Below are 144,179 nucleotides of genomic sequence, written 5' to 3'. Positions count from 1 at the left end.
ACCACGTTTATCCGTTCAAGAAATAATAAGCAAGTTTAATCACCACAGCCATCATTCAAATGGTGACAAAAATCTTACTTTTTGGAGAAATATACTCTGGTCTGATGAAACAAAAATGGAACAATTTGTCCATAACGACTGTTAAAAAAAGGGGAAGGCTTGCAAGTCAAAAAACCCCATCCCAACCATGAAGCACTGAGGTGGCAGCATCATGTTGTGGGTATGCTTTGCGGCAGGAAGGACTGGTGCACTTCAAAAAATAGATAGTATTATAAGCAAGGAAAATTATGTGGAGACATTGAAGCAACAACTCAATACATCAACCTGGAAGTTAAACCTTAAAAATGGGTCTTTCAAATGTACAATGACCCCTAGCATACTGCACAATATGGCTTAAAAACAACAAAGTAAAGGTAAAGCAGTGGCCATCATAAAGCCCTGACCTCAATCCCATAGAAAATGTATGGGCAGAACTGAAAAAGCGTGTGTGAGCAAGGACACCTACAATACTGACTCACTTACATCAGTTCTGTCAGGAGGAATTGGCCAAAATTGCAGCAACTTATTGTGAAGTTTGTGGAAGGCTACCCAAAACGTTGAACCATTTTACTGAGAATGTGATGATAAAAATTAAAGCTGAAATAATCATTGTCTCTAGTGTTTTTCTGACATTTCACATTCTTGAAATATAGTAGTGATCCGAACTGACCACTAGGATTAAATGTCAGGAATTGTGAAAAAATTAGTTTTAATGAATGTGGTTAAAGTGTTTGTAAACTTATGAATTCAACTGTATATGCAGTATATGGCTGCTTTATTTACATATACAGCATATGGAGGTATTATTTATATGGTGGGACTATTTATATGTACAGTATATAGTGGTTTTGCTTAACCCCTTGGCGATATGTCACTATTACTATTATAATTATTATTATCGCTGTCACCAAGGTCTTAAGGCAAAACAGCATAATAATACGTAATGTTGCTGGTGCGGGCTCAGAAGCTACTGCATGGCCAGGACCGGAGCTAGCCTCCGATCCGGCCGATTAACCCCTTAAATGCAGCGCTCAAAAGCGAGCGCTGCATCTATGGGGTTTACCATCAGATCGGAACCCAGAGATGTAATCGCGGGGTTCCTATAGCTGCTTTGGCAGACCGGAGGCCTAACAATGGCCTCCTGTCTGCCAAGTACGGAAGCCTGTCAGGTCCCGCTCGGAGGCGGGGCCTAAAAGGCTTCCGTCCCCAGAAGCAAGATGGCGCAGGCTCAGAAGTTGCGGGTGTCAGTTGTATTTTACTGCTGACACCCTGCTGTAATGGCAGGGAATGGAGCTAGCTCCGTTCCCTGCCATTAACCCCTTATATGCCGCGATCAAAAGCGATCGCGGCATCTTAGTGGTTTAAAGCCGATTGGCATCGCTGCAATGTGATCACAGGGTTGGCGATCGTTGCTTTGGCAACCAGAGGCCTAACAATGGCCTCCTGGTCTGCCACGTATGGAATCCCATTAGGAACCGCCCGGAGGCAGGGTCTAATAGGCTTGCGGTCAGTGAATAACTGACACTTGTAATGCATTGCACTACGTGGGTAGTGCAATGTATTAGAGTAAAGATCATAAATGTAGGCCTTAAAGTCCCCTAGTGGGACAAAGCAAAAAGTCAATAAAAAGTTGAATAAAAGTGTAAAAACAAAAGTTTCAAGTTAAAAACAACAAACTGCCTTTTTTCCTATTATTACATAGTTACATAGTTCGTACGGTTGAAAAAAGACATATGTCCATCAAGTTCAACCAAGGGATGGGAAAGGGGAAGTAAAAAAAATGCGAAATATTTTTTTTCTAGGAAATTATCTAAGCCTATTTTAAAGCCATCTACTGTTCCTGCTGTGACCAGCTCCTGTGGTAGACTATTCCATCAATTCACAGTTCTCACAGTAAAGAAGGCTTGTCGCCTCTGCAGGTTGAACCTTTTTTTTTCCAGATCGAGAGAGTGCCCCCTTGTTTTTTTAGGTGGTTTTACATGGAACAGAATATATATTTTTTGTATGTGCCATTAATATATTTATATAAGTTAATCATGTCCCCCCCTTAGTCGTCTTTTTTCAAGGCTAAATAGGTTTAATTATTTTAATCTTTCCTCATAACTTAGATTCCCCATGCCCCTTATTAGCTTCGTTGCTCTTCTTTGTATTTTTTCTAACTCCAGGGCATCCTTTCTATGAACGGGAGCCCAGAATATTCTAGATGAGGCCTCACTAATGCTTTGTAATGTTACAAATGCTTTGTAAAGTGGTAATATTATATCCCTGTCCCGCGAGTTCATGTCTCTTTTAATACACGACAATATCTTGCTAGCCTTTGAAAAAGCTGATTGACATTACATGCTGTTATTTAGTTTTTGATCTACAAGTACATCCAGATCCTTCTCAACAAGTGAATCCCCCAGTGTAGCTCCCCCTAGGACATATGATGCATGCAAGTTGTTGGTACCCAGATGCATAACTTTACATTTATCTACATTAAACATAATTTGCCAAGTGGACACCCAAACACTTAGTTTGTTTAAATCTGCTTGCAATTCACGAACATCTTCCATAGACTGAACATTACTACATAGCTTGGTGTCATCTGCAAAAATAGAAATAGTGCTATTAATCCCATCCTCTATATCATTAATAAATAAGTTGAATAATAGTGGTCCCAGCACTGAACCCTGTGGTACACCACTTATAACTAGGGACCATTCAGAGTAGGAATAATTTACCACAACTCTCTGGGTAGGGTCCTTGAGCCAATTCTCAATCCAATTACAAACTATACTTTCTAAACCTATAGTTCTTAATTTATCCATTAGACGTCTATGAGGGACAGTGTCAAATGCCTTTGCAAACTCCAAAAAACATTATATCCATAGCGGCCCCTCTGTCTAGGCTTCTGCTCACCTCTTCATAAAAACAAATCAGGTTGGTTTGACAGCTTCTGTCTTTAGTAAAACCGTGCTGGCTGTCACTTATAATACTATTTATTGTCGCATAATTCTGTATATAGTCCCTCAATAGCCCCTCAAACATTTTCCCCACAATGGATGTTAAGCTTACTGGTCTATAATTACCCGGGGAAGACCTAGAGCCCTTTTTGAAAATAGGCGCCACATTTGCCCTGCGCCAGTCCCTTGGCACTATACCAGTCATTAGAGAATCTCTAAATATTATGAAGAAGGGGACAGAAATAACTGAACTAAGCTGCTTAAGAACTCTAGGGTGTAACCCATCTGGTCCTGGGGCCTTGTGTACATTTATTTTGTTTAATTTAGCTTGGACCATATCTACATTCAGCCAATTCAGTATATCAACTGATATATTAACAGCACTGGCACCGGCTACATCAGCTGCTCTTTCTTCTGTTGTATATACAGACCTGAAGAACCCATTTAGTAACTCTGCCTTCTCTTGATCCCCATTACCACTATCTAGGGGTCACACATATTCAGACCTTAGCTTTTTTGCATTTATATACTTGAAGAATTTTTGGGGATTTGTTTTATTATCCTTGGCCACCTGCCTTTCATTTTGTATTTTTGCTGATTTTATTACCTTTTTAGAAGTATTTTATTATAGGAAAAAAATTAAACCGTTCACATATTTGGTATCACCGCGCCCGTAACGACCTAAACTGTAAAACTATAATCGTATTTTTCCCACACGGTGAACACCGCAAAAAAAATAATAAAAAACAATGCCAGAAGCGCTTTTTTTTGGTCACAACCCCCCACAAAACAAAGAATGAAAAGTGATCAAAAAGTCGCATGTACTCCAAAATAATACCAATAAAAACTACAACCTGTCCCACAAAAAAGACGTTTTTACACAGCTTTTTTGATAAAAAAGAAAAAAGTTATGGTTCTCATAATAGCGTGACACAAAAAAAAAGAAGAAAAAAAAAGTGATTTTTATTGTGCAAACGCTACAAACATAAAAAAAAACTATATACATATGGTATCGCCGTCTTCGTATCGACACGCTGAATAATGTAAAATGTCATTTATAGCCCACGGTGAACGCTGTAAAAAAAAAAAAAGAACAAAAAACATTGTAAGAATTGCTTGTTTTTGGTCACCTCACTTGCCAATTTTTTTTAGAAAAAGTGATCAAAAAAGCTTGTTTACCCCAAAATTGTACTAATGAAAACTACAGATTGTCCCGCAACGCATAAGCCCTCACACAGATCCGGTGGAGAAAAAATACATACATTCTGGCTCTCAGAATATGGCAACGCAAAATGTGCAGAGCGTTCCAAAAGCGGATAAGATCGGGCATCATTTATCAGTGCGACACTGGACACACATCTATGAATTATTATTTATTTTCCACATTATTATACCCTCTTATTATGCCCTGATGTACTCTGCCCAGTTTACATATGCCCCCACATTATAAACTGAAATACCAGTAAAACCCCAAATAGAAACATATTGTGCACTAAAATGGCACATCAGTGGAAAATTGCAATTTTGACTTTGCACCATCCGCTACGCATTCATTTCTAATGAAAAAACACATGCTCACTGTAGTTTCCAAAATGGGGGTCACTACTTGGAGGTTTGTTTTGCTATTTGATATCAGAGCCCTGCAATTGTGGGCCAATGCTGTGAAAATCACCAAAATAGGCCTCAAATGTGCAAGGTGCTCTTCAATTCTGAGCCCTGTCATTTGTCCAGGCAAATGATAAATGCCTTGAGGGGTGTAGTTTCCAAAATGGGTTTTTGGGGGCTTCCACTGTACTCTGGTACCTCAGGGTTTTGCAAATGCGACATGGCACCCAAAAATCAAATCAGCAAGCTCTGCATGCCAAATTGCGCTCCTGCCTCTCTGAGCCCTGCAGTGTGTGCAAACAGCAGTTAATGACCACATGTGGGGTATTGCCGTACTCGGGAGAAATTGCTTTACAAATGTTGGGGTGCTTTTTCTCCTTTATCCCTTGTGGAAATTAAAACATTCAACATTTTAGTGTAAAAAATATTGATATTAATTTTCACGGCCTAATTCCACTAAATTCAGCAAAAAACCACTTGATAAATTCCTTGAGGGCTTTAGTTTCCCAAATTGGTCACTTTTTGGGGGTTTCCACTGTTTTGGTTCCTCAGGGGCTTTGAAAATGCGACATGACTCCCAAGAACTATTCCAGCAAAACTCGACCTTCAAAAGCCAAATGGTGCTCCTTCCCTCCTGAGCCCTGCCGTTTGTCCAAACAGCAATTTATGACCACATATGGGGTATTGCTGTAATCAGGAGAAATTGATTTTCCAATGTTGGGGTGCATTTTCTTCTTTATTCCTTGTAAAAATGTACAATTTCCACGTTTTATCAGAAAAAAATGTAATATTCAATTTCACTGCATAATTACACAAAATCTGCAAAACAACAGTGGGGTCAAAATGCTCACTATACCCCTCAATAAATTCCAACAAGGGTGTAGTTTCCAAAATGGGGACAATTTTGGGGGGTTTTCAGTGATTTGGCCCCGCAGGAGATTTACAAATGTTACATGGCGCCGCAAAACATTCCAGCTAAATTTGAGCTCCAAAAGCCAAATAACGCTCCTTCCCTTCTAAGCCCTACCGTGGGTATGAACAGCAATCCATGTCCACATATGGAGTATTGCCATGTTCATGAGAAATTGCTTTACCAATATTGGGTTGCTTTTTCTCCTTTAGCCCTTGTTAAAATGAAAAAATCTAAGCTAAAACTACAATTTATGGGGAAAAATGTAGATTTAAATTTTCACGACCTACTTCCAATTAATTATACAAAAAGACAGAGGGGTCAAAATGCTCACTATACCCTTCACTAAATTCCTTCAGGGGTGTAGTTTTAAAAATGGGGTCACTTTTGGGGGGTTTCCACTGTTTTTGTCACTCAGGGGCTTTGCAAATGCGACACGGCACCAAAAACCATTCCAGCAAAATTTGAGCTCCAAAAGCCAAAAGGCACTCCTTCCTTTCGGAGCCCTACCGTGTGCCCAAACAGCAGTTTGTGACCACATATGGGGTATGTCCGTAATCGGGAGAAATTTCTTTACAAATGTTGGTGTGGTTTTTCTCCTTTATTCCTTGTAAAATGAAAACGTATGTTTTATTTGAAAAAAAGTAGATTTTCATTTTTCAAGAAATTTAGGAAAATAACTGTGGAATCAAAATGCTCACTATACCCCTCAGTCTTTGGGGGGCGTAGTTTCCAAAATGGTGTCTTTTTGAGGGTTTTTCCTATGTTTTGGCACCACAAGACCTTTTCAAACCTGACATAGTGCCTAAGATATTTTCTAATAGAAAGGAGGCCTGCAAATCCACTAGGTGCTCCTTTGCTTCGGAAGCCTGTGTTTCAGTCCATTAGCACACTAGAGCCATATGTGTGATTTTTATAAAGACTGCAGAATCTGGCCAATAAATATTGAGTTGCGTTTCTTGGGTAAAACCTTCTGTGTTATAGGAAAAAAATTATTACATATGAATTTCGGCCAAAAAAAATTAAATATGTAAATTTCACCTCAACTTTGCTTTAATTCCTGTGAAACGCCTAAAGGGTTAAGACACTTTCTGAATGCTGTTTTGAATACTTTGAGGGGTGCAGTTTTTAAAATGCGGTGATATATTTTCCAATATATAAGGCCCTCAAAGCCACTGCAGATCTGAACTGGTCCCTGGAAAAAAATTCTTGAAAATGTGAGAAATTGCTTCTAAAGTTCCAAGCCTTGTTATGTCCTTGAAAAATAAAAGGACGTTCAAAAAACAATGTAAACATAAAGTAGACATATGACAAATGTAATCTAGTAACTATTTTGTGTGGTATTACTTTCTGTCTTACCAGCAGATACATTCAAATTTAGAAAAATGCTAATGTTTACAAATTTTCTCAAAATTTTGGTGATTTTCACAAATAAATATTGAATTTATCGATCAAATTTTTTCACTAACAATGTACAATATGTCCCGAGAAAACAGTCACAGAATCGCTTGGATAAGTAAAAGCATTCCCAAGTTATTACAACATAAAGTGACACGTCAGATTTGAAAAAAATAGGCTGTGTCCACTGGCCAAAACTGTCTCTGTCTCCAAGGGGTTAAATATACAGCATAGTAAAGTTATTATTTATATGTACAGTATATGGCAGAATTATTTATATGTATTATAAGGTGGCGTTTATGTGAACAGTAAATAGCTGCATTAACCACTTAATGACCAGGAAAATTTTAGTTTTTTCATTTTTGTTTTTTCCTTCCCTCCTTCCAAAAGCCATATCTTTTTTCTTTTCCGTCGACATAGCCATATGAGGGCTTGTTTTTTGCGGCTTGAGTTGTAGTTTCTCACAGCATCATTTAATTTACCATGTAATGTACTGGGAAACTGAAAAAAATATTAATTGCGGGGTGAAATGGGCAAAAAACTGCATTTCCGCCATTGTTTTTTGGGTTTCGTTTTTACGGCGTTTATCATGTGGTAAAAACGACATGTTAACTTTATTCTATGGGTTGATATAATTCCAGCGTTACCAAATTTATATAAATGGTTTTATGTTTTACCACTTTTACAAAGAAAACACTAATAGATTTGTGTTGCCACATTCTGAGAGCCATACGTTTTTTATATTTTCGTTGATTGAGCGGTATGAGGGCTTATTTTTTGAACTTGTAATATTATTTTGTTTGAACATTAAAAAAAACTTGAACTATTTTTTATTTCTCTATTGTCTAGGGGACTTGAAACCGCGATTGTTGAATCGCTTGCACTATATACTTCAATACTAAAGTATTGCAGTAAATCGTGATTTTGGCAGGCTTCTATTTTTCCCTGAGTCAGGGGCACAGTCATCAAGGGTAAGTATGGAGCCCGGGAGCACAAAGATAGCAGACCTGGGGACGTTACTTAGGCCCCAGGTTGCCATGATAACCATCGACGCCCCATGGCAGCCCCCCTCTTTCTAACGGCTTAGATACTGTGGTCGCTATTGACCACTGCTTCTAAGTGTTTAAACGGGCGATGATCTTTGATTCCGCCCGTTGCAGTGAGGTGTCGGCTGTATAATGCAGCTGACACCTGCTAAATGTGGAGCGCGCTCAGCCCGTGAGCATGCTCCAGACTTCCCATTGATGGCTGCTATGTACATGTACTTGGCATGTCGCTAAGGGGTTATTCGTTGTTATTAATATTTCAGTAATATATTTTTTTGTATTGCTAGCTTCACTGTGTATTACCGTGTTCACATATATCTGCTATTCTCTGTGGTTAGATGGTCTGTGCTTATGCTTCTGTCCAGCAAAATTTGCCCAGGGGGATTTTATGCACATTGATCATTGCACTCTGCTATTACAGTGGTATATCTTGTATTTGCAATTATGTAACTAGCCAGTTAAGTCACTGGAGCTACCCCAGGGAAGCTCTAGTGACGTAGCTAACCCGGATTGAGATATTCGACAGGTAATCTGGCTTGCAGGGTGGTCCCCAGAATTACCTACCCCTCATGGCAATACTTTGATAACATCGGAGTCCATGGCTGCTATATTGCTCCAGGGAAGCTACATTTCTGGGGTAGGCCCAGTGACGTAACTCACCAGCAATGTCACTGAGGCCCCCCAAAGAAGCTCCAGTAATGTTTCTACCCCGAGTCGAGATAGCAGCCTGGAAGCTCCACCTGCTAATAAAGTGTTGAAATTGGGGGTTAGGGGTGGAAGGTCCTGCGCCGTGAAGGACTTCTGCCTGACAGGGTATCCAAAGTCTGAGGGCTGGGTATCCTCGGCTACATTGGGAAGCTCCAGTATAAACTTATATAAAGTTACACGACTGGAGCGTCCCCTTGTATCTGTTAAATGGAGGCTAGTGGCGGATGCCTAACAATTGCATCTGTCACCCATAGGCTATATTTGTGTCTGTTTAACGGATATATCATGAACAGGGTTTTGAGAGTTCATGACATATCCATTAAACAGATACCATTATATTCTATCGATGATGGATGCCATTGATAGACATCTCTCACAGCCTACGTTTAACAAACACATCGAGAGCTTTTTCCTGACGTATATGTTAAACGTAGGCAAAAAACGTGATGTGCACAGAGCCAAGCATGTAAAAAAAACACATACTGTATATATATATATATATATATATATATATATATACATATACATATATATGTGTGTATATATATATATATATATATATATAAGTATATATACACATCTGTATATATATATTTATATTTTAAAAAATATTTTTGTTAGTGTTAGTGTCATTCTGTCAAGAAGGTTATATAGCGCTGAGGAGGCATACGTCATGTTGTGGTCAGAATCTGAGACAGCATCAGAGATGGCATCAGAGATGGAACCTGTCTTAGGCAGCGACAATGTTAGTGTTACTTCAGGTTCATCTTCAGGGGACGTTATCCCTCACGAAGTTGCCATTGTAGAGCATGGAAGTGCAGGGCCTAGTAGCGCTGTAGCACAAGACAGCATGGTCCCTCCAGTTCAGGCTCTCGTAATGGCACCTGCTCCATTATTTGGCCCTAGAATCCACACATTTACTGCCACTCCTGGCATAAAATATAATCATCCACCGAACGAATTTATATGCCACGCAGTATATAAGGCAGAAACCTTCATCCACCCATAACAGTGATTGGACGCCCACCAATTTGCTTGAATGGAAGGCTTAGCTTTCGGCAATATCTACATTCCAAAAGGGCAAGATATGGCATTAAGATGTACAAATTATGTGAAAGCGCGTCAGATTATACTGCTGCCTTCAGAATTTATGAAGGGTGGGGCCAATCAATAAATGTTCCAGGGTGACCTCCTGATCTTTCCACCAGCAGTAATATAGTGTGGGAAATAATGCAACCTTTGCAGCATAAGGGGTACCAGCTGTACTGCAATCATTTTTATTCAAGTGTGCCCCTGTTTAGGCATTTGCATGCTGCGAACACAGGGACATGTGGAACCATGCGCAAAAACAAAAATTGTTTTCCGCAGCAATTAGTGGGAAATGTTAGGACACTAAGGTTCTGTATTCTGGGCGTGTTTGTTTTACCTTGAGCCCATCTCTTTTGTCTGTCCTTCTGCCTGTCAGGTGTGGATTAGTATTTAATCCCACCTTCTTCCACCTCTCCCTTGCTTGTGATTCTCCTATCTTCTGGTGTTCTGATCAAGCTCCTGATATTTCCTGCACTTCTGACTTCTGCTTGTCTCTCATTTACCCTCAGCTTACCGATTCTGATTATCTGCTCCCGGTTGGTTCTGACCTTTGCTTTCCCTGATTACCCCTTGCTCTAGTTTTGGACTTCCAGTTAACCCTCTGGCTGTCTGGTTTCCAGCTCAGGTGTTGCCTGCATTGCACCTCTAATCCAACACAGTACTCTGCTAAGACAACCTGGCTTCTAAGCAGCAGCAAAGACCATCCCACCTTGCGGTCAGCTCTGGCAAACACCTTAGAGTAGCCTTGGACTCTGTCGATCAGAGTGGTTACGGATTTGAGGTTGCAGTTTTACGTGCACTCTCTCTCCTGGCAGACTCTAGCAGCCTTTGGAAAATCGTTCAGACTTGCATTTCCATAACATAATCACAAGCCCATCTTTATTATTTTTTCCACGATGGAACATATGAAAGCCCTAGTGGATCATTGTATTCTTGTATTTTCTTCTCATGTCCAACATTTAAAGAGGCTCTGTCACCAGATTTTGCAACCCCTATCTGCTATTGCAGCAGATAGGCGCTGTAATGTAGATTACAGTAACGTTTTTATTTTTAAAAAACGAGCATTTTTGGCCAAGTTATGACTATTTTCGTATTTATGCAAATGAGGCTTGCAAAAGTACAACAGGGCGTGTTGAAAAGTAAAAGTACAACTGGGCGTGTATTATGTGCGTACACCGGGGCGTGTTTACTACTTTTACTAGCTGGGCGTTCTGATGAGAAGTATCATCCACTTCTCTTCACAACGCCCAGCTTCTGGCAGTGCAGACACAGCCGTGTTCTCAAGAGATCACGCTGTGTCGTCACTCACAGGTCCTGCATCGTGTCAGACGAGCGAGGACACATCGGCACCAGAGGCTACAGATGATTCTGCAGCAGCATCGGCGTTTGCAGGTAAGTCCATGTAGCTACTTACCTACAAATGCTGATGCTGCTGCAGAATCAACTGTAGCCTCTGGTGCCGACACGATGCAGGACCTGTGAGTGACGTCACAGATCTGCACTGCCAGAAGCTGGGCGTTCTGAAGAGAAGTGGATGATACTTCTCATCAGAATGCCCAGCTAGTAAAAGAAGTAAACACGCCCAGTTGTACTTTTACTTTTCAACACGCCCAGTTGTACTTTTGCAAGCCTCATTTGCATAAATACGAAAATGGTCATAACTTGGCCAAAAATGCTCGTTTTTTAAAAATAAAAACGTTACTGTAATCTACATTGCAGCGCCTATCTGCTGCAAAAGCAGATAGGGGTTGCAAAATCTGGTGACAGAGCCTCTTTAAGGTCCGTCCTTCAAGTACTGAGGGAAAATTGTCTTTACGAAAAATTTGAAAAATGTCTCTTCGGAGTTCAGGAAATAAATATTTTAGGGTATGTGCTGTTTCCTACTGATTTCCGTATGGACTCCGTTAAGGTTCAAGTGATTCTTGATTCGGTGCAACCCACTTCATTAACTTCTTAGTGACCACCAATATGCATTTTCACGGCGGTCACTAAGGGGTTTTAGGATAGGCCGCCGACTTTTCACGACGGCCCAGTCTAAGCCCTGCACGGGTGTCCCGTGCATGCTGGAGCCAGGACCCGGCTGTCTAATGACAGCCGGGCTCCTGCTCCAACGCCCGCAATCAAGGTTTACTTCAATTGTGGCCATTTAACCTGTTAAATGCCGCGGTCATCAGCGACCACGGCATTTAACTTGTTTACAGAGGGAGTGAGCTCCCTCTGTCACCCATCGGCGGCCTGCAAATGCAATCGCGTGCCTCCAATGGGGTTCCATGGCAGTCGGGGGCCTGATAAAAGCCCCCAGGTCTGCTCTGGGCACATGCCTATTAGGACGTGCCGGAGGCACGTCCTAATAGATTGCCTGTCAGAGTTACACTGACAGGCAATAATGCTTTGGTATACTAAGTATACCAAAGCATTATAGCAGCGATCTAAAGATCGCATAGTAAAGTCCCTTAGTGGGACTAAAAAAAGTAGTAAGTAATGTGAAATAAAAATTATTAATAAAAATGACAGTAAAAAGTAGTTTTATTTAGTAAAAGTGTAAAAAATAAAAGTACACATATATGGTATCGCCTCGACCGTAATGACTCAAATAATAAAGTTAATATGTGATTTAAACCGCAAGGTCGGCACTGTAAAAAAAAAACACAAAAAACAATGGCAAAATTTCAATATCCCCCAAAAAAGTTATAATAAAAGTTAATCAATAAGTCCCATGTACCCCAAAACAGTACCAATCAAAACTACGTCTCGTCCCGCAAAAAAACAAGCCCACAAAATCACTACAGTGATGTAAAAATAAAAAAAATACGGCTCTTGGAAAGCTACGATGCAAAAACAAATAATTTTCGTTCATATGTGGTATTGTCGTAATCGTACCGACCCATAGAATAAAGGTAACATGTTATTTATGCCGCACAGTGAATGGCGCCAATTCAAAATGCCTAGAACAATGGTGAAATTTCAGGGTTTTTTTCTATTTCCCCCAAAAAAAGTTAATAAAAGTTAATCAAAAAATGATATGTACCCCAAAATGGTGCCATTAAAAAGTCCAACTAATGGGGGGGGGGGGGGCGTGGCCTGGCTGTTGAGCTGAATGGCTGTGTGAATGCTTAGCTCCTGCACCATCAAAGCAACTATAGCGACTCTCAACTGATATATTCCTTCTTTAAATCTTCGGACTGGTTTATATCTCGTCTGAGATGCCTCGGATAAAGAAACCTCTGAAAAAACCGGAGAAACTCCTAGATTTCTTTTTCCCTCAGACTTCGAGCTGAGACCAAGATGGCGCCGAGGAGGACTCGCATGTGGGAATCTCTCACATCCGAACCAGCATTGAGGATCTCAGAGAGGAGAGATGATGCCTCGCCTCTCCAGAGAAGTACCTCCTTACCTCCAAAGATGAGTACCTCAGTATCGTTTTGCAGGGTAACTCTTCACGACTTCACTCTGACGAAGAAAGACTTACCACAGAACAGCGAGGTCTCATCCGTCGCCATTCACAGGGTGTGACCTCATCTGCTTCTTCGTCTCCACAGTCGCGCAGTCCTGCGAAACAGAGACCAAGGCTGCTATTGCAAGACACCACTCTGCAAGAGGTGAGAGACTCCCCTTCACCGTTTCTTTGTCATGCCACTGACTTCCCTGATGGGTTTGATGACTTGCCTGCTTCCAATATGGCGGTCACGGAAGCTACTATGAAACAGATGCTGCAGGCTCATTATGGCCTCGAATCGGAAATGCAACAACTTCGATCTAAAGTAGCTGATATGGAAGATAGATCGAGGCGCAATAATGTGAAGTTTAGAGGGATTCCTGAAAATATTGTGCCACAAAACCTTGCACAATATCTACAATCCCTCATGAAGTGCCTCCTGCCTGACTGCACTTCACAGGACTTGATCATAGATAGGGCACACAGGGTGCTGCGACCTAAACATTTGGAAGAACATATTCCCAGAGATGTTTTGGCCCATATCCACTTTTTTCAAACTAAAGAAAACCTGATGTATGCTGCCAGAAAGATGAGTCGTTTGCCGGAACCTTATCAGATGGTTTCTTTATACATTGATCTATCAACTACTACTATACAACTTCGTCGTCAATTGTCCCCCATTACTTCAACTCTCCGAGAATGTAAGATCTTATACAAGTGGGGATTCCTACTAATATCGCGGCATAATGTTTTACATATCGTTAAAACACTGGAAGAAGGATCTACCCTACTGCGCCAATGGAATATTCCGTTACCATCTCGGAATGCCTCTCTCAACGCACCTCCACAACATGTTACTGATGACTGGCGTACTGTAGGTTCTCCGAGGCATCCCCATCGTTGAGCTACTTTGTTTCTATTACAGGTGCTTCTCTATGCTGGGATTTCCAAGCCTTGGGGATACTCACTGACTGTTCTACCCCCTCTGTTGTGAGACAGCTCTAATGCTGTTATGGTTTAACAGATTTTTGTTTCAATGCTGGTATATCGGCTTGTTGTTTTCTCTGTTCTATTTTTTCTTCTTTTTAGTCATTATGTGGAATGATGCATTAACGCTTCTTTTCTCCATAGATATCTCTACAATGGGGTATTGTACTGTTCTGAGATGCCTTCAAATGTATGTCCTTAACAACTTGTGTGTATATTCAAAACCTTTTAATGTGTTTATTGATATCTCCCAATGGTATAAAAATTGCATCCCTTAATGTAAAGGGCCTTAACAGCCCGCAAAAGATGGTGTTTATGTGGGCAGAGGCCCGTGCTCTGTCGTGCGATGTCTTTTGCGCCAAGGAAACACATATTGTTCAGAAAGATGCCTTTAGGATTAAACACCCTGGCTTCCCGGTGTTATATCATTCCCATTTTACCTCTAAATCCAAAGGAGTCCTCCTGGACATTAAGAACACTATAGCATTCCAACTTATACAGGAAAAAATAGACATCGCTGGTCGTTACATAATTTTGGTGTGTTCTCTTAACAATGTTGTATATACGTTGGTGTCGGTATATTCTCCCAATAAGGGACAACTTCGTTTTTCCCAAAAGATATTAAGATATCTCTAAAATGCGTCAAGGTAAACTCCTTATCTGAGGGGACTTTAACACTATAGCAGATACACAAATGGATACTACCTCCAGAGTGAGGGGACAAACTTGCACACTTGGTAGAAGTTTATGGAAGGAAGAATTGTATGATTTCTGGCGTGCTTTGCATAGTACAGAAAAAGACTACTCCTTTTCTAAAGTACACAATAGCTATTCTAGATTGGATATGTTTCGTGTTGATAGAGCTTCACGCTCCAAATAGAGGAACAACATAATCCCCCGAATACATATCTCTGGCGATGTAATCCTTATCTTCTATCTCATTCCACACATAAAACTACGATGGAACGTGACCTTAGGGAATTTTTCACATGAAATGCTCCTTCCATCTCTAGTCCTGACATTTTATGGAATGCACACAAGGCATTTATAAGAGGTACTTTCATTAAGATTGGTCATAGGGACAGGAAAGAAAGGACACAATTGATTCTGACCCTTATGGAAAATAAAAAAAAGCTAGAACTTATCAATAAAACCCAACAAACGCCAGATCATGCTGAACAACTCATAAACATGAGACATCAATTAAGGGCGTGTCTAATACAAAACTACGAAAAGAAAGTGAGGAAGACTAATTCCCATTACTATTCCTCACGTCTTAAACGTCAACATACAAAAGCCAGGATTCCATTTCTATTGGAGACGGGATCTAATGGGAAGCTGTATAACCCACGAGACATTGCTAATAAATTTAGGGATTATTACTCCTCGCTCTATAATTTGAGAGATGATCCTAGCTCTCCTCTAGTGACAGAAGACACTATCCAGAGGTTTATGCAATCACTTAATCTCCCTACTTTGACCTTAGACCAAGAATGTTCCCTTAATTGTCCTATAACAGCTGCAGAAATTTCAAATATAATCAAAGGACTCCCCTTAGGTAAATCCCCTGGCCCTGATGGGTTAACAAATGAATATTATAGATCTTTTCAACATATCCTTATAGAATATCTGCAATGAACATACAATAATGCCATGCTTACAGGCAAATTTCCCAAAGAAAACCAATCCGCCTTAATAGTCACCCTACCAAAACCTGGAAAAAGCCCAGATACTCCCCAGAATTTTCGCCCTATTTCTCTGCTGAATGCGACTTAAAGATTTATGCCAAAATGTTAGCTTCCAGATTAGCTCCACTTTTACCTACTCTTATTAAGGAAGACCAGGTTGGATTCATAAAAGGTCGGCAAGCTACGGAATATACTAGAAGAGTGTTAAATATCATACATTATCTAACTTCCCACAATGTGCCTGCGATTTTACTTTCACTCGACGCTGAAAAGGAGTTTGACCGCATTAACTGGACATACGCCTTTTCTGTGTTGAAGCGAATGGGTTTTTCAGGACACATACTTACAGCTATTCAAGCCTTATATTCAGATCCTTCCGCACGTGTATTTACTAATGGTTCTCTATCTGATGAGTTTTCCATCACTAATGGAACTCATCAAGGTTGTCCTTTATCCCCTCTAAATTTTGTTTTATCTATAGAACCACTTGCACAAGCTATACGGGAGGATATCCATATACAAGGCATAACAATTGGAGACCGTACCCATGTTGTTTCTTTATACGCAGATGAAGTGATACTTACCTTGAGTGCTCCTGAATTATCATTAGCAAAAACCCTTGACATTCTGAATGATTTTGGTGCTATCTCAGGCTACAAACTCAACACCCAAAAATCGCAGGTCCTCCCTATATATATACCCTCTGATCAACTTTCTCTTTTGAAACGTATATTTCCTCTAGATTGGCAAACAGAGGGTACACAATACTTAGGCCTCTCTCTAACTGTCTCACACAAAAAACTCTAAACGGCTAATTATGTACCACTCCTAGCTGATATATCTACTGTAGCCAGAAGACTTTCTGCATTTGAAGTCTCCTGGATTGGTAGAATAGCAGCTTTTAAAATGCTTTAACTGTCAAGACTTCTCTACTTGTTCAGGACCCTTCCTATTGATGTACCGAAATCCTTTTTTATATTCACACGTCAGATCATTTCTACATTCATATGGGCTAACCGTAAACCGCGAATTTCATACAAATTACTCACTAAAGATAAGAAGAAAGGCGGTTTAGGGATACCAGATATGTTTGATTATTTTGTAGCTTGTCAAGTTTCACAATTAAGACATTGGTGGCTATTGGATCTTGATAAACATTGGGTACATATTGAGAATACATTGGCTTCTCCGACCAGTTTGAAGGCGTTGTTGATAGCTCCCCTGTGAAATATAAGGTGACCAACCCAGATTTCTCCATTCACTAGGTCCTCACTACTATGTTGGTAATTTTTTCATATTAATTCAGATAATACAGTCGGCTTGCCGAAATCACATGTCCCATTGGAGCTAATGAATTTAGCTATATTGGATCTAAATGTTGACTTATGGATAAGAAATGGTATTTGTTCATTAGCTGATTTATATGAAAATACCCTTCTCAGGTTGTTTACAGATTTATCAGCTGACTTTTTGCTCCCTCGAAGTGAGTTCTATAAGTTTTTACAACTTGACATTTTTTGTCAAGTAACACTATTACTTTGGTCAGATACAACTATTTAATATGTTTCAAAAAGGCACCAGAGGTCTCAAGCGTATCTACAATTTGTTACATAAGCATAGTCTTTTTCAGAAGACATACCAGTTTCACACTGACAGGCAATAATGCTTTGGTATACTAAGTATACCAAAGCATTATATATGTGATTAACAGATCGCATAGTGAAGTCCCCTGGTGGGACTTAAAAAAAAATTGCAATCAGTTAAATAAAGTTTGTGAAAAAAAATAAAATAAATTACAGTCAAAATCAAATAAAACTACTTTTTTTGCCCAAAAAGTGGTTTTATTTAGTAAAAGTGTCAAAACAAATAACACATACACAAATATGGTATCCCCGCGATCGTAACAACTTGACCAATAAAATGAACACATTAATTAAACCGCCGGATGAACGGCGTTCAATAAAAACGCAAAAAACAACGGCAAAATTCTCTCTTTTCTCCCATTCCCCCCATAAAAAATAAAATAAAAGTTAATCTATAAGTCCTATATACCACAAAATAGTACTAATGAAAACTACACATTGGCCCGCAAAAATCAAGCCCACATACGGCCACATCGACGGAAAAATAAAAAAATTACGGCTTTTGGAATGTGGCGATGCAAAAACAAGTAATTTTTTTCTAAAAGGGTTTTTATTGTGCAAACGTAGGAAAACATATAAAACCTTTACATATTTGGTATCCCCGTAATCGTGCCGACCCATATAATAAAGTTAACATGTTATTTACGCTGCATAGTAAACGGCGTAAATTTATAACGTGAAAATTAATGCTGGAATATCTGCTTATTTTCAATTCTCTCCTAAAATAAAGTTAATAAAAGTTAATCAATATATTGTAAGCCTCTAAAAATGGTACAATTACAAAATACCACTCGTCCCGCAAAAAACAAGCCCTTATACGGCTATGTCGATGGAATAAAAAAAAAGTTACGACTCTTGGAATGCGACCGTGAAAAAGCAAAAAATAATCCTTGGTCATTAACGTGCAAAATGGCCTGGTCATTAAGGGGTTAAATGCAGTTCACACTTCGAGGCAGCTATGAAGACTATGCTCTGATCAAGCTCCTGGTATTTTACCCTTGATCGACTACATTCTATGTATCCGAGCTCTTCACCTACTTGTTGGAGGAATTGTGATTGTAGAGGATCCATATACCATACTATATGGAGTTGCTCCATCTTGACGTCCTATTGGGGAGATGTCTTCTGCTTACTATCTGATGTATTGCAATTTTAAATTACTGCCATACCCCAACTGGCTTTATTGTTCATGGGTATCCAATTAGTACCGGTACTATACAGAATCTTAACTTGTAAAATCTTTCTCATTGCTAAATTAGTAGTAACAAGGCATTGGAAAAGCCCAATTGCCCCTTCTATTACAGTGGTTATTTCCTTAATTAACACCACCTTTCTTTAGGAAAGGTTTATTGCATATGGTGCCAACACTTTTAATTCCTTCTCTTCTATTTTTAGTGCTTGGACACAAAACTCGAACTCTAACTGCAATGTGTCATAGCCACAATGATTCCACTCTTTGTTACTGTTGTTGATGCTTATGTTTAATCTCTAAATGGATGTCTACAATGCTTTGATATGATCCATTGCTATAGAAATGTATGTATACATTGTGACACCAAATTCTTAATAAAGATATATTTAAAGAGAAAAAGAACAACTAATCCCGCAAAAAACAAGTCCTTATAGAGCTATGTCGACGGAGAAATAAAAAAGTTATAGCTCTTTGAATGCGACTATAGAAAAACGAAAAAAATAAAATAAAAATAGCTTGGTCATTAGGGCCTAAAATCGGATGGTCACTAAGGGGTTAAAGGCTCTGCAGAGGTTCTTGGGTTTTGCAAATTATTACCGAAAATGTATTTATAATTTTTCCTCCATTGCCAAACCTTTGACTGATTTTACTAAAGTGGGTTCTGATCTTGTACATTGGAAACCTACTGCGGTCTCCGCCTTTGAAACCTTAAAACAGTGTTTTATGAAAGCACCTGCACTTGTTCAACCTGACCTTTCTAGCCCCTTTATTGTTGAGGTTGATGCCTTGGAAATAGGTGTGGGGGCTGTGTTACCCCAAGGGTCTTCTGTATTAACTAACTTGCATCTTTGTGCTTTTTTTTCTCGCAAATTTTCTTCTACTGAAAGAAATTATAATATAGGTAATTGCAATCTTCTTGCTATTAAGTGGGCGTTTGAAGAGTGGCACCACTTTCTAGAGGGAGCCAAACATCACATTACTGTACTGACTGACCATAAAAACCTAACCTTTTTGGAATCAGCCAAAAACCCAATCCCAGACAGGCTAGGTTGGCCTTGTTCTGTACCAAATTTGGCTTCATTGTAGCCTACAGATCTGGGTCTAAAAATATCAGGGCTGACGCATTGTCTCGAAGCTTCTGTTCCTCACAGGTTCCCGATATTTGTCCTGAAACTATTTTATCTAAGGGAATTGTGGTTTCTGCAATATCATTGGATCTTTCATCTGACATTAAAGAATGTCAGCAACTCGCTCCGCAAGCCATTCCTGCTGGGAAGTTGTTTGTACCTCCCGAGTTCAGGTTTCGATTGCTCAATGAGTTACGTGTTTTGGTTTTGTGTGGTCATCCAGGGATAACTAGTACTAAAAAGTTGGTGTCGCGACTCTATTGGTGGTCATTCTTGTCTCTTGATGTGAGTTCCTATGTCTCTGCTTGCGATGTCTGCACTCGTGCTAAGACTCCTCAAACTCGTCCTATGGGTAAATTGCTGGCATTGCCTGTTCCGCAGAGACCTTGCATGGCTTTTGTTACTGATTTGCCTCCTTCTGATGGGAAAACTGTAATTTGAGTTGTGGTGGACCGTTTCAGTAAAATGTGTCATTTCATCCCATCGCCTCAACTTCCTAATCCCAAAACTTTGTCTAAATTGTTTATTGATCAAGTGGTTCATCTGAATGGTATTCCAGAAAATGTTGTCACTGATAGAAGTGTACAATTTGTGGCTAGCTTCTGGAGAGCTTTCTGTACGAAACTTGGTGTACAGTTATCGTTCTCTTCTGCATTCCACCCTGAGACTAATGGTCAAACTGAACGTTTTAATCAAACCTTGGAACAATATCTTAGGTGCTATATTGCAAATAACCAGGCATGATGTTTCTCACTAATCTCTCCTAAAAAGTTTTTTTTCCCCCTTGTAATCCTCTCTGGAAACCTCCTCCTCCAGTTCAAGTTGAGGGAGATGTGGAGTTTGATGTGCAGAGAATTGTGGATTCTAGAAGGGTCAGGGGTATTCTACAGTACTTGGTTCCCTGGAAGGGGTATGAGCCAGAAGAACGAACTTGGGTTCCTGCCCATTCAGTACATGCCAGTCGTATGATCACAATTTTTCATTTAAACTTTCCTTTGAAACTTTGGCCAGGGTTTAAGGGTCCAGAGGCCCCTTGTAGAAGGGGGGTGTACTGTTAGGAAACACCTGTTCCCTTAAGATTGCCATGATTACAGTTCTGGCTTCTGGGCGTGTTTATTTTGCCTTGAGCCTATTTTTTTTTTGTCTGTCCTTCTGCCTGTCAGGTGTAGATTAGTATTTAATCCCACCTTCTTCCACCTCTCCCTTGATTGTGATTCTCCTATCTTCTGATGTTCTGATCAAGCTCGTGATATTTCCTGCACTTCTGACTTCTGGACCTCGTGAATACTGACCTCGACTTGTCTCTCATTTACCCTCTGCTTACTGATTCTGATTATCTTCTCCCGGTTGGTTCTGACCTTTGTTTTGCCTGATTACTCCTTACTCTAGTTTTGAACTTTCAGTTAACCTTCTGGCTGTCTGGTTTCCAGCTTAGGTTTGCCTGCATTGCACCTCTAATCCAACACAGTAGTCTGCTAAACCAACCCGGATTCTAAGCAGGAAAGACCATCCCACCTTGCGAACAGCTCTGGCGAACACCTTAGAGTAGCCTTAGACTCTGTCGATCAGAGTGGTTACGGATTTGAGGTTGCGGTTTGGCATGCACGCTCTCTCCGGGCAGACTCCAGCAGCCTTTGGAAAATCGCTCAAACTTGCGTCTCCATAACAGGGAAACGCGTGGTAAAGGGGGGGGGGCTCCTGTGCTTATGCATATAAGGAATTGCTGGCGGAAGTACAGGAATCGCATATAACCAAAAAGTGAAGTATAGTAGTAATCACCAAATACAAGTAATATATGTCAAAAAATTGTTTTGTTAGAAGGGTTGATCAAAAGAAATTAGTTTAGTATATGTTTGCCTGCATCCAAACTCAATGACCAAACCAAAAACGAGAAAAGATGCAAAACGCAATTATGATGTATCAAATATAAAATATATAATCTTTATTGAGAATACTAAAACAGGGCATGTAAGAAGGTCCACAGACACACTGAAAGAAAGACGCACATCAAAAAATCCTGCACATAATGTGATCAACAGTATCTGCATGGGTCAGAAAGTGAAGTATAGCATACAAATGCAGACAAAAATGTACAAATGTTTGTATATAAATAAACGTTCAATGATAGGTCTGCATCACAAGATGATTCTAGAGAATCATACTGACCCATAAGGTGCTGGAGCGATTGATAGACATCCACCCCTCGCATGTTTATTATGCTAAGCACAATTCATACCACAGCAATAGTGGCAGTGAGGCAATGGGGGGTATCATCAAACAAGCACAAACCAGTGAGCGTGTCCGAATATAACAAGTACATGGGGGGGGGATGTGGATTTAAGCGACCAGGTTTTAAAGCCCTATTTAGTTAAATGCAAGACAAAAACCTGGTACAAAAAAGTGGGCATTTTGTACCAGGGTGAGGGAGGGAATGGGTGGGGGTGGGGGGGGGTGGATGTCATGTTTGCGTATTTTCTAATGTTTGACTGCTGGAAAGCCCCTTTATTTGCATAAACCTGCAATTTCCTATTTTAGAAAACCAAAATGAAATAAATTCCCATTATACCCCTAGATGAATACTTTTGGGATTTCTGCTTCAAGAGCAGATATTTTGGAAGTGTTATAGAAACTCTGTTGAGTTTTGTAAAACCAGCTTTGAAAAAAGGTAATTTGTGAAATAAGCTTCTTCTATCGTCCGCCCTCCTACATCTCTGTGATAAATATGCCACACATATTTGGTATCCCCATGCACGGGAGAAGTGGCAGAATGTGAAAGGAGATGAATTTTGTCCGTGGTCTATGCCGTGTGTGAAAAATGCTAGCATAAACTGATGCATTTGCCAAAAAATGCTAATTTTATTTTGTTCCATCTTATTCAAGAAACTTTCAGAAGAAAACTGGACTTTCTAAAAAGATGATAAACCCCTTGAAGAAAACCTTGGGGAGGAGGGTCTACTTTTGTGAATGAAATAATTTATTGGGTCTTTTTTATGTTTCAGCGGCATTGGGCCCCCAGAAAACAGTATGCGGCTATAAAATCAAGTGCAGAATTGCTGGACCCAAAAAAGGGTCCTTTTATGCCAAGCCCTGGCACATGCCCGTACAGTGAATAAAGCAAACATATTGGGTATCCCCATGCACGGACGAAGTGTCAGAACGTGAAATGAGATACATTTTATTCATGGTCTATACTATGTTACCACTGTTTGCATAAAATGACACATTTGTTAAATTCTTGAATTTTTTTCTAATTTTGCCCACATAAAAATGATGTATACTGACAAATAAAATTAAAACAAAGCCCTATCTGTCCTTTAAAAAGGGTGTAAAATTCAAAGATAAACTTTATTCACCTGCAGAATTAGGCCGGATTCACACGTGTGTCATCCGCGTATAATGCGTGGCTGTGTGATTTTCGCGCAGCCGCCATCATTATGACACTCTGTTTGTATGTTTGTAAACAGAAAAGCACGTGGTGCTTTTCTGTTTTCAATCATAATTTTTACTGCTGTTGTGCGAATCACGCGCGTCACACGGAAGTGCTTCCGTGTGCTGTGCGTGATTTTCACGCACCCATTGACTTCAATGGGTGCGTGATGCGCGAGAAACGCACAAATATTGGACATGTCGTGAGTTTTACGCAGCGGACATACGCTGCGTGAAAATCACTGACTGTCTGAACGGCCCCATTGACTAACATAGGTCCGTGCGAGGCGCGTGAAAATCACGCGCGTTGCACGGACGTATATCACGTTCGTCTGAATAAGCCCTCATAGTCATCTAAAGAAGCGTACAGCAAAATTGTGAAATTGTCTCTGGTCATTTATCTGTAAAACAGCCTGGTCCTTAACAAGTTAAAAACTGTGGCTACAATATTTATGAAAAGATATGCAATTGGCATACAGTAAATTCCCATGCAAACAAATTGAACAATCTCTGTGATAATCCTAGGATACTTCATAACGCAACTCAGCGTGGGCCCTTGATACGTTCATCCTTCCCCTCATTAGCTCACATTACAGAACACCGTAAATAAATTGTCTAAAAACGAATAGTGTCACACATGAATCACTTTAATGCAAAGTATTATTTAGAGAAAAGACTCTGTGCAGCTAATCTTCAAGGACTCAGTTTATGTCACTGATTTGGTAATAGCAAATCAAGTGAGATGATGTCTTATCTAGTGCGCATAGCCAGATTGCCTGAGGTTTCAACTAGTCTCTTCCTATTCCCATAACTGAGCCCACAGGGTTATTCATTTGCCAAAACCTATTATGGAAAAAAGCAAATATCCAGTGCTTGTTCAGTGATTCAATAGCTCAATGATTCAAAATGTCAGTTCATAACGTCTGCTCTAGCCTAATTCTGCTTATGTTGATATTAATTAATGGGAGATTTTTCATAGGGTGGGGACATAAGAATAGACTCAGCTGACCCACTGTTTGAAACCACCATGTCCTGCATTGACCTAAACTACTCAGCATTTTAAGTAAGTGAATCCACTTGTAAAAGTAAAGTAATTTTTAACAATTTGTGCAATATAACAACATAAAAGTACTAACATAGAGTTTAACAAAAACTTACCATGACGGATCCTGTAAGGATTGATCATGAGTGAACTTTTCCAACAAGTTTCCATTGCTGTTTTAGGGTACGAACACACACACAACGTAAACACTGTGGATTTTCCACAACGGATTCATTGCGGAAAATCCGCAGTGTATTACAGTAGCAGCAGTTCGGGTGAGAGTCAACAAATCTCGTCCCCACACTGCGGAAAAATGCTGCCGAAAAAAACGCACATAAATTGACCTGCGGTGCGGTTTATTCAACCGCAGCATGTCCATTGTGGAATCACAGCTCTTCTGTTGCGGGTTTACCCTTTGAATTCAATGGGGTGCTTAAACCTTCAACAAAATGGTGTGTGTTGCGACATTTGAGGCGGAATCACAGCGATTCCGCCGCAAAAACGTAAGTAAAAAAAATAAAAAAAGTTATACTTACCCAGAGTTCCTTGGTTCTTCTCTAGTCCAGCCTCCTGGGATGACGTTCATCCCATGTGAATGCAGCAGCCAATGACAGGCTGCAGTGGTCACATGGCCTGCAACAAGGGTCGCCATCAGGTGAGTACTGCTGGTACTGCAGTCAAGGGCCCGACCACAATGATGAAAAGAAGGGGCCTGGCCGCCTGCTACTTTAAACATTTCATTGTGGGCCCCAGCGTTAGTTACTTGGAGAAAGGAACAGACCCTGCAATGTAATGTGGCCGTTTTTTACTCTGAAGTAAATTACACTGGGGCCCTGAGAGGAAGATGCTGAATGACCACAAAACAGAAGCTCCGTGTGGAAGGAGCCACCTGTGACCAGACAGCTGGAGGAAGAAGAAAGAGCTGGAGAGGAGCAGTGACACACAGCTCTCCTCCCCTCCAGCCTGCAACTTGTACCTGGCTGCTCAGGAAGTATCCTCCAAGACAGGTAAGAAACTGTAATGTTTTGTGTGGGGGAGGGGGGATTCTTTACAAATCGTTTTTGTGGGGGAGCGGGACTTAACTGTAAATGCTATATGTGGGGGAGGGGATTTTGTGTAAAACGTTTTTGTGGGGTAGGGGGTCCTAACAGTTAATGCTATATGTGGGGGAGGGGATTTTGTGTAAAAGTTTATTGTGGGGGAGGGGGGACTTAACTGTAAGGGTATGTTCACACGGCCTATTTACGGACGTAAATCGGGCGTTTTTGCCCCGAATTACGCCCGAAAATAGCGCCTCAATAGCGCTGACAAACATCTGCCCATTGAAAGCAATGGGCAGACGTTTGTCTGTTCACACGAGGCGTATATTTACGCGCCGCTGTCAAAAGACGGCGCGTAAATAGACGCCCGCGTCAAAGAAGTGACCTGTCACTTCTTTGGCCGTAATTAGAGCCGTTATTCATTGACTCCAATGAATAGCAGCGCTAATTACGCCCGTAATTAACGCGGCGTTCAAGCGCCTGCACATGCCGGTACGGCTGAAATTACGGGGATGTTTTCAGGCTGAAACATCCCCGTAATTTCAGCCGTAACGGACGCCCTCGTGTGAACATACCCTTAATGCTATATGTGGGGAGGGGATTTTGTGTAAAACGTTTTTGTGGCGGAGGATGGGACTTGGCTGTGAATGCTTTGTGTGTGGGAAGAGATTCATTATTAATTTTTCTTGGGGAGCTGGAGCTTAACTGTTAGGCTTAGTTCACACAGGTCAGATATGCTGCGTAAAACCCTGCCACATAACCGCCCTGTGCACCACAGGGAATTCCGGGCGAAAATCCACACCAAACTATGGTGCAGTTTTTTCGCCTGGAATGTCCGCTGCAGAAACGACATCTTTCAGCCGGCCTGCTAGTATGGGGTTTCATCCCAGGAAACCGCCACTACAGCATGTGATTGGCTGCAGCGGTCACATGGGATGAAATGTCATCCCAGGAGGCCGCGCTGGAGGGAGGAAGAAACACAGACTTCTGTGTAAGTATAATATAAAAAAAATTTGAGTTGCATTTTTTGCAGCGGGATGGTTGCGATCCCGCTGCAAAAAAACAAAGCAACTGCTATTTGTTGCGGGTTTTACCTTCCCATTGAATTCAAGGGAGAAATCCCGCAAGAAATAAGCAGCAATCCTGTAAATACAATTGACATGCTGTGGAATAAAACTCTGCACCGCAGGTCAATATCTGAGCATTTTTTCCGCTCACTATTTACGCAGTGTGTGGATGGGATTTGTTCTATCTCATCCACTTTGCTGCTACAGTATTTGCTGCAAATTCTTTGCGACAAATTTAATTGCGGAAAAACCGCAGTATTTATGTGAACTTACCCTAAGGCCTAATTCACACGACCGTGTTCGGTTCGTGATATTACGGACCGCATATCGGACGCATTTCCCGGACCAAACGCAGTGCAGGGAGCTGGGCTCCTAGCATCATAGATATGTATGACGCTAGGAGTCCTTGCCACCCCGTGGGAATACTGTCCTGTACTGAAAACATGATTACAGTATGGGACAGTATTCCCGCAGCGAGGCAGGGACTCCTGGCATCGTACATAACTATGTTGCTAGTAACCTTCCTCCCTGCACTGTGTTCGGTTCGGGAAATACTGCCGACATACGGACCAAACACGCTCGTGTGTGGGAGGCCTAAATGTTATGTGTGGGTTGAGTGGATTCTGTTTAAAGGCTATGTAAACCTTCGAAAACTTTTTTTTTCTTTAAATAAAAATGTGTATCAGTGTGTTTGGTGCAACTTTGCAATTACATTTTATTAAATTATTTTTACTTTTTGAGATACAGCTGCTTTATATCCTGTATACGGAGCAGCTGTATATAGTGCTGAGACCTGTGTCCGTCAGGTCAGCGGGACTGACGGTTTCAGTGACAGCGGTCGGATCAAGCTGTTATCAATCACGTATTTGTTCATCACTTAGATGTGATCGGTAAGGCCGGGTTCCCACGTAGCGTAAACGCTTTGGAATTTCCGTAATGGAATTCTGTGCGGAAACTCTGCAGCGTTTACAGTAGCAGCAAAGTGGATGAGATTTTGTAAATCTCATTTCCCATGCTGCGGAAAAAGAACACAGCGTAATTGACCTGCGGTGTGGAATTTTATTTCGCAGCATGTCAATTTATTCTGCGTTTTTGTTGATTTTATGTTGCGGTTTTTGCCCATTGAATTCAATGGGGATGCAAAACCCGCAACAGAAAGCCTAGTATTGCGACGTTTGTGGTGTAATCTTAGCATTTACACCGCAAAAGTCGCAAAATTAAAAATCATACTTACCCAAAATTACCCAGAAGGCCGTCCTTCTTTCTGCAGTATGGCCTCCTGGGATGACGTTTTATCGCATGTGACCGCTGCAGCCAATCCCAGGCTGCAGCATCATAAGGCCTTCAACGTCATCCAGGGAGGCGTAAACGGACGTTAGAGGAGGGGGTAAGCATGAGCGTTTTTTTGCGCACCGGAATTTCCATCCAGAAACCGCACCCCATTGTGGTGTGATTTTTCCGACGGAATGTCCTGCAAGTTCCAGGTTGGACACCCTGCATGATTTTTATGCAGTGTATCCGTCCTGTGGGAAGCCGGCCTAATAGCTCGATCCTGCGTGTCAGAGACACGCCCGACCCTCTGACATTGAACCTGTCAGTCCCGCTGACCTGACGCTTACAGGATTCAGCGCTAGATACATCTGCTCTGTATACAGTATACAAAGCAGCTGTATATCAAAAAGTAAAAATTATTTTTAATAAAATGTAATTGCAAAGTTGCACCAAACGCACTGATTGACCTTTTTATTAATAAAAAAAGTTTTCAAAGGTGTAGCGGATGTAGCCTTTAAATAGTTTTTGTGGGGAGGGGGGATTTCACTGTAAATGTCATGTGTGGGGAAATTATTTAGCATATATTCACAGGTTACGGTCATATTGCGTGTTTTTGTTTTTGCAGAGATATTCACAAAACCATGACATGGTTATAAAGCAATTTTACGAAAACTGTTGCAAAAAAACGTGATTTGACCTCGACGTGTGAAGAGACCCTTGTAGTTAATTTGTGTAGGGTAGGGGGGCTTGTCTGTAGATGTTATGCAAGGGAAAAGTTTAGTTATAGTTTTTGTGCGGGGGAGGGTATATTCACATGTAGCGTTTGAGGTGCAGTTAAAAAAAAAAAAGCATCAAAACCGTGCAGTCGACTGCGCTATTGATTCCGTCAAAACAACAGAAGCTTTACAGAATGGTGACAAACGGAAACCTTTTTCAACGGATGCGTTACCATTGAAATCAATAGTAATGCAAATGGAAAGCTATGGTTTCCATTTGTTTCTGTTTGGTTTCCGTTCATGGGTTCCCCTGACGGAAAAGTCTGACGGAACCCCGAGGCAGATGTGAATGAAGCCTTAGGCTGGATTCACAAGAGCACATTACGTCCGTAATGGACGGAACGTATTTCGGCCGCAAGTCCCGGACCGAACACACTGCAGGGAGCCGGGCTCCTAGCATCATAGTTATGTACGACGCTAGGAGTCCCTGCCTCGCTGCAGGACAACTATCCCGTACTGTAATCATGTTTTCAGTATGGGACAGTAGTTCCACGGAGAGTCAGGGACTCCTAGCATCATACATAAGTATGAAGCTAGGAGCCCGGCTCCCTGCAGTGTGTTCGGTCCGGGACTTGCGGCCGAAATACGTTCCGTCCATTACGGACGTAGGCTTTCCACACACGAGCGTGTTCGGTCCGTGATATACAGACCGTATGTCGGACGCATTTCCCGTACCAAACACAGTGCAGGGAGCCGGGCTCCTAGCATCATAGTTATGTGTCCCTGCCTCCCTGTGGGACTACTGTCCCGCACTGAAAATGTGATTACAGTACTGGACAGTATTCCCGCAGCGAGGCAGGTACTACTGGCGTCATACATAACTATGATTCTAGGAGCCCGGCTCCCTACACTGTGTTCAGTCACGGAAATTCTGCCGACTTACGTTTCGTATATCACGGACCGAACACGCTCGTGTGTGGGAAGCCTTACATACAAACATGAGCACCACACTTTCTATTTTCCACCCCCGGTAATGGAGGGGGGCGCAGACATCTTGGCTGTATGGGGCCCAGAAATTCCTCATGCCGGCCCTGCCTGCAACGTCATCCCAGGAGGCCGGACTGCAAGCAGAGAAGAGGGAGGGGGTAAGTATGAACGGGTTTTTAAATTTTTCCGGCGCTGCTTTACATAGTGGAAATTCGACCAGAAAAACGCACCACAAGGTGGTGCGATTTTTCGGACAGCATTCCCTGCGGTGTTCAGGGTGGATATGCTGCACAGCTTGCCGCAGCGTATCCGCCCTGAAAACACTGTGAGTGTTCGTACCCTTAAGGTAAAAGGAGCATCGTTTTCTGCACTATTCTATCAAGTAACAAAAACATAAAAAAAATGGGTGAATACGATCTGTCAGGGTGAGACAGGATCTGAAACACAATGGATCATAACAGATCTGTCATCGCTGTCATGCGAATAAAAAAAAAACTAATGTAAGGAGGGCCCTAAGCTCAGTTCACACTTCCATATAGTTTCAGTTGCTGTTTGATGGCCAGAACATAATAGCATGCTGTGCTATTCAGTGAAAAAAAACTGATGAACACATTCTAATGGAATCCATTAGAAAGCTTTAGGGCATGTTCACACGACAGCGTCCGTAACGGCTGAAATTACGGGGATGTTTCCGCCTGAAAACATCCCCGTAATTTCAGCCGTAACGGCATGTGCAGGCGCTTGAACGCCGTGTCCATTACGGACGTAATTGGCTCTGCTATTCATTGGAGTCAATGAGTAACGGCTCCAATTACGCCCAAAGAAGTGACAGGTCACTTCTTTGACGCGGGCGTTTATTTACGCGCCGTCATTTGAAAGCGGCGCGTAAATTACGCCTCGTGTGAACAGACAAACGTCTGCCCATTGCTTTCAATGGGCAGATGTTTGTCAACGCTATTGAGGCGCTATTTTCGGACGTAATTCGGGGCAAAAACGCCCGAATTACGTCCGTAATTAGTGCGTGTGAACATACCCTGTGAACATACCCTTACAGGTTGAGTCAAACAGATCCATCCTATCATCATGGTTCCTGAAAAAAAGAGAATCTTGGATAGCAGTGTGAACAGGGCATTAGCAATTTTCATAATCGAGAGCAAAAAATTGTGTGGTTTTTATACATAAGTTCACATCTCGTTTTGTGCACACGTTTGTGGTATACGACGACGTATAAGTTTATAAGGTTATAAAAATGTATGCATTTGTAACATATGCTTACTTTTTTTGTGGTATACATTGCATAAGTTTTTATACGTTTGTGTCCGTTGTTACTTATAAAAACGTATAAGTTTTTTTGTTCTTTAGCAAAATCAAACTTTGTAAAGTCAAGATTTCCCATATAAGGTTACAAAAACGTATACGTTTTACGTATGCAAACATAGGATTTAAAATTGCATAAGTCGTACATACGTCGCTATGGACTTCAATACAAATAAAAACGTATACGTTTTTAAAAAGTACTGAAAAGTGTAGTAGACTAAGCTTTTCAGGACATGGAAAAAAAAGGATAGAACGTAAGCACACAAAATGTATGCACAAACTACACCATTAGGACATCCGTCCTGACCATAGAAATCAATGTGCAGGCTGTGGTACACGTTTTCTCGTGTCAAAACGTGCGCATCAGACATACAGTAAAAACGAGATGTGAACTTAGCCTTACACACAGTAAACAATTGTAGTTAAAAATCCAGGGAGGTGCTGCACTGACTCATGTATTAGGGTTATGCCACGCATCACATGATTTGGGCCTCATGCACACGACCGTATTGTTTTTACTGTCCGCAAATACGGATCCGTAGTCATCTGCAAGTCGTCCACTCACGCTGTCCACAAATACGGTCAGTAGTGAATCCGTAGTGCGTCTATATTTACAGATTCGCAAAAAAAAAAAGAAAAGGGAAGCCACAAATTATGTGCAACATCTGGAAATCCCATGTTAAGGACACATGTTCGCCAGGCACCACTTTTTCTGGCATTTCTGCTTTGTGAGAGCTCTGTTGGATTCCTCAGCTGATCTAACTTTGGTCTCTGCTATTTTTTTTTTCTCTGCAAGGATGCCCTGCAGACGTTTGGATCATGTTCTCCTGGACTGGCTCATCTCTCAGCAACTCGACAGCAAGCTATGCTGCAAGGATAACCGAAGAGGAGGTACTGGGATCATCCAATTGTGTCCCAACGGCCCAAGAAGGGGCATTTCTACACCATCTACACTGACCTGTGCAACATCCAGACAAGTTTTACAGCTTCTGCCGCAATCCATGGCAGTAGATAGGTTTTTTTGGACAATTGTCATTCCTGTGTTTGTTCTGGACTGTTGTTTTTCGTAACTAGTGAGTTTTTCGTGGTTTTACTTATTAGTTAGGGACTCGTAAGAGAATGAGGACCCTTGACGTGGGTTGCGAGGTTAAGTATCTCTGCAGAAATACCAAAATACCATTTAATTATTTTTAAAACATGTTGTTTGGTCTTTTACTTTTATTGAAAAAAATTTAATAATTAAAGGGTATTGTGTGCAGAAATACAAACCAATACCTCATTATATATATATATATATATATATATATATATATATATATATATATATATATATGTGAATTTTATTACATGTTCAGTAAAGGCATATACTATAAAAACTTTTGTTCTGTTTGGTGTGTTGTTATTCATGTCTTCATATATTCCACATCCACCACACATACCCATACATTCTACATCCACTACACATGCCCATACATTCCACATCCACCACTCATACACACATCAGAAAAAGCAAAGACGATGAAACTTGTTTGAACCTTTTTTATGAATTGTATATTTTTATTCAGAAATAAATAACAATATAAATTTAACATAAAGAGAACAAGAAATAAAAAATAAACACAATTCCAATAAGTCCCGTGACATAGCACCACCAAAATTTGCGCCTGCATGTCCCCCCTTGCCCTTGATTGGAGTGTGGATATTTGTACTGGCCATTGGAGAAACAATGGGTGGGTGGCTGATGCATGGCCCTATCCTGTGAGTACAGGGGATGGGAATGCACAAAGCAGTGACATAACTATACGGGTCGCAGCGGTCGCAATGGCGACCAGGCCCCGACGTCAGGGGGACCCGCTGCCCCCCGCAGCACATCAATGAAAAGTTACTATAGTAACTGGGGCCTATGTAATAAACTACACGTGCCCCCATTACTATAGTAACTGACAGTACTTACATTCTTCCTTCCGGAGCGCAGCGGCGGTCCTGACATCGCAACACTATGCGCAGTGCATGATGTCACAACGCTATGCGCTGCGCACAGCATCCTGACCCTGGATGGAGTCGGGACTACCGCTGCGGCCGAAGAGGAGGTTAAGTTTAATATTACTGTCTGTGTGTTAATATTACTGTCTGGAGATGATGGGTCGGGGTCCGACTCCAGGGACCCCCGCCAATCAGCTGTTTTGAAGGGGGTGCAGAGCTCATACGGGCGCTACTTCCCTTTCATTCTAGTCACTTTCTCACACAGAATCGGTAACACAGACGTGTCAACGATTTACAGTGTGAGCAAGTAAGGGAAATAAAGGGGAAGCAGCGCTTGTAAGAGCACTGCACCCCTTCAAAAGAGCTGATTGGCGGGGGTCCCGGGAGTTGGACCCCAACCCATCAGCTATTGACGGCCTATCCTGAGGATAGGCCATCAATGTTTAGGGAATGTACAACCCCTTTTTGCGCTTACCATGTGTTAGGCTTAGATACAGGGCCCCAGCAGACCGTAATCTTATACTGCCGTCGGACATGAGAAGTTTGGGGAGGGGGGCCCAAGAAAAATCTTTGCATCGGGGCCCATGAGCCTTTAGCTACGCCCTTGGCTCATAGTATCCCCTGTGCTATGGTGTCCTCACTGGTGGAGGTGGTTTTGGAAGGTAGGATGGTGTTTGGCCACACAGCCTGCTCTGATGGAATTATGGCATTACAGAGTTCCCCATAGCAGGATTGGAGGCAAACATGACATCAATAAGGAGTGCCGGCGCATTCCTCCTTTGGCCTGCTCTCTCCTCTGCCGAGGGAGCTCTCCTCTCTTCAGCTCTTACAATGTCCGTAGCAGTGACACGCCCCCTTGCCAGTTCGGCAGACAAAGTACAAGACTGATCTCTCGCAAGAGTTGAACAGAGGAGAGCGCACATTACACTGTCCGTAGCAGTGACACGCCCCCTTGCCAGTTCGGCAGACGACTGATCTTGACAGCTGAAGAGTGCGCACGCGCACTCTCTCTATCCTCGCTCTTGCTGTAACACTGTCCGTATCTGATTGGACAGTGTCACAGCCATAGTAACACGTCCCCTTGCCATTACACGCCCCTTTGACAGTTCACAGGGGTTATTTAAATATTGAGCGCCAAATATAACGGCACCGATATCTATATAACGGAGGAGGGTAGAAAAAAAATGTAAAGTGCCTCAGGGTTTATGCAGCCCTGCCCGTTACATGCTGCACTCAGCTGTACATGTATGGGGAGATAAAAGGTTCTCTTTAAAGCTGTTCCACGCAGCAAAAAAAATAAAATGTTGGCTGTATGGGGATCTATGGATCCATTTATCATAAGCTTCAGGAACTTTCCCACCACATACAGTAAACTGATAGAAATACCATGTTGTGAAAGACGCCATAAAAGCTTCCACTGCAGGGAAAAATATCGTGGCCAAAATAGTGCAGCAGGCGAATATTGTCTGGTAAAATGCCGAGCAGCAAGTGGTAGGGGTACACTGAAGAGGATTTTGAACCTTTATTTGTGGCAGGGGGCACAGATGGTGGCAGAGACTCTGTGGGAGGAGGGGAATGGGGCATAGGAGGCAGAGGTTAAGTGGGGGGGGGCAGAGGGGAGAGTGTAGGTGAAAGCTGGGCTGTATTTAGTTGATCCTGCCCTAGTCACTGGGGCGCTGATGTCCCCTATAACTCCTGAAGTTACGGAATAGCTCACTGACATTGTGGCTCCAGCGCTGGACACCGGAAATGTAAGTGTAATTATTTCTTTGCTTTTTTATGTGTTACTAATTATTTAGTTTTTTTTTTGTTTTAGTTTGGGTTGTTAGGGTAAGTGCACACGACCTGTTTTCGGACATTTTTCAGGCCGTAAACGTCCCGAAAAATGGCTAAAAAAATCGGGAAATACAGCGTTCCATTCCGACAGGTTTTAAATTCTCAATTAAATGGTTAACAAGCGTTATGTCTGTTTTTTATTTCAATAAAATATATTTTTTAATCTGTTAAAATGGCCACTGGCTGATCGACAGCGTCCATTACTAAGGCTGGGGCTTAGTGTTAGACGATGGAAAGGCCAACACAAACCCCCATTATTGCCCCGGTATCCACCACCACCAGGGGTATTGTGAAGAGCCGGGTACGATCCAGTACCTGACCATCTGCAGTGATGGTCGGGCACCTGAGCAGCCGCAGGCTGGTGTTAGGCTGGGAAAGCCCAAAAATCGTGGCCGTTCCCACCCTGGTAATGCTAGCCTGCTGCTGCTATGTTGTATCTGGCTAGTTCTGAAAAATGGGGTTGACCCCATGTCATTTTATTCTGATTATACATTTACATGATGTGGGGTCCCCATTTTTCATAACCAGCCAGATACAACACAGCAGCAGGCTAGCATTACCAGGGTGGGAAAGGCCATGGTGTTTGGGCTTCCCCAGCCTAATAATACCAGCATGCGGCTGCCCCATTACACAACGATCACTACAGATAGTTGGGTACTGGATCGTACCCGGCTCTTCCCGGTACCCCTAGTGGCTGTGGGTACCGGGGTAATAATGGGGGGGGGTTAGTGTTAGCCTCTGCACCAGCTAACACTAAGCCCCTCCTTAGTACTGGATGCGGTTAATCACACAGCGGCCATTACTAAGGTGGTAGTAATATAGTTAAATACAGAGAGATACAAAAATTTTTTTTTATTGAAATAAAAAACACCCACACAACCCTCGGTAACCATTTTATTGTGAATAAAAAAAGCCTCTGCCTTTGAAGTAGTCTTCGAATCCGAAGTAGTCCAACAACTCAACCTGTCAAAAAAACATAAAAGCAAAACAATTATTATACTTCCCTTTCCTGGGTCCAGCACTGGAGCAATGGGAAACTTCTGATGTCACTGCCCATATATGGATAGTGACATCAGGAACAGTGCTGGAGTCCCCGAGCAGAGTGCTAGTACAGGCTCTAATCAACAGAAGGAATGCCAACAGGCAAACAAAAACCCTTACTTCCTGACTACCCACAATATAATAGGAAATTAAACTAACAAATTTTATTAGGCTACGTGTAGCAAAGGACAGACCACATAAACGTCAGTTTAAAATTATCACTGTCAAAGTGCCGAAGTGAAAGTGAAAACAGCCAGCTGGAGAGCTCGGCAGATCATTCAAACGACCAGGGTGAATACTGACTGAATTAGAGTCAGTTACGAGGTAGAAGCCACACTTAGTGAAACGGCATTAAATTCGGCTAGGACAGGAAATAAAAACACATTTTAAAGCCCCCCCGACATGTTTCGCTAGCTAGTAGCGTCCTCAGGGGTACATGGGGCTAATGGCGACGCGGCGAGAAAGCAGACACTCTTATGGCGATATGGAGTGACGTAGATGGAGGGCGGGTATGCGAACGGGCCGCCAATCAGGCACTTCAGGACAACGCAGACAACAGATGAAGAAGCCCAGCCAATAGAGATCACTATAGTAAAGGACCAATAGGAGGCAACGAGCGACATAGGTATACTGTCGATAAGACTAGATTAGTACGTGAAAACGCGCATGAGCAGTAAGCCATGACAGGGACTTAGAAAAATACTGAGAGGCGAAACTACCTCAGAGATCGGCGCAAGCGCCGTAGCTGACCTTAAGGACATAGAATAGACGCCCCGTAGCATATTCCTTCAAAATAGACGCGCATGCGCTATGGCACATAATAGACACTTAGAAAATTGATAAGCACTAAAGACAACAGCAAAAAGTATTGTAAGTCGGAGCAAGCGCCGTAGCCGTCAATCAGGACTTAGAGCAAGCACATAACGGTATTATCATATTAGTAGCAGGCGTGCGCAATGATGCTTATACCGGACTTAGAAAAGTAGTGGCAAGAACAGAATTGTAGACGGTCGGCGCAAGCGCCATAGCTGTCATTAGGAACTTAGTGCAGATGTGTAGTCAACATTGCCAAATCGGTGTAGGGAAGGTGCGCTAGCGCAATATGACATGATAGGGACTTAAAAGAATATGAATAGCTACAGTAACTTGACAAACCGGCGTGTGCGCCGTAACTGTCAGCTGGCCCTTGACACAGAGAGTAGTGGTGTCCCCCGTTAGGAATAGCAAAGGACGTCCGATCGGGGTTGCAGGGGCAGTCCACGTCATGCACAACTGCACAGCACAATTGGAGGGGAACAAAACAATATGTAATCAGACAGAATATTCAAAATAAACATAACCATAAATGTCAAGAATGTCCCTCCCATTCTCAGTCACAGAACCTAGTGGCAGCGGCCCTCCCGCTAGGGCATCAAAGGGTATGCCCACAATGGTGCACCTATCCGTGATAGGCACATCCAATATCCCAGTGGGGATAATATGTACTCCATATATAGATGAATTCTTGAATGTATACAATAGATATAATAAAACAAAATAAAACTCGCGGTCGCACATTAAGAGACATATATGGTCATAAACGGTGATTCCACAGTAAAGTAAACCATAATATATAAAGAGATAGAGCCACCCTATTAGGAGGGGGCAAAATTTACATAATAGAGGCGATTAATCCAAACCAAAAGCACCAACTGTTCGTATATGAGTATAAACGATACATAGATTATAAGGGATAACAGTAGACAGTGAAGACATCCATACAGTACATGAAGGGAACTGCAAAACAAATCAAAGAAAGGCACTATAGGTGAAACCCTCATTCAATCCCTGAGGGGTCATGGTACCAAGGCGGTGGATCCAACGTGCTTCCTCCTGTAGAAGTTTTCGATCTAGGTTGCCAGCCCTGGGTCCCAATTTTAGTTGTTCAATGCTCCAAAATTGGAGTAGCTTGGGGTTATCCGAATGGAACCTATGCATATGTCTAGAGAGAGTGGTATCCTCTTTAAGGTTGATGGTACTAAGATGTCTCGATACTCTCCTCCTCAATTCCTGCAGGGTCTTACCGACATATAATTTCGGGCAGGGACATTTAGCCAGGTAGATAATCCCGCTACTCTGGCAATTAAGAAATTGCTTAATGTGATATAGTCTATTATCTGAGGGGTTAGTGAAACTTCTAACTCTAGGCATCAGAGGACAAAAGGAACACCTACCGCAGGGGTGGAAACCAGTTACAGGTGATTTTAGCCAGGTAGATGGTGTGTTACGGGAGTTGGGGGAATAATGGCTATGTACCAAAAAATCACGGAGATTTTTACCCCTACGATAGGTAATAGCAGGGTTGGCCGGGAGTACTTCCACTAGATCTGGGTCGGCGGTAAGGATAGACCAATGTTTCCTTAGAACGCCAACCACCTGGGAGGAACATACGTCGAAGGTGCCAATGCAACGAATGGCATTAGACGATGGTGGCAATACGGATACAGCACCTCTATCAGAGAGTAGTTCAGATCTTTGAGATGCCCTGGCCCTAGCATAAGCCCTATGGAGCCACGCGTGCTACTAATATGATAATACCGTTATGTGCTTGCTCTAAGTCCTGATTGACGGCTACGGCGCTTGCTCCGACTTACAATACTTTTTGCTGTTGTCTTTAGTGCTTATCAATTTTCTAAGTGTCTATTATGTGTCATAGCGCATGCGCGTCTATTTTGAAGGAATATGCTACGGGGCGTCTATTCTATGTCCTTAAGGTCAGCTACGGCGCTTGCGCCGATCTCTGAGGTAGTTTCGCCTCTCAGTATTTTTCTAAGTCCCTGTCATGGCTTACTGCTCATGCGCGTTTTCACGTACTAATCTAGTCTTATCGACAGTATACCTATGTCGCTCGTTGCCTCCTATTGGTCCTTTACTATAGTGATCTCTATTGGCTGGGCTGCTTCATCTGTTGTCTGCGTTGTCCTGAAGTGCCTGATTGGCGGCCCGTTCGCATACCCGCCCTCCATCTACGTTACTCCATATCGCCATAAGAGTGTCTGCTTTCTCGCCGCGTCGCCATTAGCCCCATGTACCCCTGAGGACGCTACTAGCTAGCGAAACATGTCGGGGAGGGGCTTTAAAATGTGTTTTTATTTCCTGTCCTAGCCGAATTTAATGCCGTTTCACTAAGTGTGGCTTCTACCTCGTAACTGACTCTAATTCAGTCAGTATTCACCCTGGTCGTTTGAATGATCTGCCGAGCTCTCCAGCTGTCTGTTTTCACTTTCACTTCGGCACTTTGACAGTGATAATTTTAAACTGACGTTTATGTGGTCTGTCCTTTGCTACACGTAGCCTAATAAAATTTGTTAGTTTAATTTCCTATTATATTGCGGGTAGTCAGGAAGTAAGGGTTTTTGTTTGCCTGTTGGCATTCCTTCTGTTGAATATATATTTTACCCGCTGACTACCCAGGGTCACAATTGTTCTCTGTCTAGTACAGGCTCTGACCCGGGTCTACGGTACAGGGAAAGCTCCTGACGTCACTGTCTATATATGGACAGTGACGTCAGGGGCTTCCCCAGAGTCAGAGTCCCCAGGCAAAGCGGTAATAGATGCTCTGCCCCGGAATTCCAGCCCTGGGAAAACTCCTATACGGACAGTGACGTCAGGAGCAGTGCTGGAGTCACCGGGCACAGCGCTAGCTGATGCTCTGCTCGGGGACTTCAGGCCGCATGAATAGCCCCATTGGGGTTAATAGATCTTAATACAGCCGTGTGGCGGCCATTAAAAAACAGCAGTCACACGGCCGTTAAAAACGGTTGTGTGAATAGAGCCTTAAAAGGGGTTTTATTTATTTATCTATCTCTAGTACTGGGCTCCCTACACCCTGTTCTACCTTTTTCTGCTCCAGCTGCCTCCTGGCCACTTCCTGACTATATGGTCAGGAGTTACGCTGAGCTACGCTGCTTCCATAGGTCCCATAGTAGTGAATGGCAGTTACGGAAGCAGCGTAGCATGCGAGCTACCCTTTTTCCGTAACTACTATTCAGTTCTATGCGACTTACGGAAACAACGTAGCTCAGCAAGTGGCCAGGAGGCAGCGGGAGCAGAAAAAGGTAGAACAGGCTTTAGGGAGCCCCGTACTAGAGGTGGGACCCGCATCTATCTAACATTTATAACATATCCTGTGGATATGTCATAAATGTCCCAGATGGGAAAACTGCAAAAACATAAACTGTTTCACTAGGGTTGCACGATGCATTGAAATTTCGATACTGTTTCGATACCGTGCACCCTCAAACGGTTTAATACCGTTATTTCATGTATTTTGATACTAAGTTGTGCAGCCGCACAGCTAAGTATAGTAACACATGAATGTAGTAAGAGCGGGGTTGAGGCTGTGTAATACATGTGTGATACAGCCATTGCCCCGCTCCTGAGTCCTGACAAGTGTTCGCGCTGTTAGGGTATGTTCACACGATGAGAGGCATTTACGTGTGAAAAGACAGACTGTTAACAGCTGCCTCGTTTCACACGTAAATGCTCCTCCTCGCATTTTGCGAGCCGTCTGAGACGCTCGTAAATCTTGAGCTGTGCTTCATTGAGTTCAATGAAGAACAGCTCAAATTACGTGGCAAAGAAGTGCCCTGCACTTCTTTGCCGAGGCAGTCCATTTACGCGTCGTCGTTTCACAGCTGTCAAACGACGACGCATAAATTACAGGTCGTCTGCACAATACGTCGGCAAACCCATTCAAATGAATGGGCAGATGTTTGCCGACGTATTGTAGCCCTATTTTCAGACGTAAAACGAGGCATAATACGCCTCGTTTACATCTGAAAATAGGTCGTGTGAACCCAGCCTCAGTGTGATGTGACCAGCGCTGCACTAATGATTGCCGGCACTGAAAAGAGAACATGGCGGGCGCACTACAATACACCCCCATGTTCTGTCTTCAGGGCCTGTGCCGCCGCTCATTAGAGCAGCGCCGGCCGCATCACATCATGCTGATCACGCACACGCACTTTTTTGGGTATGTTCACACGCAGTGGTTTCAGACGTAATTCGGGCTGGTTAACGCCTCGAATTACACCTGAAAAAACATCCCTAGTACGCCTACAAATATCTGCCCATTGCTTTCAATGGGAATTACGATTCTCTGTTCCCACGAGCCTTTATTTTACGCGTCGCTGTCAAAATACGGCGCGTAAAATGATGGCTCGTCAAAAGAAGTGCAGGATACTTCTTGGGACGTTTTTGGAGGGGCTTTTCATAGACTCTATTGAAAACAGCTCCAAAAATGGCTGTAAAAAATGCAGCGAAAAACGCAGCGAAAATCGCGAGTGGCTTAAAAACCGTCTGAAAATCAGGAGCTGTTTTGCCTTGAAAACAACTCCGTATTTTCAGACGTTTTTGAGTTTGTGTGTGAACATACCCTTATTGTCAGGAGCGGGTCAATGGCTGTATTCTAATGGCGGAGATCAGAGAAACCTTTCATCTCCGCCGCTATTCCCTTGAATGCTGCGATCAAAGATGACCACAGTATTCAAGAGGGAAATCAAAAGGGGGATACTCTTTGGATTGCGTTACAGGGAATTCCGGTGACGCGATCGAGGGACATACCATATATGGGCAAACAGCCCAGGGTCTATTGAAGGACCCCAGAGCTGTCTGACCATTTTTCCTGTTGTTAGGGCATACTTAGGTATGTCCTAACAACTTCCAGGACATTAAAGTTTAAAAATAAAAAAGTAAAAAAATAAATAAAGTATGCGACCGCAATAACACATACAAAGTCCCCCCTCCCCACAAAAACAATATATAAAGAATATCCCACACACACACACACACACACACACACACATACACACACACACACACACACACACACACACACACACACACACACACACACACACACAAGACTTACAGGTCCCCCTACTTGCTCAGGACATACACTGGTTTAGGTCGGATTCACACGAGCGTGTGCGTTTTGCGTGCGCAAAAGGTCCATAACAGCTCCGTGTGTCAGCAGCATATGATGCGTGGCTGCGTGATTTTCACGCAGCTGTCAGCACGTGGTGCTTTTCTGTTTTCATTCATAGTTTTGACTACTGGAGCGCGCATTGACTTCAATGGGTGCGTGATGCGCGAAAAACCGGCAAATATAGGACATGTCGTGAGTTTTACGCAGGGACATACGCTGCGTGAAAATCACGGACAGTCTGAACGGCCCCATTGACTAACATAGGTCTGTGCGACGCGCGTGAAAACGTATTATACGTTCGTCTGAATAAGCCCTAACTCACCAGTCCTGAGCTCCGTGTGGGGATGATGCAGGCAGGAGGACGACTGTGTGTATGACTGCTCCTCCCTAGCCCTCTCCAGGTGTGTCATGTATGTACACCTGCCTACGGCAAGGCAATGTAGGCTGCCTGTTGGTGTAACACTGACATGCATAATATTGCAATACAGAAGTACATAGGGGGATTAAAGAAAAATTCTAACTATATATGAATTTAGTATCACTGTAACCATAAATATCTGCAGAATAAAGTTAACACATGGTTTATATCGCGGACTAAGCGTCGTAAAAATTATTTCCCCCCCAAAATTGCTATTTTTTTCCCATTCCCACAAATGGCTACCTCCTACCCTCAAAATTCCCAACTCATTTCATGTGACCCTCATAAAGCCTGAACCAATTTAGAAAATCCTCTGGTTCTACAGTTCCTCCCTGCGGTTCTTCTGTCATTTTTGAAGTAAAAGAGATTTTGGATTACAAGAGGGTAGGGGAGAGGACCTTCTATCTGGTGGACTGGAAACGGTTTGGTCCTGAGGAGAGGTCATGGGAGCCTAAAGAGAATGTGGATGATCCAGCCCTCATCAGGAGATTCCTCTAACGCTCTGGACCTAAGAAGAGGGTGCATAAGTGGGTACTGTAATGGGTGCGGTCTCGGACCGCTGGCATCACTTACTCTCCAGCGGCTGCAACCACAGACCAGTGAACTCTAGACAGCGTCTCCCTCCTCAGAGATGCCAGAACACACTGCTCGCTCCTACTGCTGTGACTCCTAGGGTCCGCGTGCTCGACCCCGGTCTTAAAGGGCCAGCGCGCGCACCTGCAACTTAGTCCCTGTTCAATCTCTACACACCTGGGACTTTAAAAAGCACTTTGAACACTTCCATCTTGCCTGAGCGTTGTTGTGTCTTTCCATGTTCTTGTGCAAGTGGTTCCTTAGTTGTAACCCTTATCCTGTGTTCCTGTATCCTGTATCCCGTATGCAGTAATTGTGTTTGTTCCAGTGCGAAGTCTAGTGTCGGAGTCAAGTTCATCCTATGTGCCAAGTGTCATCTGTGCCAAGTGTCATCTGTGCCAATTGTTCGCCACGCCAATTGTCTGCCATGCCAAGTGTCCGCTACACCAAGCGTCTGCCACGCCGTGTGTCTGCAACGCCAAGTTTCTGCTAGGCTAAGTGTCTGCTACACCAAGTGTCTGACAAATTTTCTATTCAGGTACTCTTGTCCTAAAGACTTTCACTGACTCTTATTTGGCCAGCTGCTACTCCACTACGACAGAGTGGCCTAGTGGGTCCTCATACCCCACAGCCATGGATTCAAAAGAGCCCAAGATTTTTTTTCCAGTCTATATTGGACTACTATTTAGTATATATAGTATCTGTGAATATAAGATTGACTTGATCAATGCAGCTCTCCCTGCCATAGACAATGGAAGTTTAGACCAAATTTTTGTTTTCTTACTGAATTTTGTAATCAGGGGTATCAAATTTAGTTCTTTATAGTCCTGAGGGTTCTTTGATATCTGGATCCCCAGATATCTAAAGCTCATCTGGGACACCAGAAAGGGTAAGCCAAAAATCCCTGGATCGTCTAGGGGCAGAATAACAGACTTACTAATAATCATTTGAATCCGAGAGATTCATTAAACTGCATATTTACTTATGTATAATAGAAGTCCCCTAGAAGTTACATTTTGCAAATTCCAATTTTGTACCGTATTTTGAGTTTATTTGTAACATTTCAACCAGATCTCACCTCTGATAAAACAGCTGCTATCTATCCTAATGAAAATCTGTTTTAATTGCTCTGTACAAACCAATTTCCTAGCTGGCAGAGATTATCATTCACTTTAACTGATATAGCTAAAGCAAGCAACATTTATTCAGTAATACAGATAAGTTATTTATTTATAAATGAAGCAATAATAATATATCTTCATAGTTCAATGACATTGAAAATGTCAATCATAATGGTGTATAATAATTTAATAAGTACACTTGAATATCTACATATATTTAGATATATGGTCACCACTGTATCCACATCCACATATATTTCCTGTTGGCAGCTGCTGGTAAGTGTAAGGAGGATCAGTGAGCTATCAGTGTAGAAATTCATACCTGTGTTTGGAGTGACTGAGCAGAAATCGTCAACACGTGCGTATAATAGCATTATGTTTTATATTATATAATTATCCCGGAAGGAATAATCTTCCCTCTTCATTGATTGAAGTTTGCTATCAAGATATGATAACAAATGGTTGGGGTGGGTTGTCATATTTTTTTTTCTTCAAAAATTGCATTATTTAAAGTCTCAATACGCTCAAAACATTTAGACAATATTATATTTTTAAAGGATTTAGAATATTTTTGTTATAAGGTTCTCCAACGACAAGCTGATTCTGGGGTGTCCTGTTGCTAAAACCCCCAAAGATTAGTTGCAATCTGTGGGGTATCCCAGCAGCAAGTATTTAATTCCCCTGCAGCACCTCCACAGGAGCAATGAAACATTACACATTGCCCTTAAAATCAATGGGGTGTCTCTTTAACGCACTAACAAGCTCGGTACTCAAGAGCGAGAGGCGATGTTTGTAGCAAGTCTCCTTTTGACTAGTATTATTTAGTAAAATTTTGCATTAATAAAGTGTAAAGGGTGTTGAGTATTATTCTATCTGCTTAATGTCTTATTAGCATAATACATCATAAATACATCATAACACACTGATAAGCATGAGTTCTCTTTATTATGGCTTCTTAATCTTTTTCTAGTTGGAACTCACCTGACACAGCATAGTATACCTGGGCCTCAAGATTGGTTGTAGTCCATGCCAGATATTAACCCCTTCCCGCCGCAGCCCTTTTTCAGATTTTCATTTTTATTTTTTCCTCCCCACCTTCCAAAAGCCATAACGTCTTTATTTTTCCATCGATATAGTACTATGAGGGCTTGATTTTTGTAGTTTTTTGTAGCACCATTTATTTTGCCATATAATGTACTAGGAAACGGGAAAAAAATTATTTGGGGGGTAGAAAATGAAAAAAACAGCGATTCCTCCATGTTTTTTTGCGCGCCATTTTTACGGAATTCACTTTGCAATTAAAAAAAACATGTTAACTTTATTCTGTGGATCAATACGATTACAGCGATACCAAATATGTATAGTTTTTTCAATATTTTACTACTTTTACAATTAAAAACCTAAGTGTAAAAAAGAAAATGTATTTTGTGTCGCCAAATTCCGAGAGCCATAACTTTTTATTTTTCTGTCGATTAAGTGATACGAGGGCTTAATTTTTGCAGGATAAGCTGTAGTTTTTAATAATACCATTTTGGTGTAAATGTGACGGTTTGATCACTTTTTATTTCATTTTTTTGTGGGAGATTAGGTGACCAAAAAATAAACCTACTGGCGTTTCCAATTTTTTTTTTTTTACGGTGTTCACCGTGCGGGTTAAATAATGATATATTGTAATAGTTCAGACTTTTACGGACGCGGCGATACCAATTATGTTTATTTATTTATTTTTTTACTATGCTCTAGGGGGAAAATGGGAAAAGGTTTTTTTTTTTAACTTTTAATATATTAGATCGCGTGCATGATATACTGCAATACTAATGTATTGCAGTATATCGTGATTCTGACAGGCACCTATTAAGCCCTGCCGGAGGCAAGGCTCAATAGGTGTACAAAGATGGCGGACCTGGGGGCCTTCACTAAGCCCCCAGGCAGCCATAGCAACCATCGCCCCCCCCCCCGCGATTGTGTTGCGGGGGATGCGATGAGCTGTTAGTCGCCCCCCTCTTTCTAACGATTTGAATGCTGCGGTCTCTATTGACCGCGGCATTTAATGAGTTACTCTGAAGTGTCGGCTTTAACAAACAGCCGACACCGACAACGTATGGAGCGAGTTCACTCTGTGAGCCCGCTCCATACTTCCCCTACCCGACTTTGGCGCATGGATACGTCAAATGTCGGGAAGAGGTTAAAAACATGTCCAATTCATCTTAAAAATGTGTCTCCTGAACCCAGTAGAACATTAAAAAAGCATAAAAAGAGTGAGATAGGATGCTAAATCAGAGATTGCTGCAGACAGTTTGAGGCCATTGCAGCATACATTCACTTCTGTCAAAACTGCCTCCCCAGCTGCACCTCACCAATAACTAAGGGTCCCTCACTAGTAAAGCTTGCCTAACAGTTTGAGAAGCACTGCTCTATATCTTCATATTTTTAAAATCATTTTCTCATACATGACATCAATATTGGTTCATATTAGAGTATAGGCTCTTAAAGGGAACCTGTCAGCACGTTTATGCTGCGCTAACTGCGGGCAGCATGATCTACCGACAGGTGCCCTGATTACACTTATACATGTCTTACTCTAAAGCATTCTGGAATTTTGGAGGAATTTAAGTTTTAATAAGTGCTAGTCCCAGGTGGATCCCCTTGAGCTTTACACAAATGGCAATAGACCTGTCAGTCAACTTGAGCCAGGTAGGGAAAAGCCGGAGGAGAGTTACCTATTGGACACTTCTTCACGATTCCGGCACCTTACACTGGAGATGAGCCTATGTTAAAATATGGGCGTAGCTAGGGGGGGCAGGCGGGGCATATGCCCCAGGCGCAGCTTAGAGGGGGACGCCAGTGCCACCTCCTCCTGCACTATAATTGTACCTGTGTCTATAGGACACAGGTACAATTAGAAGCAATGAATGGCCGAGTACATTCCGTGCCCGACCATTCAGCTCTTTTCCATGAGTGAAGCGGTATCGCGCTTCTGTCACTGAAAGAGCGCTGACTGACAGGGAAAGTCATCCTGCCCAGCCAATCAGCGCCTTTCATAGACGCTTCGTTCAACCCCCAGGAGACCTGCGCAGAAGAGAGCAGGTCTCCATTGCTGCCGGCCAGCGTCGGAGCGGGATTAAGGTGAGTTTGAATAGTTTGTTATTTTATTGTAATAAAAAAGTGTGTGGCATTATCTACAGAGGGGGGCTTTATCTACAGGGGGTCTTTATCTATGGGGGCTTTATCTACAGTGGGCTTTATCTACAGGGGGCTTTACGGGGGGGGGGGGCTCTATCTACAGGGGGGCTATATACTGGGGTGGGCTATCTATGGAGCACCATATACAGGGGTGGGCTATATCTACAGGGGGGGCTATATACAGGGGTGGGCTATCTATGGAGCACTATATACAGGGGTGGGCTATATCTACAGGGGGCTATATACAGGGGTGGGCTATCTGTGGAGCACTATATACAGGGGTGGACTATATGTGGAGCACTATATACAGGGGTGGACTATATGTGGAGCACTATATACAGGGGTGGGCTATATCTACAGGGGGGCTATATACTGGGGTGGGCTATCTATGGAGCACCATATACAGGGGTGGGCTATATCTACAGGGGGGCTATATACAGGGGCGGGCTATCTATGGAGCACTATATACAGGGGTGGGCTATATCTACAGGGGGCTATATACAGGGGAGGGCTATCTGTGGAGCACTATATACAGGGGTGGACTATATGTGGAGCACTATATACAGGGGTGGACTATATGTGGAACACTATATACAGGGGTGGGCTATATCTACAGGGGGGCTATATACAGGGCTGGGCTATCTGGAGCACTATAGGGGGAGCTATTTGTGGGACACTATATACAGGGGTGGGCTATATGGGGGCACTATCTATGGGGCGCACTATCTACAGGGGGCTTTATGGCAGGCACTTTCTACAGGGGGCACGGTGTGTGTGTGTGTGTGTGTGTGTGTGTGTGTGTGTGTATGGGACACAGTGTATGTTGCTATTATAATAAGACTTGCAGTGTATGGTGCTATTATATTTAAGAGTGTAGTGTGTGGTATAATGAGAACTTTATCTTTATTTATAGGTGTAGAAATGTTGGAAAAGGGAGAAGCTGAAGACATCTGAGCGGCAAACTGCAGAAATAGGCTGTGACCGGGAGAAGTCATCATAGAGGTCTGAACCGGATGGAGAAAAAGAACTAGAATCTGAGACACGTCACTGGTGAGTCACTTAATGTAAATGTTTATTCTGCCTCTAATCAGCACTGTAGTCACTGTGTGATCTGCAGTGAGATGATGGGTGGTATGATTATGATATAATTTATTTTTTGTGAAACAGCAACTCCCAGCATATCCTTACCATTGTTCGGGCCATACTGGGAGCTGTAGTTTTACGCCGTACATACCTATACGGCAGGGGTTGCACTAAATTGAGCTGTATTTGTTCTGGTGTTGTATTTATGTACTGAGTTTGGTTCTGGTGCTGTAGTTATGTACTGAGCTTGGTTCTGGTGTTGTGTATAGAACTATATTGCTTGTAAAATGTACAAATGTTTTTATGCTTGAGCCACATAAAAAGAAATGTGGAAAAGAAATGACACGTCAATTGGTAGAGAAAACAAACACGGCAAGGGGGAAGGAGATGTTGGGGGGGCCAAACTGAATCTTTGCCCCGGGTGCTGGAGAACCTAGCTACGCCTCTGGTTAAAACTAGGATTTCTCTAAAATGCTGCAGCGCTTTAGAGTAACACACAGTTTAGTGTAATCAGGGCAACTGTTGCAATTTCAAGATGCCCGCGGTTAGGACATTATTGACAAGTTTACAAGCTCCCTTTAAGGTGCTGTGTCATAGAATAATATTTGCCATATAATTCAAATGTATTATCTCCATATAATCTTTAACTTTTTATTGCAGGCCCCTTAGGGGGCAGTGCACAACTCAGAGATCAGGGAAAACCATAGAAGTAATGCACCGCCCCTTCTGGCCCGGTATTAGGTATAAAACAGTTTATAACTGTTCCTTTAAAAAATTATCCCCATGAGAAATATTCCAATGCTCATACTATGCACTAGTGAATTAAGGTCATACCAGTAGAAACGCTTTCTACATATTTTAGCTCAGCTACTGGGTTGTAGTTTAGGTAGATATTGTAATTTGATGTCAGCTGGGAAGAAGAACTAATGTATCCTCAAGCTCTTTTCAAGTATTGTTCATATTTTAATAAATTTCTTCTCTCTCAGCTTTCCTGGGGACTTTGTTCAGTGTAATCATAGGATATTGTTGTCTCATTCTTTTTATATTCCACGAAATGACTTCCATGGTTCAGAATGCATTCAAGTGCTCCATAAGTTAGCTAGAGATCCTTTAATATTTCTATCCCCTAAGCTCTGCCACCAGATGGTGTTTTCACGTACAGATGGAAAATAAAGATGTTTTCCCACATTCTTGTTGTTATATAACATATGCAGCACATTTCTCCAATGACATCTTGCATTCTAGCAAATAAAATATGTACCATAAATTCATTTGGTTTACTAATCAGTAACTTTGGTTATGTCATCAGTGTATTTTAATAATTATTGCATTTTATAATAATCAAAGCTAAAGATCTTATGCTCCATTAAACATAAGATGTAGATTTTAATATATGAAACTAGTTAAAAATAGTTTGTAGCTTTTCTTAAAAAAATATGGAGAATTTTCTAGCACAATGCTATATAAATTCTAGAGATCGATAAATAATGGTTAGTGCAGTCAATAGAAAACTCAGAATCTACTACACTGATGTTAAAAATATAACATTACTAATTTCCTCTACCCCAATGTTCTATTTTTTTTGGATGCATTTTCAACATTGTCAAACCAGTTTTGAATGTTACTATACATTCACCACAAAAGACTACTAGGAAATGTATCAATAGTTCTATGCCAGTCTTCTGGGGGTAGAAAAGGCACAAATACCTTAAAAGTTGCAATTAGCACATAACAAAACGACTTCTTGGGCGAGACTTTACAATACACTGGGCAAAGCTTAGTAGTAAGGGCGGGGCATTCCACGACACAATAGATTTAATAGAATTTATACCTGCACCTGGCATCAATTATAGCAGAAATTTACGCCAGCTACGCCAGATTTCCCTTTTTGGCGCATGGCAGCCAGAGATGCCCCTTATTTATTAAGAAGCACATACCTTAAAACCTATTTTGCTTTTAGACTGGGGTATGAAAAAAAATTATCTAAAAATCTAAAATTTCCCCTTTGGTGCCTATTCGATCCAGCGTAAGATAGAGAACAAGTGGTGACTAGTTACAACCCTTATTCTTTGTCCAACAGCTAGTTTTCTTAACAAGAAAATGTCTGTGACATAAATGACCCATGACATAAAATATTCTTGGATATCACAAAGAATCGAATGAATATATTAAAGGATCTTCAGGCCTCTCTAATAATTGCAGAGGTAGATTAAGGGTACCATGGACCCCGGGCACTTCACAAAGTTTGGGCCCCCCATCTCTGAAGATACTTATGACGGTTCTCACCGATTTGTTTGTGAATCCTCTGGGAGATGGTGCTTGTAACCCAGGGCAATGCTTGGCACAGCGGGTTTAGAGGCAGTCAGGCAGGCCAGAAAAAAGGACAGGCAGCAGACGTCTTAATGGGTATGGATAGCAATATCTCAAGGCAGGCGGCAGGCAAGGATAGAACAAGTTCAGGCAGAGGTCACAACGGGATATCCAGACAAAGGCAGAAGTCAAGGTAACAGGGAAACTGGGTACAGGGAAGCTCACAGGGATAACTTGGTTGAACAAGCAAGGATCTGAAGGGGGAGGATCCTTAAATAGGAAGTCTTAGGATTCTGGCACGCGCTGGCCCTTTAAGAAAGGAAGAGTCAGCGCGCGCGCCCTCTAGTGGCTGCAGTCGCACATCGTGAATGACGGCCGTGGAGTGAGATGAGAGATGCAGTTACCTGATGACGCCCAGAGCCTGCAGAACGTCCAAATCGGGTGAGTGGAGCTCGGGACGAGCGTGAGGGAATGGAGGGTACAGGAACTGGAGCAGAGGCCGTGGAAGCAGCAGGGAACAGCGCGGCAGCCATTACAACACTGCACCATATACAGTGGATATAAAAAGTCTACACACCCCTGTTAAAATGCCAGGTTTTTGTCATGTCAAAAAATCAGTACAAGATAAATAATTTCAGAACTTTTTCCACCTTTAATGTGACCCATAATCTGTACAATTCCATTGAAAAACAAACTGAAATCAATTAGAGGGGGAAAATAACAAATAACAAAACTACAATAATGTGGTTACATAAGTGTGAACACCCTCTTATAATTGGGGATGTGGTTGTGTTCAGAATTAGCCAATCACATTTAAACTCGTGTTAAATAGTAGTCAGTACACAGCTGCCATGATGTAAAGTGATTCTGAGTAACCCCATATAAAGTTCAGCTGTTCTATTATCATTTTCCTGACATTTTCTTTGTTGCATGTGAAAGCAAAAGTCATGGTCCGTAAAGGGCTTACAACACATCAAAGGGATCTGATTGTTGAATGGCATCAGTCAGGAGAGGGGTACCAAATAATTTCCAAGGCATAAGATATACCATGAAACACAGTGAAGACGGTCATTACATTTGGCACAACAGTGACATTACCAAGAACTCGACATCCCTCAAAACTTGATGAAAAGACAAGACGAAAATTGGTCCGGGAGGCTACCAAAAGGCCTACAGCAACATTAAAGGAGCTGCAGGACTTTCTGTCAGGTATTGGTTGTGTAGTGCATGTGACAACAATCGTCTGTATTCTTCATATGTCTGGGCTGTGGGGTAGGGTGGCAAGACGGAAGCTTTTTCTAACAAAGAAAAACATCCAAGCCCGGCTTGTTTTGCAAAGACCTACATTAAGTCTGCCAAAAGCAGACAAAACACGTTTTGTGTTATGGTCCGATGAGACCAAGGTTGAACTTTTTGGCCATAATTCCAAAAGGTATGTTTGGCGCATAGCCAACACTGCACATCACCAAAAGATTACCATACCCAGAGTGAAGCATGGTGGATGCAGTATTATGCGTTGGGGCTGTTTTTCTACAGCTGGAACTGGGGCTTTAGTCAAGGTGGAGGGAATTATGAACAGTTCCAAATATCAGTCAATATTGCCACTAAACCTGGAGGCCTCTGCTAAAAAGCTGAAAAAGAAGAGGAATTTCACCTTTCAGCATGACAACGATCCAAAGCATACCTCCAAGTCAACAAAATAATGGCTTCACCAGAAGAATATGAAAGCTTTGGAATGGCTCACCCAGAGCCCAGACCTGAATCCCATTGAAAATCTGCGGGATGACCTGAAGATGGCTGTACATAGGAGATGCCCTCGCAATCTGACAGATTTGGAGCGCTTTTGCAAGGAAGAGTGGGCAACAATTGATGTGCCATGCTGATAGACTTCTACCCAAAAAGACTGAATGCTGTCATAAAGTCAAAGGGTAATTCAACAAAGTATTAGTTTAAGGGTGTGCATATTTATGCAACCACATTATTTTTGTTCTAATATTTTTATTTTTAGACCCTAAAAGATTTCAGTTTGTTTTTCTATACAATAGTACAGATTATGGGTCACATTAAAGGTGGAAAAAGTTCTGAAATTATTCATCTTGGACTGATTTTGTAACATGACGAAAACCTGGCATTTTACAGGGGTGTGTAGACTTTTGATATCCACTTTATATGCAGTTTTCTGTTTAGGTGGCCACAGATCTGGCATGGTTTTGAATTCGCTGTAAAACCAGAATGAGTCATACAGAAAAGAAAAACAGAAGACTTTAAGACACTAAAGAGGTCAGGAGCTTTAAATTGTTTGTGGTTTCCGGAACAAAAAATCTGCTGTGCGTGAATATAACCTTAAAGAACCTGTCCCTGTTGTTTAACCCCTTAAAGTCCAAGCCATTTTTAGTTTTCACATTTTCATTTTTCACTCGCCGTCTTTTTAGAGCCATAAAACCTTTTTTTTTTTTCGTCAGTGGAGTGGTGTGTGAAGGATTATATTTTGTCGTTTTTATTGGCACTATTTAAAGTGCCATATAATGGTTGAATTGGAAAAAAAACTGTGATTCCACCATGGTTTTTTGGGTTTAGTTTTTACTGTATATATTTACCTGATCTTAATATACTTAAATTAAAAATTCTGTACTAAATGGCGCAGTTCAAACCTCGTGAATTGTTCCCGAAAGTCCTGGAGCTTTTCTAATAATGATGATGCTCCGACACGGCCCAACGTGACTGAGGGCTTGCTTCATGTGCTGACCACAAGGGGTTGTCACATTACCTATTGCTTGAGTCCCCAGCAGAGCATCAGCTAGCGCTTTGCTTGGGACTCCAGCCCGGCTCCTGACGTCCATATTTGGTCAATTCAGGGGTTTCCTATCACTGGAGTTCCCGAGCAGAGCATCAGCTGATACTCTGCCTGGGGACTCCAGCACTTCTGCCAACTTCACTGTCACTGTCCATATATGAACAATGACGTCGGCAGCAGTACTGAAGTCCACGAGCAGAGCATCAGCTGATGCTCTGCTTGGGAACTACAGCGATAGGAAACCCCTGAAGTTACTGGCCATATATGGACAGTGACGTCGGGAGCAGGGCTGGAAACTCCAATCTGCTGATGCTCTGCTCTGGGACTCCAGTACTGCTGCCGACATCACTGTTCATATATGGACAGTGACAGTGACATTGGCTTTGCTCGGGGACTCCAGTGCTGCTGCCAATGTCACTGTCCATATATGGACAGTGACAGTGACGTGGGCAGAAGTGCTGGAGTCCCCAGGCAAAGCATCAGCTGATGCTCTGGGACTCCAGTAATGCTGCCGACGTCATTGTCCATATATGGAATGACATGGGCAGAAGTGCTGGAGTCCCCAGGCAGAGCATCAGCTGATGCTTTGCTCGGGGACTCCAGTACTGCTGCCGACATCATTGTCCGTATATGGACTGTGACAGTGACGTGGGCAGAAGTGCTGGAGTCCCCAGGCAGAGCATCAGCTGATGCTTTGTGCTGGGACTCCAGTATTGCTGCCGACTTCATTGTCCATAGATGGACAGTGACAGTGACGTTGGTAGAAGTGCTGTAGTCCCCAGGCAGAGCATCAGGAAACCCCTGAATTGACCAAATATGGACGTCGGGAACAGGGTTGGAGTCCCGAGCAAAGCGCTAGCTAATGCTCTTCTCGGGACTCAAGCAATAGGCAATATGACAGCCCCTTGCGGTCATGATCATGAACAGCACATGAAGCAAGCCCTCAGTCACGTGGGGCCGTCTCAGAGCATCATCATTATTAGAAAAGCTCCAACACTTCCAGGAACAATTCACGAGGTTTGAACTGCACCATTTAGTACAGAATTTGAATTTAAAGTATATTAGTAAGTTACTTAGTTTCACATAAATATATTATTGCAATGCAATTTTTGGTCCCCCGATAACCCCTTTAAGGTAAAAGTAGATTTAACATCTACTTTTACCTTAAGGTAAGGTAAATATATACAGCCCCAGAACCAAGCTCAGTACATATATACAGCACCAGATCCAAACTCAGTACACATATACAACACCAGAACAAATCTCAGTACATAATACAGCACCAGAACAAAGCTAAGTACATAAATACAGCACCAGAACAAAGCTCAGTACATATATACAGCACCAGAACAAAGCCAAGTATATAAATATAGTACCAGAACCAAGCTCAGTACATATATATATATATATATATATATATACAGTGTAGGAAGTATTTGATCCCTTGCTGATTTTGTACGTTTTTCCACTGTCCAAGACATGAACAGTCTAGAATTTTTAGGCTAGGTTAATTTTACCAGTGAGAGATAGATTATATAAAATAAAAAAAACGGAAAATCACATTGTCAAAATTATATATATTTATTTGCATTGTGCACAGGGAAATAAGTATTTGATCCCTTTGGCAAACAAGACTTGGTGGCAAAACCCTTGTTGGCAAGCACAGCAGTCAGACATTTTTTGTAGTTGATGATGAGGTTTGCACACATGTTAGATGGAATTTTGGCCGACTCCTCTTTGCAGATCATCTGTAAATCATTAAGATTTCGAAGCTGTCACTTGGCAACTCGGATCTTCAGCTCCCTCCATAAGTTTTCGATGGGATTAAGGTCTGGAGACTGGCTAGGCCACTCCATGACCTTAATGTGCTTCTTTTTGAGCCACTCCTTTGTTGCCTTGGCTGTATGTTTCGGGTCATTGTCATGCTGGAAGACCCAGCCACGAGCCATTTTTAATGTCCTGGTGGAGGGAAGGAGGTTGTCACTCAGGATTTGACGGTACATGGCTCCATCCATTCTCCCATTGATGCAGTGAAGTAGCCTGTGCCCTTAGCAGAGAAACACCCCCAAAACATAATGTTTCCACCTCCATGCTTGACAGTGGGGACGGTGTTCTTTGGGTCATAGGCAGCATTTCTCTTCCTCCAAACACGGCGAGTTGAGTTAATGCCAAATAGCTCAATTTTAGTCTCATCTGACCACAGCACCTTCTCCCAATCACTCTCAGAATCATCCAGATGTTAATTTGCAAACTTCAAACGGGCCTGTACATGTGCCTTCTTGAGCAGGGGGACCTTGCGGGCACTGCAGGATTTTAATCCATTACGGCGTAATGTGTCACCAATGGTTTTCTTGGTGAATGTGGTCCCAGCTGCCTTGTGATCATTAACAAGTTCCCCCCGTGTAGTTTTCGGCTGAGCTCTCACCTTCCTCAGGATCAAGGATACCCCACGAGGTGAGATTTTGCATGGAGCCCCAGATCGATGTCGATTGACAGTTATTTTGTATGTCTTCCATTTTCTTACTATTGCACCGTATTGAACAGTTGTCTCTTTCTCACCCAGCGTCTTACTTATGGTTTTGTAGCCCATTCCAGCCTTGTGCAGGTCTATGATCTTGTCCCTGACATCCTTAGAAAGCTCTTTTGTCTTGCCCATGTTGTAGAGGTTAGAGTCAGACTGATTAATTGAGTCTGTGGACAGGAATCTTTTATACAGGTGACCATTTAAGACAGCTGTCTTTAATGCAGGCACCAAGTTGATTTGGTGCGTGTAACTGGTCTGGAGGAGGCTGAACTCTTAATGGTTGGTAGGGGATCAAATACTTATTTCTCTGTGCACAATGCAAACAAATATATATAATTTTGACTATGTGATTTTATTCTTTTATTTTTTTTATATAATCTATCTCTCACTGGTAAAATTAACCTAGCCTAAAAATTCTAGACCGTTCATGACTTTGACAGTGGGCAAACGTACAAAATCAGCAAGGGATCAAATACTTATTTCCTTCACTGTATATATATATATATATATATATATATATATATATATATATATATATATATATATTGTAAAGGGAAGTGTTTTATATATTTATATCTATTTACATGTGAGTGTGGATATATATAGATTTTTCCCTCCAGAAAGGTGTATACCCATCCCCCTACTAGATAATGGTATTCCATGAGGCCCAGGCCCCTCCGTTTCACGTGCATGAGCCTGTGAGGTCACACAGATGTGCACGGGGGGGGGTTTAAAAGGACAAACAGTCCCAAAGTTCTCTCTCTCTTTGTTCCTGCTCCCCAGCTCCACCAAAGGACTCCACTTCCCTCCTGGTCTGCTCTCTCTTTTCCTGCCTCCCTGAAGACACACCAACTCTAAGTATCTTCCCCCCTATACACCCAAAGTAACTTGCTAGCCCTGCTTTACCTGTATAACCCTTTCCCACCATTTATCTGCTACACAGCAACCCATCCCCCTTGTTTCCTAAGTTAACCCTTTATCCTCCTGCTGTCCCTGGCAACCCTTGCTATTAACCCTTAGAGTATAGGAAAAGTTATATTAGGAGGCAGTGGGACAAATAGTGAGCGAGTATTGTGTGTATTGGATTGTAACGTAACTGTATTCATATGTATGTTTAGGTATATGGGTGGAGGCATAACATAGTATACCGTGTTTATACTGTACTACGTATAGTGTGAGTATACTCAGTATATATTAACGTGTTATGTGTATTGGGGTACACTGATACTATACTGTGATCAGTTACTGTGTTCTGTGTTTAGTTTGGTGTATTTTATATGTAAGTGTGATTATTGTTAGTAATAAATATTACCCTTTATTTACTATACAATTGTATTTATTGTACGGTCTTATTCCGTAGAAGCAAAGCAAAGCAAGTAGACGTTAGTATAAGGAAAAGGTTGGGGAACTAGGCATAACCCTAGTGACCCTGATTATAAAGGGGGTAGTAATAGTGGGCGACCAAGGTGAAACCCAGCTATTATACCAGCCTTTGTACACACGTGGGTGAGTGTGTAGTGAGTATTCATTATATATATATATATATATATATATATATATATATATATATATATATATATATATATATATAAATATATATTGAGTCCTTTTAAATTTGGCGAACACAATACCCTCTTCAAACTTAAAATACATGGGTCAAGGATATTGGTGCTGGTATCAAATACAGAACGTTTCATATACTATCTACACAACTAACTGCACCAAAAGAGGCATACTCCTCCCAGGAGCATACTGTACCCTTAATCCTGTATTAGGCATCGATGTGGCGGATCAGAAGGGAAGAACTCATGTGACCCCTGAAAAAAGGCTCGACATCCGTCCAGACACCCCTGTGAGATTCCAGACGATTCCTCTTGGGTTTGGCATCGAACTATGAAATCTCCTGCTAGACTTCAATGAGGAAGAGCATATCGTGGAGAAACTGAAAGATTTCCAACACCAAGCCACTATTGAGTTGGAACATGACACTAAAAGGATCACAGGAATTGTGAACAACCTTGAGGCGGACGCGGAAGTGTCTTGGTGGGAGAGCTTGTTTGGATATAGTCCCAAGGCCACTTCCTTCTTTAACTTGCTTATCCACCCATTGATAATCCTTCTCATACTTGTGGCGATCATGTACGTTGGACTGTTCTGCGTGTACCGACGAATGAAAGGACAGGTTGGCCAAATACAACGAGGTCAAGCCGAAAGCCATGAATACATTCGTAGACGAGGTCTAAGGACATAATGATACAGTCCTGCGACCTGGAATTGTTTATAGTGTGTGTGTGGTTAAATATATATGTATTTGTAAAGTAAATCTGAATCAATATGTCATACAAAAAACTTTTTAGGTGTACACTACCATTCAAAAGTTTGGGGTCACCCAGGAAATTCTGTGTTTTCCATGAAAACTCACACTTATATTTATCAAATGAGTTGCAAAATGACTAGAATATATAGTCAAGACATTGACAAGGTTAGAAATAATGATTTTTAATAGATATAATAATTTTCTCCTTCAAACTTTGCTTTCGTCAAAGAATGCTCCATTTGCAGCAATTACAGCATTGCAGACCTTTGGCATTCTAGCTGTTAATTTGCTGAGGTAATCGGGAGAAATTTCACCCCATGCTTCCAGAAACCCCTCCCACAAGTTGGATTAGCTTGATGGGCACTTCTTGCGTACCATACGGTCAAGCTGCTCGCACAACAGCTCTATGGGGTTGAGATCTGGTGACTGCGCTGGCAACTCCATTACAGATAGAATACCAGCTGCCTGCTTCTTCCCTAAATAGTTCTTGCATAATTTGGAGGTGTGCTTTGGGTCATTGTCCTGTTGTAGGATGAAATTGGCTCCAATCAAGCGCTGTACACAGGGTTTGGCATGGCGTTGCAAAATGGAGTGATAGCCTTCCTTATTCAAAATCCCTTTTACCTTGTACAAATCTCCCACTTTACCAGCACCAAAGCAACCCCAGACCATCACATTACCTCCACCATGCTTGACAGATGGCGTCAGGCACTCTTCCTGCATCTTTTCAGTTGTTCTGCATCTCACAAATGTTCTTCTGTGTGCTCCAAACACATCAAACTTCGATTCGTCTGTCCATAACACTTTTTTCCAATCTACCTCTGTCCAATGTCTGTGTGCTTTTGCCCATATTAATATTTTCCTTTTATTAGCCAGTCTCAGATATGGCTTTTTCTTTGCCACTCTGCCTTGAAGACCAGCATCCCGGAGTCGCCTCTTCACTGTAGACGTTGACTCTGGCGTTTTGCGGGTACTATTTAATGAAACTGCCAGTTGAGGACCTGTGAGGCATCTATTTCTCAAACTAGAGACTCTAATGTACTTGTCTTATTGCTCAGTTGTGCAGCGGGGCCTCCCCCTTCTCTTTCTACTCTGGTTCGAGCCTGTGTGTGCTGTCCTCTGAAGGGAGTAGTACACACCGTTGTAGGAAATCTTCAGTTTCTTGGCAATTTCTCGCATGGAATAGCCTTCATTTCTAAGAACAAGAATAGACTGTCGAGTTTCACATGAAAGCTCTCTTTTTCTAGCCATTTTGAGAGTTTAATCGAACCCACAAATGTAATGCTCCAGATTCTCAACTAGCTCAAAGGAAGGTCACTTTTATAGCTCCTCTAAATAGCAAAACTGTTTACAGCGGTGCTAACATAATTTCACAAGGGTTTTCAAGTGTTTTCTAATCATCCATTAGCCTTCTAACACAGTTAGCAAACACAATGTACCATTAGAACACTGGAGTGATGGTTGCTGGAAATGGACCTCTATACACCTATGTAGATATTGCATTAAAGACCAGACGTTTGCAGCTAGAATAGTAATTTATCACATTAACAATGTATAGAGTGTATTTCTGATTAATTTAATGTTATCTTCATTGAAAAAAACTATGCGTTTCTTGTAAAAATAAGGAAATTTCTAAGTCACCCTAAACTTTTGAACGGTAGTGTACATATAGACATTCCAGGTGTAGATATGTGTCCGCAACATAGGCATACTCAGTGAGGACGTGCCCGTCCCACTGCGAGTGGGTGTGTACTTGTAGGCGGTCATATATTTACAGCCTGTAGTCACCCCATTTGCATGTGGACCTTCACGTGTTTATGGAGTAGTAGTAAGAGATGCTGTTTGAGCATGAATCTCTATATGTACATATACCTATGGTTTGGGGGGGGATATTTTTGTATGTTTGATTATTTTACATTTTGTATGTATGATTGGGTAGTGTGTAGGAACCCTTAGGGACAGGTAAGGTACACACACACCCTGTTAGGTATTTGCTACCTCAACCTGAGAGCTGGTATGGTCAATACGATGATGGATTGGATGTTAGAGGGGAAATGGAAGGTAACCCTTTATCCTCCTGCTGTCCCTGGCAACCCTTGCTATTAACCCTTAGAGTATAGGGAAAGTTATATTAGGAGGCAGTGGGACAAATAGTGAGCGAGTATTGTGTGTATTGGATTGTAACGTAACTGTATTCATATGTATGTTTAGGTATATGGGTGGAGGCATAACATAGGATACCGTGTTTATACTGTACTACGTATAGTGTGAGTATACTCAGTATATATTAACGTGTTATGTGTATTGAGGTATACTGATACTATACTGTGATCAGTTACTGTGTTCTGTGTTTAGTTTGGTGTATTTTATATGTAAGTGTGATTATTGATAGTAATAAATATTACCCTTTATTTACTATACAATTGTATTTATTGTACGGTCTTATTCCGTAGAAGCAAAGCAAAGCAAGTTGACGTTAGTATAAGGAAAAGGTAGGGGAACTAGGCATAACCCTAGTGACCCTGATTATAAAGGGGGTAGTAATAGTGGGCGACCAAGGTGAAACCCAGCTATTATACCAGCCCTTGTACACACGTGGGTGAGTGTGTAGTGAGTATTCATTATATATATAGATATATATATTGAGTCCTTTTACATATATATATATATATATATATATATATTGTAATGGCAGGAAGGAGGTGAAGGGAAAGTGAGCCCTAATCTACCCACCGCCCTGTCCCTGCCTACTTGCAACGACCCGCCCTAGGCGACGGGGTACAACTGGGCGGCGGTCCCTACGCTGTCTAAGTGCACAGGAGAACAAACAGGGAACACGCAAGGGAAGGGGCAGTAGCCCACGGAACGCCGCGAGGAAACGGAGCGGTGAATGAGTTGTCAGGACCAGGATGAAGTGGAGTATACCCAAGTGAGCACAGAGGAGGAAGCAAGCCGGAGGCAAAGCAAAGCGGGTTAAGCAGAACAGCAGCAAGGCAGAAGCACGGCAGAAGCAGGCTGGAGCAAGCAGCAGTGGGGCCAGGAATCCAAAAGAATTACAAGCACTGAGGAGGAGAACACAGCAGGTAATAAAGGACAGGGGGCGGAGCTAACTCCGACTGACCAGGCCGCGGTAGGCTCTCCCACTCCTGAGCCTGCCACCCTGGTTGGTGGGAGATGGTGTCAGTCGAACAGGTCTGGCCTCAGGTGTGGATTGATTAATCCCAGGAGTATACCTAGACGTAGTACCTGGCAGATCCCTAATATATATATATATATATATATATATATATTTATATATATAGATGTAGATATATATATATATATATACACAGCACCAGAACGAAGATCAGTCCTTACATACAGCACCGGAACAAAGCTCAATACATATATACAGCACCAGCACAAACACAGCTCAGTACAGAGATCATTTGCAAATTCAGTTTAAGCCCTGCTATATAAGTTTGTATGACATAAAACTACAGTTCCCAGTATAGCCTGAGCATTGGTAAGGATATGCTGGGAGTTGCTGTTTCACAAAAAACAATGCTACCATCCGTCATCTCGCTGCAGATCATACAGTGACTGCAGTACTGATCAGTCAGAGGGAGAATAAACATTTACATTTAGTGACTCACAGGTGTCTTCTCAGATTCTCAATAGTGACTTCTCCCAGCCACGGACCATTTCTGTAGAGTTTGCCGCTCAGATGTCTTCAGCTTCTCACTTTTTCAACATTTCTGCACTTATAAACGAAGATAAAATTCTCATGGTGCCACACTCTATGCCCCGAATATAATAGTATCATACACTGCGCCCGTGAATACAATAGTACTATACACCATGCACCTAAATATAATATAGCATATAGATACCGCCTGAATTAGGATAGCTGAAATTTTTTTTAATTAGATGAATAATTTTAAAATGGGCTAACTTAGCCAAATCTTCATATTATCAGGCTAGGACGGTCAGACACCAGCGCCATCACTATGATACACACAACAGGGTGGCTTAATATATGCACTCAAGTGTATGCTAGCTGCCCCTGCTGGGAATGAATGTACACCTCTGAAGATACATCGACATAACTAAGGGATGTTGAAACGTGTTAGGTGTCTCACAATAATTACATTAGAAAAATCACTTTCTCAACTCTAATCCAGGCAGGGTACAGCTGTTTTCGTTCTGTTAATCTAGGTAGGGATAGTGCAATACTGTGGCAGGCTGTATATAGCACTGTAACCCTGCTGAACTCTGTCTAGATTGTTCCCTGCGTGGTTAGCCTGATAACATGAAGTTTTGGCTAAGTTAGCCCATTTTTAAATATTAACCTAATTAAATACATTTTAGCGATCCTAATTCAGTCGTTATCTATATACATTAAGCATAGAGGATGCAAATTTATGCTATCAGATTTATATGAATTCAGTTGAATATAATAGCACTATAATCTGTCCCCATAAATACAATTGTGTCAAACACTGTAAAGTAAAACACCACTCACACTCACAATGCCACTTGTAAATAGCGACACTCACAATGCCCCCTGTAGATAGCACCATTCACAAGGCCCCTTGTAGATACCGCCCCTCAGAGCCCCCTGTAGACAGCGCCATTCACAATGCCCCCAGTAGATAGCGTCAGTCACATTGCCTCCTGTAGATAGGTCATTTCAGAGCCCCCTGTAGATAGCGCCAGTCACAATGCCTCCTGTGGACAGCACCACTCACAGAGCCCCCTGTAGATAGTGCTCCTCAGAGCCCCCTGTAGATAGCACCAGTCACAATGCCCCCTGTAGATAGTGGCAGTCACAATGCCCCCTGTAGATAGTGCCCCTCAGAGCCCCCTGTAAGGAGCACCAGCCACAATAACCCGCTTAGATAGCGCCGCTCAGAGCCTCCTGTAGATAGTGCCCCCTGTAGATAGTGCCCCCAATGCTGCCCCCTGAAAAAAAACAAAAAAACATTACATTCTCACCTTTCCCCGTTCCTGCGCCATCCTCCAGCAATGAAGTACTGGTCATAGATCAGGCATCATCCAGCACATCCAGCATGTGATGACATCATAGCAGGCTGTGCATGCAAGTGTTGTGCATGTGTTAAAGCAAGTTGTGCATGCAAGAATTTATGCAATATCTATGAGTTAAAGCATTTAGTGTATGGAGAAATAGACCAGTTTTGAGTAGGACTGATCAACAGTTACCATAAGGCTGGGTTCACACGACCTATTTTCAGGCGTAAACGAGGCGTATTATGCCTCGTTTTACGGCTGAAAATAGTGCTACAATACGTCGGCAAACATCTGCCCATTCATTTGAATGGGTTTGCCGACGTATTGTGCAGACGACCTGTAATTTACGCGTCGTCGTTTGACAGCTCTCAAACGACGACGCGTAAATTGACTGCCTCGGCAAAGAAGTGCAGGGCACTTCTTTGCCACGTAATTTGAGCTGTTCTTCATTGAAATCAATGAAGCACAGCTCAAGATTTACGAGCGTCACAGACGCCTCGTAAATTACGAGGAGGAGCATTTACGTGTGAAACGAGGCAGCTGTTAACAGTCTGTCTTTTCACACGTAAATGCCTCTCAGCGTGTGAACATACCCTTAATGTTTGGTTGAAGTTATTTCTGGTTTCCATCAGTTAGTCTAGTTTCACACAAAACTAATACGGACACATTTTTGTGGGATTGTTGACCCAAACTAACAGCATCATAGGGATCTATTTTTGGTCATTAGACCTGAGGCCAGGCCAGGATTTACAGCTGTCTTACAATACTGTGTGTATTATGCCCATTTATGTGAAACATTGTTCATAAGCCAAAGCCAGGAGTGGAACATAAACAGAGAAAAGGTATAATGGAAAGATTAGTACCTCTTTAATGTTTTGGACCCGTTTTGGCTTCCAAATACTGATGCAAAATATTGACCAAAAGAGAACTGAATGAAACAAATAGCACATAAAAAAATATTTGTTCGCAGAATTTATTTTAAATGTCTTTGTTGGAAAAAGTATGGGGACCTTTCTAGCACCCCTTTACAGTAAATATTTGGAAATATACGGTATATAGTAAAGCTGCAATAATGAACAATGTTCTTTTATAAATAATATAAAAGTAATTAGCGCTATGGTGCCACATAATAATTTTGCATACTACGTTATTATACTCCATTATGTAGATTCAGTGCATTATGTCTATGTAGCATTTTTTATTCAATACAGAACATATCTAATTGCAAACTTCCACATAAATTAACAAACAAAACTCAGACAAACACAGATTTACACAGTGGAAAAACAACTTTGGCAATATATATAAATAAATCAGAAAAGCTGACAAAATAGAAATGGTATTAAAACTTCCAACATGAAATACGCATGATGCTGTCAGGCAAAGATTCTTTGTAAATGACCTAATTTATTATAATAATCTATTTAGCTGTAATCGCAAATAGCTTAGTAGGATAATTAATGCAAAGAGTGTTCTCTGCATACTGATGGAGGGAATTATTTAGATTGTTCTTGTAAATGAATATATGCTGGTAATTAATACTGCCCATGGAAATAACTATTATTTGCTGTTATTGTGATAGCTATAATATGCTCGTGTTTCCGCAAACATGATAGTAGAAACATGGTGCAATGTTAGTTATATCCTATTCCATAACGGTACCGCAGTTACTTCAATTGTATTTTCTAGGCAGAAAAGAATTCCATAGTCGGCACCCAAGTGTTCTGAAATCCTTCAGGTCTTATGTCGGCTTTGTGTTTTATCATTGCCACTGAAATTTAATATATGAAGTAACAACACCAACAACAACAGATCCCACATGTAGGCTTGTAACATTCATGGAATGGCTATATTTCTTCTTCCTATGTTACTTCACTTTGCATTGACACAGGTTAGAGAAGAAAAAGACGAGACCTCTCTAAAGTGGTATTTGTACTATTCGTGTTACGTAGAACTTTCCCAACAAAACTGGAAAGCAATTTATTGTTGCATTTTAATAGTATGTCAGCATGGAATATTTCTAAGGAAATATGTTTTATTATGTCTTTCTATTCTAAGGCCTCATGAATATGGAATAACTAAGTACATGGAGGCTGTATGGAAACACATAGAATACGTGAGGCTCCGTAATATGGAGTCATTGGCACTCTGTGTGCCACAGTATGGTACATTATATAGCACTATATTGAGGATATATTCCCCACTAGAAACAATGCTTCTAATAGAGAATGGCTCTGTAATATGGTGTCTGATGGAACTTGCCACATTTTTTTAAAATTCATACGGGATTGGATAGAAAAAAACCTCCATATGAAATTAGAGGTATTACATTTTATATTTGCCCCTTTTTAACATAAATGTGAAAATAAAATAATATATTTTTATAGCTAAGTTCCCAGTCTGAGTGCCTGACATTATTGTCCAGTGTGCCTTTTGTGTGTTTTTATACAGTTCCAATTTTCTGGGTATGGAGCACCATATAAAGAATTTTTCAGTACATGGATTTTGATACAATCATATATATATATTTTTTTCAATACAAAGGTATATTAGGATCCAGGGGCGTAACTAGTGTCCTATGGGACCCAGGGTAAATTTTGACATGGGGCACCCTCTCCGCTTGTTGCTCGGATGTGCGGGCCCCTGTGGCACTTTGTAGTCTCAAAATCAAGACCACTATAGGGTTACGGAATAATACCTCCATATCATGACCACATATTACCACCACATAGTGATTGAATAATAATTAAATACTGTTATTGAATAATGCCTCCACATCATGACCGCATATTACCACCACATAGTGTCTGAATAATACCACTATACTGTTACTGAATAATACCTCCATACCATGACCACATATTACCACCAAATAGTGTCTTAATAATACCATCAAACTGTTACTGGATAATATCTCCACACCATGACCACATATTACCACCACACAGAAACTGAATAATACCATCATACTGTTACTGAATAATACCTCCACATCATGACCACATATTACCACCACACAATGTCTGAATGATATTACCACCAGATAGTGCCTGATTAATACCACCATACTGTTACTGAATAATACCTCCATACCACATATTACCATCAAACAGTGTGTTAAAAATACCATAATACTGTTACTGAATTATACACTACCGTTCAAAAGTTTGGGGTCACCCAGACAATTTTGTGTTTTCCATGAAAACTCACACTTATATTTATAAAATGAGTTGCAAAATGACTAGAAAATGTAGTCAAGACATTGACAAGGTTAGAAATAATGATTTTTATTTGAAATAATAATTTTCTCCTTCAAACTTTGCTTTCGTCAAAGAATGCTCCATTTGCAGCAATTACAGCATTGCAGACCTTCTAGCTGTTAATTTGCTGAGGTAATCGGGAGAAATTTCACCCCATGCTTCCAGAAGCCCCTCCCACAAGTTGGATTGGCTCCTAGCGTCGTACATAACTATGATGCTAGGAGCCCGGCTCCCTGCAGTGTGTTCGGTCCGGGACTTGCGGCCGAAATACGTTCCGTCCTTTACAGACCGAACATGCTCGTGTGAATCCAGCCTTATAGCTCTGTACAACTCTGAAGTTAATCCAGTAAACCCTTAGACAGATAGTGGGGCAGATTTACTACTTCTGTCTGTTTTATGCCACTTTCAAATGGCAGTATTTTGGTCAGTAATTTGCATCAGTATTTGTAAGCCAAAACCAAGAGTGGTTCTAAAACATAAAAGAGGTACAAATATTTCAATTATACTTTTTCTCTGTGTAGGTTCCACTCCTAGTTTTGGCATACAAATACTGAAGCAAAATACTGACCATTAGGCGAAATTCACACGAACATGTGCGTTTTGCGCGCGCAAAAAACGCAAAGTTTTTTGTGCATTGCAGTTCCGTGTGTCATCAGTATTTTGTGCGTGGCTGCGTGATTTTCGCTCATATGACATCGTTATGACACTCTGTTTTTATGTTTGTAAACAAAAATGAAGGAGGTGCTTTTATTTTTCCCTTCATTTCTTGAACAACTGTTGCGCGAATCACGCGCAACACACGGAAGTGTGTCCATTGGCTTCAATGGGTGCATGATGCGCGAAAAACGCTCAAGTATAGGACATGTCGTGAGTTTTACGCAGGGGACACACCCTGCGTGAAAATCATGGACTGTCTGAACGGCCCCATTGAGTTACATAGGTCCGTGAAAATCACGCGCGTATCACGGACGTGAACTACGCTCGTGTAAATAAGGCCTAATACTGTCATGTCAAAGACGCCTTAAACAGTGTAAGGTAAGACAAGGCAAAAAAATAAAAAATAAATTAACTACAGTGGTGCGGGACGTATGATACATGTGGTGCATCTAGTTAGACATGCAAGACACATTTTTCTTCATTATTTCACCTGTTGATTGACTTAGGCCCCATGCACACGACTGTATTTTTAATCTTTAATTACGGATCGTAATTTTGGACCCATTCATTCCTATGGGCTACGGATCCCTTTCCGTATTTTTACGGTAGGGTGTCCGTTCTGTAAAAATGATCCGTAAAATGTAGAACATGTCCTATTCTTGTCCGTAATTACAGCACAGACTCCCTATAGAACTCTATGGGCACTTCCGAAAATTACGGACGGTTAAGGGATGTGCACCCGTAGCTGTCCGTAATTACGGAAGTGTTGCTAGGCAATGCCAGGTTTTCAGATGTTGCATCTCATTTGTGGTTTTCTTTTTCTTTTTGCGGATCCATAAAAATGGATGCATTACGGATGCACTACGGACCATATTTACGGATTATTTACAGATGACTATAAATGACTACAGATCTGTATTTACCAACAGTATTTACGGATGGATGAAATCTACGGTCATGTGCATGGGGCCTTAGTTTATGCTTTTTCGGCGCACACTGTCTCGCATTTTAAGTTACGCCCTGTTTCTGTTATACCACGTTCCCTTGTTAAACGTGTAGAAAAAGTGTCTAAAACAGTCAATAAATGTGGCGCACAACATGTACGACCAAATTCTTGTTTAAAGAGAACCTTTCACCTGCCCATACATGTGCAGCTGAGTGCAGCATGTAATGGGCAGGGTTGCACAAATCCTGGGGCACTTAAATTTTTTTTCCTATTCTCCTCCGTTATTTAGATATCGGTGCCGTTATATTTGGCGCCCAATATTTTAATAACGTCGTGAACTGTCAATGGGGCGTGTAATTGGAAAGGGCAAGTGAATTCTTCTTCTTCTGTTCCGTAGCGGCGAGAGTATCATCAGCAGCGATGACATTTTTCTTCTCCTCTTCTGTTTAGTGGTGGGAGTGGTGCTGTGAACATGCGCACACGCTCTCCTCTCTTCAGCTCTTGCTGTGACTCTGTCCGTAGCTGATTGGACAGTATCACAGCGATATTACATGCCTCCTTGCCAATTACACGCCCCATTGACAGTTCAGGGGGTTATTTAAATATCGGGTGCCAAATATAAAGGATAGTAAAATAAAATTGTGCAGCCCTGCCTATTACATGGTGTTCTCAGCTGCACGTGCATGGGCAGGTGAAAGGTTCACTTTAATTTGAGACAGACTTCTGGTGCATTTTAAATAGTAAATTTGTTCCAATATCTTTGGCAAAAGTGGAGGGTTCTGAGTGGTCTATCATAGAGATTTTTTTCCATTGACCACATGGTAGAGCCATAAAAATACAACTAATCCTAGCAAGAGACAAACTGAAAACTTCTAATGTTTTTTCTGTAGATCTGTATTTCTCAACTCCAGACTTCTTTTAGAAATGTATTAACCCCTTCCCGACATTTGTCGTATGGATATGTCATGGAAAGCTAGTGCTTCCCGCATTTTGCCGTATCCTTACGACAAACGGTGGACATCGGCTCAGAAGCTGAGTCGGTGCCACCATCCCCGGGTGTCGGCTGCATCTTATAGCTGACACCCTGGGGTAATGGCGAGGACCAAAGTTTGCTCCGAACCCCGCCATTAACTCCTTAAATGCAGCTGTCAAAAGCGATTGCTGCATTTAAGTTGCTTGCAGCTCATTGGAACCACTGCAATTAAATTGCAGGGGTTCCGGTGGCTGCAATGGCAACCAGAGGCCTAATACTGGCCTTGAGGTATGCCTAGCATGGAAGCCCTCCAGGACCCGCCCGGCAGGGGAGCCTGAAAGGCTTCAGTAGCCGACGGCAAGATGGCGCCGGCTCAGAAGCTGAGCCGGCGTCATCAGCGGTGGATGTCAGCTGTATGTTACAGCTGACATGCACCTGTAATGGCAGGAACCGGAGCTAGCTCCGATCCCTGCCATTAACCCCTTAGATACAGTGATCGAATGTGATCGCTGCATCTTAGAGGTTTCTTGCAGATCACCAGCCCTGCCATGCAATCAGGGCTGGCGACTGCTGCTATGGCAACAGGAAACCTAAAAATGGCCTCCTGCTCTGCCATTAACCCCTTCCCGCTCCTGTATCGTTCGCGCTCCATGCCGTAATAGTACGTCTCGGGAGTAACGGCCGTTTCGGCCGTCCTCCCGACACATACAGGAGCTGTGACGCTGCTGTCTTGTTCAGCAGCTGTCACAGCTCCTACAGCGGGGACCGATCGCTGTGTCCCCGCTGATTAACCCCTTAAAAGCTGCGTTCTATAGAGATCGCGGCTTTTTAGGAATTAAGCTGCCATCGCCGGCCTGCTACGCGATAGCGGCCGGCGATGGTGACTATGGCAACCGGACACCAAACAATGGCGTCCGGCTATGCCATAGACGGAAGCCTAGTGGGTCCTGACAACGTCAGGACCCACTATGCTTGCTGTCAGTGAGTAGCTGACAGTTCTAATACACTGCACTACGCATGTAGTGCAGTGTATTAGAATAGCGATCAGAGCCTCCTGCCCTCATGTCCCCTAGTGGGACAAAGTAATAAAGTAAAAAAAAAGTTAAAAAAAGATGTGTAAAAATAAGAAAATAAAAGATTTAAAAGTAATAAAAGTGTAAATCCCCCCTTTTCCCTTATCAGTCCTTTATTATTAATAAAAATATATAAACAAACAAATAAACTATACATAATTGGTATCGCCGCGTCCGTAACGGCCTGAACTACAAAATTATTACATTATTTATCCCGCACGGTGAACGCCGTAAAATAAAATAATAATAAACCGAACCACAATCACAATTCTTTGGTCACTTCACCTCCCAAAAAATTGAATAAAAAGAGATCAAAAAGTCGCATGTACCTAAAAATGGTACTGATCGAAACTACAGTTCGTTACGCAAAAAATAAGTCCTCGCACGGCTTTATTGATTGAAAAATAAAAACGTTCTGGCTCTTAGAATAAGGTAACACAAAAAGTGAATGATTGTTTACAAAACGTATTTTATTGTGCAAACGCCATAAGACATAAAAAAACCTATAAACATCTGGTATCGCCGTAATCGTATCGCCCCGCAAAATAAAGTGAATATGTCATTTATAGCGCACGGTGTAATTGTACAATTGCTGTTTTTTAGTCACCACGCCACCTAAAAATAGAATAAAAACTGATCAAAAAGCCGCATGCACCCCAAGAAAACTACAATGGATTCCTCAAGGGGTCTAGTTTCCAAATTGGGGTCACTTTTGGGGGGTTCCCAATGTTTTGGCACCACAAGACCTCTTCAAACTGGACATGGTGCCTAATAAAAAAAAGGCCTCAAAATCCACCAGGTTCTCCTTTGCTTCGGAGGCCGGTGCTTCAGTCCATTACCGCACTAGGGCCACATGTGGGATATTTCTCAAAACTGCAGAATCTGGGCAATACGTATTGAGTTGTGTTTCTCTGATAAATCCTTTTGTGTTATAAAAAAAATGGTATAAAGAGGATTTTCTGACAAAAAAAAAATGTAAATTTCACCTCTACTTTGCTCTAAATTTTTGTGAAACACCTAAAGGGTTCATAAACTTTCTACATGCTGTTGTGAATACTTTGAGGGGTCTAGTTTCTAAAATGGGGTATTTGATAGGGGTTTCTAATATATGGGCCCCTCAAAGCAACTTCAGAACTGAACTGGAACCTAAAAAAATAAATAAATGAGGCAATACTTCGCTTCTTACATTATACTGATAATGAGCCGTGCCCACCCCGAGATGACCCCAGTTTTGACCGTTTGTATAAACGGAGACCCCTATTAGACCGTTCCAGTGCCCGGTTTTCCCAAGCATACACCCCCGAGAAGTGTATTTCTTTTGATGAGTCCCTGGTACATTTTAAAGGGAGGGTTCAATTCCGCGAGTACCTGCCGGGTAAGAGGGCAAGGTATGGCGTGAAGATGTATAAGCTGTGAGAGTGCATCAGGGTATACCTACAGGTTTAGGATATATGAAGGAAAGGCCACCCCCAAACCAGACTGCATCCTGGACTACAATAGGTACATGGGAGGGATGGACTTGTAAGATCAAGCCCTGAAGCCCTACAGCGCCATGCGGTGTGGTATAAGAAGCTGGCCGGGCACATCATACAGATGGCATTGTACAATGCGTACATGCTACGTCGATGTGCAGGCCAGACGGGAACTTTCCTGGAATTTCAAGAGGTGATTATCAAGAACCTAATCTTTAGGGACCAAGAAGGGGGGGCACCCAGTACTTCTGGAAGCGAGCCCACACGCATCGTACCAGGGCAACACTTTCCAGGAGAAGTTCCCCAAACTGGCAAGAAGGGAAAAAGTCAAAAGAGGTGCAAAGTCTGCTATAAGAGGGGGATAAGGGAGGACACAATATATCAATGTGACACGTGTCCCGAATAACCAGAGCTCTGTATGAAAGTGTTTTAAAATTTATCATACATCCCTTGGTTTATAATTTACCCCAATTTTACTTACCCTGATGCACTCAGCACAGCTTATCCCCCCTCGTCTTTCCCCTCTGGGCCCTGCTGTGTGTCCAGGCAGCTGATAACAGCCACATGTAGGGTATTGCCATACCCGGGAGAACCCACATTACAGTTTATGGGGTGTAGGTCTCCGGTCAAAATGCTCACTACACCTCTAGATGAATGCCTTAAGGGTGTAGTTTTTAAAACGGGGTCACTTCTTGCAGGTTTCAACTGTACTGGTACCTCAGGGGCTTCTGCATACATGACTTCGCACTAGAAAATCCCGAGTAGGCCAAATGGTGGTCCTTTCCTTCTGAGCCCTCCCATGGGCCCAAACGGCAGTTTATCACAACAAATGGGGTATTGCGGCACTCAGAACAAATTGCGCAACAGAATGGGGTATTTTGTTTCTTGTGAAAATAAGAATTTTTCAGCCAAAACTACATATTATTTGACAAAAATAATTTTGTTTTCATTCCCAGCCCAATTCAAATAAGTTCTGTGAAAAAACTATGGGGTCAAAATGGTCACAACACCCATAAATGAATTCCTTGAGGGGTGTAGTTTCCAAAATGGGGTCATTTGTGGTGGGTTTCTATTGCTTTGATACCTCTGGGGCTCTGCAAATGCGACATGGCACCCGAAAACCAATTCAGCAAAATCTGTACTCCAAAGAACACACAGCGCTCCTTTCCTTCTGAGCCCTCCCATGGGCCCAAAAAGCAGTTTATCACCACAAATGGGGTATTTCCGCACTCAGGACAAATTGGGCAACAAAATTGAGTATTTTATTTCTTGTGAAAATAAGAATTTTTGAGCTAAAACGACATATTATTGGAAAAAATATATTTTTTTTTAATTCCCAGCCCAATTCAAATAAGTTCTGTGAAGAAACTATGGACTCTAAATGGTCACATTACCCATAAATGAATTCCTTGAGGGGTGTAGTTTCCAAAATGGGGTCACTTCTGGTGGGTTTCCATTGCTTTGATACCTCTGGGGCTCTGCAAATGCGACATGGCACACGAAAACCAAACCAGCAAAATCTGTACTCCAAAGAACACACAGCGCTCCTTCCCTTCTGAGGCCTCCCATGGGCCCAAACGGCAGTTTATTGCCACAAATGGGGTATTGATGCACTCAGGAGAAATTGGGCAACAAAATTGAGTATTTTGTTCCCTGTGAAAATAAGAAATTTTGGTAAAAAATTACATCTTATTGGAAAAAATGTCATTTTTTTAATGTCACAGCCCAATTGAAATAGGTGCTGTGAAAAAACTGTGTGGTCAAAATGCTAACAACAACCATAAGTGAATTCCTTGAGGGGTGTAGTTTCCAAAATGGGGTCACTTTTGGTGGGTTTCCATTGCTTTGATACCTCTGAGGCTCTGCAAATGCGACATGGCACCCGAAAACCAATCCAACAAAATCTGGACTCCAACAAACATATAGCGCTCCTTTCCTTCTGAGCCCTCCCATGGGCCCAAACGGCAGTTTATCACCACAAATGGGGTATTGCCACACTAAGGACAAATTGGGCAACAAAATGGGGTATTTTGTTCCCTGTGAAAATAAGAAATTTTGATCACAGATAACATTTTATCGGAAAAAATGATATTTTTTTCATTTCATAGCCCAATTCAAATACGTGCTGTGAAAAAACTGTGCGGTCAAAATGGTAACAACAACCCTAAATGAATTCCTTGAGGGGTGTAGTTTCCAAAATGGGGTCACTATTGGGGGATTCCTACTGTTTTGACACCTCAACACCTCTTCAAACCTGGCATGCTGCCTAAAATATATTCTAATAAAAAAGAGGACTCAAAATGCACTAGGTGCTTCTTTGCTTCTAGGGCTTGTGTTTTAGTCCACGAGCGCAGTAGGGCCACATGTGGGACATTTCTAAAAACTGCAGAATCTGGACAATACATATGTAGTAGTGTTTCTCTGGTAAAACCTTCTGTGTTACAGAAAAAAAAATGAATAAAATTGAAATTCAGCAAGAAAAATGAAATTTGCAAATTTCACCTCCACTTTGCTTTAATTCCTGTGAAATGCCTGAAGGGTTAAAAAACTTTATAACTGCTGTTTTGAATACTTTGAGGGGTCTAGTTTTTAAAATGGGGTGTTTTATCAGGGTTTCTAATACATAGGCCCCACAAAGCCACTTCAGAACTCAAGAGGTACCTTAAAAAAAAGGCTTTTGAAATTTTCTTAAAAATATGAGAAATTGCTGTTTATGTTCTAAGCCTTGTAACGTCCAAGAAAAATAAAAGAATGTTCAAAAAACGATGCCAATCTAAAGTAGACATATGGTAAATGTGAACTAGTAACTATTTTGGGTGGTATAACCGTCTGTTTTACAAGCAGATGCATTTAAATTCTGAAAAATGCAATTTTTTCAAAATTTTCTCTACATTTTGCAATTTTTCACCAATAAACACTGAATATATCGACCAAATTTTACCACGAACATGAAGCCCAATGTGTCACGAGAAAACAATCTCAGAATCGCTTGGGTAGGTTTAAGCATTCCGACGTTATTACCACATAAAGTGAAATATGTCAGATTTGAAAAATGGGCTCTGAGCCTTAAGGCCAAAACTAGGCTGCGTCCTTAAGGGGTTAAGGAAGCCGATTAGGCCCCGCCGGAAGGCGAAGCCTAATCGGCTTGCTGTCAGTGAATGACTGACAGATCTAACACATTGCACTACATAGGTAGTGCAACGTATTAGAAACAAAAAAATCTGACAGTTGGACCTTCAAGTCCCCTAGTGGGACTTGAAAAAAGTGTTCAAAAAGTATAAAAAAGTGTAAAAAAAACATATAATAAAGGTTTCAAGTAATAAAATAAAACACAATCGCCCTTTTCCCTTATCAAGTCCTTTGTTATTGAAAAAATAAACAAACCATACATATTTGGTATCACCGTGTCAGTAACGGCCTGAACTATAAAAATATTTTATTTAATCCACGCAGTGAAAAATTAAAAACTTAAAAAAACTTAAAAAATGATACCAGAATTTCTGTTTTTTGCTCACTTTGCCCTACAAATATTGGAATAAAATGTGATCAAAAAGTCGCATGTATCCAAAAATGGTACCTATAAAAACTGTAGCTCGTCTGTCAAAAAACAAGCCCTCACACAGCTCTGTAGAAGAAAAAATTAAAACGTTATGGTTCTCCAAACTTGGCATCAGAAAAAATACATTCTTTTTACAAAAGTAATTTTATTGTGCGAAAAGTTGTAAAACATAAAAAAGTGCTATAAATTAGGTATGGCCGGAATCGTACTGACCCGCAGAATAGAGTTAACATGTAGTTTATAATGCATGGTGAACGCTGTATAAATAAAACTAAAAAAACGCTGCCAGAATTGCAGTTTTTTGCTCACCTTGCCTCCCAAAAAAATAGGATAAAAAGTGATCAAAAAGTCACATGTCCTCCAAAATATTACCAATAAAAGCTACAGCTCGTCCCGCAAAAAAACAGCCCTCATACCACTACGTCTATGAAAAAATAAAATTATTTAAGGCTCCAATAAGTCAGGAAATAAAAAATATGCAGTTGTGCCGGCCCGAGGAGAAAATTTCTTCTGTTTCAAGAGGCGAATTATCAAGGCCCTAAAATTAGGGAATCAGGAAGGGGAGGGTGCAAACATCTGCTGGAAGCGTGGGCACCCGTATTATACCAGGACAACACTTCCCAGCAAAATTCCCCAAACTGCAAAGGTGCGAAGTGTGGACCAGAAGGGGGATAAGGAAGGACATTTATCAGTGCGACACCGGCCTGTGCAGAAAGGATTGTGTCACAGTGTAACACACATCTATGGGATATTTTACTGGTTTATTTAACCCAATTATTATACCACCTGTCTATGCCCCTGATGTACTCTGCCCAGCTTACATATGCCCCCAAATTATAAACGGAAACACCAGCAATACTCAAACAAAATTACTACCAAGCAAATCCACGCTCCAAAACCCAAATGGTGCTCCCTCCCCTCTGAACCCTACGCTATGCCCAAATAGCAGTTTACTTCCACATATATGGCATCACCATACCCGGGAGAACCTTTTTAACAATTTTTGGGATGTGTGTCTCCAGTGGCATAAGCTGGGCACAAAATATTTGCCACTGAAATAGCATATCTAGGGAAAAATTGCAATTTTTACTTTGCACCATCCGCAGCGCAATCATTTATGGAAAAGTCCTGTAGGGTGAAAATGCTCACTACACCCCCTAATAATTGCCTTGAGGGGTGTCGTTTCCAAAATGGAGTTACTTCTCGGGGGTTTCTTTTATTATTTCACATCAGAGCCTCTGCAATTGTAAACCAATACTTTGTAAATCGCCAAATTAGGCCTCAATTTTACATGGTACTCTTTCACTCCTGAGCCCTGTCAAATGTCCAGCCAAAGATTAGGGCCACACAAGAGCTGTCTTTTTATAGTGGCACAAGCCGGGCACCACATATTGGCATATCTATGGAAAAAAAAATAATCGCATTTTCATTCTGCATCATCGAGTGCACACTAATTTCTGCAAAACACCTGCGGGTTTAACATGCCCACTACACCCCTAGGTGAATACCTTGAGGGTTGTAATTTCCAAAATGGGGTCACTTCTGGGGGGTTTCCACTGTTTTGGTCCCACAGGGGCTTTGCAAATGCGACATAGCGACCAGAATCCAAGCCAGCAAAATCTGCACTCTAAAAGCCAAATGCCGCTCCTTCCCTTCTGTGCCCTGCCGTGTGCCCAAACAGCAGTTTATGACCACTTATGGGGTATTGCCGTACTTGTTTTCCTTCATTTGTTGAGAAAATGAAAAATGTTGAGCTAAAGCTACGTCTTATTGAAGAAAAGGGATTTATTTTATTTTCACTGCCCAATTCTAATAAATTCTATGAAACACCTGTGGGGTCAAAATGCTCACTACACCCCTAGATTAATTCCTCAAGGGGTGTAGTTTCCTAAATGGAGTCACATTTTGGGCGTTTTCATTGTTATGTCCCCTCAGGGGCTCTTCAAATGCGACATGGCCTCCACAAACCATTCCTGCTAAATTTGAGCACCAAAAACCAAATGGCGCTCTTTCCCTTCTAAGCCCTGCCATGTGCCCAAACAGCCATTTATGACCACATGTGGGGTATTGTTTTACTCGGGAGAAATTGCTTTACACATTTTGTGGTGGTTTTTCTCCTTTAGTCCTTGTGAAAATGAGAAAAAATTAGCTAAACCTACATTCTCCTTGAAAAAATTTTGATTTTAATTTTCACGGCCTACTTCCAATAATTTCTGCAAAAAACCTGTGTGATCAAAATGCTCACTATACCTCTAGATAATTTCCCCAATGGGTGTAGTTTCCAAAATGGGGTCACTTGTGGGGGGTTTCCGCTGTTTTGCTAAATTTGAACACCAAAAGCCAAGTAGCGCTCTTTCCCTTCTAAGTCCTGCCTTGTGTCCAAACAGCCGTTTATGACCATGTATGGGATATTGTTTTACTCGGGAGAAATTGCTTTTCAAATGTTGTGGTGCTTTTTCCCCTTTAGTGCTTGTGGAAATGAAAAAAAATTAGCTAAACCTACATTTTCTTTGAAAAAAATTAGATTTTAATTTTTACGGCCTACCTCCAACAATTTCTGCAATAAACCTGTGGGGTCAAAATGCTCACTATATCCCTAGATAATTTCCTTGAGGTGTGTAGTTTCCCAAATGGGGTCACTTTTTGGGGATTTCCATTCTTTTGGCACCGCAAGAGCCCTTCAACCTGACATGGTGCCTAAAATATATTCTAATAAAAAGAAGGCTCCAAAATCCTCTAGGTGCTCCTTTGCTTCTGAGGCCGGAGCTTCAGTCTATTACCACACTAGGGCCACATGTGGGATATTTACTAAATATGCAAACTCTGGGCAATAAATATTGAGTTGCATTTCTCTGGTAAAACTTTCTTGTTACAAGAAAAATGGATTAAAAATTAATTTCTGCAAAAAAAAAATTAAAATTTGTAAATTTCACCTCTTTGCTTTAATTCCTGTGAAACGTCTAAGGGGTTAAGAAACTTTCTAAATCCTGTTTTGAATACTTTGAGGGGTGAAGTTTTTAAAATTTGGTGACTTATTCAGGGTTTCTAATATATAAGACCCTCATAGCCACTTCACAATTGAACTGGTCCATGAAAAAATATCCTTTTGAAATTTTCTTGTAAATGTGAGAAATTGCTGCTAAAATTCTAAGCCTTGTAACGTCCTAGAAAAATAAAAGGATGTTCAAAAAACGATGTCAATCTAAAGTAGACATATGGGGGATGTTAATTAGCAAAAACTGTGTGTGGTATAACTGCCTGTCTTACAAGCAGATACATTTAAATTGAGAAAAATAAAACATTTTCGCTAAATTTTGGTGTTTTTCACAATTAAATTCTGAATGTATCCAGCAAGTGCAATGTGTCACGAGAAAATAATCTCAGAATCGCTTGGATAGGTGAAAGCATTCCAAAGTTATTACCACGTAAAGTGAAACTTGTCAGATTTGAAAAATGAGGCTCTGTCAGGGAGGTCAAAAGTGGACAAAGCAGGAAGGGGTTAAGTTTACTAACAGCAGTTCTATTGTAATGCATATATAGTTCTACAAGATTGCTAACAAAATAAGCATAATATTCTCTACTAGTGAATTCTGCTGTCATATAGTCCACCTTAAAAAGAGCTAGTCTTTAAATATTAATATCTCCTACACCGCAAACATCACTTTCAATAATCCACAGCGCACAGCTAGCATTAATTAATTTAATTTCATTTGAAAGACAACCCAAGGCCATATTTTCCAATCACATGAAAAATCTTGATGTACAACAGAAGCATTTAATTAACTCAGTAATTAGCTTCCCCACCCCATTTATACTTACATGGAGATTTATTTTGTTTAAATGCAACATGATCATTGAAAATGCATAAAAGCAAAATCAAGACTTGTAAGTATGGTACAAAGTTTTATCATTGTATCTTTTTAACTCCTAAAGGACGCTGGCATTTTGGTTTTGTAAGAGTGGGAGATGGGGGGGTCTACAGTAATTTAGGTGCTGGGATAAACGGTCCGGACACCATTTTGGTTAGCCTTCTGCCGCTCCATAACAGTGGGAAGGCCTTTGCAGCGTGACTACACTGTGTCCTAACACTGGGAGTGGCCTCTCTGCTTCCTGAATTATGGTTCCACATTCTCTCATCTTTCAGTGGCATAAAATGTCACCCATTAAAAATGCTGTCCCATTCTGTGGTACAGATTAAATAAGGACCTATAGGCCCCTTAAAGCCTTGACTACTTCTCAACTGACATTTTTTCCCCCTATTATAAGCCACCTTAGTGTCCTACTTCCTGTCTAAGGCCCTGTTCAGACAGCGTGTTTTTGACTGAAAAACGCATCAAAATACACATGATTTAAGCATCCCATTGACACCAATAGGAGCACCGTTAGTGCATACTAAGCATCGGGTCAATTCCTTGGCGTGTAAAATGCGCCAAAAACTTGCCTAATAACCATAGTCAATGGGAGTCCTAATGAAAACGTGCCAAAAGCGCACACAAAATGTTTTAAAAAAAGCAACGAGAAACTGTGACAAAATGACTCGTTTAAAACACGCTTTACAAAAATGCTAGCGTTTTTGACACGTTTACACTTCAGGTTTTTTAGCGCATAGAGTTGAAAAATGTATAAAAGTTATGTTGCTTTGTTTTATTTTCCATAAATGCACATATATGCAGAAATTAGTGGCTCTTAAAGTGTTAAACATGATAAATAAACTGTTCATTATGCTACACCATAATAAACGTATATTTAATAACATGTGCCGTCCTGTAGCAACAGCTCCCTTCCCCACAGCAAAATGAGCTGTTTGCCACGGCTGCCAGGAGCCGGACCCACAGTGATCAGCCGCTGCAATTTGAAAGGGGTTGTCGGTAACAGGACAAACACTTTATGCTTTAATACTTTTTTATTATGTTTTAAGCAAGATTTTAAAAGATTCTCACAATCTTGCCCAGACCTGCAATACACAACTTTACATCAATACAGATTTGACTAAACAATTATAACCCCTTCTCCGTTAAGAATATTGCGCTTGTAAATAATAGTTTAGCATTAGGATTTCAAATTAAAAATATAGATCAAAAGATTGTGCCTATTTACAGCCTTCTGATGCTGAAAGAATGCATAAAATCAAACAGAACATCTCAAATGGCTTGGAATGTGTGGAGTAGTAACTTTGGGAAAGTAAACTGATGACAAGCAATATTTTCCATGCCAAAGCCATTAACAGATTATAATGCAGTAAAAAAGTTGTTCTGTTATTTTCTTTATTATTTTACTTCCTATAGTTAGGCTTTACAGTCCACAAATGACGACTTGCTAACAACATGTAATGCAAGGTTATATACCACAGTTTTTGCTTAATGTGCGCTTAATTGTAATGAATTGTAGAATTGTTGAGATGGTTTTGATTTAGATCATTTCAGTAATATGTCTAATAATAATTTGGCTCTAATATAACCGAATTTGGATTGAAAGCTAAAATGAATTGGGACAATGTTGCATGTTGCAAACTAATGAGTGCAGTAACCATAGGAAAATCAATATGCACTTCTTTATAGATGGTGCCGAGCCCTGGTTGGCAGCACTCTGTCAGTGTGAGCCATAGGCCAATTCCACCAAACTGAACAGCATTCCTTAAAATGTGAATCATATATTGTTGCCACAACCCCCACCTTCCCTCCCCACCAAACCTGCTGAGGACATGGTAGGTTTGATTCCTATCATTTGTAGTATACGCTGACCATAGAGTTTAATGGGCAAGTGTATGTCAAAAGGGTGTACTTTTGATAAATGCTTGGCCAGGATATGTCAAGATTCCACAGTCATTGAAAAGCATAGACTGTATATAAAAAAAATGTATACTGCAAAAATATATATATATATATTTTTTAGTTGCAGTCAATGGCAGATATAAGCATACAGTTGCTTAGTTCCGCCGTACAATGCAGCAAAATCATTAAGACAATGATTGAAAAATGTAAAATTTTTAATAAACACAATATGCAGTACAGTTACAGTGGATATTTCGTTACAATGGCACCTGTATATAGGTGGGATAGATTAGGCAGAAAATAACTTTTGAAGATGGAAGTAGCAAAAACTTAAGGATCTGAGCAACTTTGACGATGGCTAGATGACTGGTTGACTGGGATTGTCCTGTATCCATTTATGGCTAGGTTGTTTTTATATATATATATATATATATATATATATATATATATATATATATATATATATATATATATATATATATATACAGTGGAGGAAATAAGTATTTGATCCCTTGCTGAATTTGTAAGTTTGCCCACTGTCAAAGACATGAACAGTCTAGAATATTTAGGCTAGGTTAATTTTACCAGTGAGAGATAGATTATATAAAAAAAAAAAAAGAAAATCACATTGTCAAAATTATATATATTTATTTGCATTGTGCACAGAGAAATAAGTATTTGATCCCCCACCAACCATTAAGAGTTCAGCCTCCTCCAGACCAGTTAGACGCTCCAAATCAACTTGGTGCCTGCATTAAAGACAGCTGTCTTAAATGGTCACCTCTATAAAAGACTCCTGTCCACAGACTCAATTAATCAGTCTGACTCTAACCTCTACAACATGGGCAAGACCAAAGAGCTTTCTAAGGATGTCAGGGACAAGATCATAGACCTGCACAAGGCTGGAATGGGCTGCAAAACCATAAGTAAGACGCTGGGTGAGAAGGAGACAACTGTTGGTGCAATAGTAAGAAAATGGAAGACATATAAAATGACTGTCAATCGACATCGATCTGCGGCTCCATGCAAAATCTCACCTCGTGGGGTATCCTTGATCCTGAGGAAGGTAAGAGCTCAGCCGAAAACTACACGGGGGGAACTTGTTAATGATCTCAAGGCAGCTGGGACCACAGTCACCAAGAAAACCATTGGTAACACATTACGCCGTAATGGATTAAAATCCTGCAGTGCACGCAAGGTCCCCCTGCTCAATAAGGCACATGTACAGGCCCGTCTGAAGTTTGCAAATGAACATCTGGATGATTCTGAGAGTGATTGGGAGAAGGTGCTGTGGTCAGATGAGACTAAAATTGAGCTCTTTGGCATTAACTCAACTCGCTGTGTTTGGAGGAAGAGAAATGCTGCCTATGACCCAAGAACACTGTCCCCACTGTCAAGCATGGAGGTGGAAACATTATGTTTTGAGGGTGTTTCTCTGCTAAGGGCACAGGACTACTTCACCGCATCAATGGGAGAATGGATGGAGCCATGTACCGTCAAATCCTGAGTGACAACCTCCTTCCCTCCACCAGGACATAAAAAATGGCTCGTGGCTGGGTCTTTCAGCACGACAATGACCCGAAACATACAGCCAAGGCAACAAAGGAGTGGCTCAAAAAGAAGTACATTAAGGTCATGGAGTGGCCTAGCCAGTCTCCAGACCTTAATCCCATCGAAAACTTATGGAGGGAGCTGAAGATCCGAGGTGCCAAGCGACAGCCTCGAAATCTTAATGATTTACAGATGATCTGCAAAGAGGAGTGGGCCAAAATTCCATCTAACATGTGTGCAAACCTCATCATCAACTACAAAAAAAGTCTGACCGCTGTCCTTGCCAACAAGGGTTTTGCCACCAAGTATTAAGTCTTGTTTGCCAAAGGGATCAAATACTTATCTCTCTGTGCACAATGCAAATAAATATATATAATTTTGACAATGTGATTTTCAGTTTTTTTTTAAATATAATCTATCTCTCACTGGTAAAATTAACCTAGCCTAAAAATTCTAGACTGTTCATGCCTTTGACAGTGGGCAAACTTACAAAATCAGCAAGGGATCAAATACTTATTTCCTTCACTGTATATATATATATATACATTCACTAGCTGTGTTGCATATTTGTTTATTAAGGATTTTCATTTTCCATCACTGTATTTTCTATAATTTTGTGTCATCCTAGCACAGTAAAGGTTAATTGTTCAGTTTATTTGGTTTTGTATTGGTTGGCCTTAATTTTCCTCATCTGTAGATTTTTAGTTTATGATGATGTAATTTTTTATATTAAGTTAAAAAATAATATAGAAACATAGAAGACTAGGTAACAAAAAAAAAAAACGTAAATAAAACAAAATGACAAAATAGGAATGAAATGTCAGTGAGTAAAATTCATTATTCCCGCTTTGTGAATACTAGTCTGTTCTTTTCTCCAATTACTAGCTCACCTGATGTATGACTTTCTGAGATGCCAGATTTTGTATTGAAGCAGAAACCCTGAGAGGTGAATTCATCCTCATATTAATATGCCATGAACAGTTATATAAAATACTTTATGCAGCAAAACCTCTTCATAACATGTCATTGAATTTGAAGTCATTCAAAAATAATCAACATTTAAGTATTATGATTCGTCAACAATTTCATCACATTAAAGTGTAAGTTTTATATCTGCAAAATGTATTATTGCTATTGTTATAAATGGGGAAAATCAGGAAATTTACTAGTGGAAATGGATGCTGTATAGCATATCATGGCTACTGTGTATGCCGATAAAAAAAAAAATCAATGATGAAGTACTCAGAGTGCCATGCAAACATGAAAGTCATATGAAAACTGTTACCACGTATGTGTCATAAAACAATTAACATTTAACCAGTTATTTAAACTTACATTTCAGTGTAAAACTGACTTTCTTTGCAAAGATGATCCATCTGTGGTGCATATGAGGCTAGTGAACACCAGCTTGGGGGGTGCACATATGAGAGACCGTGACTATTGAACACCAGCTTGGGGGGTGCACATAGGAAAGACCGCGGCTACTGAATACCAGCTTGGGAGCATTCAACACAGGAGAGAGCGACTACAGAACACTAGGTTGTGGGGGGCTGTTCACAGGAGAGAGTGGCTACTGAACACCAGCTTGTGGGGCTGCTCACAGGAGAGAGCGACTACAGAACACCAGCCTGAAGGGTGCCTATTGGAGAGACCGTGGCTACTGAATACCAGCTTGGGGGCTTTGCACACAGGAGAGTGCGGCTACAGAACACTAAATTGTGAGGGGCTGCTCACAGGAGAGAGTAGCTACTGAACACCAGCTTGTGGGAGGCTGCTCACAGGAGAGAGCGGCTACTGAACACCAGCTTTCAGGGAGGGGAGGCTGCGCATTGTAGGGAGATCTGCCAGAGATTTTCTTGGGGGAGGGGAGGGGGCTGACACAAAGCTGCACAGATTTTATTTATCTTTGCAGTGATTTATAAAATAACTTGTATGTAGCTCTTATTTTACAGGTGAACCTGTAATGGCGGTGTCGACGACCAGTAGAACAGAGCGGCGCCTCATTAGAGGTTTATCAGCGCTAAACAGGAGAAAGAGCGGTGCTCCATTGTGTGCTTGCCAAGCACACAACACAGCGCCGCCCAGTGTTCAGCGACGAGACACACAAACAGCAGAGATGAGCGGCGGCTGCTCCTTCTATAAGTGATCTGATAATTTAAACTGAAGCGCAGCTCTGCCGTCCTAAAGAAGCACCGCACCACGCTCTCCCCCTGTGTCTCCCACTGTGTTCAGCGCCGCAGCATACAACAGCGCGGGGAGAGTGAAGTGTTCACGTGGCAGAGATCAAGGCCCCGCGTGCCATCTGTGGCATTGGTGCCGTAACCTGCCACCCCCTGCTTTATGCAATGCATTATTGGTTGTCAAATCCACATGGAGGATTTTTCATGCAATATTAAGTGATCTGTATATCTAAAACCTGTCCTTTATGACTTTGTACTCTTCCACAACACTTAACATTACTATTTAGTTGCTTTTACTTACTAAAGTGTAATTTTTTTTGTTACAAAATCAAAGTACAAAAAACAGATACATTTAACCCTCCCCCCACCCAGTCGATAGGGAGAGGAAAGAAAAAAATTATAATAAATAAATAAAAGAAAAACATATTAAATTATAATCCTAAATTATTTTCCAATTGGGACCATCTTTCTTATATTTAAGTAGCTTACATGTATCCTCGTGGTTCCTTTTTACTGAAATAATAAATTTCTTGATTGCGTTGATCCAAGCTCCATATTTTGGAGGGGTGCTCAATTTCCAATTGTTACAGATAATTCTGGTTGTCATTTGCATCACCTTTAAGGTTGTAGATACAAACTTTTGCCTACCTTTTATTCCCATATTGGCTCCCAGAATGGTATTTACTTCATCCAATGGAATCCGTATTTTATGATTTCTATCTCTGCGATAATTTTTTCCCAATTAATATGGAGCTTGGGGCAGCGTCATAGTATATGGACCAATTCCACATTTAGTTTGCACATCTTGGACAAGGGTATTCACCACCGGGATTAAAGCATTTCAGCTTTTTTGGCGTATAGAATGCATCATCTATTATAAATAGCTGCACAATTTTAACTACATTATGTCTAGTAGTTGCTGAAACATTTTTAACACATTGATCCACTCATCCTTATTTAGTGTATCCACCATCATACTCCATATATTGAAACTCTTTTCCACCTTGTCTCCTGTATCACTCTAATTTAGCATAAGGCAACACCTTTTTTTCAAGTTACACAGTTTATTAACAAATCAAATAATTTATGGTTATACAATTAGAATTTGTTTTCCCCATATTCTAACCTATATGTTTGTCTTAATTTACCGATTACTGTAACACTATATTGTAATAGGGTTCTGAGTTCTGTTACTTTAATATAAAGTTAATATAAAGTTTTAAGATGCCGGAATAACCGGCCAGAGTGTTGGCAACGCTCTGGCTGGGGAATCCACCCCTGGAGAAGCCTCTGATGTCACTGTTTATATATGAACAGTGACGTCAGGGGCTACTTAAACCTCAAAGTCCCTGGCAAGAGCGCTTCCAATGCGCTTCCGGGGACTTTGTAGTTGAAAGCCCCTGACATCACTGTCCATATGTGGACAGTGACATCAGATGCACCTTCAGTCCCAGAGTCCACGGCCAGAACGCTTCCGATGCTTTGGCCCGTGGACTGTGTAATTTAAAAGCCCCTGACATCACTGTCCATATATATGGCTCCCAATGGTTTGAATAAAAAACTCAGCTTCGCTCCTTTCTTATAATAATCTCTACCGGTTTTCATAATTTTTAATCAACGTTTTTTAATTTTCGTTATTTTTTACTTTTAGACCAGTTCTTGTCACGAGTTGATAATTGTGACCTCATGTGCAACCCAAAAGTGATGATACCACCCCAAGAGTATGAACAGACTTGGTCGGAATCTACAGCATGCTCCTTTGTGGCTTATCTTGAGCATTTTCCCTCCCTTTATCTTTTCCCATTCTTTTTCTCTTCTCACCTTTTTTTGGGTGATATTTACATTTTATGTTTTTTAATTTTGGATCATGTTTTTCGGTCTTCTTCTTTTGCACAATTGTATTTGTTGTATAGATACAATATTTTTGCTATGCACTTTATATTACTGTATGTATATTTCTATCATCTAGATTACATTTAATGTAACTAATATATGCAATTCTCTCACTTTATATTCATGTATTAATCATATGGGCACTGGTTGTCCTTTTTTGTATGCACTTGTTGCGGAAGTCATGGCTCAAAATATATTAGACTGAAATTTAGACGAGTGTTCCAACAGACGTTCACTCCAGGAAATTTATCCAGATCCTAATCAGGAGAGTTTATATTGATATACTAGTCCTTCTTAATGAATTAGAATATCATCAAAAAATTTATTTATTTCAGTAATTCAATTCAAACAGTGAAACTCATATATTATATAGATTCATTACACACAGAGTGATCTATTTCCAGCATTTTTTTTTCTTTTAATGTTGATGATTATGGCTAACAGTTAATGAAACCCAAAATTGAGTCTCTCAGAAAATTAGAATATTATATAAGCCCAATTTTAAAAGTGATTTTTAATAACGGAATATTGTCCTACTGAAAAGTATGTACAGTAGATGTACTCAATACTAAGTTGGGGCTCCTTTTGCATGAATTACTGTACCAATGTGATGTGGCATGGAGGCGATCAGTCTGTGGCATTGCTGAGGTGTTATAGAAGCCCAGGTTGCTTTGATAGCGGCCTTCAGCTCGCCTGCTTTGTTGGGTCTGGTGTCTCTCATCTTCCTCTTGACAATACACTATAGATTCTCTATGGAGTTTAGGTCAGACGAGTTTGCTGGCCAAACAAGCACAGTGATACCTATGGTTATTAAACCAGGTATTGGTACTTTTGGGAGTGTGGGCAGGTGCCAAGTTCTGCTGGAAAATGAAATCAGCATCTCCATAAAGCTGGTCAGCAGAGGGAAGCACAAGGTGCTCTAAAATTTCCTAGTAGATGGCTGTGTTGACTCTAGAAGTAGAAACACAGACATTGCTTTTAGGTTTATTGCCAAAATCAATTACAATATTATCATTCAAAAGGGGTGTAGGCTTGAGGTCAACCAATCAGAGGCAATTTGTCAATTACTCTGATTCAGCCAATAGCATGCAATGAGAATATTTCATATTGAGCCAATCACAGACATACAATACATTTCAAATGTAAAACTATAATTCTTCCTTAGATGCTGATGTCAGGTTTGCAGCTGGACTATTTCTCTTGGCAAGAATACAATAGTTTGTTCTTCTAAATGGGGGAGTTATATTCACATACATATGTGAATGTGTCTCCCTCTAAAAGTATCTTAAAGAGGCTCTGTCACCAGATTTTGCAACCCCTATCTGCTATTGCAGCAGATCGGCGCTGCAATGTAGATTACAGTAACGTTTTTATTTTTTAAAAACTAGCATTTTTGGCCAAGTTATGACCATTTTTGTATTTGTGCAAATGAGGCTTGCAAAAGTACAACTGGGCGTGTTTACAGTAAAATTACAACTGGGCGTGTATTATGTGCGTACATCGGGGCGTTTTTACTTCTTTTACTAGATGGGCGTTAGGAATGGGAGTGTATGATGCTGACTAGAGATGAGCGAACTTATCAAAAGTTCGGTTCGGCTAGTTCGCCGAATTTCACAAAAAAGTTCGGTTCAGACCGAACTAGTTCTGACCGAACCTGTCACTTACGTGCGCCGAGCATGCTACTGTCCGGGGTGCTGATAGAGTTAATGGGCTGCACTAACTCTTTCAGCAACCTTCACAGTACATGCTCGGCGCGCGGAAAATACAATTTAAATGTAATAAAAAAATAAAAATTATACGTTCGTACTTACTTTCCTCCTGTCTGGCCTCCAGCGATGACGTTTCATCCCTTTCGCCGCTGCAGCCAATCACAGGCTGTAGTGGCGGTCACGAACGTCAGGATGACGCTTCATCCCACGTGACCGCCTCTGCAGCCAATCAGAGGCTGCAGCGGCGACATGGATGAAACGTCATCGCTGGAGGCCGGACAGGAGGAAAGTAAGTATGAACGTATTATTATTATTTTTTGGCATGTATGTATGTTGTCATGTATGTATGTATGTATGTATGTTGGCATGTATGTATGTTGTCATGTATATCTGTGCATGTATGTTGGCATGTATGTATATATGTGCATGTTTGTATGTATATTTGCATGTATGTATGTATGTATGTATGTTTGTATGTGTGTATGTTTGCATGTATGTATTTTTGCATGTATGTTGTCATGTATGTATGTATGTATGTATATATGTGCATGTGTGTATGTATATTTGTATGTATGTATGTATGTATGTATGTTTGCATGAATGTATGTATGTATGTATGTTTGCATGTATGTGTGTTTGCATGAATGTATGTTTGCATGTTTGTATGTATATTTGCATGTGTATATATATATATATATATATATATATATATATATATATATGTATGTATGTATGTATGTATGTATGTATGTTGTCATGTATGTATGTTGTCATGTATGTATATATGTGCATGTATGTTGGCATGTATGTATATATGTGCATGTGTGTATGTATGTATATTTGCATGTATATATTCATGTATGTATGTTGTCATGTATGTATATATGTGCATGTATGTTTGCATGTATGTTGGCATGTATGTATACATGTGCATGTTTGTATGTATATTTGCATGTATATATGTTTGCATGTGTGTATGTATGTTTGCATGTATGTATGTATGTTTGCATGTATGTATGTTATCATGTATGTTTGTATGTATGTTGTCATGTATGTATGTATATATGTGCATGTATGTATGTTTGCATGTTTTTATTTTTACATGTATGTTTGCATGTATGTTTATATATATGTGCATGTATGTAATTATGTTTGCATGTATTTATGTTTGCATGTATATTTGTGCAAGCTTGTATATATGTATGTATGTATCTTTGCATGTTTGTATGTATGTATGTTTTCATGTGTGTGTGTATGCATGTATGTATGATAGTTTGCATGTATATATGTGTGTATGTTTGCATGTATGTATATTTGCATGTATATATGTGCATGCTTGTATGTATGTTTGTATATATGTATGTATGGCCATGTATGATACTGTCTGCTGGCGCCCTGTATCTAAGTCAACTTCACGGCAGGCTTCTATACATGGTATAACAGTCAGTATCACACATTAAACTGAATCTAAGCCTACGACATGTTTTATTTCATTTATTTTATTTTTTTACAGGTTTGGTGTTTGGACTACGTCGGTTTCGAGGACTACTTAGATGACGTTTTTTTTTCTACAATAAAATGGTTAATGAGGGTTTTGTTGGGGGTGCTTTATTTCAATAAAATATTTTATCTATATCTTTGTCTTTTTCTTTTCAAATTTTATTACTACCACTTTAGTAATGGCCGCTGTCTGAGTGACAACATCCATTACTAAGGCGAGGCTTAGTGTTAGCCGGTGCAGAGGCTAACACTAACCACCATTATTACCCCGGTACCCACCACCACCAGGGGTGCCGGGAAGAGCCAGGTACGATCCAGTACCCGACCATCTGTTGTGATGGTCGGGCTCTGGGGCGGCCGCAGGCTGGTATTATGAGGCTGGGAAGGGCCAAAAACAGTGGACCTTCCCACCCTTGTAATGCTAGGCTGCTGCTGTGTTGTATCTGGCTGGTTATAAAAGTGGGGGGGACCCCACGTAATTTTTTTTAATTATTTATTTATTTACATTTCTTTTTAAAAAAAGACATGGGGTTCCACCCAATTTATCATAACCAGCCACATACAACACAGTGTTATTAGCCTGGGAATGGACAAAACCAGTGGCCCTTCCCACCAATGTAATGCCAGACTGCTGCGGCCTTGTATATGGCTGGTTATTAAAAATGTGGGGGACCCGTCTATTGCTAAATTTGTTAAATTCAAAAAAAAAAACGACGTGGGGGTCGCCCCCATTTTTATAACCAGCCCGATACAACACAGCAGCAGCAGCCTAGCATTACAAGGGTGGGAAGGTCCACTGATTTTGGCCCTTCCCAGCCTCATAATACCAGCCTACGGCCGCCCCAGTACCCGACCATCACAACAGATGGTCGGGTACTGGATCGTACCAAGCTCTTCCCGGCACCCCTGGTGGTGTTGGGTACCGGGGTAATAATGGGTGGTTAGTGCTAGCCTCAGCACCGGCTAACACTAAGTACCGCCTTAATAATGGATGCTGTCAATCAGCCAACTACCATTATCTAGGCACTAATAAAGTTTAAAAAAAACCACAAAGACAATTCTTTTTTATTGAAATAAGAAATCCCCAACAAAACCCTCGTTAACCATTTTATTAAAATTTGAAAAAACGTAGATCTACGCAGTAGTCCAACGAATCGAAGATGTAGTCCAATCGGTACATCAAAATCTGCAACAACATAAAAAAACAGTTATCAATGTGAACAATACCAATACTTCTACTCACCTACACACATATATACACGCACACACAAACAAACAACCATACACAGACACACACATATATACACAAACACAACAAGATATACACAAACACACACATAAACAGACAAACACACACACATATACACGAACTCACACATATACAAACAAAAACACACACATCCAAACACACACACACACACACACACACACACACACACACACACACACACACAGTTATACACACATATACACAAACACATATACACAAACACACCCATATATACACACAAACACACACCCATATACACAAACACACACATATACAAAAACACACACAAACATCTACACACAAACATACACAAATACACCCATATATACACAAACATATACACAAACACATATACACAAACACACCCATATATACACACACATATACACAAACACACATATAAAAACAAAAACAGACAAAGTCACATACCCAAACACACATATATACACAAACACACACATACACAAACGCGGTTTCTTTTAAATGCTGCTGGGGAACCCGCTCGATCCACTATATAAGGCTGCGCTACAGTGCAGCATTTAAAAGAAACAGGATCCTGACCTGTCCATAGAGTTTAAGGCAGCACAGAGTATTTCAGGAGATGAGCGTGCAGATTCAGTGCTGCTGTGAACTCTGCTCTTACCATTACGTAGCTCTCAGTCTGTTACCTCTCCTCCACTCCTGTCCTCCAGAACACCTTCACATGATTGGCAAGTCACCACGTAATGGTAAGAGCAGATTTCACAGCAGCACAGAGTATTTCAGGAGATGAGCGTGCGGATCTTGTGCGGGGTGGTGACTTGCCAATCATGTGAAGGTGTTATTGAGGACAGGAGTGGAGGAGAGGTAACAGACTGAGCTACGTAATGGTAAGAGCAGAGTTCACAGCAGCACTGAATCTGCACGCTCCTCTCCTGAAATACTCTGTGCTGCTGTGAACTCTGTTCTTACCATTACGTAGCTCAGTCTGTTACATCTCCTCCACTCCTGTCCTCTATAACACGTTCACATGATTGGCAAGTCACCACCACGCACAAGATCCGCACGCTCATCTCCTGAAATACTCTGTGCTGCTGTGAACTCTGCTCTTACCATTACGTGGTGACTTGCCAATCATGTGAAGGTGTTCTTGAGGACAGGAGTGGAGGAGAGGTAACAGACTGAGAGCTACGTAATGGTAAGAGCAGAGTTCACAGCAGCACTGAATCTGCACGCTCATCTCCTGAAATACTCTGTGCTGCCTTAAACTCTGTGGACAGGTCAGGATCCTGTTTCTTTTAAATGCTGCACTGTAGCGTAGCCTTATATAGTGGATCGAGCGGGTTCCCCAGCAGCATTTAAAAGAAACAGTATCCTGACCTGTCCACAGAGTTTAAGGCAGCACAGAGTATTTCAGGAGATGAGCACGGGCAGCCGTTCGTTTTTCCGAGCCGTGCTCCATTAAGTAATTACGACCCGCAATAATGGGCTCATAGACTTCTGTTACCCACGGGTACCTTTCCGTTTTCTCACGGGAAGGTGCCCGTGCCGTTAAAAAAATAGAACATGTTCTATTTTTCTATTTTACGGGCCGTGCTGCTATAATTATAATGACAGCACGGTTCGCAAAAGCGGCCGGCTGCCCGTGGCCGGCCGTGCTCGTAGTTACGAGTCGTAATTACGAGCACGGCCCGTAAAATAAAAAAATAGAACATGTTCTATCTTTTTAACGGCACGGGCACCTTCCCGTGAGAAAACGGGAAGGTACCCGTGGCTAACAGAAGTCTATGGGCCTGCTATTTCGGGTCGTAATTACGACCCGTGATAACGGGTGTTTTTATGGTCGTGTGCATGAGGCCCCGTAATGACGGGTGGCTACATGTGTGCACCCGTCATTACGGCAGCGTTGCTAGGCGACGTCAGTAAGGGTATGTGCACACACACTAATTACGTCCGTAATTGACGGACGTATTTCGGCCGCAAGTACCGGACCGAACACACTGCAGGGAGCCGGGCTCCTAGCATCATATTTATGTACGATGCTAGGAGTCCCTGCCTCTCCGTGGAACTACTGTCCCGTACTGAAAACATGATTACAGTACGGGACAGTTGTCCTGCAGAGAGGCAGGGACTCCTAGCATCGTACATAACTATGATGCTAGGAGCCCTGCTCCCTGCACTGTGTTCGGTCCGGTACTTGCGGCCGAAATACGTCCGTCATTTACGGACGTAATTAGTGTGTGTGCACATACCCTAAATAGTCACTGTCCAGGGTGCTGAAAGAGTTAACTGATCGGCAGTAACTGTTTCAGTACCCTGGACAGTGACTACCGATCACAGTACCTGTAAAAAAAAAGACGTTCATACTTACCGGGAACTCCCTGCTTCCTCCAGTCCGGTCTCCTGGCCGTTGCCTTGGTGACGCGTCCCTCTCGACATCCGGCCCGACATTCCATTATGACGATGCAGCCCATGTGAGCACTGCAGCCAATCACAGGCTGCCGCGGCCTCTGCAGCCAATCACAGGCTGCAGAGGCCTCTGCAGCCAATCACAGGCTGCCGCGTCAGAAAGGAAGGTCGGACTGGAGGAAGAAGAGGGACTCGTCACCAAGACAACGACCGGGTACGTATGAAATGCTTTTTATTTTATTTTTAATCAGCAGCCTCTTTTCTCTATCAGTGATTGATAGAGATAAGTGGCTGCCGATTTGTATAATGTTTTTGACCGGGTTCGGTCAAAACGGGTTCGGCCGAACCCGGTGAAGTTCGGATTCGCTGCGAACCGAACTTTTCCGGAAGTTCAGACCGAAACCGGGTTCGGTTGTCCCGGTTCGCTCATCTCTAATGCTGACGAATCAGCATCATCCACTTCTGTTCGTTAACACCCAGCTTCTGGCAGTGCAGACACACAGCGTGTTCTCGAGAGATCACGCTGTGACGTCACTTCCTGCCCCAGGTCCTGCATCGTGTTGGCCACATCGGCATCAGAGGCTACAGTTGATTGTGCAGCAGCATCAGCGTTTGCAGGTAAGTCGATGTAGCTACTTACCTGCAAACGCTGATGCTGCTGCAGAATCAACTGTAGCCTCTGGTGCCGATGTGTCCTCGCTCGTCCGACACGATGCAGGACCTGGGGCAGGAAGTGAGTGACGACACAGCGTGATCTCTTGAGAACACGCTGTGTCTGCACTGCCAGAAGCTGGGCGTTCTGAAGAGAAGTGAATGATACTTCTCTTCTCAACGCCCAGCTAGTAAAAGAAGTAAACACGCCCAGATGTAACGCACATAATACACGCCCAGTTGGACTTTTACTTTAAACACGCCCAGTTGGACTTTAGCAAGCCTCATTTGCATAAATACAAAAATTGTCATAACTTGGCCAAAAATGCTTGTTTTTTAAAAAATAAAAACGTTACTGTAATCTACATTGCAGCGCCGATCTGCTGCAATAGCAGATAGGGGTTTCAAAATCTGGTGACAGAGCCTCTTTAACTCACTCCCCCCCTTTCCTTCTTTCAACAAGCTTCACATGAGAACCAAGGACACAGATAACTAACTTAGAAACATACAAAATCAGTAGCAATAGATGACTTTTATTCACTAAATGTATTCTTTAAGTATATATTTCTTGAAACAGGGGGAGAAGGTTTTTGCAGGTGGAATACAAATTACATCTCTGCAGGATTCAGCATCCTGCTTGATAATTCACAATGTAATTTAATACAGAGAATATAAGCAAATTCACCATCCATCACACACTTTATTAGATACTAAATAGGATAATATACACAAATGTGTTCTGGATGATGGCATATGAGGGCTTTCTTTTTAGGGAGGGTATATGTAAAACTAGTATAGAAAACCCGTTACACGGATTTGCTATCAAAAGGAATGATAAGTATTTATAATTGTGCTCCCCAGTCCTATGTAACACCACAGATAACACAGATATAACTCTCTGAGTACAGATAATGTAGTAGTGTTACCTGCAGTCCTATGCAACACTACAGATAACACACAGTAATAACTTTCTGATTACATATAATGTAGTAGTGTTACCTACAGTCCTATGTATCAGCACAGATAACACACAATGATAACTCTCTGAGTACAGATAATGTAGTATACACTACCATTCAAAAGTTTAGGGTCACTTAGAAATTTCCTTATTTTTTTAAAGAAAAGCACAGTTTTTTTCAATGAAGATAACATTAAATTAATCAGAAATACACTCTATACATTGTTAATGTGATAAATGACTATTCTAGCTGCAAATGTCTGGTTTTTAATGCAATATCTACATAGGTGTATAGAGGCCCATTTCCAGAAACCATCACTCCAGTGTTCTAATGGTACATTGTGTTTGCTAACTGTGTTAGAAGGCTAATGGATGATTAGAAAACACTTGAAAACCCTTGTTCAATTATGTTAGCACCGCTGTAAACAATTTTGCTGTTTAGAGAAGCTATAAAACTGACCTTCCTTTAAGCTAGTTGAGAATCTGGAGCATTACATTTGTGGGTTCGATTAAACTCTCCAAATGGCTCGAAAAAGAGAGCTTTCATGTGAAACTCGACAGTCTATTCTTGTTCTTAGAAATTAAGGCTATTGCATGCGAGAAATTGCCAAGAAACGGAAGATTTCCTACAACGGTGTGTACTACTCCCTTCAAAGGACAGCACAAACAGGCTCTAACCAGAGTAGAAAGAGAAGTGGGAGGCCCCGCTGCACAACTGAGCAACAAGACAAGTACATTAGTTCATTAGTTTGAGAAATAGACGCCTCAGAAGTCCTCAACTGGCAGCTTCATTAAATAGTACCCGCAAAACGCCAGTGCCAACGTCTACAGTGAAGAGGCGACTCCGGCATGCTGGCCTTCAGGGCAGAGTGGCAAAGAAAAAGCCATATCTGAGACTGGCTAATAAAAGGAAAAGATTAATATGGGCAAAAGCAAACAGACATTGGACAGAGGAAGATTGGAAAAAAGTGTTATGGACAGACGAATCGAAGTTTGAGGTGTTTGGATCACACAGAAGAACATTTGTGAGACGCAGAACACCTGAAAAGATGCTGGAAGAGTACCTGACGCCATCTGTCAAGCATGGTGGAGGTAATGTGATGGTCTAGGCTTGCTTTGGTGCTGGTAAAGTGGGAGATTTGTACAAGGTAAAAGGGATTTTGAATAAGGAAGGCTATCACTCCATTTTGCAACGCCATGCCATACCCTGTGGACAGCGCTTGATTGGAGCCAATTTCATCCTACAACAGGACAATGACCCAAAGCACACCTCCAAATTATGTAAGAACTATTTAGGGAAGAAGCAGGCAGCTGGTATTCTATCTGTAATGGAGTGGCCAGCGCAGTCACCAGATCTCAACCCCATAGAGCTGTTGTGGGAGCAGCTTGACCGTATGGTACGCAAGAAGTGCCCATCAAGCCAATCCAACTTGTGGGAGGGGCTTCTGGAAGCATGGGGTGAAATTTCTCCCGATTACCTCAGCAAATTAACAGCTAGAATGCCAAAGGTCTGAAATGCTGTAATTGCTGCAAATCGAGCATTCTTTGACGAAAGCAAAGTTTGAAGGAGAAAATTATTATTTCAAATAAAAATCATTATTTCTAACCTTCTCAATGTCTTGACTATATTTTCTAGTCATTTTGCAACTCATTTGATAAATATAAGTGTGAGTTTTCATGGAAAACACAAAATTGTCTGGGTGACCCCAAAATTTGGAACGGTAGTGTATGTTACCTGCAGTGCTATGTTACACCACAGATAATACAGATATAACTTTCTGAATACAGATAATGTAGTATTAGTTGCCTGCAGTCCTATGTAACACCACAGATAATACAGATATAACTCTCTGAGTACAGATATTGTAGTAGCTGTTACCTGCAGTCCTATGTAACTCCACAGATAACACAGTGATAACTCTCTGAGTACAGATAATGTAGTAGATGTTACCTGCAGTACTATGTAACACCACAGACAACACAGACAACAAAGTGCTAACTCTCTGAGTACAGATAATGTAGATGTTACCTGTAGTCCTATGTAATACCACAGATAACAGTGAAAACTCTGAGTACAGATAATGTAGTAGTGTTACCTGCAGTCCTATGTAATACCATAGATAACACAGTGATAACTCTATGAGTACAGATAATGTAGTAGATGCACACACAAAAATATATACACATACAGATACATATATAGGCACTTAGACACACAAATACACACACACAAAGACACACATACACGCATACTGGAAATAATACACACACAAACACAAAGACACAGATAAATAGAGGCACAAACAACAGACAGACTGAGCACTCACATCTCCTTCCTCACAGGCCTCTTGCAGGTTGGGCTGTGGGCGGAGCTAACTGTGCCTCGGACAACACGTCCTTGCCAAATATATATATGATATTTGAGGGAGAACTGGGGATATATTTGGTTTAAGATGTTCTTGACTGTGTCTTTGCTCAATGCTTTAACATCATCTGACTTTGATGATAATATCGGTCAGGTCATTTGAAAGCAATATATATATATATATGTAATTCTTATAATATGGGGATTGACTTGGGCTACAATTTAAGTGGTTCTTCTCTATAGAAATGGCATGAATTGTTGAAGGGTGAATGCAAATACTATCACCTGTGGTGCTTTTTCCCACACCAGCCTCTTTATGTTCTCGCGTGCATGTCTGTAAAATCAATTTGATGTCGGTGCACGAATGCTTGAATGCCGTTAGTCTACAGGATTCACCGCACTTGTGATCCTGCGCATGCGCCTAAAGTAAACAATGGTTGGCTGAGAGTAGGTCATATGGGATATGGGTTCGCAGTGGGTCAGTTATTTGAAACAGTACACCATGAGGAAGCGGTGATGTGAATCGCACGTTGGGGCATGGCATGGTGCAAAGATCCAGGATCATGGATAATGTACCCCTCTGAATTTCCTATCATGTTTAGTGGTATTCCTTCATGTTTAGTGATATTATGCCATATTTTTGTGAAAGGTAGACAGATTATTTAAGTGTGGATCTTGACCTCCATTACCAAAGTGTATTACGGAACTTAAAGAGGCTCTGTCACCAGATTTTGCAACCCCTATCTGCTATTGCAGCAGATCGGCGCTGCAATGTAGATTACAGTAACGTTTTTATTTTTTTAAAACGAGCATTGTTGGCCAAGTTATGACCATTTTTGTATTTATGCAAATGAGGCTTGCAAAAGTACAACTGGGCGTGTTTAAAAGTAAAAGTACAACTGGGCGTGTATTATGTGCGTACATCGGGGCGTTTTTACTACTTTTACTAGCTGGGCGTTCTGACGAGAAGTATCATCCACTTCTCTACACAACGCCCAGCTTCTGGCAGTGCAGATCTGTGACGTCACTCACAGGTCCTGCTTCGTGTCGGCACCAGAGGCTACAGTTGATTCTGCAGCAGCATCAGCATTTGCAGGTAAGTAGCTACATCGACTTACCTGCAAACGCCGATGCTGCTGCAGAATCATCTGTAGCCTCTGGTGCCGATGTGTCCTCGCTCGTCCGACACGATGCAGGACCTGTGAGTGACGTCACAGCGTGATCTCTCGAGAACACGGCTGTGTCTGCACTGCCAGAAGCTGGGCGTTCTGAAGAGAAGTGGATGATACTTCTGATCAGAACGCCCAGCTAGTAAAAGTAGTAAACACGCCCCGATGTATGCACATAATACACGCCCAGTTGTACTTTTACTTTTCAACACGACCAGTTGTACTTTTGCAAGCCTCATTTGCATAAATACGAAAATGGTCATAACTTGGCCAAAAATGCTCGTTTTTTTAAAATAAAAACGTTACTGTAATCTACATTGCAGCGCCTATCTGCTGCAATAGCAGATAGGGGTTGCAAAATCTGGTGACAGAGCCTCTTTAATTCTGTTGCTATAGGTGTTTACTCTGGGTTAATTTCACAAATTTTTCAAATCCTTATTATATTCATTAATCCAGCAGAGAGCACATATCTGTCCTTGTAATGATCATTGAGATACAACTGAGGTGCGTTATATATACATTTTCACTTTCTGAAAAATAAGAAAATTTGCATATTCAGAAAAATCTTTATATAAAACAAATCCTATATCAATAGAGATTGTTACTTGTTTTTGATGCTTGGTACTTTTTTATCATTAATATGGAAATAGTATGGCAATAGTTTGTCACACATAATTATATATCCACACTCTAGTAACCATTTACGGATAAAATACCTGTTCCCTCCAATCATGCTTGACGTCATTATACACCTGGTGTCTAATTAACTAGCTTACCAATCTACTAGGTTCTAATCATGGAAATACAACTAAGAGATATATACACACTCCTTTAACGTATACTTTTAAAAAGAAGTTTCTTTTCTGTATCAGCTATTTATCCATATGCTATCTGTGATAATTTGTATTATTGCAGTAAGATAATTCTGTGATTTCTGACATTAAGAGACAACTACGACATAAGTTTTGTTCTCCACTAGATAGGGTTAAAATTTTCAAACCCAGCCCAAAGTAATCATGTGATTGAGTTTCTTGACTATATATATGTGAATTTTATTTTTATGCAGTATGCTATGATTAAGGACCCTAGTGGTCTGAAACGCGTAAGCGTGGTCCCGGGATTGTTGTTTTATCCCTATTTTTAAATGACCTAAATAAAAATCGAATTTTTTATACATTCGAGTGCTGGATCTGCCTTTTCTACACACCATTTTTGTCTCTATAGCCTGCTGTCGACACAGGATTAAGTTCAGGAGGATCTACGAGCACCTACAGCTCTTTGGATTTTTTATGCATACGTTGGTATTTATCAAGCTTCACCAAAACGCATTGGAATAACGCAACCTAGTACGAAGGTTATGAGGTGAGCAAAACTTTTGGTAAAAAGTTTTTCACTTTTCACTTAATTTTAATGTGACTTTAATAAATTTTTGGGGATTTTTTGTTTATATTCTGGTAGTTTAGTGCTACTTTCTCTTTTTGTGATCGGTTATGCTGTGTAGTTTCTGCCGTTGCATTAGGGGGGACAATTAAATATTGGTGTTTACTGTGTCCTGCCCCATAACTTTTTGTCATGTCAGCTTTACATTTTGCTGATAATATCTCATGTCCATATGTGCTTTCAGGACATAAAGATGTCATAGAGGGGGAGCACTCCTCTCGGGATGTTCCTCTTTCAGCCATGATAGGAGAGACAGAGCAGCGCTTGGCATTGCATACACAGCCTGTCCATGTATTACATGGATGGACATCCAGGTTGCTGCAGGGGAAATGTTTGGTCAGAAGTGTCTTCCTCTGGGGATAACGTCTTGTCACCAGGAGTTAGAGAAGCTGGACCCTGCTGATCACCACACTGGCTTCTTTTTTTTAAAAAAGGGGTTGTTTTCGTGAGGCAACCCTTTTAAGAAATGCCCATAAAATCTCCAAAATCTACTATTGCAACTTTCCTCTATGGAGCATTTCTATATTAAACTGACATTGATTCAATCTATGATGAACTCTGCAACTCAACTTACCTACAGTACTTCTCCATCTCATTTGACGTATAGCATATGCATCTTGCCTCCTATATGTCATACTTCTGTACTTTGTGTTATAACCCTTCACATTGCCTTCCATGCAGCATCTATGGAATACATAAATATCTTTCATTTTCTAAATTATTGTACAACCATAAGGGCTTGTCCACACGTAACAGAATTGCTGTGTATTTTCCGTCCAGAATTGCGTACGGAAAATACGCAGCAGAATACTGTAGCAGCAAAGTGGGTGAGACTTAACAAATCTCATCAACAAGCTGCGTAAAAATTCTATGCAGAAATTCACTTGCGGTGCGTATTTTTCGTACCGCAGCATGTCAAATCCTGCTGCGGAAAGTGGACTGAATTGCAAAAAAAAAGCAGGAAATGGTGCGGTTGTTTTTCCGCAGCGGAATTTCTGGACAAGCCCTAAAGGGGATTCTTGGGACTAAAGAATAGAGCTAAGCCTGGTTTTGCATCACGTTTGAACGCTGCGTTCCACATATACACCGGGAAAGCTCCAGGTGCAATTGCTGAATTTATCTACTAAAGGGACCGATTAACCAGCGTAGTAGACTGATATTTTTTATACAGAGGCATTAATAAAAATGTGTACCACACAATATGCCTAGAAGGTAACATATATTGTAGCCTTACATCTGTGGTATAGGTCCAATATATAATGCCAATGTATGGCTCTGGAAGATTGTGAACAGAGCCTTCATGTTCCACATTCTTACATTCCACATTTATTTAATGGGAAGCTGTACCAATTGAATATCTATCAAATATTGGAAATAGTACATCTTAAAAAAACTCCCATATAATAAGTTTTGAATAAGTTTGGCACTCTCCTACAGCATTTATGGGATTTTTCAAAAAATAAACGTATTGATATAGAAGGCTTACTTAGCTTTACTAATCTCTAGGACAATGTGTTTTTACACAAATTTAATTGTTTGAACTTTAAAGATTTCTGGAAAAAAAAAGTGTAAGAATAGCGTGTCTCAGAAAATAAATTATTTTATAGAAACGTAATCTTATTGTGCAAACGCTGCAAAACATACAAAAATAACTATACACATATGGTATCGGCGTAATCGTACCGACCCGCAGAATAAAGTAAAACGTAATTTATTGCGCACAGTGAACGCTGTAAGAAATAAAGAATTTAAAGCGACAAAATCTTTGTTTTTTGGTCACCTTAGCTCTAAAAAAGATCCTGTGGGGTCAAAATGCTCACTATACCCCTAGAGAAATTCCTTGAGGGGTGTAGTTTCCAAAATAGGGTCACTTTTGGGGGGTTTCCACTGTTTTGGTCCCTCCGGGGCGTTGCAAACTCGACATGGCACTGAAAACCAATCCAGCAAAATCTGTGCTCCAAAATCCAAAAGGCGCTCCTTCCCTCCTGAGCCCTGCTGTGGGTCCAAACATCAGTTTACGACCACATATGGGGTATTGCCGTAATCGGGAGAAATTGCTTTACAAATGTTGGGGTGCTTTTTCTCCTTTCTGCAAAAAAACTGTGGGGTCAAAATGCTAACTATACCCCTAGAAAAATGCCTTGAGGGGTGTAGTTTCCAAAATGGGGTCACTTTTGGGGGTTTTGACTGTTTAGGTACCACAAGACCTCCTCAAACCTGACATGGTGCCTAAAATATATTCCTAAAAAAAGGAGGCCCCAAAATCCACTGGGTGCTCCTTTGCTTCTGAGACCGGTGCTTCAGTCCATTAGGACACAAGGGCCACATGTGGGATATTTCTAAAATCTGCAGAATCTGGGAAATAAATATTGAGTTGCGTTTTTCTGGTAAAACCTTCTGTGTTACAGATTTTTTTTTATTACAAATAAATTTCGGCAAAAAATATGAAATTCGTAAATTTCACCTCTACTTTGCCTTAATTCCTGTGAAACGCCTAAAGGGTTAAAATACTTTCTGAATGTGGTTTTGAATACTATGAGGGGTGCAGTTTTCAAAATGGGGTGATTTATGGGGACTTTCTAATATAGAAGGCCCTTAAAGCCACTTCAGAACTGAACTGGTTCCTGAAAAAATGGCCTATTGAAATTTTCTTGAAAATATGAGAAATTGCTGCTAAAATTCTAAGCCTTGTGACATCCTAGAAAAAAAATGATGCAAACATAAAGTAGACATATGGGGGATGTTAACTAGTAATTATTTTGTGTGGTATTACTATCTGTTTTACTAGCTAACACACTTAAATTTAGAAAAATGGTAATTTTTGCTAAAATTTGAAGTTTTTCACAAATAAATATTGAATTTATCGGCCAAATTTTTTCACTAACATAAAGTACAATATGTCACGAGAAAACAATTTCAGAATCGCTTGGATAGGTAAGAGCGTTCCGGAGTTATTACCACATAAAGTGACATGTCAGATTTGAAAAAATTATCTGTGTCCACAAGGCCAAAACAGGATGTGTCCTAAAGGGGTTAAAGAGGTGTTTGTGTACACACATTAATAAAATGTAAATTATTCTGTTGATGGGTTGAGTACTTTAAAATGTATACATGAAGCTTGTCCATAGAATTACTTAATGGATGTCTCTGTATAAATACCGTAGTGGTTCGCCAACATATTAACGATGATAGATAGATAGATAGATAGATAGATAGATAGATAGATAGATAGATAGATAGATAGATAGATAGAAGTCAAAAAATGAGCAGCAACTCCAATAGTAAGGGTGAAAAAAGTGGGTACTTTTATTGCCCGTGCAACGTTTCAGCTCCGTTCACTGGAGCCTTTCTCAAGCAAATGACACAGTGTAGGATCACACAATATAACAGGAAGCTAATCAAGCAGTGTTACAACATAATCAGTGAAGCAGTGAATCAGTCATACAGAGAAATCAATATATGACATCGCATATAACATTGGTGTGTGGTAGAGAAACACAACAGTATATAAAATGACTGTATTAATAAATACTGACAAGTGTATGTACAGAAACATATAAACAAGATATGTGCAAACAGGTGTAGCGTGAGTTAAAATGATTATATCACCTCTCATTATCTCACAAGTGTTGAACGCCGAAAACGGCGTCCGGGCAGCGCAACTGTGCATGTCCGGAAGTAAGTCTAGTTGGGAGTAACAGGATATAGACGGCGCATGCGCCGTAGAGAAAATGAAGCTGCGGCGGCAATGATGATGAGGGGAATATATTAAAGATGCCAGGAAGCGTATTGCAGGACGAAATATACATACAAAATCGTAGTACACATCTCGGTCATCCTGATAATAAAGTGGAGGAAGTATAGATAGAAATAAGGGCGCTAGGGAAAAACGATAATGCGGATGTGCCCATAAATTGTATGCATTTGTAGTCATGTATCATGGGTGCGTTAAACCCATGTGCCAGAACGCCAAGGAAGCCTCAGATACATGTTAGAAAGGGAGAGGGGAGTGAACACGATGGTCATCGTCAGACGACCACAGTACACCCCCCAAAAATGTGGGGTACCAGCGATGAGAACATGCGTTAGCATGCTCTACAGCTTAAGGAACTCCACATAACACCCTAAAGGGGGAGACCACACATCCTTGTGAAGAGAGGGGGAACCAGGGCATGGCAGACATGAGACTACATGCGATATAAATGGGCATCCAGTAGAGTTTCCAATCGGGAGACCAATTTATCAGAGAGGTATACATAACAGTAAATATATCAAGTTACTCTAAAGTAGATAAGAGGAGGATAATAAAAGAACACCGATGAGACATCGTAGAGGTGACGAAAGTACAGATGTGGTTCATCTGAAAATGAAGAAGCAAGTGTTAATAAATGTCAACATTGTAACATATTATAACAAGGGGAGAAAAGGGGAAAAATAAGTCATAAAATCATAAAACTGAAGGCAAATGTCAAAAGCAGGGTCCAGAAGGCATCACAGGGGAAGTGGACTCAGACCAAACCACCTAGAGCAAAGTCTACATTGAGCCCATGAGGTTTGAGAGAATTAAGTCTACTGATCCATTGGAGTTCACGGATCTTAAGCGCTTTGACCTATTACCCCCTCGTCTCAGAGGAGGGATATGGTCCAGGATCCAAAACCTCAAATGGTTTTCTAGGTGTCCCATGTCAGTGAAATGTTTAGATACGGGTTGGTCCAACCACTTTTTTCTAATGGTGTATCTGTGTTGGTTAAGTCTAGTCTTGAGATCAAGTGTTGTCTCACCCACATAGAGCAATTTACAAGGGCATTGGAGAACGTAAATGACGTGGTCACTGTCACAGGTAAGGAAATGTCGTATGTCGTATGTTTTGTTGGTAGTAGGGTGTGTCAAGTGAGATCCCTTGTGAATGAATTTCCAGTTGACACAACTGAGGCAAGGGAAACAACCCAATTTAGGAGATGTGAGGTATGTCTGTCTACTCACCCTCTGTGGCCCCATATCGGCTTTCACAAGTTTATCTTTCAGACTGGCTGACCTAAAATAGGAGAACAGAGGAGGTTTGGAAAATTCAGGAATATGTTGAAGACAATTGCCTAGCATGGGCCAGTGACAGCGGATAATATCGGATATCTGTCCACTTTCCTCACTGTATGTGGAGACGAATGGTATACGTTCAAGTCTAGGCTTAGGTGTTTTGGGTATAAGGAGTGTATCCCTATCAAGGTGTTGTACCGTGTGGCGATGTTCATTTAGCAGACGTTGCGGATAGCCTCGTCTCATAAATTTATGCACCATATTGTCAATGGAGTCTTTGGCATTGTCAGTGTTACATACAATTCTCTTCACACGCATGAGTTGGCTAGTGGGCAAACTTCTGACCATTTTCCTGGGGTGATTACTGTGGAAGTCAAGCAAGTTATTGCAGTCAGTGGGTTTCACGTATAGTGTGGTTGAAAATATGTCCCCCTCTAGTGTGACAAGGACGTCAAGGAACTGTATCTGTATGTCAGAGTGTACCATAGTGAATTTGACAGTCTCGTCTATCCGATTCAAAAAAGCGTGGAAATCATATAGTTCTGTCAGGTCACCTGTCCAAATTAGAAAAATGTCGTCAATGTAACGCCACCATCTGAGGACATGTGTGAACAAGGTGGAGGTGTAGATCAGTGATTCCTCAAGTAAACACATATACATATTGGCATAGGTGGGTGCCATGTTCGAGCCCATCGCAGTGCCTTGTAGTTGATAAACGAAATTATTGCCAAAGAGAAAATTGTTACGTCTTAAGATCACGTTCAGTAGTTGTATCAGAAATAGACTACAATCACTTGTGTATTCAGAGTTACTTAAGAAATGTTTAACAGTAGAAATGCCCCTAGTATGATCGATGACCGTGTATAGACTGGTTACATCGAAAGACACAAGTCTCAGCTGGGTACCTGAAGGAAATGTAACATCATTTAGTTTACACAGAAAGTCAGAAGTATCTCTAATGTAAGAACTGGCTTCTAATGCATATTTCCTCAGGATTTTATCCAAGAAAACAGCAATATGGCAAAAGATGGAGTCCGAGCCGGACACAATTGGTCTGCCAGGTGGGTTGGTCAATGACTTGTGGATCTTAGGGAGTACATAAATGACCGGGGTTCTTGGCTGGTCAATCACCAGGTATTGAGCCAAGTCATCATCAATAATGCCACCTAGTAATGCCTCATTAACAATGCATTTGATTTCCTTGGAAATCTCAAACTTGGGATCATAATTGATCTGTTTATACACTTTGGGATCAGTAAGCTGTCTATTGATCTCACTAAGGTACATGGGGGTGTCCATAACTACCACCACCCCACCCTTGTCAGCGGGCTTAATAGTGATTGTCATGTCACAGGAGAGTTCTTCAAGGGCCATTAATTCACTCCTATTTAGATTAGGATGAGAAAAAACAATATCTCTAGGGGTAGATTTAAGTACCCCTAAGTCAGTTTTGACGGCCGTGATAAAGGCATCTATAATGGGTATGCTAGAGGGTGGCATAAAAGAACTACCTTTTGATAGGCCATATTTTTTAAGATACATCTCAGAATGAATATGTGTCTTACTTGTAGTTTGTCCAGAGAACCACCACTTCAGTTTGATGGACCTGAAAAAGTGAAACATGTCAGCCTCAATCTTAAACCAATCAACATTGGATGAAGGACAGAAAGATAAACCTTTGTTCAAAAGGGACAGTTGAGATTCAGTAAGAGTCTTGGACGAAATGTTTACCACTATCGTTTCCTGAGGGACATCGCTCCTCTCATCACGGTCGGCTCGAACATGGCCCTCACCTATGCCAATATGTATATGCGTTTACTTGAGGAATCACTGATCTACACCTCCACCTTGTTCACACATGTCCTCAGATGGTGGCGTTACATTGACGACATTTTTCTAATTTGGACAGGTGACCTGACAGAACTATATGATTTCCACGCTTTTTTGAATCGGATAGACGAGACTGTCAAATTCACTATGGTACACTCTGACATACAGATACAGTTCCTTGACGTCCTTGTCACACTAGAGGGGGACATATTTTCAACCACACTATACGTGAAACCCACTGACTGCAATAACTTGCTTGACTTCCACAGTAATCACCCCAGGAAAATGGTCAGAAGTTTGCCCACTAGCCAACTCATGCGTGTGAAGAGAATTGTATGTAACACTGACAATGCCAAAGACTCCATTGACAATATGGTGCACAAATTTAAGAGACGAGGCTATCCGCAACGTCTGCTAAATGAACATCGCCACACGGTACAACACCTTGATAGGGATACACTCCTTATACCCAAAACACCTAAGTCTAGACTTGACCGTATACCATTCATCTCCACATACAGTGAGGAAAGTGGACAGATATTCGATATTATCCGCCGTCACTGGCCCATGCTAGGTAATTGTCTTCAACATAATCCTGAATTTTCCAAACCTCCTCTGTTCTCCTATTTTAGGTCAGCCAGTCTGAAAGATAAACTTGTGAAAGCCTATATGGGGCCACAGAGGGTGAGTAGGCAGACATACCTCACATCTCCTAAATTGGGTTGTTTCCCTTGCCTCAGTTGTGTCAACTGGAAATTCATTCACAAGGGATCTCACTTGACACACACTACTACCAACAAAACATACGACATACGACATTTCCTTACCTGTGACAGTGACCACATCATTTACGTTCTCCAATGCCCTTGTAAATTGCTCTATGTGGGTGAGACAACACTTGTTCTCAAGACTAGACTTAACCAACACAGATACACCATTAGAAAAAAGTGGTTGGATCTACCCGTATCTAAACATTTCACTGACATGGGACACCTAGAAAACCATTTGAGGTTTTGGATCCTGGACCATATCCCTCCTCTGAGAAGAGGGGGTAATAGGTCAAAGCGCTTAAGATCCGTGAACTCCAATGGATCAGTAGACTTAATTCTCTCAAACCTCATGGGCTCAATGTAGACTTTGCTCTAGGTGGTTTGGTCTGAGTCCACTTCCCCTGTGATGCCTTCTGGACCCTGCTTTTGACATTTGCCTTCAGTTTTATGATTTTATGACTTATTTTTCCCCTTTTCTCCCCTTGTTATAATATGTTACAATGTTGACATTTATTAACACTTGTTTCTTCATTTTCAGATGAACCACATCTGTACTTTCGTCACCTCTACGATGTCTCATCGGTGTTCTTTTATTATCCTCCTCTTATCTACTTTAGAGTAACTTGATATATTTACTGTTATGTATACCTCTCTGATAAATTGGTCTCCCGATTGGAAACTCTACTGGATGCCCATTTATGTCGCATGTAGTCTCTTGTCTGCCATGCCCTGGTTCCCCCTCTCTTCACAAGGATGTGTGGTCTCCCCCTTTAGGGTGTTATGTGGAGTTCCTTAAGCTGTAGAGCATGCTAACGCATGTTCTCGTCGCTGGTACCCCACATTTTTGGGGGGTGTACTGTGGTCGTCAGACGATGACCATCGTGTTCACTCCCCTCTCCCTTTCTAACATGTATCTGAGGCTTCCTTGGCATTCTGGCACATGGGTTTAACGCACCCATGATACATGACTACAAATGCATACAATTTATGGGCACATCTGCATTATCGTTTTTCCCTAGCGCCCTTATTTCTATCTATACTTCCTCCACTTTATTATCAGGATGACCGAGAGATGTACTACGATTTTGTATTTATATTTCGTCCTGCAATACGCTTCCTGGCGTCTTTAATATATTCCCCTCATCATCATGGCAGCCGCGGCTTCATTCTCTCTACGGCGCATGCGCCATCTATATCCTGTTACTCCCAACTAGACTTACTTCCGGACATGCGCAGTGGCGCTGCCCGGACGCCGTTTTCGGCGTTCAACACTTGTGAGATAATGAGAGGTGATGTCATCATTTTAACTCACGCTACACCTGTTTGCACATATCTTGTTTATATGTTTCTGTACATACACTTGTCAGTATTTATTAATACAGTCATTTTATATACTGTTGTGTTTCTCTACCACACACCAATGGTATATGCGATGTCATATATTGATTTCTCTGTATGACTGATTCACTGCTTCACTGATTATGTTGTAACACTGCTCGATTAGCTTCCTGTTATATTGTGTGATCCTACACTGTGTCATTTGCTTGAGAAAGGCTCCAGTGAACGGAGCTGAAACGTTGCATGGGCAATAAAAGTACCCACTTTTTTCACCCTTACTATTGGAGTTGCTGCTCATTTTTTGACTTCTGTGTATCTGGGACTTGGTCTGTCCCTCAGAGCCTGCACCCAGACGCTGGACTTGGTAAATTTCTAGATAGATGATAGATAGATAGATAGATAGATAGATAGATAGATAGATAGATAGATAGATAGATAGATAGATAGATAGATAGATAGATAGATAGATAGATAGGATAGATGATAGATAGATAGATAGATAGATAGATAGATAGATAGATAGATAGATAGATAGATAGATAGATAGATAGATAGATAGATAGATAGATAGATAGATATGAGATAGATAGATAGATAGATAGATAGATAGATAGATAGATAGATAGATAGATAGATAGATAGAGAGATAGATATGAGATGATAGATAGATAGATAGATAGATAGATAGATAGATAGATAGATAGATAGATAGATAGATAGATAGATAGATGATAGATAGATAGATAGATAGATAGATAGATAGATAGATAGATAGATAGATAGATAGATAGATAGATAGATAGATATGAGATGATAGATAGATAGATAGATAGATAGATAGATAGATAGATAGATAGATAGATAGATAGATAGATAGATGATAGATAGATAGATAGATAGATAGATAGATAGATAGATAGATAGATAGATAGATAGATAGATAGATAGATAGATAGATAGATGATAGATAGATAGATAGATAGATAGATAGATAGATGATAGAGAGAGATAGATAGATAGATAGATAGATAGATAGATAGATAGATAGATAGATAGATAGATAGATAGATAGATAGATAGATAGATAGATAGATATGAGATAGATAGATAGATAGATAGATAGATAGATAGATAGATAGATAGATAGATAGATAGATAGATAGATAGATAGATAGGTAGATAGATGATAGATAGATAGATAGATAGATAGATAGATAGATAGATAGATAGATAGATAGAGAGAGAGAGAGAGAGAGAGAGAGAGAGAGAGAGAGAGAGAGATAGATAGATAGATAGATAGATAGATAGATAGATAATAGACTGACTTGCTGGAAATATTATGTTTACACAATTGAAAGCCACATGAAAAATTGCACCCTCTTTGAACAGGAATGTAAAATGGATAAAGAAGTAAGATAAATGCATCCTGCACTCTGTTTCCCGATCTATGATTTATAGCAGTATTTATATATGTGGATTTTAACAGTTTACCTGGGGTGTAAAGAAGATGTGTCATTATTATGTTCAAAGTGCTATGAAATAGAGTAATGGCTCAAGAAGGTTATGACTCAGAATCCAAACTCTTGTCAATTTCATTTTGCTGAGTGTGTATATATACCTTCATGTTTGATGAACTTTCGGGTGACTTGAAATTTCTTTCTACCGTCAGCATACATTTTCCATGGCAAACACACATGAGAACCAAGTACTTTCTAAGAGGCAGAAAAAAACGATTTACAAAGAATAAACTACTAGCCTACTGACATTGGGGCATAATGGATTATTGACTGCCCTGTAAAGTATAAAAACCTATTTCTTTCTGTCAGTTAATATACTTGCTGAATCCAATTTGCAGAACAATCCAAATGACCTCCCTAGTGTACCATGGGTAGATTTAAAAGAAGTGCGGGGGCTGGTAACGGCATAGACTTACACCTTTGAATGTACAGTACAATAAGTCTCCAGTGTTACTTTAGCAGTAATGAAATGTATATGAATGTGTTCAATTCACCAAAGGAAAATCATTTTCTGCAAAGGATGTAAGGATATACAGAAATATAATCATTCAAAAGTGAAAAATATAATTTTTGGGGGTTAAACACATTCAATGTGCAGAAACCGGCTATATTATAGGCATCATGTGGCCAATACCTTTTATGTTTAGAAGATATAGCTATATGAAAATATATTTGAATAGGACTCTACCTAGTTTCATGGATTATCATTTTTTTCTGCCTATTACTTCCACTTCTCCTTTTTCCCTTTCATCTATTTATGTGTTAATATACCTTGATAGTCTGTTGTTGTGGCCGTCAATATAAACTAATTAAGAGTGAAGTTCAGACTGTAGGGGACCTGTGTTATGGGTAAGGTAGGTAGGAACAGACTCATAATTTGTGCTTTCGGGTACAACACATCTAGATATAGGGTATTATTACCTCCAAGCTCCATGTATATTACATACCTTACATTTGATTGAACATGAACCTTAATAAATGGGATGGCTAGTAATAAGGCTTTAAGTTTTGCAGCTGAGGTCATTATATTGCTGATAATTGTAATCGTAATGACTCAAATAATACAATTAACACATTATTGAACACCGTAAAAAAAAAACTGCAAAAAAAACGATGACAAAATTGCTTTTTTCTTCATTTCCCTTCATTGAAAAATGTAATAAAAGTTAATCAAGAAGTCCCATGTACACCATAATGGTAATAATAAAAACGACATCTTGTCCCGCAAAAAAAAAAGCAGCATTCATACGGCTACATCGGCTGAAAAATACAAGAGTTCTGGCTCTTGGAATGCAACGATGTAAAAACAAAATACTTTCTTTCAAAAGTGTTTTTAGGGTATGTTCACACGTAGAGTCAAAACGGCTCCAAAAACGTCCCAAGAAGTGTCCTGCACTTCTTTTGACGAGGCTGTAATTTTACGAGTCGTCTTTTGACAGTGACGCGTAAAATGACAGGTCGTCGGCACAGTACATTGTAAGACCCATTGAAAGTAATGGACAGATGTTTGCCTACGTATTGGAGGCGTTTTTTCAGACGTAATTCGAGGCGTAAAACGGCTCCAATACGTCTGAAAATAGGTTGTGTGAACCCAGCCTTATAATCGTATCGGCCCTTACATTAAAGGTAACATTTTAAATAAAAGTGCTTAAAACACAAAACACATTGAAAAAAATCAAATAAATTCTAATCAAAGGTGTACATATCCTTAACGCATGAGAAGTGTCCCCAATGGAGAACATCTTTGCAGATGTAGGATGTGTGAACATTAGATTCTTATTAACATTGCGCACAAACCAAGCATGGGTATGTGCCCAGATTCTGACTGCCTGTAATGGTGGTTTGGATAGATATCTTACTAGATGTCTTACAAGGAGCAATGTACAATTTCACTAATAGATACCTAAGATTTCATGTGCATTTATATGAAATTATTGTTTTCTCACAAAATATGTCAGGATGTTGATTATTCAAAATATGCCAAAATCTGTAGATGATCTTTTTAGTTTGATGGCTTTTTACATGACCACATGGTGACACAAAGGATATAATCCCTCTATCTTGAGGATTTTTTAGCTGCTAAATGGGTCGATCTGGGTATGTCCGTAATTCTTGAGGTGTCTTTTATAAGTACAGGCTCAAGAAAGCCTTGTAGTAGAAATTTCTAGGCCATTTCTCACAGTTACCTCTGCACCCCTATAGCTATGCCTCTGACCTCTTGGTCCCTACAAAAATCATAGTGCTTTATGGCATTTCTAAATCCTTCTAAAGGAGGAAAACTAGCTCCATTCATTAAGGCTGCCAGATTTGCACCTTGTCGGTGTGTGGCCTGCTTCTTCTGCCTCTACGATTGATACTGCTTCGGCAGGGGAGTAACTAGGAAATACTGGGCCCCATAGCAAACTTTTTTCCCCCGGGTGTCACACAACACCCCCCTTGTAGATAGTGCCTTTTTTACAAACCCCCTTTTGATAACGCCATATAGCCCCCCTGTAGATAACGCCATACAGCCCCCTTTGTAGATATCTACAGAGGGGGCTGTATGGCGCTATCTACAGAGGGGGCTGTATGGCGTTATCTACGGGGGGACTGTATGGCGTTATCTACGGGGGGGGTGTATGGCGTTCCCTACAGGGGGGGACTGTATGGCGCTCCCTACAGGGGGGGACTGTATGGCGTTCCCTACAGGGGGGACTGTATGGCGTTCCCTACAGGGGGGGCTGTATGGCGCTATCTACAGGGGGGCTGTATGGCGCTATCTACAGAGGGGGCTGTATGGCGTTATCTAGAGGGGGCTGTATGGCGCTATCTACAGAGGGGGCTGTATGGCGTTATCTAGAGGGGGGACTGTATGGCGTTATCTACGGGGGGGGCTGTATGGCGTTCCCTACAGAGGGGGCTGTCTGGCGTTATCTATAGGGGGACTGTATGGCGTTACCTACAGGAAGTCTGTATGGCGTTCCCTACAAAGGGGGTCTGTAGGGAACGCCATACAGCCCCCCCTGTAGGGAACGCCATACAGCCCCCCCTGTAGGGAACGCCACACAGCCCCCCCTGTAGGGAACGCCATACAGCGTCCCCCCCCTGTAGGGAACGCCATACAGTGTCCCCCCCTGTAGGGAACGCCATACAGCGTCCCCCCCTGTAGGGAACGCCATACAGCGTCCCCCCCTGTAGGGAACGCCATACAGCGTCCCCCCCTGTAGGGAACGCCATACAGCCCCCCTGTAGGGAACGCCATACAGCCCCCCCTGTAGGGAACGCCACACAGCCCCCCCTGTAGGGAACGACATACAGCGTCCCCCCCTGTAGGGAACGCCATACAGCGTCCCCCCCTGTAGGGAACGCCATACAGCGTCCCCCCTCCCAAAAAAATGCGACCTACAGTGTGTCCTAATAAGAGACATGTATCCCCTATCCACAGGATAGGGGATACATGTGTGATCGCTGGCAGCGATAGGGAGAACGGGGGACTGAAAGTCCCCCTGAAGTTCTCCATGATTAACCTCTGACTTCCGGCGTCTGCGCAGCTCACTAAAAATTAAAGGAGCGCTGGTCACGCTCCATTCATTTCTACGGAGCTGCCGACACAGACCCCGGAAGTCCGAGGTTTGTGATGGAGAACTTCAGGGGACTTTCAGTCCCCCGTTCTCCCTATCAATGCCAGCGATCACACATGTATCCCCTTTCCTGTGGATAGGGGATACATGTCTTTTGTTTAATGGCAGAGCGGGGAGATACCTCCCTGCTCTGCCGTACTGTTCAGTGGCGTCGCGCTGTAGCAGCCATAGCGGCTGCTAGTGGAGCCTCCGGCCATGGTGGGGGCCAGTGCCGGCGGGCGACACGGGCCCCCACATGCCGCGGGCCCCGTAGCGGCCGCTACTGCTGCTACGGCGGTAGTTATGCCACTGTGCTTCGGGTATTTTAGAGGGAGTAATTGCGTCTGTAAGTTTAGCTTTAGTGGGTCAAATTATATGATATTGAAATAAATATTTCCTACATTGACAGGTGAAATCACAAATGATGGTATTGACAAAAAAAGTCACCTAATTATATTAAACTTGAAGTGTAACTAAACTTTTAAAAAACGTTTGACATGTCATAGTGACATGTCAGAATTTTTGATTGGTGGGGGTCCGAGCACTTACACCTCCACTGATCGCTAAAACGAAGTTGTAGAAGCGCTCCGGTTAGCGATGTGCCACTTAGTTTCTGATCTGCTTTGCTCAGCTTTCCTCAGAATGGTGTATGGGCTCCTTAAAATGTCTATGAGTCGGGGGCGTGGCTTGGCTGCCGGAGTGAATGGCTGCTTGAGAGCTCGGCTCCTCACTGCATAGTGGCTCACAGCGACATATCACCGCCATACCACCGCCAAACACCCTGCTGACGACTATCTGTGCCCAGGAACATATCCCACTACGGCCAAGATGCCCAGGAAGCACAAAGCGGCGGCCAAACCGGCCAAAATCCCGGACTTTTACCTACCTCATAGCCGCTCAGCAGAACAAGATGGCGCTGGAGGAAGCCCGCGCGCAAGATCCCTGACGTCCGACCCGGGCTCACCATCCTCCATCACCTCTGCTCCTCCTCGACGCAGCAGCTCGGTCCCTGCTCTGCCACCGACGGGGTGCAACAACAAGCCCGCAGAGCCCGAGGCAGCTCGCACAGGCAGACATCTCTGTGCCGGACCTCAGGGGCCGCCATCTTGGCACAACGACACGAGGCATCTCCTCACAGCCCTCCTCTCCTTGCAGCTCCAGACGCCCTGTAACATGGGCTCCATCCCGATCTCCTCCTCTCTGCGGCAAGGACCAGGTAGGACATAATAAGAATGTAACACCTGACCCCCCAACAACGGGAGACACGCTTGCCAATGCACCCTCCTCCACCGACCCCATTACTGAGCAAACGCTCAAACACATGTTGCAGGCCCTACAGCAATCCATACATTCTGGGTTTGCCCAGCTGCTTAAACCCTTAGCTGACTCACTTCAGGCAGTAGAGGACAGAGTTCAGCATGTGGAATCGAAAATGGGGGTGCTCACTACATCCCATAACGAGCTCATCGATGCCCATTATGATCTTGAGACAGACCTCTCTCATTTACAAGCTAAGGTAGCTGATTTGGAGGACAGATCACGCCGGAACAATGTGAAATTCAGAGGGGTTCCTGAGGACATTGCTACCAAAGATTTAACCCTTTATATACAGGATTTCATAAAAGCTCTACTACCCGACTGCTCCCCCAGGGACCTTATCATTGATAGAGCACATAGGCTTCCAAAGCCAAAACACCTGTCCGATAATATACCGCGGGACGTGCTAGCCCGCTTTCACTTCTACCACATTAAGGACTCGTTCATGTCTGCATCTAGGAAGAAGGAAGCGTCCCCCGTGCAATTCCGGATGGTCTCCGTCTATGCAGATCTTTCAGCGGCCACATTGCAACTACGGAGGCAATTCGCGCCAATCACTTCTGCACTCCGAGATAATAAAATTCTCTACAGATGGGGATTTCCTGTGCGCTTGCTCGTCCACAAGAATGACTCCTTACACATCATTAGATCCGTACAAGATGGCATCTCTCTCCTTCTCCTGTGGAATATTCGGGTCACATTGATGGAGAATACGCCGAAAGCTGCTCCGCCTCCTGTTGCACAGGAATGGCAAATGGTCCGGTCACGTAATCGTCCATGGCGCTGAGGTGGTTCGCTTACTAGGATGCAGTGCAGTCCACTGTACCGGTTTTCAAGATGACTAATTTCCCCCATTATTGTCCTGAACACAGCCGGTGTTCAGACACATTTCCTTTAATGTATATTTCTCTTTTGTTTTGGTTTGTCCTGTTTTGCCACATATATCTGCAGACCTGCCGAGGTAGCTATATGTTTTTCCATAATGCCTTCTCCTTGATGATATCTGTAATGCATTGGTATGTACTCCTGCTCATCCATCTCGATACACGGTTAATTTCATGTGTCCGCAAGCAACATCACACCTTATATAGTCATGGCGCTTAAATTTGCTTCCATTAACGTTAATTGCTTGAACAACCCATATAAACGCTCTACTATTTGGAAAGAAGCCCTTAAAACCTCCTGTGACGTCCTTTGCGTGCAAGAGACGCATTTATTAGAAAAGGATGCCGTTCGCCTGAAACATCCTGCATTTCCCCACGTTTTTCAATCCCATCACTCAACCAAAACTAGGGGTGTGTTGTTGGCTGTGAAAAACACGGTCGCTTTCCAAATGTCTGATCTACTCACTGACCCCAATGGCCGATATATTATCCTAAGGTCTTCTATTAACAATGTCCAATATACCATAGCTACAATATACGCCCCTAATCGTCACCAATTGAAGTTCTTACACAAGATGACACGCCTAATTTCTAAACACAAACAGGGTAGACTGATCTTGTGTGGGGACTTCAACGCTGTAATGGATGCGGAGTTGGACTCCACCTCGCAATCTCGACATTCACATGTCGTCATAGGTGATTTGTTCTGGAAGGAAGAAATATATGACATTTGGCGCATGAAACACAGCTCGGAGAGGGACTTCACTCATCATTCTCAGGTACACAATAGTTATGCCAGAATAGACATGTTTCTAGTAGACAAAGAAACTGTTTTCCTAGCTGAGTCCACGACTATTGGCGACGTCTGCTGGTCGGACCACGCTCCTCTCACCCTGACTCTCAAGGAAACACACAATGCCCCGCCTACATACCTGTGGAGGGCCAGTCCCTTTCTCCTCTCCCATCCCACACATAGAAAAAAAATAGGGACTGACCTGACGGAATATTTTGCTATTAATGACACAACAGATATCGGAATTGCAGCCCTATGGAACGCTCATAAGGCCTACATTAGAGGCACCTTTATCGGACTGGGCCATATGGTTAAGAAACAAAAGGTAGCAGAGGTCTTGGGCCTGACGGAGGAAATCCGATGCTTAGATGCAAAAAACAAAGTTGCTCCCTCAGATGACCAAGCGTCTCAGCTCCTTCTAAGACAACGTCTCAGACTGTGTCTATTGTCAGAATATGAAAAATCCCTTAGAAAAACCAAAGCGAAATACTATTCCCAAAATAATAAGGCAGGGAAACTTTTAGCAGCGCGCCTCAAACTCCAGCACCAGAAATCCAGAATTCCGTATCTCCGGAATCCACAGTCTCAAGCCAAAGTTGTGGACCCTAGGGACACAGCTGAACAGTTCCGTAAATATTACTCCTCCTTGTATAATATTAGAGACGATCCTTTTGTCGAGCGGCCAAACCCCTCTGAGATACAAGACTTCCTCCAATCTGCTTCGCTACCTAGCCTCACTCCAGAACAACTTCAGATACTAAACGCCCCTATCACCGAATCGGAAATTGTAAAAATCATACAATCCCTTCCACAAGGGAAAGCCCCGGGTCCTGATGGTCTCACTACCTTATATTATAAAAACTTTGCGACCCACCTGGTACCATATTTGAGTAGATTTTTCCAGCAAGCCATGACCGGCGGCTCATTCCCTAGGGAAAACCAAGCGGCACTAATTGTCACACTACCTAAACCAGGGAAAACTACTGACGCACCTCAAAACTTCCGGCCTATTTCATTGCTCAATGCCGATCTTAAACTTTATACAAAGTTGATAGTCAATAGACTCACCCCAATATTAGCCACCCTGATAAGCAGTGACCAAGTTGGTTTCATCAAAGGCAGACAAGCATCCGACAACACCCGTCGAATCTTGAATATAATACACCATTTGGAATCAACGAAAGAGCGGGCAACGCTTTTAGCACTGGACGCAGAAAAGGCGTTTGACCGTATTAATTGGACATACGCCTTTTCGACCCTACAGACAATGGGGCTGGATGGCGACATCCTGACTGCTATTCAGGCTCTGTATTCTGCTCCATCGGCCAGAGTGTACACCAATGGTGTCCTTTCTCGGGATTTTGATATCTCTAATGGTACCCGTCAGGGCTGCCCCCTGTCCCCAATAATATTCATTCTCTCTATGGAACCCATGGCCCAGCACATCAAAAAACATAGCCTTATCCAGGGTATAAAAATTGGTAACAAAATGCATACCATCTCATTGTATGCGGATGATATCATTTTGTCCCTTTCTCAGCCTGTTAGTTCACTTGAATCGGTTATGGATGTTATTAAATCCTTTGGCAAACTTTCCTATTATAAGCTAAACACCCAAAAATCCCAGATGCTACCCTTACACTTAGATTCCGACACGTTGTATTTTCTGAAATCGAAATATCCATTTGATTGGAGAATAGATGGCATTCAATACTTAGGCATTACCATCTCTCCCTCCTTCCGTGACCTATACAAGGCCAACTACGAACCCCTACTTCAATCCATACATGCAGAATCTGATAGACTCCTCCAACACGACACGTCATGGATAGGACGCATAGCGGTGTACAAAATGCTTCTTTTACCCAGGCTATTATACCTCTTCCGTACACTTCCAATCAGCTTGCCCTCCAAGTTCTTTGCGACTGCACAAACAACATTATCCCGCTTTGTTTGGTCTGGAGGTAAACCCAGAACCTCCCGACATATTTTATCCCATGACAAAAAGTTAGGTGGACTGAGTGTCCCAAACATACATAGCTACTATATTGCCACCCTAGTGGCACAGACTATGGATTGGTGGCATGGTAATCAAGATATCCATTGGCTTCAAATTGAATCATCATACATGTCTCCGATAAGCTTAAAAACCGCCTTGTTTTTGACCTTCTGGGATATTCCGCTGATTCGTGCAATATCTCCACTAACTAAGGCGACCCTACAGTGTTGGTCATACTTACATCGCACATCTACTGAACAAATACCACTATTAAAGTCATACATTCCTATTGATATTTTTTCATTGATTGTTCCCAACTTACCGCTGTCTTCATGGTCCCTAAAAGGCATTACTAATGTATCTCAATTATTTAAGGATAATTGCTTGGTGAGCTTTGAACATCTTGTGGCTCAATATTCTATTCCTGTCTCAGATTTCTTTAAATACCTCCAGATTAGAGATTGTGCTACGAAGTATAACAATTTTGATGCTGTATGTCTTTTTAAAATGTTTGGGTATCTTTCTAAACGCAGCAAGGGCCTGAGATTTGTGTATAACTTACTACATTCACACTCACTCTTCTCCAAAACACACCACATGCGGCTCTGGGAAAGAGAATTGAACTGCTCTTTTTCAGAAGAAGCATGGGTATCTGCATTTAAATTAATTTACAAAGCATTACCCTGTATCCAACACGTAGAAGCTGCTATAAAGACCTCACTAAGGTGGTACTACACCCCGGATAGACTATACAAGATGTTCCCTGAGTCATCTCCATTATGCTGGAGAAGATGTGGCCACATCGGCACTCTTTATCATACGCTGTGGGCATGCCCCACACTCATTCCGTACTGGTCTCAGGTTTTTGACCTTGTGTCCATAGTCTCCAAATGTCGAATTGCACAATCCCCCCAGATGGCCCTGTTGTTTATAGAAATGGATTCAATACCTGTAGCACTAAGATGCTTGATTTGCAAAATCCTAGTCATGGCCAAATTGATGGTGACCCGCCATTGGAAGGAAATTGCTGCTCCTCTGTTAGGAGAACTGATCACACTTATTAACACGACATATGCATATGAAAAAATCATCTCCTTGGGTAACTCCTCGTTCCACAAATTCTCAGCAATATGGAATCCATGGTCAACTAGTGTGTATTACAATGCATAACATGAATGTGCAATTGGCCTTGAGGTCATTGTTTTCCCCAATAGGGGGCATTAAGATTTGTCAGGATGATGTATGTGGCTTACATGTTCTTCTTTGCCTGTTTATTCTTTTTCTGTTCTTTTTTATGTTATGACATAATGACATCTCTCCAATCACGACTGCCTCAATTCTTGCTCTTTATGAAGAGATGATTGATTGTACCGATAATATCACAAAGTTTAAATGTGAAAATGTTGTTCTGTTTTCATGCAAAAATCAATAAAAAACTATTGAAACGAAAATGTCTATGAGTCCGTACACGGCTCACTCGTCTTCCTGAGTAAAACAGATCAGAAACGTATCGTCACAGAGTTTATCCGAGCGATTCTGCTGTTTCATTTTAGCAATCGGTGGGGGTCTTGGACACCGTCTGATCAAAACTTCTGACATGTCACTATGACATGTCAAAAGTTTTTTTAAAGTTCAGTTAAAGTGTAGCTAAAAGTTCGACAAACTTCTGACATGTCATAGTGACAGGTCAGAAGTTTGTATTGGTGGTGGTCCGAGCACGGAGACCCCCACCAATCCCTAGAACGAAGCAGCTGAAGCGTTTGTGTGAGCGCTCAGCTGCTTTGTTTCTGTTCGGCTTTTTCCGGAAAGCCGATGTATCTGAGCACGGACTCATAGGCTTTCTATTGAGTCTGTACACCGATACATTTATTTCCGGAAAAAGCCGAACAGACACGAAGCGGGTGAGCGCTCACACGAGACCTTCAGCTGCTTCGTTCTAGCGATTTGTGGGGGTCTCAGTGCTCGGACGACCAATTATCCAAACTTCTGACATGTCACTATGACATGTCAGAAGTTTGTCGAACGTTTAGCTACACTTTAACCTTTAAGAAAAAATTACTATTGCTGTCCATATGTAAAGGTTTTACTGCTATGAAATACCTTAGCAGTTACAAATATGTAAGGCTGTGTTTACAACAGCGTTGGGCTTCCTTTCATCGGTTCCGTTCGACCTTTCCAGAGGAACCGATGAACGGAAAGCCAAATGGAAACCATACCTTCTTTTTGCATTACCATTGATTTCAATGGTAATGCTTCTGTTGCAATTGGTTTCCATTTGTTTCCGTCCTGTAATGTTTCAGTTTTTTCGCTGAAACAATAGCATAGTCGACTGGTAATGGTAATGCAAACGGAAGCTATGGTTTCCATTTGGCTTTCCGTTCATGGGATCCTCCGATGGAAAGGTCGAACGGAACCTATGAATGGAATCCTGACGCTGATGTGAACAGGCCCTAACTGAACCTTAAAGTCAAAATATTAGTCTCAGTGTTAATTTAGCTGTCATTGTACATTAGTCAGCTAATTAATACCGGGCAGTATCTGAGGATTAATGAGGAGGTAAATTAGCTTAATCCTATTGTGTCTATATCACTCACTAACTGTAATAGGCTGTGAATGACAACGCAAATGACCCATGCTGATGGTAAGTTAACACCTTCTTTTATGCTGCAGCAGGCATATGAACTGTATCACATTTATAAAGTATGCACAAAGTATCTTTTCAGGAATTGTCATTAGGCAGGAATGCATTATCAGCAACATAAGAATGAATAATTCATTTATATCACATATATATCTCCGTTTATAATGTAAATGACTGATTAGGAAATCATTGTGCTGTAAAATATTCTAAAAACCCAGATTTGCAAATGAAAACGTACATTGGTGCGCGTAGGTATGAAGGTGGTCAACTTGGTAATGATTGTAATAAATGTATTATTTTGTTAGTAATAGTACATGCCTGTAATTTTTAATGCTTATGTGCACTGTAACTACAGTATGAGGCTGTTTTCACACTGCGTTTAGTGGTCTCCGTTTGACGTATATGCTAATAAAAACTCCCTTGGCAAAGGTTAAACGGCGGCTGCGACAGTTGCCTAACAGTGGCATCCACCACCATAGACTATAATGGTATCCATTTAACGGATACGCCATTAACTTTTATGACCTTTTTCAATATAACCTATAAGGGATGGATGCCACTGGAAAGCATCCGTTTAAAGCAGTTGTCCACTTTTTTTTATTTATTTGTAGAGTAGGAAATTATAGTTTTCTAATATACACATACCTCCCAACCGTCCCGAATCCGGCGGGACAGTCCCGGATTCTCACCGCTGTCCCGGGCGGTCTGCAAAATGTCCCGCTGGGCGTTGCAACTGTATCAAAACAGCTGATCGCTGCTGACAGGCGCCCTGCATGCCAGACGACTGCAGCAGCGATCAAAAGCAGGCAGGAGTGTTGCGGCGGTGTTCTCACTGGGATTGATGCCGGCACGGGAGTGGACCAGTCCAGTCACCTGACCTGTCTTCTGACCTTACCGGTCAGGTGACAGGTCAGGTGACTGAACTGGTCCACTCCCGGGCCGGCATTGACACCAGTGAGAATGCCGCCGCAAGACTCCTGCCTTCTTCTGACAGTGAGTGAAATCAGAGCGGAGAGTGTCAGCAGTAGGGCCGGCTAGCTCTTATAAGGGGGCTGTGTGTGGAGCTATCTACAGGGGGGCTGTATCTGGAGCTATCTACAGGGGGGCTGTATCTGGCGCTATGTACGGGGGGGCTGTGTGGAGCAATCTACAGGGGGGCTGTATCTGGAGCTATCTACAGGGGGGCTGTATCTGGAGCTATCTACAGGTGTGCTGTATCTGGAGCTATCTACAGGGTTTCTGTGTGTGGAGCTATCTATAGGGGGCTGTGTGTGGAGCTATCTACAGGAGGCTGTGTGTGGAGCTATCTACAGGGGAGCTGTATCTGGAGCTATCTACAGGGGGGCTATGTGTGGAGCTATCTACAGGGGGGCTGTATCTGGAGCTATCTACAGAGGGGCTGTGTCTGGCGCTATGTACAAGGGGGCTGTGTGGAGCAATCTACAGGGGGCTGTGTGTGGCACTATCTACAGGGGGCTGGGTGTGGCGCTATCTACAGGGGGCTGTGTGTGGAGCTATCTACAGGGGGCTGTGTCTGGTGCTATGTACAGGGGGGCTGTGTGTGGAGCTATCTACAGGGGGGCTGTGTCTGGCGCTATAGACGGGGGGGCTGTGTCTGGCGCTATGTACAGGGTGGCTATGTGGAGCAATCTACAGGGGGGCTGTATCTGGAGCTATCTACAGGGGGGCTGTGTGTGGAGCTATCTACAGGGGGGGCTGTATCTGGAGCCATGTACAGGGGGGCTGTGTCTGGAGCTATCTACAGGGGGGCTGTATCTGGGGCTATCTACAGGGGGGCTGTATCTGGAGCTATCTACAGGGGGTTGTGTCTGGCGCTATGTACAGGGGGGGCTGTGTGGAGCAATCTACAGGGGGGCTGTATCTGGAGATATCTACAGGGGGGCTGTATCTGGAGCTATCTACAGGGGGTTGTGTCTGGCGCTATGTACAGGGGGGGCTGTGTGGAGCAATCTACAGGGGGGCTGTATCTGGAGCTATCTACAGGGGGCTGTGTAAGGCGCTGTCTACAGGGGGGGCGGTGTGTGGAGCTATCTACAGGGGGGCTGTGTGTGGCGCTATCTACAGGGGGCTGTGTGTGGAGCTATGTACAGGGGAGCTGTGTCTGGTGCTATGTACAGGGGGGCTGTGTGTGGAGCAATCTACAGGGGGGCTGTATCTGGCGCTATCTACAGGGGGGCTGTATCTGGCGCTATCTACAGGGGGGCTGTGTCTGGCGCTATGTACAGGGGGGCTGTGTGTGGATCAATCTACAGGGGGGCTCTGGTGGATGATTTTTCCATTGACCGGTAGCAGAGTTACACAACTGGAAAAAAAAATCCCCATCATGTAACTCTGCTACCTGTCAATTGAAAAGTCATCCACCACAGGGTCTCCCTCTTGACTTTCATTGTTCTCAGCCTTTTGGTTTGTCCTGCAGCTGCTGCTGTGATGAGCAAATGTTATACCCAAGATAGGAAAAGTAACATAAAGACGATATAACCTGATCCATAATATCTGTAATATCCATTCAGTCTAGAGATCCGCAGTGACAATGTGCGCTTGTTATTTGCAGAAGGATCTGGCTGTGAGTTGATGTGGGATATTGGGCGTGGTTAGGGGTCATGGCTTAAAATGTCCCTCTTTTCCGAATTCAAAAGTTGGGAGGTATGGCTATACCATTTTTAGACGGAGGCAACTGCCCTGTTATAAGACAGGCTTGTGAGCAGCATTTCTAGTACATGTAAAATAGAAAACTGTGTGATTTCTTATTCTAAAAATAAATGAATGAAAAAAATAAAGAGTGGAGAACCCCTTTAATTCATACATGGGCTATAATGGCATCCATTTGACACATACATCATGCTATTGAAAACCCACGAGGTATACGTTTAACATGACGGATGCTCTATCGTGGCAGTTGGGGGGGGGGGGGGGGGGCTTGTGCCAGTGTGAGAAAAAAGCCTAGTCTTCCAGGAGTCTGGGAGGTCTACCTTTCTGTGAGAGTAGGCAATACTGTGCAGCACATAAAGTACATCTGCTGCCACAACTTTTGCTTTTTTTTATCCATCATGAAGGCCATTGACTTGTGTGGTGTATATCGTTGCATACTCCTAATTTCCTTTGCTGGTTATGATCTGAAATGTGATCATTCTTTAATGAGATGTATTTGTTACTGTGAAAGGATTGCTGCATAAACAAATGTAAAGCCTTTTCTATTTTATATGGATTAATTTGATGCCTGGAGTGTCTAGAGATACACTCTTGTGAATGTCTCTAAGATCTTGAAGCCATTATAGAATGTAACCTATGATCCCCAAACAAGTAAAATAAATTAGTGTTAGTAACTAGAGTATGAATCTGGTTTTCCGCTCTGCTCATACTCAGCAATCTTTTTATGGACGTAATGAAAGCACAAGCCTTTGTCTGGATTTTCCATTACCAGATGACCTTGGCATGCCACAAACAGCACATTTATTTCTAAAAGCAGATAAAGAAGAATGAGACATAGAGGGAACTGTGATCCTGTGATTAACTAATCACCTTCATGATGGAAATGAATCTACGCTTTTTGGGATGCCTGTTTCATATATTATATTGCAATGTGCATTTGTTGCCATGTAAAATGTGACTAGAATTACCAAACCTTGAAAATGGTGAATGAGAAGAATCATGTACTCAGTACTCGATTTAGTGGCAAAATTAAGTTAAAAAAATAAATACCAATTTACAGAATTTATCGCTACAGATTTAAAGGATCTATTATACCATGCATGATAAGTACTACAAGTCACAATAGTCTCTGTGATCTGTGTATTATTTTCACTCTTCATGCATTCAGAACAAGATTTCATTTTATTGGATAATATTATTGAAATGAGAATATGTTGAGTAATTTACCCCTTAATTATTTATAATAGGGTGTGCATTATTCCAGATAATACACAGCTCAGATTCTGCAAAAGCTCGTTTTCAAGAATAAGTTTAAGCATCATGTCACTAATTTAAAAAGAAGAGACAACTTCTTCTTCTCCATCTTTTCTTCGTCTGCAGAAGCTGGAGCAAAGTTCTGTTGTCATGTCCGTGGCTGCGGGCCATCAGGTTCACTCTCCCCCTGACGGTTGCAGCCATGGGTTGGCGAGCGCTGGCCCCATTCTCCTCCTCAGGAGATGCCAGCGCTCGCTTCCACTCACCTCAGCCGGATCCCGTAGGGTGCGCGCGCAAGCTTGTGCTCGCTCTTAAAGGGGCAGCGCGCGCACTAGACTTTAATGAACTATCAGCCCATGAATGCCCTGGACTATAAGAGGGGTTCAGCCCCCTGCTTCGATGCCTGAGCATTGTTGTTGTACCCTAAGTTTGTCTATGCGATGGTCTCCTAGTTTTTTCCAGTGTTCCTGATCCTGATCTTGTTAGCTGTATCCCGTGCTATCCTGGTCGAGTGCCGTGCTGAGCCAAAGTCGTGCTGTGCTGTATACCACGCCTGTCCTGCTTCATCCTGCCTGCTGCCTAGTCCCAGCCGAGCCTGCCTTGCTACTGTCCGAGCTGCCACAGGTACCCTATACGAACTATAGACTTTAACCTGCGCCCTTTTGGCCAGCTGCCATACCACCAAGGCGGTAAGGCCCAGTGGGTCCACGAAACCTACGTCACAGTACGCTCAGGCCAGGGACCCCGATGGTCGAATCAAGACCATGACGACATCATAAGAGATGCGGGCGGATATGCTAAACCTCCGGCCTCGACAGGACCAACTCCTCTAGGCGTTGAACATTCTCACACGTCGGCAGGAGGCACAAGCTGCCATTCTTCCTACTACACCTCCTGGCAGTGTTGATCCTCAGACTGCACCTCCTAGCAGTGTTGACCCTCGTTTTTCTTTGCCACTTCCTGACCGCTATGATGGAGATGCAGGTACCTGTCGTGGATTTTTAAACGAGTGCCAAATCCACTTCAGCCTGTATACTGGGACATTTTCGTCTGACGGCGCAAGGGTCGCTTTCTTCATCTCTCTCCTCACTGGCAAGGCTCTTTCATGGGTGAACCCTATCTGGGAGAGACAAGGACCAGAGACCCGTGACTTCCAGGGTTTCCTCCGGACTTTTCGCATGGTGTTTGAGGAGCCTGGACGAGTCTCGTCTGTAGCAGCTTCCTTGATTAACCTACGCCAAGGAGACACCTCCGTGAGCGAGTATGCCATCCACTTCCGCACACTGGCGGGAGAACTGTTATGGAACAATGAGGCCCTGGTGGCTGCATTCTGGCATGGACTATCTCCGAAAATTATGGTCGAACTTGCCGCTCGAGATCTGCCATCTACCCTGGATGACTTCATCCTTCTGTCTGCCTGGATTGATATACGGATCCGAGAACGCCTCCATGAGGTTCGTTGGGAGGGAGGCCTTCCTAGTCTGGTCCCTACTTTGCAGCAACCCCTGCTGTCCTCAGATGTCGATTCTCCCAAGGAGTCTGTGATGATGGACCAGTGTAAGCTATCCACCCGGGAGAGGCAACGCATACACATTTCGGGTCTATATTGCGGCCTCGGTGGCCATCTTGTGCGCCTGTGTCCCCAAAAATCCCAAAGACTAGGGTTGCTAGGAGAGACAACCTTGGGTAAGAAAGGACTTCCGTCTAAATTGTCCATACCAACGACCATAGTGTTCGGCGAGAGAACGCATCACGTCTCTGCGTATCTGGACTCTGGATCCACTGCTAATTTCATCCGTAGAGACCTGGTGGATCTTCTTCAATTACCCACCACCCCCCTGGAGAGGCCGTTGACGGTTGCATCAGTAAATGGACTACCGCTGCCAGATCCAGTTATAGCTGTGACCAAGCCGCTGAGGCTCCAAGTAGGGGCTCTTCACTCCGAACTTCTGTCGTTCTATGTCCTATGCAAAGCCGTTAACCCTGTGTTGCTGGGCCTTCCTTGGCTCTGACTACATGCCCCAATCCTGGACTGGAACTCTGGAGAGGTTCTCCAGTAGGGCCCCGAGTGTCAAAGCCATTGCCTGGTGCAGATTATTTCGGCTCAGCCCTCTCTGCCTTGGTCATTGGCAGGATTGCCGGGTCATTATGCTGCATTTTCAGACGTCTTCAGCAAGAGGGAGGTGGAGAAATTGCCCCCACACCGGGCATATGACTTCCCTATCGAGCTGATTCCTGGTGCATCCCTTCCCCGTGGTAGAGTATATCCTATCTCCTTGCCAGAGACTCTGTCCATGTCCGCCTATCTGAAAGAGAACTTGGCGGAGGGGCTTCATACGGAAGTCTTCCTCCCCGACAGGAGCCGGGTTCTTCTTCGTCAAAAAGAAGGCTGTCTCTCTTCATCTTTGTATTGACTACCGTGGTCTCAACCAGATCATGGTGAAAAATAAATATCCATTGCCACTGATCTCAGGGCTGTTTGATCGTATATGTGGTGCCAAGATTTTTTCCAAACTAGATCTGTGTGGGGCTTACAACCTAGTCCGGATTCGCCAGGGTGACGAATGGAAGACTGCATTTAACACCTGTGATGGACACTATGAATATCTAGTAATGCCCTTCGGCCTCTGTAATGCTCCCGCGGTCTTCCAGGAGTTCGTTAATTACATTTTCCATGACCTCCTCTATGTTTGTGTTGTGGTCTATCTTGATTATATCTTGATTTTTTCTCCAGATCCTATGACGCATCAGAGACATGTCCGTTAAGTCTTTCTACGGTTAAGGGAGAATCGTCTGTACGCCAAGTTGGAGAAGTGCGTGGTTGAAAAAGATGCTCTACCCTTCCTGGGCTACATCGTCTCGAATCGTGGTCTCGAGATGGATCCTGAAAAAGTCAAATCTGTCCTGGAATGGCCACATCCTCAAGGCTTGAGGGTCATACAGCGCTTTCTGGGACGCGCCAATTTTTACAAACAGTTTATTTCAAACTTCTCCTCACTGACTTCTCCTATCTCTAACCTCACTAAGAAGGGCATGAACGCCAAGGTGTGGACTCCTGAGGCTGAGTCCGCATTCAATAGCCTGAAGAGTGCCTTCACGTCAGCCTCTATCCTCCATCATCCGGATGTCTCTCTACAGTTCTCGTTGGAGGTGGACGCATCCTCTGTCGGTGCTGGTGCACTCCTGTTCCAGAGAGGCTCCAAGTCAATGGTTTGTGGATATTTTTCTAAGCTCTTCTCTTCCGCAGAACGCAACTACTCTATTGGGGATCGGGAGTTACTGGCCATCAAATTGTCTCTGGAGGAGTGCAGACATCTACTAGAGGGCGCAGCTCATCCCATCCTGATTTTTACGGACCATAAGAACCTCACCTATACTCAGACGGCCCAACGGCTGAACCCTCGTCAGGCCAGATGGACACTGTTCTTTACCAGGTTCCAGTTTGAGCTCCATTATCGCCCGGCTGACAAGAATGTGAGGGCCGATGCCTTGTCCCGGTCTTTCGAGACAGAAGACACCATGGAGATTCCACAGAACATTATTGATCCGTCTTGCATTGTCTCTGTCAATCCACTGCAAGTTGGGGACATTCCTCGGGGGAGGACTTTTGTGCGCCTGGCTGACCGTGGAAGAATCCTCCGCTGGGGACACTCCTCTAGACTGGCAGATCACGCGGGGACCCGTAAGACCCGGGATCTGATTGCTCATCATTTCTGGTGGCTCACGCTGCCCAAGTACATTATGGACTTTGTTTCTTCCTGTTCAGTATGTGCAGTCAACAAGGTCACTCACTCCAGACCTGCTGGCCTGCTCCAGCCATTGCCGGTGCCCAATGCTTCCTGGCAGCATATAGCTATGGACTTTATTACTGACCTACCTCTCTCTGCCGGATGCAGTACTGTCTGGGTGGTGGTGGATCGATTTTCAAAGATGGCCCACTTCGTTCCTCTGACCCGTCTTCCTTCTGCTCCTCAGCTGGCCAAGCTGTTCATCCAACACATCTTCCGCCAGCACGGCTTACCGCAGCATATTGTGTCTGATCGGGAGGGTTCAGCTCACCTCGAAGTTCTGGAGAGCCCTCTGCGGACTCCTAGGTATAAAATTGGACTTTTCCTCGGCCTACCATCCTCAGTCCAATGGTCAGGTCGAGAGGATCAGTCAGATCTTGGAGAACTACCTACGCCACTTCATCTCCAAGCAGCATGATGACTGGGTGCAGTTGCTTCTGTGGGCTGAGTTCTCTTACAATAATCACACCAGTGAGTCGACACAGAGGTCACCGTTCTTTATTGTCTATGGCCAACACCCACGAATTCCTCTCCCAGTCCTTGTTACGTCCGAGGTACCAGCGGCTGACACGGCCTTTGGGGACTTTCTGCAGATCTGGCAGCAGACTCGATCCTCCATCTTGCTGGTGGTCGACTGCATGAAGCGGAAGGCGGACACAAGGAGAAGAGAACCTCCTCAGTCTCTTCCTGGCATGATGGTCTGGCTGTCCTCCAGGAATATTCGACTGAGGGTGCCGTCGTACAAATTTGCTCCTAGGTTCCTCGGCCCCTTAGAGATCCTGCAGCAGATCAACCCTGTCGCCTACAAGCTTCGGCTGCCTCCTACCCTCAATGTAAAGGATCTGCCAGACACAGCTTCTGTGTCGACGCCCGTGGTTAATCAGTCTGCATCTGCTCCTAGGTCTGACAGAGTGACTCAATCTGCTACCACTCAGGCAGGCTGGTAGGGTGAGGAGTGGGAGAACCTATCACAGCCTGGCCAGACGGTTCTAGCTCCCGCCCTCGATCTATGTATACGTTCATTTGCTTCTTCTCTTTGGCTGTGATTCTATCTTGTTTCCTGGCTCTGCTGTTCCAGCTATTACTATTGACCTCTGCTTCATTTTGATCCTGGCTTTACTGACTACGCTCCTGCTCTGCGTTTGGTACCTCATACACTCCTGGTTTGACTCGGCTCGTTCACTACTTTTGTTGCTCATGGTGCTGCCGTGGGCAACTGCCCCATTTCCCTTAGCTTCTGTGTACCCTTGTCTGTTTGTCTGTCGTGCACGTATTAAGCATAGGGACCGTCGCCCAGTTGTACGCCGTCACCTAGGACGGGTCGTGTAAGTAGGCAGGGACTGAGTGGCGGGTAGATTAGGGCTCACCTGTCTGTCTACCTACCCCGTCATTACACTCAAGATCTCCAACTCCTTCCATGTTTCTCTCCTGAAACCAGTGGTTTTGAACCGCTTTACCTAGACTCTTAGCCATGCGGTTGCCTCCAGCGGACCTTCAGACACCTTCGAGGTTAAGGAGATCTTGGACACCAGGAGAGTGAGAGGAAAGACTTTTTATTTGGTGGATTGGAGGGGGTTTGGTCCTGAAGAGAGGTCCTGGGAGCCAGAGGATAACCTAAATGCCCCTACTCTTCTGAAGAAGTTTCTTTCTTGCTCTGGCCCCAAGAAGAGGGGGCGTAAGAGGGGGATACTGGCATGTCCGTGGCTGCGGGCTGTCAGGCTCACTCTCCCCCTGACGCCGCAGCCATGGGTCGGCGAGCGCTGGCCCCAGTCTCCTTCTCAGAAGACGCCAGCGCTCGCTTCCACTCACCTCGGCCGGATTTGTAGGGTGCGCGCGCATGCTCGTGCCCGCTCTTAAAGTGGCAGCGCGCGCACCAGACTTTAATGACTATCAGCCCATGAATGCCCTGAACTATAATAGGGGTTCAGCCGCCTGCTTCGATGCCTGAGCATTGCTGTCGTACCCTAAGTTTGTCCATACATGGTCTCCTAGTGTTTTCCAGTGTTCCTGTTCCTGATCCTGTTACCTGTATCCTGTGCTATCCTGGTCGAGTGCCGTGCTGAGCCAAAGTCGTGCTGTGCTGTATACCACGTCTGTCCTGCTTCACCATGCCTGATGTCTGCCTGCTACCTAGTCCCTGCCTTGCTACTGTCCGAGCTGCCACAGGTACCCTATACGAACCATATATTTAACCAGCCAGCTTCCATACCGCGAAGGCGGTACGGCCCAGTGGGTCCACGAACCCTACGTGACAACTGTATAATAAAAATCACCACTGCTGCAAAACTGTTCAGTTACAGCCAAACTATAAAAGCCAAAATTCCCAATTAAAATGGCCGGCTACAATATGTTCCATACAGTGCCCTCAAAATACAGTCATAAATATTCTCCTCCTTCATATTCTCTTTCGACTGTCCTTCTACATATGAATAACCAGTACTGGCCACTCACGTGTAACTAACTCTTCCTGGCTTAAAGGTTGGCACCTTGTATATTTGTATAATCGGCAAGTTCTGTCTTTAGTCACTGGACTGTAGTAGTGGAAGTGTTTGGGCACTGTATGGCAGCAATATTTGGGCACTATGTGGTGGTAATATTTAGGCTTTGTATGGCAGTACTATTTGATGCACTGTGTAATTTTTGTGATTTGAGCTTTATGTTGTAGTATTATTTAAGCACTATACATCAGTATACATCAGTACTATTTTAATACTGTTTGGTGCTGTGGTTTGGATGTTTTTTGATTGTATTATGAAGGCGCTGTAATGTACCGCTTTTTGAATAGCATTATTCCGTTTGTGGTGTTAATATTTGAGCACTATGTCAACTTTTGTTTACATTGTATGAGCAATATTATTTCTGCTTTGGAAGGCATTCCTTATTTTGTTAGCATTGTATGGCACTAATATGTTAGCATTACCACTCTATTATTTGTATTTAATATATAATATTTATATTTTTATTGTTGCTTTAAAATTTATACTGAATATCTAACATAGCACTCATTGTGATATATGTGCAAAATATGGGGGCCTATACCCTCAATTATATTTTATTGCATATTAACTAAAAAAAATACTCTAAAAACTCACATAACTGTAGAATCCAAACGACAACAAGTATAATTATTATATACTGTAGTTTCACATTTTTATGCAGTAACATTTATTTGTGAAATAGACTTCTGTTACTGGTATATTTTGCAAGACTAACATCCCTGGTAACATCAAGTTAAATAAATAGATAAATACAGAAATGCGTAAGCTATTTCCATAACTTATCATAGAATGTCACTATACATATTATTATTTCTCTTGACAAGTTCTTTGTTACCTTTTTCAACATGTACATCAAATGTAAGCAGACATCTATGCTGTACTGGTTAAATTATCATTCAAGGCAGATGAGCATATGAATATAGACAGCACACATGCAAACTGCTACTCTAATAATTCTATTTCCGTGATCAACATCAGAGGGGTTGCAGGAACTTGTCAAGCTGGTTTGGTCACACATATTGCTACAAAAGCAACCTATAATCTATTTTAAATTATATTCTTGATAAACCTGAACATGTGAAGTATCACAGATATGCATTCAGCAGATGTGCCCCCAAGTTATTACAAGAAATTTTAATTTGAAAGTGCATCAGAAATAGATTTTCTGCCAGGAAAAAAGTGTGAGAAAAGTCAGGCATTAGTATTGGCAAAGAACCAAACAGCATTTTAGAATCAGTTTTTTACTTATTTACTTTAGCAGGTTGTGGTCTAACCAAATGCTGTTTTTGTTATTGTTATTGAAAGATTATAATTATTAGTGTTGTTTTTTTATGATGTAAGCTGGAAGTGTTGTAAGACAGAGTACCGGCAAGGACCGCAGTGTTAGTCGCAATGATGACAGAAGCCCAGATAACATTCAATCAAACAGTATTTACTGACAGGTGGTGAAGTTATCAGTCCTGTACTAGGCCAGTGGTATACAAAATGGCCACAAGGAGGTGCGACACTTCTCTAATTGAGAGGCACAGTCTCTTCAGTGATCAGCAAAGACAAAATGGTGCCAATTCGGAAGTGGCTCCTGCATGAAGCAGTGGGTCCTTTTTATCTTTAGTCCCACTTCCTCTCTCAAGTGGCCTTCTCACACTCTATCATGGGGAGGCCCCTGGAAACTTCCACCCATTATACACTATTACTGCTTGCCCTTGGCAACTCCACCAGCCTCAATGAACTCGCTTAAGTTTCAGGGTTTCTAATCCTCTGGCGCATGCCAGTATCAACAGCACACCTGCTGCTCACAGGCCTGTAGCTTGTGCACTTGAGCCATTAGGCGAGAACAGCCACATTTTATCGACTTATCGCTGCCCCTAGCATGAAGTGCGCAGCGTTTTCCATACAGTATGCGTCCTCACCGCATATGGTGCAGCAGAATCAATTTAAAGATGGCGTCCGAGCCGTTTCTCCCGACGCTAATTCAAAGATACACTGAGCCACCATTCCCTGCCACAAAAAGGTACATTGCAATGAAATAAATAATTATACATATATGTATATATACATTATCGCAGCAGCTATTCTTCTCTCCGCAGAGGATCGAGACCTGTAGGGAAGAGAACAAGGAAACAAACGCAATTCCATACATTTAAAGTAACATCTATTTCTACATTCCACTATGCGGCTCCTCTCTTTAACAGGGACCTCTTACCACAATTTACTGTGTATGCAAAAATATGACTCCAATGTCAGATGGTGACAGAGTTTGCTGTCCTGAAACAGTGGTAGGTTGTACCATGGCTTCTGAAGTTGGGAGGTTTCAACCTCAGTTCAAGTTTTTAACTGACAACCAAAAATGACACACATGACCAGGGGTGGGATTAAAATTTTTAACAACAGGTTCCCTGTGATGTGGAAAAAGACATACACGCCCTGAGGGTGGTCACGGTGTATTGTGGTGTATTGCGCCATGTAAAATGATTCTAATAATCAAATAAAACAGTTAGAATATTCAAAAAATATTCCAAATACACCCTATATTAAAGTGGAATCTAAATTAAGAAGGATAGGTCATCAGTATATGATCTATGGGAATCTGACACCCGGACCCCGCACCGATTAGCTGTTCCGGCTGCCTCCAAGTGAATAGGAGCAGAGCTGCAGTACTGCAGCACAGCCACTATACAGTGGTAGGAGCATTCTGCTTTTGGAAACAAAAGTGAACGGAAACAAAAGTGCAGTCTGCAGAACTTCCGTTCAAAAAAAACAGAAACATAGAGAACAGAGAGAAACGGAAAGCGACTGAAACAAAAGAATTACCATTTAAATCAATGGCAATTCTAACAGAACCGTTGCTTTCTGTTTAATCTTTCGATCCTCTTTTCCTCTGACGGAAGAGAGGTAAACGTATACTTATGGTAGTTTGAAAGAAGCCTTAGTAGATGATTTCCGGTTACTGCCTTGATTATTTCATAGTTGTATTTGTATTACGCATTCTCTTTAAATTTATTCATACATTGGTAAAGGGGACAATTTGTTTATGCTTTCCTTTGAAAGAATCTGTTCCTATATTCAACAAGAAATAGAAGGACCTAACAAAGACTGAAAATCAGCCATGTGAACGCAGCCTAATACAAAAGAGGTTTACAAAAAGAACCGTGCAAAGTGTAAGGCCCCATGCACACGAACGTGTTTTTGCGGCCGCAATTCCCCTGAAAATCCACGGGAGAATTGCGGCCCCATTCTTTTCTATGGGGCCATGCACACGACCGTAGTTTTTGCGGTCCTTGCGCGGCCCGGGCATGTCTTATTACGGCCCTGTTCTGCATGGTCCTGTACGGGCCTGTACGGGCATGTCTTATTACGGGCTCATTGAAAACAATGGCGGCGGCCATGTGCATGTCCCGCGATTTGCGGGCGGCCTGCGGCTGACAGTCCACAGCCGGCCGACCCGAAAATCACGGCCGTGCACACGGCTACGGTCGTGTGCATGAGGCCTAAAGTGTGTCTGCTCCTGTGTGATACTATGGTGGTACAGGTAGATTAAATCATGCAGAAAATTATTTCTTATTTAAAAGTTACATTACTTGTCTCTAAAGAACTGAAGAAGAAAAAAAAAGTGACAACAGAAAACATAAAAGTGATGAAAAGCACAGATGTATAAGAGACATTGCTGTATTCCTAATTTGTCTGCACATTTCATTACATTGACACAATAATGGCAGAAGCTTAAAATCATAATGGGACTAGAAGAAAATAATGAGATTCTTATTCCTTTATTTACTTACTCTATCCCGGTGTAATAAAATTCTGCAGCAGGTGTATTTAGACTGGGTTTACTGTACATTCTTTGAACTAGGATTATGAGATTTTGATTAGTTCATGTTAACATAATCAGCACAGGAAATGTAAGTAACTCAAATGCGGATGTTCAAAGGCTTAGCCATGCTTGTTAATGTATGCTAAATTGAAAAATAATAGGCTAGGTTCAGAGTGTTGTGTTTCTAAAGCTTCAGGCACATTTGCACACAATGCAAAGCATTTGAATGATGCCAGGATGAAGTTTTATCATGCAAAGGTTATTTCCGGATCTGGAAATCTCAGAGGCCACTTCTGCCAAAATAAATAAATTTAAAAAAACATTTATTCAATTCACCACAATTGATTTTATTAAAAGGGTATTCCCATCGCACATAATGTTATGACATATCATTAGGATATACCATAACACTATGATGATCAGTGGGGGTCCAACTTCTGGTATCCCTACTGTTCCGGAGAAAGAAAGGGACAAATATTCATGGGTGCTCCCAGTCTCCTTTTGTGCAGGTAACTACAAATCAACCTCATTCAAATGACACATAGGGAAATGTGTGAGAATCCCAAGTGTGAATATGCTGTTCAGACCCATCAGGATTCTGACAGATTGGACAGTTGTGTAGTCTGGGCCTGGTATTGATTCCTTGACACACCCCTAACCGAAACCCCATCATAATGCTGCTCCCTTTTTTTCCTCTCAAGACAACCTTTTTGGACACTCTAACGCAGTATCCGGCTTCCATATTGCTTACAGAAATACCATTGCTGTACCAAAGCAAGCAGCAGCAGCAGGGCAGAACAATTACTAACCACCTAGCTGCTGCTCTAAGGAGTGAGAACTAGATGAATGTTTCGCATAACCATACAGCATCTACAAGGTACAGACAGTGGCCCGATCTCTCAATAACAATGGCAAGATCTCATAGCAGGATGGAGATCTGCCATTGTCACTGTTGTGTCCGCGGTCGCTGACCGCCGGCAAACTGTACTTACCGGCAGCCGCGACCATGGGACACTGAGGGCTTGTCGGCGTCTCCCTCCCAGGAGATGCCAAACACACACGGCTGCCTCTAGTGTGCCCAACCTTAAAGGGCCAGAGCGCGCACCAACAAAATGTTCCCTAACCTATCCCCTCACATCCTGGACTATATAAATGGCTCTGCCCTTCCACTCCTTGCCTGAGCGTTGTTGTTGTATTCCTATGTTAGTCTAGCAAATGGTCCCTTAGTTGTATCCTGCTCTCAGTGTTTCCATATCCTACTTTCTGTATCCTTTATCCCGTAACTCTGCATCTTCCTGAGCTGTATCTAGTGTTGGAGTCGTGTTGTCATCTGCCACATTCCAGTGTCATCTGCCATGTCCAATGTTATCTGCCACGTCTAGTCTCATCTGCCACGTCCAGTGCCATCTACCACACCGAGCATCATCTGTGCCAAGTGTCTAATACATCACGTGCCTGCTTCTTTGAGTATCTGCCAGATAATCTTCCCAGGTACTCTTACCCTGTTACTGACTGTTGTTTGGCCAGCTGCTACTCCACTATGGCAGAGCAGCCTAGTGGGTCCACATGCCCCACAGGCGTGACAGTCACACTATATATGCATGAACTTATGCTATATAACAAAAAAGTTAATTCTGGTAGATATACTTTCATGTAGAAAATTAGAAGAAATAGTATTAGCTTTAGACCTCATAATTTAAATGTACACTAACTTTTTGAACAATTTATGCTAATCTAATAGTATCCCTGATATAGATCAATTTTGTAATTTACCTACTGTTAAAATTTCAGGGTTTCTTCCATGCAAATTTTTTGTTAAATTACAGCCACTAGGTGTCTCCCTTTTTATAATCTGCTGTCAACCCCTTGTTGTAAAGCAAAATCTGTCCCTAGTTACAGAGCAGAGGAGACGGACGGCAGGGCAGTCGGGGGGTGTCTCTTTAGAGCCTGCCTAAATCCTGCCTCCTATGGAGAGGAGGAGAGAGCAGGAGGAAGGAGCAGAGTGAGACACACAGGCACAGACACACTGCCCATAAAAGTCTATGGAGTGGGGAGGGTGAGCAGAGTGAGAGACACATAGATACTGCCCATAGAAATCTATGGAGAAGGGAGTGTTAGAAGGAGGAGAGAGCAGGTAGAAGAGAAACACAGACACACTGCCCAAAGAAGTCTATGGAGAGGGGAGAACAAGGAGGGAACAGGCAGAGAAAGAGATACAGACATGCTGCCCATAGAAGTCTATTGAGAGAGGAGGGGGAGCAGGAGGACGGAGCGTAATGAGAGAGACACAGGCACACACAGATGTGCTGCAGCTTCTGGTAATATTTATATTCCACCCCAGTGCTGGATTCTCAGGCACACTGCTCATTATTGCTGCAGCTTTTATATATATATCTATATATATCTATATCTATATATATATATATATATATATATATATATATATCTATATCTATATATAGATATATATATATATATATATATATATATATATATATATATATATAGACAAATCCAATACACAGGTCAGCACTCCAGAGTAAAGTGAAAAATAAGGATCCTTTATTCACCACAAGCGCAACGTTTCAGCCCTGCTCAATGGGGCCTTTCTCAAGCGATCGCTTGAGAAAGGCCCCATTGAGCAGGGCTGAAACGTTGCGCTTGTGGTGAATAAAGGATCCTTATTTTTCACTTTACTCTGGAGTGCTGACCTGTGTATTGGATTTGTCTGTGGATTTGTGACACTGGTCGTGTGACTGAACAGGGACTTGCACCCCACACTGGAAGAACGGTGCTGCTTTTACTTTACTTGCTTATATATATATATATATATATATATATATATATATATACATAAATATATATGTGTGTGTGTGTGATAGACAGAGATAGAAGAGCAGGATTCTCCTCCTCTGTATGTGCGGTGTATAGAAGACATGATAGCAGTTAGAATCCGCCCACAAGCTGAGAGAAAACTGAAAATTAAAGATAGAGACTTCAGAGGGGAAAACTGCTAAAAAAAAATGCCATATATAAGTCAAATAATGGCCAGAAATGTGTTATCCCTCATGTACAAACATGTGACAGCTTATTTTGGAAAGCTGAAAAGTTTGGTATGCTTTAGGGCAGATTCACACGAACGTTGCGTTTTTGCGCGCGCAAACAACGCAGCGTTTTGCGAGCGCAAAAACCATTTGACAGCTGCGTGTGTCATGCGTGTCTGATGCGCGGCTGCGTGATTTTCGCGCAGCCGGCATCATAGAGATGAGGCTTGTCAACGCCCGTCACTGTCCAAGGTGCTGAAAGAGCTAAATCTTTCAGCACCCTCGACAGTGAATGCCGAACACAACAGCGAAAAACTTGTAAAAAAAAAAGATAAAGTTCCTACTTACCGAGAACTTCCCGGCCGTTGCCTTGGTGACGCGTCCTTGGTGACGCGTCCTTGGTGACGCGCCTCTCTTGACATCGGGCCCCACCTCCCTGGATGACGCAGCAGTCCAAGTGACCGCTGCAGCCTGTGATTGGCTGCAGCCTGTGCTTGGCCTGTGATTGGCTGGAGCTGTCACTTGAACTGAAGTGTCATCCCGGGAGGTCGGACTGCAGGAAGGAGACAGGAGTAATCGGTAAGTTAGAACTTCGGTTTTTTTTACAGGTTAATGTATTTTGGGATCGCAAGTCACTGTCCATGGTGCTGAAACAGTTTAACTCTTTCAGCACCATGGACAGTGACTATCTCCTGACGTCGCGTACCGATAATTTTTTTGCCGGGATCGGCCAAAACGAGTTTGGCCGAACCCGGTGAAGTTCGGTACGCTTGTCCGGCTTCGCTCATCGCAAAGACACTCCGTTTGGATGTTCGGATACAGAAAAGCACGTGGTGCTTTTCGGTTTTCATTCATCCTTTTCACTGCTGTTGCGCGAATCACGCTCGTCCCACGGAAGTGCTTCCGTGTGGTGCGCGTGATTTTCACGCACCCATTGACTTCAATGGGTGCGTGATGCGCGAAATACGCAGAGTTATTGAACCTGTCGCGCTTTTTGCGCAGCAGACAAACGCTGCGCAAAAAGCACGGACTGTCTGTACTGCCCCATAGACTTGTATTGGTCCATGCGTGCCGCGTGAAAACCACGCGGCCCGCACGGACCGAATACACGCTCGTGTGAATCCCCCCTTAAGCTAAGAATTTACATGAAAATGCCTGGGTATTACCTTTGCTTCCATTTAATTTAGAAAATAGCTTTGTTCTACAGTATTTGGCCAAAAGTATGTGGCTCCCATCCTAATTATATAGTTCAGTTGTTTCAGCAACACCCATTTCAAACAGGTGCATAAAATCAAGCATGCAGCCATGCAATGTCCTTTGACAAACATTGGTAGTATAGGTCATACTGAAGAGCTCAATGAGTCATAGGATCCCATCTTTGTCACAAGTCAGTTGGTGAAATTTCTGATCTGCTATTTCGCCACCGTCAACTGCAAGTGCTATTATTGTGAAGTCAAAGTTTCTAGGAGTAAGAATTGCCTATCTGCTGTTTCCACCGAATTCCAAACGGCCTCTGGAAGTGACATCAGCACAAGAACTGTGCATCAGGAGCTTCATGAAATGGGTTCCATTGGTCAAGCAGCTTCACACAAGCTTAAAGGCTATGGACACTTGTCCATCCATTTTGGAAAAAAAATGTATTTACATGTATTTTGTGCTAAAAAAAACACCTTATTTCTAATTGAGTTTAATAAATCATTTTGCTTTGTTTGGCTTCTGAAGCTGCCATGTATATACACTACATATCAAGCTGCAGAATGCCGTTCAATAGCAAATCCATCAGACTGAATGTCTGATGGCTCATTCTCCTGCCCCTTTCTCTCCTCTCCTGAACGGTCTTTTAAGCTGATTCATGACCAAATCATCAGCATGCAGCATTATTCTATCAAAATGTTGGACAGCACGACAGAACGGCCAATTATAAGTCAATGGGGTCCTTGCCTCGAATTCGACAAGACCAACACTGTGCCATGTCTTCCGTTATAAACTAAATGCACTACACAGATGTAAACAGAACCTAAATAGGTCATATAAAAGTAGTTGTTTAGCTTATCCAAGAAAAGTCATTCCATATGTGTCCAGGTTTGTTGTAATAATAATAATAATAATAATAATAGAGGCTATGTTGTCCTGTACCACCAGACACATTCAGCTCCAAGGAAATCAAACAAGTAATTAGAAATTGTCTAACAAGTGCGATAACATTTGACAGCAAAATGGACCATATGAGTGATGATAATCCTCTTGAACATATCCTTATGAATGGAGTATTGACTGCTGATAAATCTGGATAAAACTTGCTTTAACCCCTTAACGACCAAGGACGAAAATGCACGTCCTGGTCGGCTGCTAGTTCCCGCACCATGACGTTCATTTTCGTCCGCATTTCAAACTGTCACTCTGTGTAAACACAGAGTGACAGACCCGCGCTGACAGTTGTCCCCGACAGCTGAGACATCAGTCTTGCCGGACAGCGGACCATCGCCGCTGATTTCGGCAGTTAACCCCTTAAGTGCGGCGACGGATTGCCGTCGCCGCATTTAAGTGGTTTGAAGCACATCAGCAGCCCCCACTAAGTGATCGTGGGGGCTACCGATGCTTGTCACGGCAATCGGAGGTCAGATAATGACCTCCGGGTTGCCATGCACGGAAGCCTCGGAGGAACAGCCTCCGGCCGTTCCTCCTCTGCTTCCTGCCAGTGTGACAGTCACGTCACAATGACAGTTAGAGTACATCACACTACGTGTGTAGTGTAATGTACTCTAGCAGCGATCAAAGCTGCAAGACTAAGTGTCCCCTAGTGGGACAAGTAAAAAAAGTAAAAAAAAGTAATAAAAATGTTTTAAAAAAAGTGTAAAAATAAAAGTTATAAGTGATATAAACACTAAATGCTTTTTTTCCTATAATAAGACTTTTATTATAGAAAAAAAATGAACACGTTAAAAAAGTACACATATTTGGTATCACCGCGTTCGTAACGAACCCAACTATAAAACTATAATGTTATTTTTCCCGCACGGTGAACACCCCAAAAAAAATCAATAAAAAACTACGACAGAATCGCAATTTTTTTGGTCACCACCGCTCCCTAAATAAAGAATAAAAAGTGATCAAAAAGTCGCATGTACCCGAAAATAGTACCAATAAAAACTTCTATCCGTCCCGCAAAAAACAAGCCCTTACACAGCTTTTTTGACTAAAAAATTAAAAAATTACGGCTCTCAGAATATGGTGACACAGAAATTTTTTTTTTTATAAATAAGTCATTTTATTGTGCAAACGCTAAAAAAAAGGACCAAACCTATATACATATGGTATCGCCGTAACCGTACAAACACGCAGAATAAAGTAAAAATGTCACCTATAGCGTACGGTGAGCGCCGCAAAAAAGAAAACCCAAAAAACGGTGTCAGAATTCCTGTTTTTTGCTCAGGATTGCAAAAAATTTGAATAAAAAGTGATCAAAAAAAAAATCGCATGTACCCCAAAATGGTACCAATGAAAACGACAGATTGTCCCGCAACAAATAAGCCTTCACAGGGCTCCGGTGGTGAAAAAATAAAAAAGGTCTGGCTCTCGGAATATGGCGATGCAAAATGTGCAGAGTGTCCAAAAGCGGATAAGATCGGGTGCCATTTATCAGTGAGACACCGGCCACATATCTATGAATTATTATTTATTTACCCCATTATTATACCCTCTTATTATGCCCTGATGTACCCCGCACAGATTAGATATGCCCCCCACATTATAAACTGAAATACCAGCGAAACCCAAGACAGAAACCTACCAAGCAAAATCTGCACTCCAAAAGCAAAATGGCGCTCCCTCCCTTCTGAGCCCTGCAACGTGCCCAAGCAGCAGTTTGCGCCCACACATATGGCGTCGCCATACCCGAGAGAACCCGCTTAACGTTTTATGAGGTATTTGTCTTCTGTGGCACAAACTGGGCACAACATATTATGCACTAAAATGGCGTATCAGTGGAAAATTGCAATTTTCACTTTGAACCATCCGCTGCGCATTAACCCCTTTGCGCACCATGACTTAATTGCCCGTCATGGTGCGGGGGTTGATGTATGGAGCGGGCTCACGTGCTGAGCCCGCTCCATACGCTGCGGGTGTCGGCTGTGTATTACAGCTGACACCCGGGACTAACGGACAGGTACAGCGATCGCTCTGTTACAGAAGCCTGTAAGAATAACAATATACTGCAATACATTAGTATTGCAGTATATTGTACCAGTGATCCAATGATCGCTGGATCAAGTCCCCTAAGGGGATTAATTAATAAAATGTGTAGAAGAATTATAGTTATTAGTAGTGAGAATTTTTTTTTTTAAAGTTAAAAAAACAAAACACCTTTTCGCATTTTTCTTCTAAAGTAATGTAAAAAAATGAACAAAATTGGTATCGCTACGTCCGTAAAAGTCCGAACTATTACAATATACCAATATTTAATTTGTACAGTGAACACCTTAAAAAAATTTAATAATTGAAACCGCCAAAATCGCTTTTTTTTTTTTTGTGACCTTCGCTCTAAAAAAAAAATGTAATACAACTTTTGAATCACTTTTTATGTACCAAAAAATGTTACCAATAAAAACTGCAGCTCCTCCCGCAAGAAATAAGCCCTCCCACCGCTCTATTGATGGAAAAATAAAAAAGTTATGGCTCTTGGAAAGCGGGGAGTGAAAATCTAAAATATGAAAGCAAAAAATGGATCAGTCCTGAAAGGGTTAATTCATTTCTAATGAAAAAACGTATGACAACATGTTGGGTATTTCCGTACTCGGGAGCAATTGATTTATAAAAAATGTTTGTTTTTTTCCTCCTTTATCCCTTGTGAAAATGAGAAAATGCAACATTTTAGTGGAAAAAATTTTGATATTAATTTTCGCGCCCTAATTCCAATAAACTCTGCAAAAGACCCGTGGGGTCTAAATGCTCACTATACCCCTAGAAAAATTCCTTGAAGGTTTTTCCAAAATGGGGTCCCTTTTGGTGGGTTTCCACTGTTTTGGTCCCTCCAGTGCATTGCAAATGCGACATGGCACCGAAAACCATTCCAGCAAAATCATAAATCCAAATGGCGCTCCTTCCCTTCTGAGCCCTGCTGTGGGTCCAAACAGCAGTTTATTACCACATATGGGGTATTGTCGTAATCGGGAGACATTGCTTTACAAATGTTGGGGTGCATTTTCTTCGTTATTCCTAGTAAATAATAAAAATTTCTATGTTGTTTCAGAAAAAAAGTACATTTTAATTTCTACAGACTAATTTCAATATATTTAGCGAAAAACCTGTGTGGTCAAAATGCTAACTATACCCCCAGATAAATACCTTAAGGGGTCTAGTTTTCGAAATGGGGTCGTTTATGGGGAGTTTCTATTATTCTGGCAGCTCAAAGCTTCTCCAAATGTACATTGGGGCCTAAAACATTTTCAAGCAAAATATGAGTCCTGAAAGCCTCCGGGTGTTCCCTTCCTTTGGGGCCCTGCTGTGTGTCCAAACAACGCATTAGGGCCACAATGTGGGTATTTTTGAAAACAGGAGAAAGAGGGCGATAGATTTTGGGGTGTGTTTCTTCATTTTCATGGTCGCTTTACAAAGAAATCGGTCTTCAAACAAATACTTTTATGAAAAAAGTGAAATTATTATTTTTTTCACCTGATATGCATTAAATTTAGCAAAGAACTGTGGGGTCAAAATAATTACTATACCCCTAAATAAATACCTTATGGGGTCTAGTTTTCTAAATGGGG

The sequence above is a fragment of the Rhinoderma darwinii genome, chromosome 1, assembly GCF_050947455.1.
Source record: "Rhinoderma darwinii isolate aRhiDar2 chromosome 1, aRhiDar2.hap1, whole genome shotgun sequence".
Taxonomy (NCBI): domain Eukaryota; kingdom Metazoa; phylum Chordata; class Amphibia; order Anura; family Rhinodermatidae; genus Rhinoderma; species Rhinoderma darwinii.
This window is presented reverse-complemented; position numbering follows the sequence as displayed.